Below are 144179 nucleotides of genomic sequence, written 5' to 3'. Positions count from 1 at the left end.
CCTTTGATTCCGACATGGAGAATAACAATATGTTTGGACATTTAGCTACCTCATTGACGACTATGATCAGTAATGAAGCAAAACGCTTCAAAGCTGAACCTACGGATATTGAAACAACACCAAAGAAGAAACGCTACACAAAATCTCGTGTCAGAAATCGAAGTCCATCATTGGTACAGAAGTTAAAGAAAACCCGCAGAAGTAAAGCTAATGACAGGGAACGCGCTAGAATGCACAACCTCAATGACGCTCTGGAAAGTCTGCGAAAAATTCTGCCAAACAGCGGTGATGAAAACAAACTTACTAAAATTGAGACACTAAGATTTGCCTACAACTACATCTTTGCGTTAAGGGAGACATTAAATGTGTTAGATCGCGGAGAAACAATTGACGAAACTCTGTTTTCTTCTCAGATGTCGGCTGCACTAAAGATGCCATCTGCTTGCCAAACTTTGTCTAATCTTCATCAGCAGCAGCAACAACTTCAGAAACAACAACATATACATCATCATCAACAACCGGCTCAACTTTCTCCAGTAGGTCAACAACAACAACAGTTATCACCAGTTAACATGCAGCACCATCAACAGCTATCACCAGTGAGTAGTCATCAACAATTATCACCAGTTATGCATCATTCTCAACAGTATTCTAACGGAATAGTTTTACCTCAGTCTCAAAACAACGCTACCGTCGTGAAAATGGAACCTGTGACATCACAACAGTGTCGTAATATGTCGTCTGCAAATGAAAACATTTACCAGAATCCGTGTTTTACTACAGGAACAACTACAATGAATCAGGTACAAGACTTTCATGTAACTGTTGCTCAATCACAGAACTATTTATTATCATCATCATCAGTGCCGTGCTATTCCCAGTTCTCGAGCCCAGTACCATGGGTCGGTGCTCCTCGTGCTACGAACGTTTTCACATTCGATCATCCTCATTCACCGGCAGGATTTTCAGATACATCTGAAGGATATACATTTGAACTTGTTTGAGCGGTTTAAAACAACTTTAAAGACGATCTCAAAGGAACATTCCGTAATATATGTGGGTATGAAAAAATATATTTTTTGTGATATATTTGTTGTATATTATGATTACTAACACTCGACAGTTAATGTGCTTTCAAATCCAAGGACTTGTGTCATCATTATTCGACAGGACAATTAATGTATTTTATCAGAAATAACATCTTCTCATTTTTTTAATCAAACCTAGTTTATTTTTATTATTATTTTTTCATCAATTTTATTATGATGATTTATTCGTTGTTTCGTGTTTTAATCTCATTAAGCTTTATTTTTGTTTTAGATAATCGATTGACTTTAGAGATTACTCTTACAGCCTTATAAAGAATTCATCTTTTTCTGGCAATGTTTACTACAAACATTGCAAATAATCGATTTTTTGCATCTTATAACTTATTTACCATTGTTTTATCGATAAACATAACTTTTAATAGATTTCCAGTAATCAGATTATTTAATAGGAAAAAAACCGACACAAATAGAACTTGCAAACATTTTTGTATTTTTACTTAAGCTAAAATTGACTTTTATCCTGATCCTTAATATTTTCGTTTCGTATTAAGGGTCGGTTTCATAAAATGTCAAAGAGTTAAGTATTTCTCTTTTTGAATATAACTCTTAAAATTGTGAAGAGGTTTAAACCGCTTTCGATAAAAAATGCATTTTTTTAATCTTAGCTACTTGAAATTTTTAATGTATTTGCTCTGATTTTTAACTTGATGTTCTTGACATTTTCATATTCTCACTTTGCATAAGTTAAATCTGTGAAAATTTCGACATTATCTTACATTTTTGATATTTTCTAGTGAAATTTTTAATCTTGTTCAAGTATATCTGTCCCTTTTTTGTTTTCGTTTCGGGAAAAAGGGTCAGTTATTCACTTTTCGTTTAATTATTGCTTACTAAGTAACCGTTATCAATATTTATTTTTTCATTTATTTGAGAAAAATGTCACACTTACTCTTCTTTATTTTTCATTTTCGAAAGAAGGGTAAAAATATATAAAAGTGATCTCGTTTATGACTTCAAGGAAAGCAAGTGTGTGTTTAACATTGCCATCTTTAAATCAGCTACCGTGATTCTAATTTTTAATCAATTTCAAAACATTATTTGTCAATTTTAAAAGGGGTGTGTTTTATCTAACATATCAGTTTGTTCCTAACGGAATACCACTTTCATCACGTTTCAAATTTTATTTCATTCAACTTTAGATAGTGTCTGTTTATCGGGATGTACATCAGTTGTCAAAGTTAGAAATAGCTGACCCGTGTAAATTTCACTACTAGATAGAGCTAGATGATTATCATTTAAATTTCAATTAGACTCAGAGGTTTGACAGATTATGCGGAAAATTGGCAATAATGAATTGTAGCCACTTTGTTCTTTTTTATGAAAAAGCTTTAATCTTATTTTTTATACCTTTTAGTCTATTGTCCCTATATAACGATATTATCTTGGTCTTAAAACCTTTTAAAAATATATATATTATGTTTATATTTATAAAAAAGTGTTCAAAATGTATTGATAAGTTTTTACTATCGTAATTGCTCAGAATATTGGTGCCTTTTCCACGGATTTTTGTATATTTTGTAAAATTTTGTATATTTTGTAAAAAAATGTACATTTTTGTATATTATGTAACTATGCAGAGAAATTAAGTTTATAAATGAAATAAATTGCAAAAACCCTTACATTGTGTTGTTTGTATTTTAACAAAAACTTTTTATTTTAAGTAAAAAAAGAGCGGATGAAACGACAACACCCTGCACCCTGAACTATATAAAATTCCTCCCAAAAATTCATCGTCCAAGAGACTTTAATCTTTATTACTACAATTCTATATTGGCTACAATTAACATTGTATATGCGGAAAATGGTACAGAAAATCTCGTCAAAGTTTTCATTTGTATTTTTCTGTAGCCAAATGAATACCCCAACCCCTTCGACAAACTTAAAAGGAAATATATCTGCAATGAAGCAATATGGAAATCAACAAATTTTTATTACCGAAACGCTTTCTTAACATTTGCAGAATTTTTACAAATCTTTTAAAGAAAAAAAAATCGAGATTTTACTTAAGCCTCGACACTTGAACAGAAGACTGACATTTTCGTGTAAAATGCACGGAGAAACAAAGCAAATTGAAGACATAGAAAAAAATCTATATTGTTAAAACAATATGGAAATGTCCTGATTTTATGCAATGAAAGTAAAATACCATAAATATAGAGGAGGAGAGTGAACTTAATATAATCCATGTTATAAAAAAGCATGATAGTCCCATTGACAAAGTTCTGACTCATCGGTAATGTTGAGGACATAAAGATACTTGCCCCGTGTTAATTTATAGAGTATAACCTAACATTTACATCACATAAATATATTTTACATTGTTAATTAGGACAGATATTCAACATAAATTTAAAACGCTGCGTTAAAATTTAAAGATTTATGGCGAAAAACACAATTACCTGTAAAGAGACGCTGTGACGCGCCACTTTACATCTTTATTAAGGATTAAATGGGGACGAATTGCGGCATTTCAGTTATAATTTATGTATAAACCACACCTGACTTGCGAACCAAATAAATTTCTCTAGATAATTCCTAATTTCATAACAATTTACTTTATATATATAGCTAAAAGGTATACATATAAATTTACGTTACCGTACCTTATACGACACTTTCAGAAGAATAACAATTGCCATTCAAACCTGTTTCGCATTTTTTTTCATATTTAGTATATAAAGAACATTAGCATGGTAAATTTATAAAACGAAAGAAATCAATCGAGTCAAGGTGACCCGTGCCCGACAATGACACACTCTTGTGAATAAAATTCCAAATACATTCTTCATTCAACATATCTTTGGCATAACCTCTTGATATAGACATTATAAATAATTTATGTTTCAGGACACAATATTCTTGGACTTGTTATCATGTTTAATGATTGGAATGATAATTCATTTCTTACCACTGTTACCCCCTGAGACCTGGCTTGGTCGGTCGCTGTTCCAAGACCATAGATTATTATTAAATTATTACTAAGAACTGGAATGAAATGATACAACAATAAATATAAATAAAAAAACATCAAAAATTTTATATTTTATTACCTCCATTATAATCGGGTGTAGGACATAAAGCAATTTACTATGTATATTGGTGTATGTATTATTTGATGGCGAGGATAAGATAACATATATATCTCATCTTATCATGATGAAATATCAAAATCTGTCAATATAACTTATAATGACAAATTGATACCAGCGTAAAACGACACGGTGAAAGTATTCGAAATTTGCCTTTTTTGTCAATATTAGTTTTTATTAATACTCACGTTATGTTTGTAACATCAATGAGGTATTGAAGTTTACATAAATAACATAAAAATACCAATTTCTGTGTCAATATTTGCAAGTTTCAAATTGTTTTTATAAATTATCAACCCTGATCATTGACTTCCTTATCTAGGTGTTCAATATTATTTTTATTCTGGCATCTTTGGGCAAAACATTACCGAATAGTAGACCTTACACTGTTATATCAATATTGACAAATTTTAAATTGTTTCTTGAATAATTGAGTAATTGCGGCATGTTCCATTTGGTATTTGGACATGACATGGGTATGTCAATGTATGTAATATTAAAATCAAAGCAAAAAAATCATAAAAAGCCACCACTACACTCGTTTATGTTGAAAATTAACTTTCATTATAAATGCAAAATTTATAGTCGGTGTTTCGTAATATTGTTTCTTGTGTATGTTCTTTAATATTGTCATTAAATTATAACGATATGGGAGCCGTACAAAATCCTTCTGTTGCAGAATCATAAAGCAAATTCTCTATTCATGAACGCTACAAATACAAATTTATAGTAAAAATAAATAATTATAAACAGTAAATTGTCTTTGTATACTCGTGAAATCTTTACGTGTTGAATACGTTAGAAATCAGTTTATACATATATCAATGTTTCTGAAATAGATAAAAACATGTCAATGCAGGTATCTCCTTCAATAACAACCTTTTTTCTAGGTTTTAAATCAATAATTTTTAATATTTTTGCTGGAACAAAATTAGTGGTATACTCGCACTGGTCCTCATAAAATGCATGTTTTAAAATCATTGAAGTGGCCGCTCATCAATTAAGCGATACTGATCTATGTAAGGAAGTGTGATGGCTACAAACAGAACATGTTCCTCCGGAGCGTGGCAGTGAAATGACCGCTGCACGTGATCACCGAGCCGTGTGCAAAAAGGTTATTTATTATCTAAAATTATCTAAAATATCGGCAGCTAAGTGAGAAAAAACGATGCGTTTTTCAATTATCTGTTATCTAGAAGAATAAAATCAGTGAAAAAAATATTACTGGTTGTAACTGGAAACTTTCTAAAAGGAAGCAAATGTGTATTGGCGTGTGCAGCGCAACAATGAATTCCAAATTAAAGCCCCATTATTTAGATTTTCAGTGATTGTGATCTCCATGACAGATTGTTGTCTTTGGGCAACTTTTCATTCTAACACTGGACCTACGACGGCCAAATCCTAGATATTGTAAATGATTTTAACTACCTTGGTACTGTTTTTAACTATACTGGTAATTTCACACTTAATCAGGAACATTTAATAGGGAAAGCATTAAAGGCTCTAAATGTTTTATTTTATAACTGTAAGAAATTTGATTTTAAACCAAAAACATTATGCCAGTTATTTGATGCATTTGTAGGCTCAATCTTAGGATATGGATCTGAAATATGGGGGTACACAAAATCTAAAGAAATAGAAAGAATTCATTTAAAATTTTGCAAACGATTATTAAATGTAAGACCTAATACTTGTTCTGCTGCTGTTTATGGTGAATTAGGAAGATATCCATTATATGTGTCCCGTTATGTTAGAATAATTAAATTTTGGTGCAAGTTGAAAAACTCGGATAATATCATTTTAAATACAATGTATAGAGAAGGTGTAATTGATTGTAAAAGAGGGTGTAAAAATTGGGTCTCAAATGTGAAGAAGTTGTTATGTGATTATGGTTTTGCTGATATTTTTGATTGTGATAATTATATAGATCCTAAATTGTTTCTTCAAAAATTTAAAAGTAGAGTTATTGATACGTATAAACAAGAATGGGCCAGTATCCTAGATCGAAGTTCTGTTTTATGTAATTACAAACATTTTAAATCGTGTCTTAGTTACGAAAATTATCTTGACATTTTACCACGTAAATTTAGAATGTATTTTTGTCGATTAAGACTATCTGTTCATCCTCTCAAAATACAAACAGGAAGGTATGCCACTAATAACATTCCTCGTGAACAAAGATACTGTCAGTGCTGTAATGTTTTGGATATAGAGGATGAGTATCATTTCATATGTGTGTGTTCAAGTTTTGTAGATTTACGTAAAAAATATATAAAAAGTTACTATTATAACAGACCATCTATGTTTAAATTTACTGAATTATTGTGTATCAAAAATAAAAAAATATTGATAAATGTTTGCAAATATATCAAAGAAGCTTTAAAGCTAAGAAATACAATTTTGAACTCTCAATTGTAGTTTATCCTCTCATAAATTTGGTGCTTGTAATTGTTTATTTATATTTACTATAATGACTCGCCATACATATATTCATGTGATTATGTTGTATATATTATTCAATTCATGTTAACAAGACGATGTACTTTGTATAAGTCTAGAAAAAAAAAAAAAAAAAAAAAATAAAATTTCTGTTCTGTTCTGTTCTGTTCTAACAGGAAGATTTTTATCAGTGCCTTACTCTAATCGGAAAAATAAATAGGGCGTTTGTTTTACGCAAGTTGGCGTAATGCGGTGAAATGCGAACTAATGTTGCACTTAACTGTGCATTTCCGTAATAGGTTCATACTCACGTTTCTTTCTCTTCAACTAAGAATAAATTATAAATTCATGAACTTTTTTAACGTCAGAACGTGTGTAAAATGATTTTTTCCCCTTTTAAAACCTATGAAAAGCAAAGAAATGAGCTCATTAAAATCTTGAACGTCTTACACGCGATAGATATCATCTAAAATTTCCGTCAATTTTAGAAATAAGACACTCTTTATGTTCTTTGGGTCAGTTAAACATAGATAATTTACTTTGACAGTCATGTCATGTAAGAAGCTGACTAAAGCGTTTATATTGAGGCCATGTTGACATAAACTGGTCAGTGGAAGATCTATAAATGCTTTGATGTCCCCATAAGGTCATTGCTATGCTGACTTCCGGATATACTTGTTCACTTATCTGTGATCTTAATAAAGTCATAGATGAGGTTTCATATATACCACAAGTTAATGAAAAAATCCATATCGAGAAGCAATCCATTTGGATTCAGCAAACTAAATAACTTAGAAAACAAGGTTCTAAGATGCCAAAACCATCGTCAAAATGGTCATGTGTGCACATTATGACAACCTCTCTAGTTTAACTTCGTCCCCAACTAGCAAAGAAACAGTTGTGATATTTCCTTGATCTTTGATATCTGTACTTAGCTTAACTGTTTTTTCTTTCTTTCAAATACCAAACCGTTACTTTCTTCTTTACGTTTAACTATAATAACGATTTGAATCAATATTACGATATTGAAATAGGTTATAGAAGAATGTATTTTTTTACATAAATAGGCCATTAAAGACATCATTGTAGTTTTTCAGTAAATCATTATAGTATCTAACACCTTATGTGTTGTCTCCAACTGTCTGGACTTGTAGATATATGCTAAATAAATGCTACTAGTCGCGTTTGACTTTTGCTTCCTTGCTCTCTTGTACGTTATTACTCACAGGGTCATTTGATTGTATAATTGGCCAAGGTCCCGCTGCATGCAATACATTTAAGATTGGCAAATATAGAATTTCCCACACTTTGTTTCATGATTTAGAATTTTTAACTGCAACCTTATAAGAAGCCGTAGAATCTTGCAGTCTCTTGTGTCAGAGTTATTTGTCACTAGAGGTGAGAGGCCATCGCGTAAAATGGGGATAATCCGCGGGTATCCCTATCATGCGCGTTGCTATGTCAACAAAAATGACCCCGCTCGCGGTGTAAAATAAACACTTCAAAATTAGAAGCCGTCCTCTTCCATCAAGAATGCTCATTGCCTTTGAAATATTAAAACCATTTGTACAGAAGAGCTATTAAAAGTGAACAATTTATTCCTTTGTGATAGTAAGTGATTTTTTTCGCCAAAATTGGTCAACAATTTCAATTAGCGTGAAAACGATCAGCTATAAACTTTAATGCTACTAACATGTCTGATAACTCTTATTAAAGCTTTTATTTGATTTTGATAAAATAAATATGGTATTTAATTGAATCGTCAACTTTAGAGGAAAATGTTAGATATAACAAAGATAAACCGATGCATATTGCCGTTCGGAGTGCAAAAAATACGTTTATATTTAATGCATATCGTCAAATTTATTGCCGTTTTTGTACCAGTTAACTGAAGTTTTGGTGATATTAGCGCCTATGACATACATCAACTAAAATAAATTACCCAGTGATATTAAATATGATATCAATTAAAGGTTATAGGGAAAAGATAACACCGCGAAAAAAAATGATCATATCTTCGTAATTTATTGAATTTAATTCAATTAAGATTTGAAAGTATCCCAGAACGGACTACGTTCTAAAATATTTTCAATTAAACCTGGAGCATATTGAGACAAACTGTAAACTTTCCCTGTGATTATATGCAAGGGAGGTCGACAACTATATGTCATTTCTTTCAAGAAAAAAGAAAAGGCAAAGGTTTTATTACATATTATTGAACTATAGCATTTTATCTGTTCGTGATTTCAATCTAAGCATATAATCAAATGATTGGAGGCTGGTAGAGATAAAAAAAATATTACACATGCTAAATCTGTTCCTACAGGGGAGGGGATGGGTCGACCTGGAACTGATAGCAAGTTTTTTGTTTAAAATCAAGCACGTGTTATCATTATCTTTATTACAACCTTTCATATTAACATCTTTTTTTATTATTTTTATTACGGATTTTAACTTAACAAATGTTTAATTCTGAAATTTCTTTTTAAGTTAATTCTGAAATTTTATCAACCTCATTTCATATAAAAATATCAGAGGAAGGTTTGCTTTATTGTCTTTCAGTGGCAATAAAAATCTATCTCATCTTCAATTTTGTTTTTTAAGTTTGGTTAAGATAGACAGAAATAGAAAATGATTAGATTGGACAGACCGCTGTATGTACGTGTAAAAAGGTAATGGCGGCTATGTCAAGTATTATTACAGACATGCAACTTTTGCTCAGTAATACTCAATTCTTTGTATGGTATCCCAAGAACTAATTGTGTTGTAATGAAATGTGTACTTTAAACTCATCATTTCGGTTACTAAGATATTAAGAACTGAGAAAAGGAAGCTCTTAAATTCAGGACCAGATAGATGACCTTTCTAGCAGTATTAACTATTCAAGATCATTGAACTGACAATATCATGTGTCTCGTATACCTTGTGCCCGTTTTTTTTTCTCTCACAGATTAGAGAAGCGTCTTTAGTTTGTATGCATTGTCACGCGAGTATGTTTGCAGATAATCAGATTCGCGTGCAGAGAATTATCAAAATCCAGTCGTCTGCCCGGCCGCAGCAAACGTCTTCTGAAGCAGACGACCAGTCGAAAAACTTCAAAGAAAAACATCCCAGATTTTAATCGCAAATCTTCTAAGAGAGTTACTGTGTAAATACAACAACAATTTAATTTGTTCAAGAATAAAATAAACCTCCGTCATTTTTTTCTATAGATAATTTTCACCCTGTTTCGAACGCACGGCACTTTATGTCTCGGTCGGGAATAATTAGCCATTGGTCGAAAGTGTAAGATTTATGTTGAAACGAAAGTGACAGTTTCTTTGTCGGGACAGAAGTCAACTATAAGGTGTTAATCAAATTGGAATTAAACATCTTAGCGGTCTATTAAAAGTTGAAGGTATCAACTTACACCTTGTTCGTCGTGAATGACCTCAAGTGTGCCATATACCCTGTAATCAGTCCTAAACTGTCTAGAAAATGAAAACGAAATGTGTCCATAACGTATACAGTTAGCTTTTGTAAAATGGCAATATTATAAGTTACATATTTAACACATTTCATAACATGGAACATGACGAAGTTCGCTTGGTTATGGCTGAAATAAAATAGAAGCAATTGCCATTTTTTTATCAATTGAAGCGATTTGGACAAGGAATTTAGGATAGCCTGCTGGGCTTTGCCAACAGTGTAGAACCTCATCTTGCACGACCATGTTAACTGAGTAACTTAAATTTTCATATTGATATCCCTTTCTATGTCCTTTTAAGAAATACATCTGTTAATGGTTAAAAGTATTACGATAAAGAGATGCAAACTGTATAAGAAAATCAGTATATAAACTAAGATGATGGAGCATCATGTATTTACAATCAGGTCTATATTTTATGCCAATTTAAAATTAAGCGCTGCTTTTGTAGCAACTACGTTTGATGTATTTGTATTATATCATAAAATAAAGAAGGATATGTTGTCTTTTGTAGTATTTAAGAATTTACAGTAATAGAATGGAAACGTTGTATTTGAATCGTGTGTATTAATAGTTCATTAAGGTGATGAGACGGCCGCGGGAGTATTCATTCTAACTTTGATCCTTGTTGGATTTTAAAGGCTTAAATGATGCATCAATTCAACAAAATATCCTATTTATATGCATTATATTGTAATATATTCAATTATGAGTGGCCCTTAAGGGTTAAACACCATTTGAAGATTCTTTGAAAATTATGTTTAAGCCCGTTTAGGTGATATTGGGAAACGAGTCCCCTACCGATAGAGGGCGCTGGTATCCCGGAGTGCTGATCAGAGGCCGGGTTGTTGATTTTCAAAATTGTCTTTGATCAATGATCAAAACAGCGACAGTTTTAACACGGTTGTGAAAGTAATCCGTCAAAATGTCATGATTCTAGTAGAGAATGTGATTAAAATGAAAGAAAACCGCTAAACGCACTGTGCGATAGCTTATCCCAGAAGATGTTCTATTAACCATTGTAGAGAGACAAAAATCTAATATTGCGTATCATTTCTACATTTTACTTCAAACAAAACATTCGCAACACGGTGTTAAATACATGATTGGTTTCCTTTTTTTCTGTTTTTATCTGGTGTAAATTCTTTATTTTTTCTTTGATTCAATAACAAGCCTTCAAAAATTGCTGGTTTCACATGTGACGGAACAACATAAAGGGTTAATTAAGGTGACTTGGATGATAATGATTGTTTAAAAAAAGTTATATTTGATGAAAAAAGAAAAACCGCAATTTTGATCAATAAAATACAAAAAATAGCAAAATGAAATAATAAGATGAGGAATCTTTAGGTTTAATGTAAAAGAGGAAATCTCGGCTTCAAAATTCAGATCCCTTGCTAAGTTAAGCCATGTCATACATCTGTTTCAAGGGTGAAACAAGAGCCAAGAATAGCGTGTGTATTTGTGAACGATTTGTGTCTTTATTACTATAGTGACCCTTCTTCTACATTTTTTTATATAAAATATTATACACACAAAAAGTCATATTTTGATTACTCTTTAAACCAGTAATGGGTTATGGGATTGAAATAGGGTTACTATTTACTACGTGCGTGGTGGATGCGTTACGCCGTCGTGAAAAGAATACGTTAATACCTGTAGCTTGCCGTATGCATGTTACCAGGATTTCAAAACTGTATTGACAATAAACAATTAACTGGGAATAAAATAAGGCAATTCTGCAATAATTAGACGTTCATTGTAAAATAATAACTAAATTATAGGAAGACATGACACTCATTGGTCAGGCGACTATGAACCGGAATTTTACGATGAAAGCAAAGGTGATCGAATTCGGTTAAATGAGCCGTATTTAAGTATTTGCTCCCTCTTGCAATTGATGTTAAAGTAGTTATTTAAGTGGTATAAAACTACATGATGCATACTAGTGTTGCAACAACAGTTGCTACTAGATGCCATTCGTTTCCATTTTGGCGAAAACTGATCTATGACGTGACACGTGACCGAACGTACGCAACGGACGCCATTAAACACGTGACTAGCGTAAAGCCTCGTTTCAGAGTGATTGGAGCAGAAAATGAAAAGCGGAATATTGTATCGTTGTTCTAGACCTGTGCACGCGTTTTGTTAATCTTGATCTTTTGAAAGTCATCTCAAAGGCATTTGAGTGAAAGTAATTTCGGGAAATGTAGGAAAGTTTAAGAACAGCAAACGTTTCCGAGACAACGCAAGTCATATTTAAGAGACGACGTGCGTAAATCAACGCTAAACGGTCTTGCTAGTTTAAAGAAAACTGGCAAGTTCTTTCGGGTTATAAAAAGACAATATGACAGGCGGAAAATAGTCAGCGTGTTTTTGTTATCCCTATATGTTAACTATATGGTTAATATATCATACAGCTTACATCAGTGATACCATTTTATATTTTTTACATGTTAAATGATAAGTATCTTGTATGATTGATTTAGGTAATCTGTCTTTATACAACACATTCTACAGCTGATGATATCCGGTAAAAATAATTTACCTATTGTATGTTGAAAGACATTGGCCGGACATAAGAAATGTTTAATAAACTTAAAATAACAACAGATTGTTCGACTTTAAATAATAAGACATATTTATAGCTCATATATCATAAATACATACACAAGACAGAGCAGAAAGATTAGAATCATACACAAAACCCTAATGAGATACAGGAAAAAAACTAAAATATAGGATTATATTTCTAATTTATATATAATAAATTGTAATGTCTAATAAGATTCTAATAATAAAAATAATAGTTCTCTTTTCTGGAGTTAATTTTGCTGTTGTCTTTTTAAGATATATTTGTTGCATGTTTTGTTTGTTTGTTGTTTCTTTTTTTCATTTTCTTACTTTTTGTAAATTAATGCTCGAGAAAAAAATCCTGTCTTACAATTCAATACACGGACAATGGTGAATTTAACGTTCTGCTAAAATCCACGCATTCTAGCGAACCAATCAGCGTTGGACATTGAAAGAGTCACCAACTGTTCAATGATTTGGTAGATCGATAAACCTTTGTTGTAGCATCATCGTCCCATCAGATATCATCGATATTTACCGATTTCTGGGGCATTAGTTGAATACAATTATTACTTCATTAATAGAAAATGACAACTTTAAAGTTTAAAGTGGCGTGAATAGCGCAAACTTGATCAAATGTATTCAGATTCCTTGATTTGGGTTCTTCTGATTTTCTTTGATGGTACTTGTCGTTCCTTAGGGGTAGTTAGTTAAGCATGCAAAGAACACGGTATCTCAGAAGTTATTAATGATTTGGAAGATATAAAAAACGTTTTTTGCAGAAATGACTTGCCTATTCTAACAAGACGGTAATAAAAAGACATACGCAAGTGCAAAAATGAAATGATTATATTTAGACGTATCTTATAAATAATGTTTTCTTAGGAATTTTATACTGACAACGCGAATAAGATCAGATTCATGCAATTACTTATTGTTTGAAATAAAAACTTAAATGAGGGTGCGTTTAAATATGGTAAAGAGCTTTGTTTTTCAATCCAAGAGCCAATTCCTTGAGCCCTAGTTTTGTTATAAGACCACTATTAGTGGTTAGTTAAAGACCATATCTGTAGAAGATCGATTCTAAGATGTTAATTAGTAATCCAGTCAAAGTAAATAAACTCAAGTAAAGAGAAATCAACGAATTACACACATGAACCGGAGGTGGAACTACAAGCAACCTATCATCTATTCTATGTAAAAATGGCCAACTTTAAAGACATATATATACATGTATTTTGAATTTGATTTACTTGTTTATTGTTATATAATTAGCCACTAACAATAAAACTATAACAAGATAAAGGAAGGTCTTGTAATATCTAATAAAGATTTTTTTGTCATGATCCTACTACTAGTATGATGAATTATGTTCCAAACTATTATGTAAAAAGTTATCAATATTGCAAACAACTTTTCACATCTGTTTAATAATTGTGATATATCATGCAAAATAAATCTTTATAACTCTTTGCACATTTTGACAAGTATCAGCAAAACAAATGAAATTGGATATAGTAGTTGCAAGAGTCTCATGGTTGGGACCAGTAACTTGTACAATAACATTAGAGGTCAGTGAAATAATTCGGTAATTAACGCTGGTTGCTTGAGTGCAGTAATTTGCATCAACATCATAACTCATTAAATGGATATAAAATTCTGTTGTAACGTCTTACGATGTTTCATTACTCAATCTTGTAACCATTAAAGGTGATACATTGATTTAATGTTAGTAGGGGGAAAGAAGAGTCCCTATCTTTAATTGTCTTGCTTCTTAAATATTATATGAGCCCACCTGACTTCACAATGCTTTACCCCGGGGCTAACCTCTCACCAGCACGCGACGTCACGTGCATAAATCAATTAACGGTCTCCTTTCCTTTCAATATTCATGTGTATTCCAAATTATGAAAATTATGTTTCCAATGTTTTCTTTATGGTCTGTTCACAATTATTGAAATACCAACCTTTTCAGACAACCAGTAAATTATTTGTTGTTGATTCCCCGGTGACGTTAGCTTTAGAAGATTAAGCCCCGGGGTTCGATTTGCCAAACCCTTCATTCCTTTTTTATCTTTTCAGTAGCAAACGCCGAAAATCAACATTTATCTAACGGCGTGATAGCATAGGATATCAAATTTAAAGTTCGTGTTCGAAGATTACTATCAGATTATAGAATGAAAATATTTGTTTTCATTTCTCGTAATAAAGCACTGTTAAAAGTGGAAAGTACGGATGTTTTTGCACTAGAGAATAGCTAAATACATTTAGTTGTAGATCCCGGGCTAGATTTTCTTTCAAAACTTGAGTCATGTTTACAATGTATTTCTTACTCTCCAAATAAATGTTGAGGGTAATGCGTTCTTCTGCACGTGCAAAGAATCAAAACGATTTAAGCACGTGCGTGTACTTGGAAAAAAAATAGGTAAAAATGTATATTTAGTTAACGTAAGGAAAAATAACAAGTGCTGGTTCAATGTAAAATGGCGCAAAATGTATACATAATAAATTAGATATTTAAATATGTCAGTAAAAATAGACAGCGGAAGAAAGAACGCCTAAAGATTTTTACTCTCTTTTTTACCATCATCTTTGCTCATGATTATTTTTTACTTGTTAAACGTGCATATCCATCAAAATGCATGTCTTTAATTTAAAGTTCAGTGCAAATTAGAATGATTCGTGTCTTTGAAGTTGCAAAAATCGGAATGCATAAATGAGTAAAAAGACATATATTTCAATCTTAACACTGCTTTTGACTGATCAGCAGTACAAAAGGTTAAAATATAATTTGCAACTTCTCCGGTGCAGTGGAGTAGTTTTGAAAAATCTGGACTCGTTTTTTTATGTCATTTTTGTATTTTTTCACTAAAAATGATTTTAAAGGATGGAAATTAATTACATCACGTCATGCTATGAAATCGATTCAAACGAAGAGAGAAAAATATTATGTCACTATAATAAATGGATGTTGGTCGTAAAGCAGTCGTTTTAGTGAGGATATTGAACTGTTAACATTTATGTCTGCCCTTTAAAACTTCAGTTTGTTACGGTAGCTGCCAGCGATACAAATAAAACAATGATTGCACCACTCATTGCTGATGACACCCTTTTACGAAATTTGTAAAATAATCATTAATCACGTGTGATTGTTAGTACACTGCATTATTACAAAAAATAAACATATGTTTTAAGTGAAGGGCATGGCTAGACAATAGAACGGATACAAGTCCTATATTTTAGGTAGAAAAAAAGTATGATATAAAAAAACAGACGGGATCAAAATGAACTAAAAATAGAGATACCATCAGGTTTATGACGATGATTTGCCTTCTAATTGCCAAATGTCAGAGCAGCCTTTTGCAGTGCCTTTTTTTCTAATGGGCGTGGTTTTCAGTCTGACCATTATCAGACGTAACAACTCACGACGTAAATGAATTGGATGAAACTTTGTTCAACAATGTCCATAGTAGTGTATTGAAAAACGTACGAAAATTTTACGACATGGGGTATTTGCCTATTACATCTATTAGTCGAGTAATTGTCAAACTTACATTTTTTGTTCTACTTTGTTTGTTTTTTTTTAAATATTCATAAAATAGTGTAAACATATTTAAGTTTATCATTGCTATAAGTTTGTTTACATTCAGCGACTCTAGATGAATGCCTGGATTATTCAATTCAAGGAAAAACCTAGCAAGTGGAAAGCGCCTACACACGGGCAGACAACTCGGTTAAAAAGTGTTTTACTATTTATGGTTGTTTCAGGCGAAGTAGTCGATAATCGAACTTGTGATTAGCAAGAGTTTGCCGTTGAGATGCGCAAAAATGATATAACTTGACTTCGAGCCGGAAGTGACGTCGAGCAATTAATCAAAGTCAGTATACGGCACGTGCACATAAAAACGCTAAAATAGAACAAGATAATGTCCATTCATGAAGATATGAAGTCGTAAATATAGGTTAAAAGCCTTCTTTATCAATATTGAGAACGATATGACTGTTCATAGAAGGGTTCCATATGTTATATGGTGCCCTTCACATCTCTTTTACAGATTTCCAGAACCCTGTGTTAAAATCATCATACAAGATTTCAAAAACTTTGTGTGAAATTCCATGTTCAAATTTCATTGCACCCTCATGGGTTTTATGATTTCTACTTCATAATTGTACTTAGACCCTCATATTCTCGTTTAACTTTTGATTTGTAATTCTACAACGAAGTCTAAATTAAAGAGATAGCGGCCCGCATTTTATTAGATTGTCCGACAGTATAAAAGAGAGATGAGCCTCACTCTGGAAAAAACGTTTCCATAGTACCGCACGTGCATTTTACCAAAGAATCATTGAAATTAATATCAAAATAATTGATGGCTATCAGATAAATTAGAGGTACTGATTCCATAGAAAATCATAGTGGAACTCTACTTGATTTTCCAAATGAATAGCTTTTTACAGTAAACCATCAAGAACAATAATCAAAGCTATCAATAAATCTTGCAAAATGTTCGATTTGTTATTTCTTCCTTACAGCGCGTGCTGATGTATGCTTTTATAAAGAACATGTTCTTTTAAATAGATAAGAGTATGATACTTATCTTGTTTGTATTAAAGATTTAGTCCATTTGGACCGTTTTCATTTGATTTTCATTTTTTCCACAATTATCGGTTGAACTCCGCAACATAAAAATGTTTAAAAACGTTTTACATGTAGAATTTAATATTTTATAATTTGCGTCATTTCACATTTGTCAAAAGGTTTACTGTTGTTACGATATATAGCAATTACACGATAAGGTGGTGATAATTTCATGTTTTATTCTTTTAACACAGAAAAAAGGTCAGTCTGATATTTAATAATATAGGACTGGTTGCCCTAAAACATTGGGTACAGCGGATAATGAAGAAACATTTCATGTAATTACAGCTTTAAAAAGGAAAATCCGCAGTTTACTTTTACACATCTCCCTAGCAAGTTCTATATTTCATTACATAGATTTAAATAAAATACAAAAAGAACCCATGGCGCGTGCCTACCACACTTCTTACACCCCCATAAATATTTAATAACACCCACTTCACTAAACTTAGATAACTCGTCAAAAAACACACCTGCTGAAAGAGCAGACGAGATCTTCAAAGCTAATTTATAACCATAAATGTCCGTTATCCTCAATTTCTCTCTCACTTGTTTTTTGTTTTCAACATTAAAAAACGTTTCTACATTCAACTAAATTTTTAAGACGCCCTAAACCGTTTTGTAGAGGTTACATTAGCCCAGGATAACGATCATTCTAGCATTGTACATTTATAGTTTTAATGCCTAATTAGGTAATTGTAGTATTTTTACGTTGTAGATTTAAGTGAGATAATTTATGTGAAGATCACAGCTTCTGACGCTGAAAAATATCATAATGTTGCAATCTGTAAGATGAAAAGAAATAGTCCGACTAACTTATTTTTTTTTACTGTAAAGTACACTATAAAGTACATGTGTTCAAGATCCTGAGATTAAAATAATGTAATAAAACAAAGGATTTATATAAAGTTGTATTTAGAATCAGGGTGAAATAGACTTTGATATATAAGAGTTCCCTCAATTTATCCTCAAAATCAATTTACATTACATAAGTATATAAAGTGTTGTGTCAAACGGTAACCAAAATGAACGTTTTGTACATGTACAATAGAAGACTTCCTCTATTTATATATCCTCATGTTTAGAATATGTAACAATGTCATCTATAAGATATCAACTTCTGAATTCATAATGCATGTGAAGCCATATTAAAGTAAGCCTCATTATAGAATGAAACTTAATAATTTTAATGCCTTGTATTGCGAACATGTTGTCAACTTGTATAGTGGTGTTTTTGACAATAAATGCGCATAAAGAATACAAGCGAGCGTTAATTCAATCAGAGGTCCCGATCAAATTTACGTTTACCCATTTTTAGTTGTAAACCCACCCTGAATAAAGACGGTAATTGTTGTGGCAGACGACACAGTTAGATCACGTGATAGAAACGTAACACTTTGTCTCTCGGTGGTCTAAACGCTGTATCGGTGCAGTGTCAACTTGGCACTCGGATGTATGTCCTCCAGGCTTTAATTAAACATGGTTCACTAATTATGTTTACTACTTGATTACATTTTTTCCACACTTTAACGAATATGTCCCTATTTGCAATAAGATATTAATCAAATTATACCATTCATTTCGTTAAAGTTTTGGAGGGAAAATTACCTTTTATATTTTTGTATGTTGTTTAAAAAAAAAATTTGGTCTGCCTTTAGTAAGAAACATGTCAACAACTGCTTCAAGTACCGTTGTAGTTTTGTTCCTATTTAACAAAAATCTATCATAATCATGTTATTAAAAAAATATTAAAATATTCATACTTTAAAAGTACATGTATTATACATAATATGACACAGTTTACTGTTCGCCAAACTGCGCCGTTAATGTTTCCTTAATTGCACCATACTTTTTATCAAATTGATATGAATATTTTTTTTCGAAAAACTATGCTAGAATATAACAGCTAACAAATTCCTTTTTTAACCTCGAAGAATTGCATTTCTTTTCATAAATTATATAATATATTTATACTTTATTATTAATGATACAAGATCATCTTTTTACCAGCAAAGTGGAATATATAGAAGCATAATTAGAGGACTATTTTATTGGCGAAAATAAGTCTAACCATGATTGACAGAAGTGTACAGGTTGGATTTAGATTTAAGTAAATCTTTCTCCAGTTTAACATTTCTCTTAATGGCCTTTTATTTTCAAGCAATGCACCGGATGTTCATAAGATCTTGTCGGTCACTGATGACCGTTGTCATGTTAGTGCCAATAATAATCTTCTGCACGGACAATCGCTCTGAAAGAAAACTGTCGTCTGCGTTAAAAGCAGACGATAAAAGATGATAAAAGATGTTAAATCTGCGATAAAAATCAGAACAAATCAAACACGAAAGATGATCAGAATCAGTGAAATTACCCTTATACGTGAGACTTTGGCGTTAACTCTTTTATTATTGACAACCTAAACAGTAGCACGTGCCAACTGGTAAATCCTGCTTTCTTTTAATGATATTATTTTTGCATAAAATTCCTAGTGTCAACACATTTAATAAAAGTAATTATTCGGTTATTTATATTAATTCTCTTTTTTTTGTCGAATAAGTTTGAAAATAAGTTTGTAGCTTAAATCAATATGTGATTTGAATACTTTAAATAAAGCATTTAATGAAATTTAAAAAAAAAATATTTCTCACTGTTCACATTAGAAATACATTGACAAAATTGGAAAAACTATATTAAGATTAAAATATTTTGTTTTGTTTTTGTTTCGATATGCCTAGATAAAGTAAGCAGAAGTCAAAGGAGCTCAAAAAAATAATTCCAAAAATATCTAACTTCTGTCACTGATTTATATTAGTAATACAAATCCGTGCTTCTGCAAGAAGGCACTGTTGTATATGAGATATGTAAAATAATTTCTACAGAATATCACGTGCCGTAATAAATTAAGTTAAAAGAAGATGTTTTTCAACATTATTAGATCTAACCTGACAATTTATTAGTCAACATAATTTATTTATGGAACCGGCGTCATTATAATGCCCGTGAATCTTTCAAATTAAAGTCACAAACCGCTCATTTAAGTCCGATTATTTGAAGGAAATCGATTTTTATTTGATTAAAATTTGACGATTTATTAGAAAAAATAAATAATCGAAATACAATAATAATCGAACAAAGCAAAAAATGCAACGTTCAATCAGCATCCATTATCGTAAAAGAACGGAATTACATTACGCCAGAGGGCGCTACAATACTTTTATGGCTTGGCATAATAGATCGTCCATAGACGACAGGTGTATTTGTTGAAAAATGGCTCCAGATTCTTTTTTTATAAAAAAACAACACATTTTACCATTTACATGTATTATTTTATATTAACCCTAATAGAGGGTTCTGCTACTACAGGGAGCACAGCATGCACTCGCTTGCATAGGCTATTACTTAAGGGTCGTATATATATGAAAGAACAATGCTAGCAAATGTTAAGGGGTTATGAGACCCTAAAATTAAAAAATTAGTTTGCCTTTTTACCGATGCCGCTTCTTTATTTAAAAAAATGAGAGAAGCTAGAAAGAAAGAACGCGGGAAGGACTATCTGCAGGCTGCAGATAATTAGGTTTACTATGAGTAAGTTTCGAACACAGCTTGTCAGCAGCTGAGGGCATTATAACAATAACTTTGGTTGCTATGACATTTAAAACAACAAAAGCCAACAGATATCAGAAATATGTTCATAATTAACGATGTAATCATCGAAAGCAGCGAAATTTAAAATCAAGAATATTTAGTGAAAACATACTAAACAAATCAAAATAAATCTAAACATATAACGACGATGTACTTGCCAGTCAAAGTCAAAATATTGGATGAAGTGTTCTTGTAGCCTAGGTGATATAACACGTGACATTTTGTTACCTAGGTGACAGGTGTCAACAAGTGTAAACAGAAAAAGTGTTATGAAAACAGAATGATTTCGCGCAATGTGTTAATTTTGTTATCCCTTTTCGCGAAAGGAGTTATCTATGAATTCAAACATTTGACAAATCTGGTAGTCTGTCAAAATAGCAACTGGACGTTGACAAATCAGAAACACAAGACACGTGCTAATCTGTTAATTTGATAAATAGAAATTTAACAACAATTCCGTGATTAATAATGCAATTCGATCATTTCGTTTAATGGAATAATTGTTGGACATATTAGTATTAATTATTCTATGTTTTTTCTGTAATAGCACGATAAAGAAAATGCCGTGCACTCTTAACCCTTAACCCACCCAAAACTTTTACACTGTTGTATTTTTTAAGCAATAAATTAAAAGTGGGGTAGCTTAAATCAGTTTTTTCAAAGTATTTTGTGACGTTTTTTTTATCATAAATTGTCAGCAAAATATTCTATTAATAAAGTTGTAAAAAAGTAATTAAAAAAGTCACGGACTAACAATTACCAAACGAGTATTTGTCACATCAAAAAATATGTAAAGACAAAAAACAGCATGACCCAGCTGTTGAAAAATTTGTGTATGAATAGAATATTAATGACCTACATGTAATTGCTCGTGCAAAATTTTAAGGTCGCCGATAGATTTCATCGGCTATAAATTTTGATGCAAATCTTATATACGGGATTTATTTCCATAATTCTATTAAGCATTTTACCGCCCCGCATATCCCGTGATCCTTACCCACTCCTAAAGAGGCGTATCCACCTTAAATTAATCTGATTTTATTCTGCTGATCTGATCGTTTTGTTTTCCCGAGAACTTTAACACGAGATAATTACCAGCACGTGCGCTTGTCAAGTCGTTTATCTTTTTTTGTTTAAGACGCCCGTGTCTCTTGGATTAAAAGGGATGCTGCAAAAGAATTAAAGTAGAAAACAAGGAGATTGTTTCGTTTTTGTTTTGTTTGTTTTAGTAGTGAGCTCAGAGTTGTATATACATTATCAAGCCATCATTTCAGCAGTGGGCTGTTATTTTACAACAATTAATTCAGTACTTGGGCTAACAATCGTATTGACATTAACTAGTACGTACGTTTCTTTACGATCGCAGAGGAAAACATGAAAACATTTGATACCATATTTTTCCGACCGAAGGCCATCTAAAATCAGTTTGACTTCCTGTAAAATTTACAGAGAAGAACTGAATATAAGAAGAATTTACATTGGCAATTTTAAAATGAAATGTAAAAGATAGTCCTTGCTATTCTAAAATAAAATGTAAAGGATAGTTCTTGACATGATAAAATAAAATGTAAAGGATAGACCTAAAGTAAAATGTACAGGTTAGTTAGTTAAAATTTTAATAACTCGGATATTTAAGTTCTGTTTAACTATGCTTCCTCCATAAAAACATTTTACACTGTGTTTAGATCTGATTACATTATCTAGTGAGTTATAAATTTTGTTAAAAACATTGACAAAATAAGAGACCACCAATATCGTTCACGATCCTGTAAGTTTACTTTAAAGACATCAGTATGCATATAATTTAATTACAAAATATTGCTTTTTCTTAGCTACACGAAATCATTATGTCATTGTTATGCAAGTAGTGCTAACATCGCAAAACAAGAAATGACATATGCAAGTTTACCAGTTTTACTCCGGCCAAGTGTCCTTTTTAAAATTACTTTTTGTTTCTAAACCTTCAAGTTTATTGATTACAATGATACTAGTATTAAAATTGAACAGCGTTTAAGCCGGTGCTACAGGGCATACGCGATGTTGCACTTCTTATTATCTTTCATGAACAGACACAGTCAAACTGAGTCTGCAATTTTTATCTTAATGTTTTGTTTCGTTGTTCTCGAAGAATCTTCACCAATTTAGAATAACATATAAGATGGGTTATATATCACATTATAAATTAGTCTACAGTATTGTAATAAATTGAAGCAGAGATTTCTATGACATGAACACTTGAGACCAATAGTTACGTGTTTATAACTTATACATTTTAGAATACTTATCCTGCAATATTGATAAACTTTACAGAGTCATGATGATAAGAATAAGACAAATGTAACATCCGTGCGAGAAGAGTAGCCCACGCGAGAATATTGTGAAGTCAAAGCGTAAAACATTGCCTGACGTAACTTTGGGAACGAAACAATCTGAATCATAGTTCAATATCCAATAATATCAGGGCGTTTGTAACCAATCAAGGTATTCTTATATAAAAAAGGAAACAAAAAAGGAGACTCGGGTTTATTGTCCGTTAGCCGGGATAAAAAAACCGTGACAGAAACCCAAGATCGCATGGCCCCCGGGAAAAATTACGTTAAATTTTTGCCCCCAGTAATTAAAGGCCTGGAACCCAACTTTGACAACGCCCTCTTCACGGGGTTCCGCTTTCCACCCAAATTTAAACTGAATTTAAAATCCGGGAAAGTCAGTAAATCTCGCTTTTTAGACATCGGATTTTGCAATAGGGGAAATACCCGTTTCCGTTTTTCCACTGCAGGTGTAGTCTGTGAAATATTTAAGAGAAAGAAACAAAAGACGAGTATTTCTGTTTCAATGAGTTCTTTCATGGTTTTTAAAATGTCCAAGAATTTTGACAGTTGGTATTGTACTAGAGTTTTACTGGAGGCAACTTTCTAAACTGAGGGGGTCATGCCTCGTTTTCGGCTAATTGCGGGCACTGAACGAGGAAGAAAAAAGTTTAAAGGTTACTTTAATGTGCTACAAGAAACAGAATAGTTACGTCAAAATGGAAGAAAGAAATTAATTACTGAGCTTTAATATTAATTAAAGTCAAAATATGCGGGAATTATCCGCTGATCAAATTAAATTAATTGTAGGAAAATGTACAATCTGGAACGAATGTGTAATTATTACTCGTAATTCGCGGAAATTACGACGTTTTATACTTGTTACAACTACAATTCATATACGGCTAATCGGGTAATAGAAACGAACTAATGCTTTCCGTATTCATCGATAACTTTCGATTTCTGCTAGAGTTTACATTAAAAGACAGGTGTGAAAAAACAACTTTGACTGCAAAAAATAAAACCCGACATGTATTTGTGAAAAGAGAAAGGGCGTTCTGAAAATGAAGATAAATCACTCAGTTGATAACGAAAATATTGCTGAATTTTCCTTTAGAAAGGTCTTAATTTCAAAAATAAAAAAAAATAAATAAAAAAGGAAAAGAAAAGGAAGGGAAAAAAAAAAAATAAAAAAAAAAAAAAAAAAAAAAAAAAAAAAGGGGGGAAATGGGGAAAAAAAAAAAAAAAAAAAAAATGGGAAAAGGGGGGGGGAAAAAAAAGGGGGGAAAAAAAGGGGGGTTTAAAAAAATTTTAAAAATTAAAAAAAATAAAAAAACAAAAAAAACGCTTTTTTTCTTTTTAATTAAAAAAATCCATTTTTTTAAAACCAAATTGTAAAAACCAAATTTTTTGAAAAATATAAAAAATTCAAAACATCTTACACTGGTACTGGTTATTTCAGAAGAGGCCCCTAAATTGATTTTTTCGTTTTAAAATTTTTAATTTCACAAATAAACTTAAAATGAACGGTTTAATTTTTTTAAATATAGCTTTAACCATTGATATCAAATAGAAATTTGGGTTCTTAATTGACCACTTTATTGCGACCATTAAAAACAAAATTAGATGACAGGATTATTTACAAATGACCAGCCGTATTGGTATCAGTTACGAACTTGGGCATGAATGTCCGACCTTACGTCGTTCAAACTGGACATTTCTAAATTGAGACGATCGTTTACCGTTGGCCACACACGTGCACGACATGTCCGTAAAAAAACTCTTCAATCCTTGTAAAAATTTAAATATTTCACAAATTACAAAGATTTTATGATATTAAAACCATTATTCTTGATAAAGAAAATTGAACTATCCAAAGAACACTTAGATACTTGTAAAATTTCAACATTTTTATATCCAAGCTGTATATTCTTGATTTTGTGCTCCCACTTTTGTGTTAGATAATTATGTTATATTCACCCTATTGTGTCAGATATGTTATATTATTCATATTGTGTTAGAAATGTTACATTTCACTCTTTTGTGATACATTCGTTATAGTCATCCTATTGTGTTAGATATTTTATGTTCATTCCATTCTGTTATACATGTTATATTTTACATATGTTACAAATGCCATATTCATCATATTGTATCCGAAATGTTATGTTATATTCGTCCTATTGTGTTACATATGTTATATTCATCCTATTGTGTTACATATGTTATATTCATCCTATTGTGTTACAGTGTTACATATTTTATATTCATCCTAGTGTGTTACATATGTTATGTTTATCCTATTGTGTTACATATTTTATATCCAGTCGTTTGTGTTACATATGATATATATATATCCTATTGTGGTAGATATTTTATAGACAACTTATGTGTTAAATATGTTATATTCATCCTATTTTGTTATATCATGTTTTTATATTCATCCTATTGTTTTATACATGTTATAAATTCAGGAATTATTTCCTATTGTTAAAAACTTTTTAAAATAGATGAGATATGATGATAAAACTATTTTAGAAGATAACGTCTAGGGTTACAAAATAAAGAACATGATTTAAAAAAATTTTATGTGTTTTGAGAGAAATTTAAATCGTCTTTAATATGTTTTTTTACGGTTGTAATAAGAAAAATTTATTTTTTACGGTGTTTTGGTAGATAATGTTTTTTCATGTTGTTTTTGGTAGAATATGAAATTTTTTATCAATGTTGGTTTACATATGTTATTTTTAGGTATTTTTGATATGAATGTGAATTTTTTTGTTTTTTAGATATAGTATTCAGGGGTCGTGGGTGAGGTTTGGGGGTTCATGTTGTGCGATAGAGTTTTTAATTAAGATTGTCTGTTAATTGTTAATTCATGTTTTTGTTAAGTATAATATTCATGGTGCGTGTAGCGGTGTTAGATTTATGTTGCTGTGTTAGACATGTTATATCCATGCTGTGATAAGTTTTATATTATTTAAATATTCATTGTAGACGATTTTGAAATTAGAACCTTTTTCTGCTATTTCCAAGTATTGTATTAAAAATTCCAATCGACAAACTTTGCTTCACTCATGCTGGACATCAGGATTAATCCTTAGCCATTAAATGTATTTTCCTGTAATAGATTATTATTCAGAGGGCATATAATCTTTTTTCGCACTACCATCTTGTACAAGTATCTATAAAACATGTAATTATTTCCCGCTAGATGGCGCTAATTCTGGAACATCTGATTTTTGCAGTCCGCATCTAAAGCTTTCATCATTCAGGTTATTATTATACTTCTTTATATAGTCTCACTCTTGTACTTCACGCTAAACTGCGGTTGACCACTTTTTAGCACGAATTGCACGGTGGCCCTCGGTTCCATGAGAAACACGTGCTGGTCATAAAATTAGGTAGTTATTACCGCCTTAAGATACGGCATCGATTAGTTTACAGCTTCTGTGATTTAATAAAAGAAGTTTTATTGTAACTACTGCAGACTTAGTGTTTTGCTATCAATATTGCTGGTGGAATATTGTCATCAAGAAAAAATATTATTATTCTTTGTCTTAAATAACAGTTAATTTTTAGAGACGTGTAAAAATAGAGAAAAGCAAGCTGATACATTTCGATTTTGCAATACCGTTCCTGGATGTTTTGTCCCGCCCTGTCAGTGTCATTTGTATCACCATCAGTTGAAAAATTAGCGTGGACAATATTTGAACAGTCCTTACAGCTTTCAGTGGTTCGAGATTCCTGACAACATAACTATTCAGCTTCCGTCAAATTCTGATAGTGACCACTTGTCTCAAATCCTTAATGATGTCACAATGTGTATTGCAGACGACAGTCGTTCGGAGCTTTGACACGTGGCAGTGACGTATAAACAACGGTGAAAGGTCGTTAACTCAAACAATGCTTGTGCCACCATCAGGTTACCATAGGTACTGAGAAACATTACCATTTTGACAAATAACGATCATTATGGAGTAATTTGTGACATATTTATAAAAAGGTTCATTGAAATACCATCTCTTACACTGTGACGGATATTAATTGTTCTTGTTTGCCCTATTTGTCGGCCATAATAGATCAGCTGGACGCCCCCTAGGATTACATTTCAGACATGTTCCCATAATGCACCACACCAACAATGGCGCAATTTCTCCCATAGAGCACACTCAGTGTTGCACGCCTGTCATAGACTGCACTCAATAAAGAGAAAATTAGAAACCTTACTGTGATAAATGGACTGTATAGAAGAACTGGACACAGGTGAAGACGATTATACAATGGTCAGTATTGTTTTTCGGACAGTTACATGGCCATCCCGATATGGCACCACCCTGAAAAATGGTGACATGATAATTGGTGGACGAAATTAAAATAACATTTGTATCATTGACAACTTTACAAAACAATAGAGCACAGAGAATTCTTTAACGTGCCAGAATATGGCAAGATGGATGAGGAAGCCTATGTAAATTTGAAAACATAATATTATTATTCAGCCACATTAATGGATGACACGTGCAAATGGTCATTAAAGTGAGACTTAAATACATGCGGGTGGTGTATTCAAAGTTTATGAGTAAGTTAAGACTTAGAGCATTCCAATGCATTTAAAATTAAAGCTTTTGGTCATCGGGTAGTATACTTTATTTAAATATATTGCCAAAATGATTACGCACTTTATTAATTGAAACTATGCGGATTCATTTGATAGACCAGTCGAACACCATATACTGATTTAAACTATACTGTACTAGTGTGATTCTGATAGGTTTTATGTTTGAAATTCGGTCATTTGTTAACTAAAACAAAGATTTTATGTACACATCCATCATATCATAGTTAGTAAAAATATATGTAATACAGCACTCAGCAACTAACAAATAAATAAGAAGAAAACAAGTAATAAAGATGGAATACAAAAATTTGATCAAACAAACCATATTGAAACAGAATACGTATAAGGCGCAATGGTCCAGATCATAATTATTTCATACATCTAGCTTTAAACATGCATTAACACAAATATACCAAGAATTGTTCTTAGTAACACATGCAGTATCAGAAACATGCTTAGAACGCTCCGTGTAAAACATGAATAAATAGAGGATATTTGTTTGTTTGTGTGTAAGATGAAATTTTATTTCATCGAGTGGGCTTTAAAAACAGTATTCTCACGAGTGGCGTAGCCACGAGTGAGAATACTGTTTTTAAAGTTCACGAGATGAAATAAAATTACATCTTACACAACAAACAGACAAATTTTCTTTTTATTTTATGCTTAAAAACAAGTTAGAGCGAAATTTCCATAATTTTAACGTTAATATTAAAATCTGTTTCCCCCATTGAGAGCCCCATTTAGACGGAATTTCTCATTAAAAACAAGAAGTCTTGAGCTGAAAAATAAGTCCGTCAATTAACGTTAAATGACGGTGATATTTATTCATTTTATTAAAAAAATATGAATGATCGCTTGTTTTAATAATAAAAACAAACAATTCTTGTAGGAGAAAAAGTCCAACCATTCATCCATACTTCTGTTACTTACTGCGAATTTGTATTAGACCTGGCTTTGTAAAATGTAAGCGGCAGCCATTTTTTAAAGTTGTGTATTTCATGGGAGGAAAATAATTGTGTAAGATTCAGAGGGATATAATTTGGATTTGTTAGTCATACACCTTTTTAAAAGAAAGAAAACTTATTTGAGGGTTGTAACAGATAAAAAATAAGTGTTGACAGATGTGAAAACATTCAGAAAAGGAGCTAGGAAAATGGAAAACTTGGAAGCTTGCTCAGAACGCTGGGTTGTTTTACTTATTCTTCGAGTGATGGCTGTCAATGCTTTTCAATTTTTCATAAAGCATACGGCAGTTATTGCTCGTAGGATACTTTAATATGCCCAAATGTCATCAAGAGCAGTTTTGCATGGCGAAGGAATGTGTTTTTCAGACTGTAAAAACGAAACAAAAAAATTTAGAGACGAAATTTGGTGATTGGAATTTGAATGAATAGAAGTAAGTTTTCTTCTTTTTATTACTTTTGACATTTAAGTTATTTATTTATTTCAGCTTTGCTTTTTCTTTTTTTGTCAGAATTGTCAGAAAAAATAAAATTGAGGTACCACATGGGGAAAATCTTAAAAAAGTAGTTTCGTCATTGAAAAGAGTGAAATTATATTTTGATAATTTTCACGGATAAATCAGTAATCCACTGAAAAGCATAAAATAAACACGAATATACGGGTATTTAGAACTTTTCGTGTATAACATGCAGCGACACAAATATATTTAGAACCATACAAATTTACGTGTAAACATGCAGCAACAAAAATATACGTAAATCAAACGGGGAAATACACTAATTTGAATAGTAGCAATTAAGAACAAAGCTAGTACAAAAAAGTCGTTAACAAAGTTATAGATCTCTATAATGGTTGAATAACTGGAGATTCGGTTAAGACATTTAGAACATCATTTGATAAATTTTAACTCTTAATAGTTAAAACGTGCGCTCATGATGAAAAAAATCAATTAATTCAACATTGAGTTTGCCGTTCACAATCGTTTATTTATAGAAAGTGCATGAGAATGCACAGGGCACGTGGTCAGTGACAGATGTTTGACAGCGTCCCAGTGTCCGGGCGGGACTACAATCTGCAGGTGCACATTGCACAATGATTAAAGGCATTAAATGCAATCATGTTCCGGGGAATTGAGCGCATATTAATGTTTTGACTTCTTCAAATAGTTGAATATAAGAACGGTTCAAATTAGTTAATGCATACTCAGTTGCAAAAGAAAGATTGCACTTGGTATAGGGAAAATTTGTATGGTTATTTAATCAAGCTATTGGCTTAATTTTTTTGGTATCAAAATTTGCAGAAATGCATTGACCACACGATGGTTTACATTCAATAGAGATTTGATTTTATTATTTTCGTAACTTTGATTACGTGTAAACAGTTGAGGGGTGAAAAATAAAAGTTGCATAATTGTGCTTTTGTAAATGCGTTGTTGCCATTAGATACATGAATTTTGAAAGGAACATCATTCAAACCCAATTCGATATATAACGTTACGCCCGTCCAATGCAGACTCGAACACTTTCGTTGATCCATTGACAAGATAGTGATTTACTGCCACACAACTAGACAAATAAAGCATTAAAAATCACATAACTTTTACTGTTCGCCCTTCCGCTTTTTACACAAAACGAGAATTCTGACAATCATCAAATTTCAACACAAAGTAAACCATTTTGTTGTCAATACATTTCTGCAAATTTTGATACCAAATTTGCTAATATTTTGCACAAGTAAGTATACAGAATTTCCGAGTAACAAGTGCACATTTTTTTGAAACTGAGTATACATATACATGTATATGTGCACGAACGAACATAGCAATGCTTTTATTTATACTTGAATTTATTAAATAAATTAATTATCTAATTTAAATATATATTTACGACTACAAACAAATATGTCCATTGTACAGATATCTATATCGTTTTTATACATTATCTTGCGTATTAGTTTATTTTGTAGGTAAACGGTTATTCTAAAACAGTTAAAAGTGGAAGAAGATCAAAACGGACAAGCACTTGACATACATTAACTTATTAATCAACAAATTCTCAAAAGTACTTGACCTGTGGAGATTTGTTTGTTTTATTTCTAGACACCAAACACCCTGCTACATGTCGTAATCTTAAGACACGCGCCAATATCACGGACTGTAGGACAATTTCAGGACAAGGGATCAAAGGTCAGCGTGAGAAATCTTTCCCATCATGCATCTGCTGAGGCTTAAATGCAGCCTAAGGTGAATTAATTCTTGATTGCGATGCACATTGTCACAGAGACAAGTACCCCGTGCTTAAATAGAAATAAATTTGATACCCGGGCATTTTGATGCGCATTATGAGTTGATTTCTTTTAATATGGGTCAGTTTCATTTGCTTAGTACTTGTAATTCTATACAAAACACCGGACGCCCTTGGCCTCGTGCACCTTTGTATGTACAAAACCTGCACATTTACATAAATTTTCTATTCTCTCTATTATTTCCCCCGCTGAATCCTAACTTCTATATCCTATTATTTTGATTCTTGTTTTGTTTCCCGCAGCGAGAGAATGGTAGCATTAAGCAAATGATAAAAATCCAAAAGGCGAAACAAATGCACTGACAGTCAACTCAAATCAGATCGCCCACACTGCGTACATGCATAATTATCATATACAATGCTTAAATCTTTAAATGACTTTGAACATTTTGACACAAATCTGCAATTACTTTAAATTTATTTTCATCAAGATTCTGATATGCATTTTTATCAGCCCTATATATCTTGTCAAATTTTAAGAGGAGAGGATTAAACGACATTTTCAAAGCGTACTATACTCACTAAATACAATTTATCAATGCTGGATGGTGTATATTATTCAAAAAGAAAAAAGGCAATGATTTATTTCCTAGAATTTAAACACGCGCTGCTATCTAATGAGCATGCCAAAATAACTAAAGGCACACTTTAATTTTCTGAAGTACGTTTTATGCATGACCACTGCACCAAGCGGTGTTCAGTACGCATGGCTAGACGACATTATACGAGCTATATGCCGCAAAGTTGCATCTTTAGATCAAGAGGTCAGCTTTGTTGTTAAATGTCATAGATGGTTAAAGATGTTTAGAGATTTTGCGCATTTCTTTAGAAGTTGCTCTAAAAATTGCATCCCTCGCAGCGGGGACGGGCCCAAAATCACCTTAGATAAGGGCAACCAGTCAAAAATTATAGTGAACCCCAGTGTGAATTGAAAGGGCGAAGAACAATCAGAAAACACTGAACAAAAACTGCAAAAGGCGACTTTAAAGATATGGAAAGCACTTCATCTGATTTACTGATTAATAATTGTAAAGAACAAAAAAGATTTAAGTGCGTTGCACGGTGAGTTAAATGACCACGGAGCAATCTGGATCTTTGTTGGTTATGGACAATGTGTCTGCACTAGGGCTCGTAGATCTCAGTGCTCTGGTGACGCTTATAAAGACAACGACAAACAAGTGATCAAAGACATTGATAATATGCGCCTTAAGTTAGGCTTAGAAAATGGCGGGCAATGTTTTCGAAAAATACACATTCTTTTGAATAATTAATCCATTAAATCTTACAACAAGCCAAATTCTACTGTAATAAACAGGCATTTTCCATTTTGTTTGTTCTAAAGCTTGTATTTGTTTAAAAATGTGCATTTTATACAGAAATATGCCCCCGCGACGCGTATTGAAAAACAAATCAATTCGTTTCTTAATACTTTTTTTCCCATCCTTATTATTTTGTTTTGAAGTTTCCACCAAACACATTTTTGATGATCAAACTGAAAAATAAGTATTACAACTCAATTGGCTGCAGTTATGTTCATATTCTTTTTTACCGAGCCCAGTTTCGTTCAAAATCACGCAATGTTCGATCTTTTACAGCAACTAGTTACTTGTTTAATTTATTTTCACATATTGTGATATCAATGCAATCATTATCTAAAGAGTTTGTTTTTTTAAATCTTTTTACAGTTCTCTTAAATGAACTATTAATCCTTAAATCCTCTTGACGAAACCTTGTTCCGTTTGATATTTTCTTAACAAAATCTCCTTTTAGGACTTTTTATCCTTAATTTAATTCTTTTCAACTTTAAATTGATTTTCTTAGTATTGAAAAGAAAATTTCTACGCTGAAATATAATTAGCCATAGATTACCAGTTTCGATTTTTCTATTAAAGCTTTCCAAGGTGACGGGAATGTTCCCCGTTTATTATCCGGGCGCTAATTAAACCCCGAAGTGTTTGTCGAACCTAAAACTTACTTCTAAAGGCGGTCAGAATCTTTTTCACTTTTAATTTCTAATTTTTGCCCGACAGTTAAATGCTATTTAAAACCAGTAATGTTAGGGAAGCTGGTAAATTGATTAGGAAGGACTACCATTAACAACAATTAACTTGGAAAATTATTTTGAGGACGTGTCACCGTTAAAGGCATAAATCGTTCTCTAAGAAAACAAAAGTGTTTCCTCCATGTAAAATTTAACCGAAGACGTTTTGAAGATATCTCGAACATTTAAATTTTATTTTCTTTCATGTCGTTTTATTCGCTTGTATTAAGTAATACCAAGGAATTTTTTTCTGTTCAATTTCAAAATATTATTAAATTGCTAAACGCTTATATGTAATAACAAGGTAAATTAATAAAATACTAGTAAATTAACATTTGTTCAAAGGCTTGAGGCTTCATGTAGGACTTATGAACTATCTTAGTACGTTGTATTTTGTATTTGAGCTATTGTTTTTGTATAGAAATTGTTGAATGAAATGACATCGATAGACATTTAAATGATGGTGCTACCATTCTTTATATCATATAAATTTATCATGATGTTCTGCTAAAGTATAAGGCCGATAAATGATGAAATTGTTCAGTCAAATTTATTGGAAATAAAGTGAGAAGATTTAATCTCTCAAACAGATGACATCAATTGTAATAAATAGTTAAATTAAGATTGATAGAAACTGTTGCAAGACTAAGATAGAAAAAAAAACTCGTCAATGTACTAAACTGCCGTACTGACCCGAGAATAAGGTAAATAATTTACCTCAACTGAACTATTTTGTTATTTGATGTACTTTTCTGTTAATCTTGCACTGAAAACGGAGGGCCATCTGTTATTTTGGCTTCTGTGAGGATTACGGTCTCTTTCCATGACGCAGATTTACACCGGTGTGGACTTACAAAATAAACAGTTTATATCCTTCTTTTGTCAATATCTCCCCTTTTATGCGCATTATATCGGTCATAAATTTGAAGAGTCACCTAAAAGGTGAAATTCATCATCGCTTTTGGTATTAAAGTGATCGGAATGCTTCGGTGTTTTTTCAAATAACATTGGCTGCAATAAAGTCGCGTTCTACCCATTCCCGGCACGAGTCCGGGTATTGTTACGGTTGTAAATTATGACAATTTCAAAACAGGAGATTGTTTTCCTTACTTCTTTATGCATTTAATTTATTTCCCCCCAGTTTTATTAAACTTGTCACGGTCGGTTACGACGGATATATATCATTAAGCGGGTATCTGAGGTGACCAAAAATTGTGTGCGCTCAACATGCAGTTGAAGGACAATAGAAAATGACCAATGGTCAGCGCAGTTTTCATCAAACGTTAAAACCAATTCTCTTTGGACAATACGTGTGTCATTTCGGACCGGTCAATCGTCGGACACAGGGTCACAGTGCTCAGGAAATAGCCTATGCGGTCAGCGGTCACTCATTTGGTCCAAATTGTCCGGAGTAGTCACCTGTCTTTTCGAGAGATCTTAATAGTTAAAACTACTTGCAAATTTTATTTTGATATGAAATAGCTAGTTACGCTAATGGACCTTGAAGGAAATCAATAAAAATATAGTTAACTCAGAATCTGTAAAATTAATATGACATTTTTCCTTAACGACAAACAAATTAATTGTCTTAGAAAAAAAATTTAAGAATACTACTTGTACATTGTTGTGAATTGCTTCTAAAACTAAGAAAATAAATCGATAATGTTGCGCTATTTATGTATCCAAGTTTCCTCTCAGAAACATTTTGCTGATTTGTATACAAGTACTTTTAAAAAAAATTAATACATGTATATAGAGCAAGTAAGTTAGTCAGAACATCAAAACTATCTTGAATTGCGGTTCGCGGAGCATGGCGTGCGCCAAGCACACGAGTGTAAAACGATTGAAATGTCATACTTTCCATTAAAATGTTTTAAAGTATTAAAATGTTTTTTATTTCTAATTTTGCAATTTTAAACCGTTGAAATCATTATATTGAGAATTGTTTATGGTAATTCGTGGTAGCATGGGCAATTTAATGCGACACGAGCCATATGCACGAGACATTCAAAATGTCTGCAAGATCGCCTTCTCATTTCAAAAATTGAGAAACTGTCCCTTTCATTGCCGTTTAAAATGATTTACATGCATTTTCATCGATGTCAAAAATGATAAAGAATACTTTTTTTTATATAATTTTGGTTTGACATAAGTGATTCGGTGTTATGTGATGCAAATTGCGTATAACTCTTTGACGTACCATCAGTCATTTGGCAGAGTTTAAAACAATAACAGTAAAGCACAAAAAAAGATTATTATAAAGGTGTGTATTCATTAATACTCGGAGTTATGGTGACTGCCATAACTTGCTGGTGTCATCGGTATAGAGTTAAGAAAAGTCGGTGCATCGGTGTAAAGAGCGACCACAATGGTCTAGTGGAAACACTCTTTGGGACTGGAGTAATTTGGATATCCGTTCGCCAAAAATAATTATAGAAATAAGTGATTACTGAAATGCATTTCAGGTGTATATGACACACATCGGTGCAATCAGGTCTGACTTTGATTTATATCTATTTATTTCACAAAGTTTATCAACCTAAACTTTGTGAAACAAATAGTTATTTATTATTTGTTTCCAGAGTGTCTTCACACTGATTAAATTTTAGTATTTTATACAAACATTCTAGTTTTAAACCGACCTGGACAACAGTTACTTATACGAAGTTTTAATGTTAATTACGATGAATAGCGTGTATGGTAACGTCATATTTAAATTATGCGAACAGAGTTGAGTTTCATCAAAGTACTTTAAAACATTCATCATGGACAGAAAAATGGTGGAATTTGTAAATAAAGAAAACAATTTTGTGTTGTGAAATACATCATATTTTATTTAAATGGCATTTAAACGACGTTTACTAAATCATTTAGGCCAACAGTTCATTCTCCCTAATTGTTCACCGAAAATTAGAAATAATTTTCCCTTTGTTTCGACACTTGATTCATTTTTTTTCATAGAACTTTGTTGTGGTTCCATGTTCCCTGAAACAGAATAATAAAATCATTTCGATTCGTATACTTCATTTATCAATGCACTAATGAAAAATTAGTGAATATTTAAAATAGATGAAATACAAACGCGGTTTTCAGTTTTATTTGTATTTCTTATTTAGACACGTGCTAATTGAAAGACACGGACCTCAAGTCTTAAGGGACAGTAACACTAGCTTTATACAGAACTTAAGTGTCTAGAAAAGAAATCGGAAGAAAATGCAAACATATGAAGTGCCTTATTATTAGAATGGATGTGTTTTAGTGTAACGATGTCGCTACGCCAGATTTCGTACTCCAAAGAGATTGATTTTCGAATTTTATCTCAATTATCTTACAGTTTGTGCCACCAGCTAGCACCCTACCCGGGTGTCTGATCTTTTGTGGGGTTCTGCATATTATAATAACCTTAAGGGCTTATTAAAACACTACACGTGCTTGAAAAATCAGCCCATCTCTTAAAACCATAGAAAATCGCTGAGTTTTTGGAATAATGCTAGAATTTGTATGCATAATTAGTCAAAACCCGTCAATCGGTATCAATACGGCTAGAAGGGGTTTTTGAATAGGTCATGCTGAAGTTGAATAAGAGGCGACCCGGGAATTAATCTTATTCAATCAGATTGGATAGGATTCAGTTTATGCTATTGTTTTCCTCTTTACAAGTTTCTAAGTTTTTGTTACGTACGGGCACACCCTTTTATTAGGTCCCGACCTTAATGTCAGTTTTTATTTAATTTCCATATTTTCTAACTGGAGTTTGTATCCATTCACTCAGTTTAAATTAATCAACACAGCAAGATGAAAGTAGTTCCAATAAAAGGTTTCATTTAGATACCCCGAGAGGTTAGAAAATATCATCCCTCAGGATAAACAGTCAACTTTCCACTTTTTGAAAAAATTAAATTCATTCTAAATAAAAAGAGATAATAAAGAAATCAACAGAATCACGTGTCGTAATATAAAAGGAATAACAACAAAAAGAACCGATGTAAAATCTAAGTGGAGAAATATTTAATTCTAAAAGCGTTAGAATTCTAGTCGCGTACATAAAGATACCATTCTAATCGCCTGCATTTGTAGTATGCAATAATTATGTTTCTGCTAATGATACGTTTAAACTTTCAATCACTTCTATCTTTTTTATTTATATGTATATTAAGTTGAAAATTAACAGTGTTTAATTTAAAGATAGCTTTAGCGAACAGGTTTATAGTTTTACTGTTGCACAACGTCAAAATAAAAGCGACATTTAAAGAAATGGAAGCCAAAACTAATTTAAAGTATGGCCAAAACTTACTAAGCACAATTTATACACACAGTGTTTCTAAACCTTAAAAAAAGCATAGTTCTGTCGAGATGACGTTTTCTTGTAATATTTCTTGTTATAATTATTTGATAATATTTGTTAGAAAGAAGTTATAACGAAGAAGCGTAAAAATCCTCGCTGAAGCATACATGTAATTAATTGTAGTTTGTTAACTGTTGGAAGTTTCAAAGAGGACACAAAAGGACGGTGAAGCAAAAGAACGAACAGTTGCTATCGTCCTATTAGTATTTACATTTTAAGGCTTCGAAACTAAAATTAACAGCATGTTAATTACCCCTGATAACTTTAAAGTCTATCATTTGATTAATGACAATCTTATTTGAATATCAAATGGTAGTTTGGATTGAATTCTGGGTAACGGTGTGCTCGTAAATTTCCACTTGGCGTGATAAAAATCTCAAACAGCCAAAGTAGCCTGAATGTTACCAGCAGGGTTTGAACGTTTTTCGTGTAGCTATTCTTTTCGTTTCTTTTTGTTTTCTTGTTGGTCTTTTGTTTCTTGTCATTATTAAATCAAGGAGTCAATCTGATGGTTGGGAAAACTTTATACAATCACTCCCAGACGTTCGTTTTTGAATCTTAACCATGGACTGCTCATTAACTCAAGGTGGGGAGTCATTTATCCGGGCGATTAAAATCCGAAATTAGGGGTCAGCGGCCTTATTACTGAAGGCGACTGACAGGTTATTTCAGAACAAGTGTTATTTTTGTAAGATATATGTTTTAAAAGTAACCTTGTAAAATTTGATACTTGGATTTGATACTATATTCTTTTCAGCATGTCCAATTCTTTTATACTTTATGTAAACGAAAGGTCTTTTCAAGGCCGGAAATTGGATCGATGAAAGTTGGGTGTTGTTGCTAAAACCTTCTGATAGCGATTACATCTGGAATTAATATGTTATTTTATGTTGTTAAATTGAGATTAAGTCACAATCAAACTACTTGAGAAAGTTATAAATACATTGCATACACATCTCATATATCAGTTAGCGAAAATTATGTGTAATGAAGAATTGAACAAATACCATGGATTAAAACTGGTGTATTTTATTTTATTTCTTTTAACATTTTCCATGAGCTAATACAATTTGCAAATTCATCCTAAAATACTTAAAATTAGATAAAGTAACATAATATTAGCAAACATGTTATGTTTTTATCTGGGTCTATATTCCCATAAGATTCTTATAAACATATTTTCCCATGAGTCATTGCACCTCCAAACGAAAACTGATTGACCATAATATCATAATCTAATATAAAACATAACATAACAGAACAGAACAGGAATTCTTTTTTAGACTTGTACAAAGTGCATCATTAAACAAAATATAATCATTCAAATATTGTGAATATATGTGACAGACCATATATAGAAAATCAAATGTTAGCAAAGTAAAAGGTGCTATAATATACAAACTCAAATTAAATCACCAATAATGTATATACTTAAGTTCATTAACATTGCAAAGTATGCAATCATGAAATTTGACATATGTAATATTACACCGGAGATGAAGATAATATGATATAATATACTAGTATTATAATATTCACTGCTAATCAAATGTGTGAATATTAACGTCATGTTATGATATTTAAAAATGCAGAGTGCTTCATGAATGAATCAACGACAATGTAGAGTGGATGCACATACAACATACATGTATTAAAAAATGACTTCACCAACCGTTTATACTGTTTTTCTTAAATGTATAATGAGGTACATATTGCCAATGATTTTTCAAATTTAATCACATGAAGTGTAACTTTATGGAAGTAATTGATACAAATTTAAAAAGTAAACTAAAATAACAGATGCGCATTAAAATTAATTGCCAATAAATCTAAGAACAATGGCACCGTTCAATTTTATTTTCTGTATAATAACATAAAGTTATTAGAAATATATGCACATTAAACTAATATCCCCAATTCTAACATCTAAGTTAATATAACAACGGAACTTAATTTTCCAGCTATGAAATATTGCAGAAATACCATTATAGCGGCTACATCAAAGGATTTGTGCATTTACGAAAATGGCCCAGTTGATCGTAAAGACCTCCCCTACAGCAACGATCGTTTTTCCGTTTGCTTTATAGTAGCTATTAGAATGGATGTGATAAATTTGGATAATTATCTTAATATAACATCTTCATTTACAGATAATGTTCAGTAAAAATCCAAACAAGGTTCAACTAATTTACTATTCCGTTATATATTGGCCGCGGTTTATGGCACGCGAATTCACGGACGCGCGCGTGTCTTTTGGTTTACCGAGTTAAATGATATATCAGACGATGTTAAGATATTTCAGAAACTGTTCATAAAAGAAAAATGACTTTTTCTCATGACTTTCACTAATTCAATCGTCTTTTAATCGGTATAAAAAATCTTTCTGAAGTATTCATGAACAAGCTTTTATAAAGGCTCAGATCACGTGCAAAAATAACGGCAATAGCAAATAAATAATGAGTTTCAATAAAGTGTTAACTATTTCACTGATGTCTTTTAGGAAAATCTAAAGAAATGTTAATTTCAACACGAAACAGGCGGTTGTAGGAATTCTTACTTTTAATGTTTTTTTTTTCTTTTTTTTCTTTTCTTTTTTTAGTGATTGATAAAAAAGCCGATCTCCTAATTAGTACATAACGCCTGGAAGTCTGATAGTCAAATCAACTTTCCTGTTATAGTGATAACCACTTATTATTATTTCTTAAATTCTCTTTAACATATCATTTTGAGAAACAACTACAATTAAAAGGCAAGATCAAATTAAAGATCAAACGCAAAAAATGTTCGATTTTCGCCAGGTCCAAAATCCGATATGAAATGTAACCCATTAAAAATAACACGTGTCCATCAAAGTCACGAGCGCATCTGTTAAAATAATGAATTTAATAAAAACTTCACAAATAAAATCAATATTAAAAAGAGTAAAGACATTCGAGCCTCATGTGACATTTACATCCACTAAAGTGTTTAGGATTCATCATCATCATCATCATCATCATCATCATCATCATCATCATCATCATCATCATCATCATCATCATCACGTAATGTGCTAGGTATTTTCTATTTAATTCGTTGAAGAAAAAATAACAATAATTTTGTTGTGGTACAAAAGGTGTTTTAATAGTTCTATTTTTTGTTTTATGTGTCCTATCCGCTGGCAAGATAATTTATGAATACAGAAAACAGTAGCATATTTTCAGATGAATTCGCTGACGCCTTATATTATACTGATATTTCCACGTGCGAATTTCACACCAATTAGCCCCATCTTTGGAGAAATTTGGGGTCACACGCGTTCATTGCATTAAAATATTATCTCTAACAATTCCATAATCATCTGGAATGATTAACAATTTTCATTTGAATATCTCAGTATAAAAACGACGCGAATACATTACATCATTTTGTTTTAGAATCAGAAATTTAAGATACCGCTTCAAATGTTATACTGAATTAGCATATCGAAATTAAAAAGTCATAAAAATAATTATCTTTAATACGGAACATCGTAAAAACATAAAACACGGCTAATATTACTTTTACCATCAGTTGGGAGTAATTCAAAGGAAAGTGATAATTACACAATTATTCCAGAGAAAATATAAAATTACACAAAAACCGAACAATGTTGGTAATGTCACGAAGCGTGTAAGTTCATTTGAATATCGCTTAATAACCCTCAAGATTTTACAATTATTAATATAATAGTATGATCAACTGTCAATAAAGTTATTCTTTATAATAATGATTTTGTCTTTATGTCATTTACTTTACGAATATTTTCTTCACAAGTTTTGACCGTCTTTTCCCACGTCTGTCACCAATGCACGTGCCCCTAATTTTCCCTATTTCTACGCCGGATGTTCGTAGAGTTGTCACTAGTGCACCAATATACTGTATAGCCAGGCGTAATGTGGCAATTTTTGACAGCTTTTGGTGTTCTCCAAGACTATTTTTTGGAACTACTTTTCTAAGTTCATCAAATGCATCATTTAACATGTGCATACGCGTACGTTCTCTCACCGTTGCTCCTATTCTCACTAACTCAGGAACTCGCCGTACCGGTTTACATTTGTTTTTGTTAGGTTCAGTTTCTGACTCACTACTCATTGCCGACGTGTCGGATGATGTCGGCTCATTTTCCCAGCTATTTAAAAACCGACCTGCATGTTCTATAGTGGCATCCGTAATTTGGGACCAACTGCGACTATAACCTGCCGTGTCCTCTCTATATTGTCCACAACACTGACACATACATGTACTTTCTTGAGATTCGTCACAGTTTGACCATTGTAAACTATTCTTATGATATTCATAGCTTTCCATATATGACTGACAGTTACTTTCCTCTTGAAAACACATTTCTGTCAAGTAATTTGCCTCATTTTTGTATATAACAACTGAATTCCCACGGTTGTATAAATCCATTTCGCATGTTGTCATATCTTCAAAACCAGCATCCGACGATGTTCCACAAAGTCCAATATTAACATTATTGTTTGAATTCAGAGACATTTTTCGTTATTTGCCAGGTAACATTTGTTAGATAATACTTTCTGAGCAAGTGTATTTTTAAAGAAAGAGAAAGAGAAAACTTTCCCCTTTTCACAACCATATGTAAAAATGTTAGCTTCTGTGAAAAAATAAATATATATAAATGTTTTCGTCATTTGCATATTCCTTGAATGTGAATGAATGTAAATTTGCCTAGCAAATCAAAAGAAATGTAAACCAAAAATATCCCCACCCCCATGGTTCTGAATTATCCAAGATTTTCTTTAGTTTACATAATAAAGGCTGATTTTGAGATTGTGTTTCAATTCGGGATTAGCTAAAGTCCTGAGAAAATATACAATATAACAATTTGCACTTAAATTACTGTTAGATCATCAAAAAGATATAAGAAATGCTAAAATGTAAGAAATGTCAGTAAGAACATCTTAATTATCTGATTGAAGAAAGGAATAATAATATTGTGTAAACGCTTGAAATTATCAAATGTCGATATAACAACGTAAACATAGACATCTCGTGATTTCTCTGAAAGCAGCAAACTTTAGATATTATCTCTTACAGATGAACAAAGTGATTGGTGATTAAGCACCCTTCTTTTATTTCCAATGACACGTTTTTTATTCAACTCCTATAAAACGATATACTGCTTGTTTTTAGAAACATGGTATATTTAATGTCACTTCTCCAGTAGATTTTTTTCTTAATATTCATGTTTGTGGTAAGTATATTAAAAGGCAAAATTTAGAAGAAATTATGTTTGAGAAATATTGAGGATGATAATGTAAATCACTCTTCAATTATAAGTTTACGAACTTTGAGTCAGCTTTATGAAGTATATATAAGTCAAGGTATTAAGTATGGCACCTGTATTTCTAGAGTCAACTCCCGTTAAAATTAAAATTAGAATTTCAAATAAATATTCGTAAAAACAATAAACATCTTCATTACTTTAACAAATGGATCTACTTCATGTTTAACAGTTGTCCCATTTCATTACCCACATAGCATACCTCAGGCACCTATATTTCCAAAATCGTCCCCTTTAAACTACAAAAAAAATGTTGGATTCTTTTTACTAAATTTCATATACATGTACATTTTTATGAAAATATGATTATTTCTATCTTTATATTTCTTTAAACTTAAAATTAATTGTTTCTTGTCATCACCTACATTTCATAATACAATATTCATAAAACTTATTACACATTTCTATTTAATTGAACAATCATTTAATATATTATTATATCATTTTCAATGCAATCATTATTTTGCTTCACCTCTATCTCATGTTATATGATGTACAATACATGTACATTTATACATTCCTGTTATTGATACAAAAATTCAGTCTTTTCTTGGTCATGCATTTTCTTAAAATCATTCGGTAACGCTGTCTGCTTATGACATCAAATATTTACTACATTTATCTGAGGTTACATCAAATTATTGATGCGTTTATCTGAGGCTATATCAAATGTTTGGTACGTTTATCTTAGGTTGTATGAAGTTTTTGATACGTTTATCTGAGGTTATATCAAATGCTTGATACGTAAAGCTGAGGTTGTATTATATGTTAAATAAGTTTATCTGAGGTTATATTAGATCATTATAACGTTTACCTGAGGTTATATTGAATGTTTGATACGTTAATAAATCATTGATATGTTAATCTGATATCATATCTAAGCCGTGATACGTTTATCTGAGGTAATTTATAATTTTACCTTTACTTTACCTGAGACTATCAAGTCTTTGATACGTTTTTAGATGTTTTAATAAATATATAATAAGATTGTCTCGGTTTGTATCAATATTTAAATACATTTATCTGAGGTTGCATCAATTTTTTGATACGATTTTTGAAGTAATATTAAAACCTAAATACGTTTAGTTTATCATAGGTTTTATCAAGAGCGAACTTATGTATCAAATCTTAATTACATTTATCTGTTTTTGTATCAAACAAGTGATACGTTAAATTACATTTATATGTTTTCTGTAGTTTAATCAAATCATCGATACGTTTATCTTAGATTATATCAAATCCTTGTAACGTTTATTTGAAGTTACACCAAATCCTTGAAACATTTATTTGAGGTTATATCAAATCCTTGTAACGTTTATCTGAGGTAACATCAAATCCTTGAAACATTTCTTTGAGGTTATATCAAATCCTTGTAACGTTTATCTGAGGTAACATTAAACCTTGAAACATTTATTTGAAGTTATAACAAATCCTTATATGGTTTATCTGAGGTTACATTAAATCCTTTAAACATTTTTTGAGGTTATATCAAATCCTTATAATGTTTATCTGAGGTTACATCAAACCTTGAAACATTTATTTGAGATTATATCAAATCCTTATAACGTTTATCTGAGGTTACATCAAGCCTTGAAACATTTATTTGAGGTTATATCAAATCCTTATAACGTTTATCTGAGGTTACATCAAATCCTTGAAACATTGTTTTGATGTTATATCAAATCCTTGTAACGTTTATCTGAGGTTACATAAAACCTTGTTACATTTATCTGAGGTTTTATCAAATTTGAGGTTATATCAAATCCTTATAACGTTTATCTGGGGTTACATCAAATCCTTGAAACATTTATTTGAGGTTATATCAAATCCTTATTACGTTTATCTGAGGTTACATCAAATTCTTGAAACATTTATGTGAGGTTATATCAAATCCTTATTACGTTTATCTCAGGTAAAATCAAATGTTTCATACGTTTAACTGAGGTTGTATGTAGTTTTGATACGTTTATCTGAGGTTATGTCAAATCATTGATGCGTTTATCTGAGGATATGTTTGATACGTTAAGCTGTTGTATTAAATGTTAAATAAGTTTATCTGAAGTTATATTAAAGCCTTATAATACTTACCTGATGTTATATCGAATGTTTGATACGTTAATCTGAAGGTGAACCAAATCATTGATATGTTAAGCTGGTATCATATCAAAGCCGTGATACGTTTATCTAAGGTAATTTGAAATTTTTGATACGTTTACCTGAGGCTGTAACAAATCTTTGATACGTTTTCAGAGGTTTTAACAAATATTTTATACGATTGTCTCAAGTTTTCCTAGAATTTTGATACGTTTATCGAAGGTTGTAACAACTTTTTGATGAGTTTAACTGATCTTATATGAAATCCTTATAACGTTAATCTGAGGTTACATCAAATCCTTGAAACATTTATTTGAGGTTATATCAAATCCTTATTACGTTTATCTGAGGTTACATCAAATCCTTGAAACATTTATTTGAGGTTATATCAAATCCTTTTTACGTTTATCTGAGGTTACATTAAATCCTTTAAACATTTATTTGAGGTTATATCAAATCCTTTTTACGTTTATCTGAGGTTACATCAAATCCTTGAAACATTTATTTGAGGTTATATCAAATCCTTATAACGTTTATCTAAGGTTACATCAAATCTTTGAAACATTTCTTTGAGGTCATATCAAATCCTTATAACGTTTATTTGAGGTTACATCAAATCCTTGAAACATTTCTTTGAGGTTATATCAAATCCTTGTTACGTTTATCTGAGGTTACATCAAATCCATGAAACATTTATTTGAGGTTATATCAAATCCTTATAACGTTTATTTGAGGTTACATCAAATCCTTGAAACATTTCTTTGAGGTTATATCAAATCCTTGTTACGTTTATCTGAAGTTACATCAAATCCATGAAACATTTATTTGAGGTTATATCAAATCCTTATAACGTTTATTTGAGGTTACATCAAATCCTTGAAACATTTCTTTGAGGTTATATCAAATCCTTGTTACGTTTATCTGAGGTTACATCAAATCCATGAAACATTTATTTGAGGTTATATCAAATCCTTATAACGTTTATCTAAGGTTACATCAAATCCTTGAAACATTTATTTGAGGTTATATCAAATCCTTATATCGTTTATTTGAGGTTACATCAAATCCTTGAAACATTTCTTTGAGGTTATATCAAATCCTTATAATGTTTATTTGAGGTTACATCAAATCCTTGAAACATTTCTTTGAGGTTATATCAAATCATTGATGCGTTTATTTGAGATAACATCAAATCCTTGATACATTTATTTGATGTTATATCAAATCCTTATAACGTTTATCTAAGGTTACATAAAATCCATGAAACATTTATTTGAGGTTATATCAAATTCTTATAACGTTTATCTAAGGTTACATCAAATCTTTGAAACATTTATTTGAGTTATATCAAATCCTTATAACGTTTATTTGAGGGTACATCAAATCCTTGAAACATTTATTTGAGGTTATATCAAATCCTTATAACGTTTATCTAAGGTTACATAAAATCCATGAAACATTTATTTGAGGTTATATCAAATTCTTATAACGTTTATCTAAGGTTACATCAAATCTTTGAAACACTTATTTGAGTTATATCAAATCCTTATAACGTTTATTTGAGGGTACATCAAATCCATGAAATATTTCTTTGAGGTTTTATCAAATCCTTGTTACATTTATCTGAGGTTACATCAAATCCTTAATTGAAACATTTTTTGAGGTTATATCAAATCCTTAAAACGTTTATCTGAGGTTACATTAACAAAGTCGTCTACGTATAGAGTAAAAAAGTGCAGATTTTTCCAAATACTGTAGCTGTGGCAATTATTTAATGTCAAATTTTGATTATGTGAAAACTGTCAATTACGGTACAATATCATGATAATGTAAAATATTTTTAAAGGCAGACCATTTCTATGGGTACATAGTACATTGTATGTAGTATTATGACAATTCCTGGCAGATAAGTATAGGAATTCTCCCGGCTCGCCATCTCATATCTCGAATTACACATGATGAAATAATATGGTAGAAACCCGTTCTTTAGTATTCCCTGGCTAATGAAGTTTAGCATACAAGAAAACGACAAAGTGGTTATATATAGGTGTTTGTTTTCTTTGTTAAACCCTTTGAAATACAAGGCGATATTCTTTATATTTATTCCTCAAATCTGTATAATATTGTTGTTATTTTTTAATTCAGACGACTCAAGATATTTGTTTGATTGTAGAGTTATATTTTGGACTGCCTGCATATATTTTGGTTACATTTATATCTATTTCGCACTGGTGATATATACCGTTACTTTCCAAATGTTTTGATGATTTAATGTTCATTTAAAATTTTACATTTATAAGATCAAAAACGATCATCATCATGTACAGCTATAAAAAAATTGATATTCTTTTATACAACATATAGTCTCTTTTGAACTGTTGTGTACATTTCTATCTAGGTCTGTTCCGTTCTGGAAAACTTAAATTATTTAAATTATTACTGTAAGTCATTTTTTACGATTCCCTTAATTATCAAAACATTTAAAAAAGGCAATTTGAATGAGTTGGTAAAAAAGTACTTTGCATCCTCAAAGATTTCGATTGAATCCCGCTCTATATATTAGTATTAAAATGCAGCATTGGTTAGCAATTATAAAGAACATGTTAAGCAGTTTTATCTAGGAACATTTTAAACTGTAATAGATGTAGTAATGTCAAAACACTATTTGTAAATTAGAACATCTATAAACACAATAAACAAGCACAGCAGTTTGATAAACTGTTCCTTTCCCCCCAGTGTAGCTATAAATACTAGAAACTCTTATTTTGCCGCAATTTTCTGGAAATAAAGCGTATTGTCCTCCAATTGATGTATTTTAGCCGAAAAAGTTCTGTCAAACAAATTTGTTGTATTTGTACATGTATATAATGGTTTTACAATGTGATGATGAATAATCGCATATATCATTTAGTCAAAGGGAGACAACAGTACCGACACCGGTATGCAATAATGTAATTTGTAAACACATTCAAATAATATTCTACATCTTAACGTTATTATCTTATTAAAATTCTACCATAATTATATGTATTCAATTTCACATCAAATTATAGTTATGTTCATTATTTCATAGAGCTGATTATGCAAAAAACACCCTACAAAATTATATTTTGACTAATCTATCATATAATGTTCAAACAAAAGTATGCCTTTAAATGGTCATCGCACATTTAGCGGTTTATAACCTTACACTTTCGGAATTAGAACACTAAAATTGTCATGTTATTTCAAGCACTTGATAATACCAGAACGAGGCTTAATCTTGGCAACCAAATCCCCGGATGTTGCTTGAAAATGGAGGACAACCTTAGGTCGGATGTTTACAATTAGTTATGTGTCGATAATGGATATTTCGACCTAATATTCCACTTAGAGAATTAATTTAACCCTGTTTTAGAAAAAGTTTGCTCTAAGAAATTGTTCCGAGTATATATTGTCAACAGATTGTGTAGAAAGAGGATTTTCCCTTTAATCGTTACCACAACACTGGGAAAATGGCGCTCGAGAGGGCGAAGGTAAAGAATGTTTTACAACGGCATAATAAGGATCTTTTTCAGGTATTTCGGTGTATATATAGTTTGGATGTTGTACAAGTAAGTATTTTGTAAAGTGTGAATGCTGAGACGTGGAATGGCTCGATATTAGTAACTGTAAAACTATCCTGATGACGATGTAACTTTTGAGATGCATGTTGAGCACAATCAGTGACTATGCGATTGGTATTTTGGTGAATGATAAAAGTATCACATTAAATAACAACATTTTGAATTGTATTGCAGTTGTCTCAAATTTCAACATTATCTAAATTGCTTGTCAGATATCTCTAATCATTATGATCCAGAATATTCATAATGCTTTTGACTTGAAATAATATTTCTTTTTCACTTGGTAACTTTAGAACATGCAACAAATGACTTAATGCAAGCAAATATGTCTATATAGATAAATTGATAAATAACAGATTCATCTTTTAAATAAAGAATGCTGAAATGCAGACTGATTTGCTGGACTCAGTTTAGTGATGTAGTTTTCAGCGAATCCGGGTCAGCTCGGCCCTAAAACATACTCGGCCCCCGAGTCAGCTCGGCCCTATTCCAACTCGGCACGGGTCAACTGTCCCACTTTTAAAAATGGGTAAAGGACATCAAAGGACTCCTATTGTCATGTACTATTATTATCAATCAATGTGTATGTTAAAGATGCCGATTAATTAGGTGATAATTATGATTGACTCATTCATTCAAATTTGATTAGTGACCACCTGCAATTAATTAGAAGCTTATGCTATTAAGTAAACATGTTTTTGTTAATATTTTCTTGAAAATTACTTTACAAACAACAGGGTTCTCACTAGGACTTTAAAACATGGAGTCCATGGACTCCCAACCCTGAAAAAGTTGGAGTCCAAAAGGGCGTCGCAATTAATATGTTTACAGATTAGTCAGTCATTCAATGCTCACAATAGCATTGCTGATATTTTGAATCTTCAAGAGACTTGCAAAGTTTATAGTTATTCAAAAGAAACTCTGAACTACATAGTATAATTATTGTTTTGTTGTTGATATTTATTATGAAATTATTTCATTATAATGCATCAACACATGGAAATCGTTTGTTTGTTGTTGTTTTTTTCACTTTTATACCAAATCAAATTTTATTCTGGTTAAATAAGTCCACTCTAAAGACAAAAAGTTTATATTTGTAAAAAAAAACGTAAATGTATATAGGCAGCGTTTAGCCCAATGAATAGGAAAATCGTGTACAGCTTCAAACAGTGTGTAAGAGATTCATCCGATCGACAATTATTTTAGCAAATATCTTCAAAAGGGGGCAAATTGAAGATCGATATTTAAAGATTTAATGTTGATTAAATAATAAAGGAACAATTCATTCGCATGTTTGGCTTGGAAACCTAGAAATTTTTGCGAAATTTTAGGGTTTATGGCGATCGTGAAATCGCCGATGTTCGGGATCAATTTTTGGATAGAATCTAAATATCTGACACAGAAAAGCGTATGTGTATTTTGGTTTGTTGTCCTGGCATTTCGGCACAATATCTTAAATTCTTAATAGTCTTATCGAAAGTTTTTGCAAGAATGAAACTAAAGCAAAATTGTGCATAGAAAATGCCGAAAATATTCGACAATCATTCAAAATTACACTCATTTGTCATTTGAGAAACAGTTGCGGCGTAAATAGTCGATAATTTTATCCTTTTGTCGGTGAAATTTGCTAATTTCCAATCAACTGTTGATCAAAGATATAAAATTATTACCTCGTGTTATATCTGGTAATTACATGTACTGTACAGCGCGTCAGGGTTCTCACTAGGACTTTAAAACATGGAGTCCATGGACTCCCAACCCTGAAAAAGTTGGAGTCCAAAAGCGCGTCGCAATTAATGTTTACAGATTAGTCATTCAATGTTCACAATAGCATTGCTGATATTTTGAATCTTCATGGGACTCAAAAGTTTATAGTTATTCAAAAGAAACTCTGAAATACATAGTATAATTATTGTTTTGTTGTTAATATTGAATTAAAATATTGTTGAAATATTAATTATGAAATTATTTCATTAAATGCATCAACACAGGGAAATCGTTTTTTTTTTTCACTTTTATACAAAATCAAATTTTATTCTGGTTAAATAAGTCCACTCTAAAGACAAAAAGTTTATATTTGTGAAAAAAAAACGTAAATGTATATAGGCAGCGTTTAGCGGAATGAATAGGAAAATCGTGTACAGCTTCCCTCAGTGTGTAAGAGATTCATCCGATCGACAATTATTTTTAGCAAAATATCTTCAAAAGGGGGCAAATTGAGGATCGATATTTAAAGATTTAATGTTGATTAATAATAAAGGAACAATTCATTCGCATGTTTGGCTTGGAAACCGAGTATTTTTGCGAAATTTTAGGGTTTCTGGCGAACGTGAAATCGCCGATGTTCGGGATCAATTTTCGGATAGAATCTAAAATATCAAAGAAAAGCGTATGTGTACTTTGGTTTGTTGTCCTGGCATTTCGGCACAATATATTAAATTCTTAATACTCTTATATAAAGTTTTTGCAAGAATGAAACTAGAGCAAAATTGTGCAAATATTCGACAATCATTCAAAAATTACACTCATTTGTAATTTGAGAAAACAATCTTTACAGTAAACTTGCGGCGTAAATAGTCGATAATTTTATCCTTTTGTCGGTAAAATTTGCTGATTTCCAATCAACTGTTGATCAAAGATATAAAATTATCACGCGTGTTATATCTGGTAATTAGCGCGTGTATACATTGGTCTGATCACTATTGCGTGATAATGATCGGAAGCGTTATCGCTGATTGGCTAATCGCTTCACGGGTCGATGTGCATAGGACCGCCTACCTATAGACTGACACGCGCTGACGCATTTTGTGTATTTGCGGTTGTAAACAGTCGGTAATGTTTATGCGTCCCCAGGCAAAATTAAGCGTACGTGGAATCCTTGCTCTGAAATATTTGCGTCCATCTGTAATAAACATGCGTACCGGGACGCCGAAATAAGCGTCCCCGAGAACCCTGGCGCGTGTATACATTAATAGTGATCACTATTGCGTGATAATGATCTTAAGCGTTATCGCTGATTGGCTAATCGCTTCACGGGTCGATGTGCATAGGACCGCCTACCTATAGACTGACACGCGCTGACGCATTTGTGTATTTCTGGTTGTAAACAATCGGTAATGTTTATGCGTCCCCAGGCAAAATTAAGCGTACGTGGAATGCTTGCTCTGAAATATTTGCGTCCACCTGTAATAAACATGCGTACCGGGACGCCGAAATAAGCGTCCCCGAGAACCCTGAAACAAAATGCATCTAAGGAAACACATTTTTATTATATCTATATTCACAGGCACAAGTATCGGACCTGGGAAGAAAAAATATGAAGTTATTTTATCAATCTGTTCATATTTTTTCTTCCCAGGTTCGATAATCGTGCCTGTGTGTATATTAATTTTATCGAATCTGCAAGACAAATAAATAACTTTTTTTTCTAAATATACTTTATTTCAGCAGAGGTACAATGTATAATTATTTAATAATAATAAGATATTTCTTATTATTCATTTACCTTAACAACATGCAAAGCAAAGTAAATACGTTATAGGCCTATATATTTTTGTAAAGTGGGCCGAGTTGACCCGTGCCGAGTTGACCCGTGCCGAGTTGGTATAGGGCCGAGTTGACTCTTTTCCATTTTCAGCGATTGATCTTGCAAACAAGTGTTTAATATTGAAATCAAATGATTTTCTAAGCTTATAATTATTTTTAGATGCAAGTGATTTACATGGAAGTCCATTGCTTCATACAGGAAGCCAATGATTTGTATAGTTATCATATGATTATTGTAGTAAACAAGTGAAATATGATGGAACTAATTGTAAGTAAGGCTCCCACGTTTACAATTTTTTGTAAACGTTTACACGATTGTTAAGAACCGAAATGATACCGTTTAACATCAACATCTTCATCATACTGCTTTAGAATAGTTTAGGATTACTCTAAGCAGGTATACATTGTATACATTTAAGAGACAGCTATGAGATACAAGGGAATCCGGGAAACAGTTCCTAGCTCTTATTGAATAGATCCCTTGGTTCTTTTACATGCCCAGTGTATAGCACTGATACATGCGAGGATTACCAGTACACCTCTAGGTAGGTGGGAAACATTGAAAGTGTCTCTGGTGTAACCCAGCCTCCAACCCAGGACCTCAGGAGTGACAGTCAGTGGTCTAACCACTGCATTGTATCCCCATTTCGCTCTTTTGAAAGATCAAAGGAAAATCAACTTTACAAAAAATGTATCATGTTACAAGCGATTATTGCACGGTAATGCTGTGTGGAAGGTTGTTAACTCCCATTTTCTGTTGTTTTACTTTGGAATAAACCAGTTAGAATTGATAAAGTCCATGATTACAGACAATGATTAAGATATTTTGTAAGACAAAATGGTATTTTTGATTAAAGGGTAAAAAATATTGTAAACTTTTATGAATAAAAATCGAAACGAATCCGTTTAAACGTGTAACCGTGGGGGCCGTAATTGTAAGCAAATGATTAAGAAAGTGATTAAATAGTGTTGTGAACACCAGATGTGGTGTACCCTTATGTGAAAATATAAAAGCTGGTATTCATAAATGAAATATAATTTGATCTTACATACAAAACAATTTTTCTACATATTTCATGCTTTTCAGTGGTTTTTAGTAAATTTTACAACTTTTTGGCCTGTGTACCAACAAGCGCTCTCATTCAAAACATCATAAAATCATGACATCGCATAGTGTCTTTAAGCCTTAAATTAAGGGCAAAGTCTCTTACATCAAAATTGATGGTAAAATATGGGAATTAATATGAAAGTATTAAAGTTCTAATTCTATATTACAAGCAACATATTTTCTATTTTGTTTATATCATAACCTAGACATTTCTTTAAAGTATAGTCAACTATTTCATTGAAGCTATTAGATGAATGCTTTGCAGTATTTTATTTTTGAACTTATTTTTTTTTGATAAACAATTTCATACTTTTAGGACAATTTTACTATTCCACCACTTTCAACAAAGGTATGTTTTTTTGGTATATGATATTTTATTATTCTTATTACTCAATATACATTGCTTCAAAATATATACATTGCAAACATTACTTTATTCTTAGATTAGCTTTTTATATCCTACATTTTAAGCAGAAAATATATTTATTTAAATCTGACATTTTTTTTATTTGTTATTAACTGTATTTAATTTAATATGAAAAATCAGAATATAAATAGAGGATATTCAAGTTTTTTCTGTAAATACATGATTTATTTTCATCGAGTGGTATGAAAATAAATATTTCATGAGTGGCGGTAGCCACGAGTGAAATATGGTAATTTTCATGCCACAAGATGAAAATAAATCATGTATTTATTGAAAAAACTTGAATTTTCTGTTTATTATATACATTTTTCCCTTTCTGGACATTAAAATTTGCAAGACTTCCCTTAAATTTTGAGTACTGGCAGAATTTAAAAGAAAGTAGTCCGGCAAGACACCAGTGAAAATACGGAAAATATGTTTCACTGCAGTGAAAAATAAATTTTTACAGTGAAAATACGGAAAATGAAAATACGCATTTTATTTCATCAATATTTCTCAATATTTCATTTAAAAGTATATAATAAAAGTGTTAACATGTATTTGTTTAAATTTGATTTATTGTTATGGATAAAGATATATATGTATATATATTTATTATATACTTATAAATGAAATATTGAGAAATATTGTTGAAATAAAATGCGTATTTTTATTTTCCGTATTTTCACTGTAAAAATTTATTTTTCACTGCAGTGAAACATATTTTCTGTATTTTCACTGGTATCTTGCCGGACTACTTTCTCAATTTTAATGTCAAAAAATAGAAAAATGTATATAATATACAGAAAATTCAAGTTTTTTCTATAAATACATGATTTATTTTCATCTTGTGGCATGAAAATTACCATATTTCACTCTTGGCTACCGCCACTCATGAAATATTTATTTTCATACCACTCGATGAAAATAAATCATGTATTTATAGAAAAAGCTTGAATATCCTCTATATTTTTTTTTGTTTGTTTTTTTTTAAGTTTGATTATCTTTGAAATAACATTGACTGTTACCAAATCTGTTACAAGTAGCTTAATCTGAGGTGTTTAAATATTTTTTTGAATTTAAATGTCTAGATATAGTTTTTATTATATAAATCTTTAGCAATTTTAATCTTATTAGCTTTATGCATGAAATCCTACAAATATTTGACAGTTGCTTTTTATCTTTGATTACTACTAACACTTTACAATTAAAGTTGATTATCAAACCATCATATCATTTCAACAGGACATGTTTTTACAAGTCCAAATCACAAATTTAAATCTTGAAAAAAATGCAAAGTAGGAAATATTTTATGACTAAATATTTACCTACCAGTATTATAATAAGTCAAGACACAAGCACACACAATGTTTGATTTATCATAAATATTATAGTATAAAAACCAACGTCATGAAATAACTATTCTTGACATTTTATTGTTGTTTGAATTAAAAATGGACTTTAGGTAAGCTTGAATCTGGTTTTTGGTTCTGACATACCCAAATAAAGGAAAGTAGATTGACTTGAATGATACTTCATCCCTTTTGGTTTAGGGTTTAAAACTTGTCAGGGACTGGATGCATAATGTCCATTATTCTGCTATCACTTAGTCAGTAGTTACATTACTTACTCAGTTGATGTCTAGATTGCATAAACTGTAATCTTGAGTACATTAAAGTAAAAAAAATAATCCTATATTGATCAGATTTGGAACTGTTTGAGAAATGGTTAATTTAAGTAAAAAAAAAAGTAAAAAGCTTTTCCATAAATAATCAGAATGAACATTCATTGAAAGAAAAGTATGAATGGTGGCCCAAAATATGATGCAAAGTTATTGTTTAACATGCTTCATTTAATCCCAGCAGCACTGTTATTATTATGCTAAGCTCTGTATTATGTGGGTGTTTGTGGTGCCAAAATACCCACCTGGAATAATATAAAGAACTTGTAACTTGGTATGATGGGAGAAAATTTTGTTAATTTAACTTTTGTTTAGGGGGGCCTAGTATAGTGTCTGTACGTTGTTGACTGGTGAATTTTAAAATTTTGATAATTAACTCTATTAGCTGTCAAATAATTGTGTGATATATTTATTGCACAAAATAGCTAACTTACAGAATGTTGGTTGTTCTACTCAGGTGTCCATTTGTGCTTAGAGGTCTTCCTCCATCAGTAAAGCTGGAAAGTAGCCATATGACCTATCCTGTGCTGGTGCAATGTAAAAGTCAGTCGAAAAAATTTACAAAATAGCCCAGCTGTCACTATTAAATCATGTATCTGATTTTAGTGCTCTTATCAACCCTTATTCAGTGATCAAAGATTAAAAAGATCAGCAACAAAAAAAAAAAAAAATTCACACTGGGTTTATATTTGGTGTCACTGTAATTTCACCATTGTTCTGCAATGATTACTTTTAAATTTAATTTAATACATTTAGTAAATTTAATTTTAAGTGTCACATTGATTAATGAAGACAAATATTGGAAAATTTAACAGTAGAAAACCTTAGATTCTCTTTTATTATGAACAGGTTATTATTTATATTTTTTATTTTCAAATTGCGCATACAGACTGAAAACATACAAATGTATACAAGGCCATTCACCCTTTTAAATATCTGTATAAAAAGTTTTCTCTTGTAATAAAACTTAAAGAGATTGTTGAAAGAGATAAGCAGGAGATCTGTCATTAATAATTCATATGTTAAAGGTTCTATATCTTGTATACCTTAAATACCTGAACCAATATTCATTGTGAAGCATTTACTTATCTAGAATATAAAGTGAGTTGTGAACAGTACCTAATGTCAAAACAAGCAGTTACTGATTGATTATTCTGTTTGTACCTGATGTTAATCATTGATAAGACCATAGATTAAGTGCCATGATTACTCTTCTATTTTATGGCACTCTTTTCTAAACAAGAACTCCAAGATCAATAAGTGAAATTGTTGGGGAAATTTATATGATCAATGAAAAGGAATGGTTTTTAAGCTACAAGAAATGTAAACAAATACATGTCAAGTTTTCCTTACTTCACTGCTGCATGCATTTCTTTTTATTTGCACTGTGCTTATATATAAGCTTAAAGTATATAGAGAAAACAAATCATATCAGTAGTTGACTTATCACAGCTGTAAAAAGTGTGCACTCACTTTGTGTACTTTAAAAAAAGCTTATCAGATTATTTTGAGATTGAAATGTTGTGATAAAAAGTTCACTGAGTGTATCATATGATGGTGAACATTTACAACTTAGTTCTTATGTAAGACTGTTTCCAGGGTCTTTGTTTCTTTGCCTTATACAAAAATATAAATGACTGGTTCTTCAAGAATGTGAATATATAAAAATTAAGTTAAAAAAGATTAAAAGAAACACCATATAATTTCATAATATCTTAATGTTGTTTTTGTTGTTGTTGTCTTTCTTCAAAATATAATGGCATAAATTTTATGAATTTACCTCTGATTATTGTTCAATTTGATATCCCAAGTAGAAATTGTTCACATTTGAATCTTTAAATAATAATTACCAAAAGCTAAAAAATAGATATATTTGTTTTTTTTACTTTTATTGATTTATTCGTACCATTATCACATTGCTGTCATTCCCATTTTTAACATAAAATGAAATGTTACAGAACTATATATTTATGTTACAGAACTACATATTTGTAAATGTATTTATATCCTTTTGTAATTAATAATATAAAAAAATGTGTTTAAAATAGAACATATAAAGATATAATATTATTTCATTTTGTATGTACAGCAAGTATGATAGCTTAGGTTAGTTTGGAAACTGATTTTTCTTTTGTATTTACAATTGTATATTAATATTTTCAGTGTGTGCCAACCCCACTGCAAAGTTGCAGCAAGACACGGGGTTTGCCAGGTCTGCCGCCCCTCCCCCAGGCGGTCAAAGAACCTTCAGATCTATACAAGGTATGTACTTCAACTGAAATTGTTTTAAGCTCTGATTTATTTGAAAATGTCACTAGGCATGAGTTGTAAACTGTTGTTAAGAAACAATTACCTCATTTGGAATCAAAGGTCAAAGGTTAAGATCACAGTTGATATAAGATTTTAGAAATATAGGAGTAGAAATGAGTATTATAAGTCTGATAAAAGTGAAAATATTTTTTATGCATTAGTCAATTGTTGGCCTATATGTTTTTAATTTAATATTGGAATTTCACAATGCCTCTGCTGTTTTAAGGATGAGCCTTTATAGACAATTTAAAAATCCAGAAATTAAAGTTTCCACTATACATATTATAAGATTGGGGTACTAAATTTATATAATACTGTTGCTTTACAAAATTGTAGATAAAAAAATATAATTGCATCAATTTATTTTTAATGATTGTTTACAAATCATGAAATTAAGAAATGCTGTAAATGTTTCATTTATGTGAATTTTAGATTGTGCTACGCAACAGTGAGCACCCACCTATTATGAAAGGAACATCATGGACATTGGCAGCTCCATTCAAAGAACAAAAGTTTCACAGAACTCCTAGTGAATCTATAGCCAACAACTATACCCCCTCTGCTAGTGATCTCAAAATGAAAGATTTGCCAAAGTTACAGAGACAAAAAACTAGAGGTAATTGATGTACATTAAGTCTATTGGTACAGAGATTTAAGTGTATTTGAAAATAAGAAGAAAGTGGGCATACATGTTAACAAATATCAGTAACTTGTACATTTGAAATTTGGGAAACATAATATGTTGAAAATTTTTTTTGTATTAATAATGTAATTATGTATTAAACATATTTGGTTTGTTACTTATATCACAAATTCTTAAATAAGGTTAATAAATTCATAAAATTTAATTTGCCATATTTTCTTTTCTATGTAAAGCTTCAATAAATGGTCCTTTGATGCAAAGTCCAAGACGCCCCACGCGAGGCAAAACAATTCTAGAGAAACTACCAAATGGAAAAGCTACAAATGGCCATGCTTTTAATGGGTTCGTATTGTTTACTTTGTATTTTATTTTCGAAATCAATTATTCAGCATAAAACTGCAATATTAAAAGGATACACATTTTTTAAAAAGCTTACTATGATCCTATTCTGGTAAAATGGGATATTGATGGGTTCAGTTTGGAAATAAGATCATGCGCAACAAAGACTTGATATACAGTAAGTGCTCTTATATAAATAATCAAATACTGATTGCTAATGTGCAAACATATAAAATACCCTTGCTATTCAAATTTATGGTCTTTAATTTCCTATTTCAGTTATAGATTCAGGAACAAATATTTGTATTTCAAAGATTAATTGTGAAGCAAATGTATTATAGAAAATTAATTGTAAGGGTTTGAAATGCAATACTATGTCCATACAACTAGTTAATTTGTTATATATTATCTTTATAGACATGATACAAACATATCACCAGAGTTTGCTGAGGTTGAGGAGATGCCTCCTAGTCGACCTTTGACCCCTCATGAACAGATTGATATTATGATGGCAATAGAAAATGAGGATGATATACAGACAGGACTACCTTCTGATAGAGATTTAGAGGTATAGTCATCCCAATATATTGATTTACAAAAAGCAAACTTATAGACTTGGTTTTTTGGAGGGATGGGTGGGGGCGGATCTTCGGTAGCTTAGTTTTGGTGGCTGAGCCCCTCGCCATTGGTCAGATTCTAAAAGTTTGAATCTTGTCATTCAATCAAAGATTAGGTTATACCTATTAGAAGTATGTTTTGAAAGTGCTAGAATTCAAATATATTTTGCAGAAACAATAAAATAGATAAAGAACAGTCCGTGCTCAAACTGATAAAAATTATTAATTCTTGCAGGGTTACTTTCATAGTTTCGACACATTGTGTCTTTTCTACAACACTTCATTAAAACTTTAAAACATTTGTCTTCATGTTTTACACAGAGATACTACTACTATGTAGAGAGAGGTATTAGCAAATCAATGATCGCTGTGCCGGACCCCAGTATTATGAAGAATGTGTGTGGTATGGTTCCCAGCAGTTTGTTGACTAACCATGAACTAGACCCAATGATTCAGGATCTATCTGAGGAAATAAACCATGATTATGAATACAGTATCAGAAAATCTATAGGTAATATTTTACTTTCTGTTTTACTTTAATCTTGTTTGTGTAACTGTACGTTAAGGCAAGCCCTTAAACTGCTGAATTTCTGTAATAGATTTGCCCAACTTTGAATCTTGAACAGTTCATTCAAAGTTTAAGGTATTTCATTATCAAAGTACAAAAACTACCAACAGTATAAAGTCTGATCAAACTTGATGGATGTGTAGGCTGGCCTTGCTATATACTGGTTGAAAAAGCTAATCACATTTTGGTTCCAGCAGGGTAACAGCTAGTTTATACATGTAGTAAGTGAATATAATGCTGTATGATTATGTTCTTGTTGGCTGCTCTGTTTTAATTGTTATGTCTTAAATTAAAAAAAAAATACCAATAGCTTCGGATATTGGGATAATAGATTTCATTGTCTTGCTGGTAAAATGTGATTAAATGTAATCAATTTTATTCTATTTGATATGTTTGAGATGCTAACCTTGAAGGCATTATAATTCAGTATTCAGTCATGTCTTTCTATTTCCTTGTTTGAAACAAAAAGTCCTATTCTATTTGTTATTATAACCGTCAGAGGTACATTATATGTAACCATGTAATTTAGTAGATTCTGTTTGAGTAATTTAGTAGATTATATGTATCTCATTCTGTAATTCAGTAAATCATGCGTAACTGTAATTTAAAAGATGAAATGTATCAGTAATTAAGTATATGATTTGGAAAAGTAATTAGTATATTGTATATAATATGTAATTATAACATTTTTCATTATATGTAATTAGTACATTATATGTAACTAGTTTCAAGAGATTCTTTGTTTATATTAAAGTGGACTATATCCTGAAAGATAATGAAGAGAAGGCAAGATTACACATTGCAACTACACCAAAGTCATTCCCACAAAGGTAAGGAAAAACTTTTACAAATAAAAACATTTTAAAATTCTGTTGTATTTATGTATTTATTGATTGTGTGGATGTCTTCACATCTTTGACATATGCATTAAATCTAAAAACTAGACTATGTCTATAAAAGTTATAAAGAAAATCCTTTACATGCTTAAATGTGCATCATTAAAAGATTGGAAAAAATCATAAAAATCAATGTAGCAAGTACAAAAATTAAAATGATAAAACAGTTAGGTCAGATACTTAGTATAAACTCCATTTTTGACAAGTTTATCTATCTTATTGAAGAGATCCATTATGTTTTCATATCATTATAGAAAACAGATATCGGCATTAATATAGAAAAAGTTTTTCATGCAATTTTTAGTTAGCTTCAAACAAAGTGTAAACTTTTGTGTTTATAGTTTACACCAACCTCTGTTCTTCCTTCAACAAGTGAAATAAATATTTAAAGTATTTAAAGTCATATGCCTGTGCATTTCTAGAGATTATGAACTCAAACCATTGACTGATGTGTATGGTTAATCAATCAGCCAAACTCGTTTATATATATTAGATAAGTTACATAACAATGTGTTATCTTATTAGATATCACATATATTCAACAGAAGGGGAAAAACATCATCTTTTTTTTTAGTTAACTATTATACAATTACATAACAATGATGTTTTCATTAGGAACTTTTTACCCAGGTAAGATCTACATCAACAAGGTCTAAAATTGCTTTATCTATCTCAAAACGTAATATTTCATTAAAATGCCCCCCATCTAAAGTTAATCAAGATATTAACAAGTTAAAAAATATTTTGAAATGTTTATATTATGTCTGGAGGAGGGAAAAAAAAACTTTGGATTGTATCCAGTATTTACTTTGTCACTGGACGGAATCCAGGAGGTGGTTTCTGTGGTTTAATCTTAAATCTGATGATTTAATGAAAGAATTATGTATACCTTGAACAATTACTGATTTATGTTATTGATTTAATGCTAGGATAAAGGGGAATGTTTTTGCAATATTGTTGACCTTTTAATCTCTATTGATATATAATCATTACACTGTCTGAACGGTAACATGACATTGATTATCATGTAAATGTTCTACATTGATATCTAGGCCATTATTGATTTTTATCTATTCAGGTTGTGCCATTTTATAAGACTAGTGTTTATATTTTTTCTAAAGTTATGATTAAAATTACAATTTTTGTTCCTTTTTTAAACTCTGTTTATGATCATCCAAATTGTAGAAATGTACAGGGGGGAGTAAAAATGCCCATTTCCTTTCCATCAAAACATGCTTTCAAAAGTAAAAACTAATTGTAACTGGTACATAATTTACAATTTTAAAAGGCTGATTAAACAATGTACATGTTTTATGTTTTAAATACATAAAATTTTTAAATAGGTAACAAAAGCATTGAATGTTTAATCATAATTGTATAAGTTTAGAATGGTAAACTAAAAATTGATTTCTTCATTATTCAAAGTCATGAAACATTGAAATGAAAGATTTTAACTGACTAAATTTATTAAAACATATAAGTAATATGACAGTATATTGAATTACTTATAAAAATTTGAAAGAGAATATCTATCACACTGTAGTCTAGGTTTTGATTAGCATTTGCAGCATTAAATCATTGCCTTAGTGCAGTTATGGGTTAAGTCCTTCATAATTTAATAGGAGTTAACCAGTTATTGCACTAAGGTGACGAAATAAGTACATTTTTTATAAATAAGATTTATTTTATAAAATATTGGTAAAAACTTATGTTTATTGTCTGTTTCCATCTGTGTTGTTTGTAGAATTATCAGAGCTCCAGTACCCTGGCATGACACATTTCTTGCAATGAAAGAGTACAACAAAACCCACCTATTTATAACCAACCCAATTATGCAGAAAATACAAGACATATGGTTTGATGAGTAAGTACCCAAATTATTTACTTATGTAAAGATAATGTAATGATATGATAGTTTTACAGTGTTTATTATTAAAGAATATAATATCAGTAACATATAAAGCTACTCCCTGATACCTCAGTACTCTTAAAAACTTAACCAAATTATGAGTAAAAATAGAACAATCAACTTAAGTCTCAGTGACCTTGACCTCATTGACCTCAAAATTAAGGTGCTTTGAGATATGATGACAGAAGGGAAGAAAGAAAGAAAGAAAGACATACAGATGTTAGGAACATTAAATATATTTCTTAGCCATTTCATATTGTTACCTTGAATATATTAAAATGAAGGTATTTTAAATCATTTAAAGATTCAACAGCTTGAGATTTATCAACCTGAAGGAGCTAGAACGTGCTGATCTACCACTGTTGCCATCTGAGTTTGAATCTTTGATCAGGAAACAATGCTGGGAGGCCCATGAGGTCCTCAGAAAAAGGTATATTTCACAAAGCTTTGTTTGTACTGTAATGATTATAAGATTTCTGAAGATATAAAGTAAAATGATAATCAATTAACTTAATTTATTGATGTGTAAATTTGATGGAAAAATGTAATTTTCTATATATATTTGTATTCATTTTGTTGGATAAATTTGTGAGTTGTCTTTTGCAAATTGAGATTTATGAAAGGAACAGTATTTTTACAATTTATAGTGTACCAACAATTGCTATTGATGTAGAACACATAGATTAGTCGAAAATTTCATTTTAATTCTGGCATAATCTTTCAGCTGGATACCATGTTGTGCCAAGGTATTTGTAGATAATGCTGACCATTGGCAGTACTTGGTCGGACCCAATGACTCGGACAGCACAGAACTTGTACAGGAGTTCTTCTCTGCAGTAGCTGCAGTAATGTCTGGTCAACTGAGGGGCATGGTGATCAACTCACTACATGACTTTCTACACTTCTTCCAAACACACAAGGTAACATTATGTCATGTTTTATTATTTAAAACTGATAAATACATGTATATTAGTGAAAAAAAAATATGAAGATTGTTGAACATAACATGCCATGGTAAAGATATAAATTTTGAATATATGATTACCGTAGAATTTTTTTAATGTTATATAAGTATATGCAGTGATAATTTAAAGAGAAACATAAAGGAAGTGTTGATACTCTTTAAAGAGACTGTGAAAGACTAGAGCTACAATATGAGGACACTAAAAGAATTGATAATACATGTACAATATAAAGACACTAAAAGATTTCAGGATTATAAAATAGTTGATATGGAAGTCAAATGCAATACTTTTGTGCATTCGGTAGTGCTTTCAATGCTTGTTCACACATCAGCAGAAAACTATTTAATATATATACATGTGTATGATTGACAGGATGGTAATGACTATGGTGAAGATTTTGATGATCTGAGATATGTGATGGCACAGGTGATGATTATCAAGTTGAGGGTAGAGGAACCAAAGATAGTGTTTGATCCTCCATTCAGGGAGATCAGGGATATTATTCTTAGATGTTTCTCTGAAATCATTGCATCAGGAGAAGGTCTCATGAGGGTAAGATAAAAAGACATTTTTTCCTAGTCCTGAAATATTTCAGTTTCCAGCTTAAATGTATTATTGATATATTGATTCCTCATTTTCCTGTCTCTAGATTCCAAATTATTAGCTTCTTATTTTCCAAAGATGTCTATTTAAAAGTCAGACCTTTTATAGTTAAGTTTGAAGTGGCCAATCTGTTCAACATCCATGTCTGCTATTAAGTTCCAAGGTTTTAATGACAAAAATATAAACCTGATTAATAGAAAATTATAATATGGGCTGGCTTTACACTAGTAAAATTAAGCAAAACTGCTGAGTATTTGCATAAAAGGGCAAAATTAGGTAGAATGACACTAAAATGAAATTTTTAATACTTGAATGATTGTTATTGTAGGTTGAATGTCAACTATTCCCAGACATGAGAGGACAAAAACTGTTGTTGCGGTCTGTGAAAATAGATGAGTCACTGGTCACAGACTATGTCGACAAATCCATGGAAATATTCAAGCTGAACACTGTTGGTCCGCAAAAGTAAGTAGTATTTACATCAATTTATGCAATAAAAACAGGTTCGTCAAATCCAGGAAGTTAATTTATGCAATATTGTCTTAGAAAACCCAAGGACATCCAGGAAAGATTATTACACATAACAGACCATAAGTTACAGAGCAGACGACAAGATACTTTTAACCATATGAAAAACACACAAGTTTGATTAGAACAGAGTAAATAATGTTGAATTATTATCAATCATCGGCAATACTGATGTTTTGTTTATTGTCATTTCAGGTATTTGACAACATACAAGAAGTACCTGGAGTTATTAAACAACAAGGCTGAACAAGATGTAACAGCTTTCCTTAGAGAGTCACACTCTATTGCAGCCTTCAAATCAGTAAGTTTTCTAGCATGCCAGCAATTTTATATCATTTTGATAACCCATTAACCTACCAAACACTTAACAACCCTTCTTACTTTTCCCACTTTTCATAAATTTAACTTCCTTTTTAAGCATGCGTTTTCATGTGTTACATAGCACTTCTAATTGAAGAACTGTAACATATCAAGTAAATTTTTCATCACCATGTGATTTCACTATGAACTTACCTTCTTTACCTTATCTCTGACAAACCAACTGTTTTGCTATCTAAACCACTTTCTGAGACATAAGATTTGTCACTAATTTTCTCCTAACCTTTTTTATCATTTTTATTTAACCTTCATTTTGTAACCTATGTTTGATAATAAATAATGTGGTTTGTCACCTAGGACCATGATGAGATTTCATCTAGTGGATTTTTTGATGGAAGTAGTTTGAATACTAGTCAGGATGACACAGAAAAAATTAGTTCTCAGTTTCATTTAAAAATAGAAGGTATTGACTCAGACGATGAAGAAATAACATTCAATGTACCAAAGCATTTTAGTGTATCTGGAAATGTGTTAACTGGAGTTAAAGGTGAAAGTCATACAAATGAAATTAGATATTTTGGAAAAAAGAAAAGTGATAGTTTGGAAATAGAAACAGCTGAAGAAATTAAAGATGAAAGTTTGGAAATAGAAACAGCTGAAGAAATTAAAGATGAAAGTAATGAGAATACAGCAAGAAGAGCACCTTGTAAAAGAAGAACCAGAAGATCTCTTGCAAATGGAATGAGGATTGCATTGAGTACAAGGACAAATGAGATACTATGTAGATCAGCTGTTAAAACAAGAATGTCTAATGTCAGTAGAATGGAGGAGTTCAGAGATATGGAAAGTAGATCAGGATCTGGTTATAAAGTTGAAAGTTTCTCGATTTATAAGAAACTGGGACGAATTACTCCAAAGTCCAGATCAAGTGCAAAGACAGTTAGGGACAGTGGTAGCATGTTGAGAGATAATGTTGGTGATAGAATTGTTAATTCTGGTAAATTGAAAAATAAAAATAAAAAATCTTTCGAACATTCTGTTGATAATGACAGAACAATGGAAAAAAATATTGATAATTGTACAAATATGAAAAGCATTGAAATTGAGCCTTATTTTGCTAAAACTGAAAATAAAGAAAACAGCTTTCAATCACATAAAAAGCTTAATAAAGCCTTTGACTCAAATTATCAAAATACTCATACATTTAAAAATCATGTTGAAGATTTTGAATTTGACCACATTAGTAAAGAAAATATAGCAGAATTTCAAGCAGAACCTATACTAATAGAAGATTCTCAAGGTAAATTCTTTGAGATCGGTGGTGATGGTACTGCAGTTGGATTTGATCTTGTTGACAATGATGAAGATTTGGATGAAGTGGATCAGAACATAGAAGATCTGTCTGAAGATGACTCTGACAATGATGAAGATGATTATCTGTATTTCCTTCAATGCCAGGATGTAATTACCCTATATTGTGGAAACATGTTGTCAAACATCACCTGTTGTACACTGTCAAACTATTGTACCTTTTGAAAGAAACACCAAATTTTTTTTTTGTATTGTGTATGAACTTTTTTATGTCTGTTGATTTGTTTTAGCTAAGTTATACATGCACAGAGTTTGTTAAATATGCTAAAGTATGAACATTATTTTTGCAATTAATACATGTAACATTTGTTTAGTATGTACTAATGTTGTCATTTATATACTACACTTCATTTAAAACATTTCTTTGATTGCAATGAAATTTAAAGTTTCCATTCTTTTAGCTATGTGTATAATTACTTTTACAGGATTTACAATGAGAGTTTTTTCTTATGCCAAGCAACAAATGTTTGCAAATCTCTTTAAGCATGTGACAATTCCTTTTTAAAGAATATTTTTGTGTACAAATGACTCGCCTAATACTCAAGTTACACATTTTTTTTGTATTGTCTGTAATTATTTGTAACTTATTATGGACTTTTATTCAGAAATACTTCATATGGGTCAGTAAAATTATTTCAGCATTGGTTTATTGGTTTAAAGTGTTATATGATTTTATTCTTTCGGAAATAAGATACATTATCTTTTGTTGAATATACATAGTGTTTTCATTTGTTTCATACCAAATCTTGCATTACCTGTAAAAAAAATCTTTTGTGATGGAATTTCAAAACAGTAATCAGATATTTAAAGCATGTATTGCTGTGATTATACTTTTTTTAAAAATGGTAACTGCCTTTATAGATGAATATATCACATTATTTTGATGTTTATTCACAGAAAATCAACAGTTTCCAGGATTTGAAGAACGAGATATCACTATTACGTATTACTGTACCACTCAGTATGTTCTGTCTAGACTGTGTCGCTCTCAATCAGGACCTCGCAACACGTGCTGAAAAACTCAAACAAAGACTTATCATGTTTGAGATTGATGAAAATAGGGAACTCAACAAAAAGTGAGTTATTGTTCTTGCAATATATTAGTCTGCGTATAATAATACTTGCTGTAAAAAATTATGTTATCACTTTACACTATTTGTGTTCAAATTCTATGTTTTGTGTGTTCAAATTGTATGTATTCATGTTCCAACTATATGTATTCAAAGTAAGTTCAATAATTGAGAGATACCATATTCTTTTTTAGTTGCTGTCAATAAGTGCTAAAAAACTTGATTGTGAAAGGTATTAAAGCCCACAGTTTATACTTAAATAGAGATTATTACATAGATATTAATCTAGGTTAATTGGGGTACTAGTAAACTTTCTTTATTGCTGAAAAGTATATTTTATTATTTACCAGCATCTGTAAACGGTATGATGAGATGACAAATAGAGTAAGTGAAGTACCAGACAACACAATAAGCCTTGTAGAAACACAGGAGTATCTTAAACAGGTATGATCTTCCTCTTACATTATACATATACTACAACGACTTACCTATATTTGTTCATGCTTCTTAGGGGAAAAATGATATTTTATCCATGTTAGAATATGTGTGATATTGCTTCTATACAAATTGATTTTCTGTTACAGAAGACAAAGGATTTCTTACATCTAGAGAATGTTAAGCTATTGCCATAAAGTGTCTTCAATGAATTTCAGGATTTTGTTACCACAATAAAATATTGTTTTTGTGTTCTTATATCATTGCTTTCTCGAATAAAAGTAAATTCATGCCATAAATAATTATGAAGTAAAGAAATCAGCTATTACTTATCTGACCATGGCAGATGTACATTGTAGTGTTGGAAATATTGATAAGTAAGGTTGAAACCAGATTTACATGGTTGAATGAAGGCATTGGGACAAATAATGCACATCATTTTCATAGAGATATCTAATGTTGTTTCATGTATTACTGAAACACAATATTGTATTTACAAAGCTGATCATTTATATGGTAAACAATTGTGATGCATGGTTCCCATTTATATACATATATAATGTTCCAAAAAATCACATACTTTGGTCATGATCACAAGTTTTTCTCAGATTTTCATTTTGTTAAATATATGTCCTTACTTTTCTCGTGTCTCAATACTTATTTTACTTGTAGATGAATTTATATATGTCTGATTACTTTATTTAAAATTTTATTTTATTTAATTATGTTTTTATCATTTTGTTGTATGTCTTGTACATGTATGAATCACACGTGTATGTACCATATCAGATCTCACATTTGACATGATTTCATCACTCATTTTGTTATTTGTAATATTCATGTTTTTATTTGTGTGCAATTCAACAAAATGTAGTTTTGTATATTCCAGAACATAATTATACTCTATTTAAAACCATTCTTGTTTTTGATATACTTTTTTGTAAATATATTCTAGAGATGATTCATGATAACAATTTGCCATAATTTTTTTTAACTTAGCAGATTAAAATGAAAGTTGCATTAAAAACATGCTCTGTAAATGCTTTTTATACTGTTTCTGTTTTGGTTATAATTTTTTTTTTATGGATTTAGTCATTTACACAGCAGTTGTAAGTTTGTCATTAAACAACTATTTATAAAAAGTTCAAGTGTCTATAATGCTTTTATAAACAAAAAAATGTATGAGGTAGGACAGAAGATAAAATGATTTCAGGTACTTATGTTAAAGTTGGTATATCTATGTTTAATTGTTATGTAGTCGACAGATGTAACACAACTTAGTATGAAGGAGGATGTAGAAGACTGTGCTGTTAGATTAATGTTTCTCCTTGATTACGCTACATTCCCTAGTAAGTTCATACAGGTACCATGTGACACACTGTCCAAGAGGCTTTATCTAACAACGCTCCATTTTGGTGTGGACCATTGTCAACTAGATCTCATCATGTTTTGTGTGATATTTTGTTAAAAAAAACTTTTTACTTTTTGTATTGCTTTTTAACAATGTTGAATTTAGGTGAGAAATGGCAATCTATGCAAAACATTGTTTTGAAATAGAAATATGGTATTATTGTTGTAACTGTGTAAACCAAGGGTTAAGGTTTTTTGAGGGAATTCTGCCTTTATATACAAAAAAATTGTTTGAAAATGGCATACTCATTTTCGAATTTTTCTTATAATGTTAAGGACCTTTTAAACAAAGTTTTGCATAGAATTTTGTTTAATAAAAACTTAAGATATGGTAGACATGTTTATTTCAATTTAATATTTGACTGGTTTTTGTAATACTGATCATTAACATTTGTGTGTAGTCTCAAGATGTAACTGTCAATGAAATGAAAAATGACTTGGAGGATGCTGCCCAGAGAATACTCTTTATCTTAGATCAGGGTATTTTTCCATGTAAGTAAGGGATGTGTATTACCCCACCCACTTTTTATACCAGCAAGGAAAATAATGCTAACAGTTGGTTTGATAAATGTGCACCATTTTTTGCTATTGATAGAGTTCCCATCACTAAACTGGAAATTTGAATAGAAGAATGCCTTAAATGTGTGCATAAAATCATTGTTCTTCACAATTACTTCTATATACGTTTGTCTGTTCTTAGAAAAATGTGTTGTAAATTCATGTTTGAATAACAATTTTATTGAGGTAGATTAGTGGTTTTGAAATCACTGGTAAAAGTAAATTAAGATGGGGATAAGATTTTGATTTTAACCATTTATGTCAATGATATTATTACAAATCTATTTGGATGATTTCGAATGAAAATGTTTATACTTTGCTAAGAACAATGATTTTATGTACAAAAGTGTTACATTTTTAGCTCGACTTTTCTATGAAAAGGGGAGCTATCCTACTCGCCCCGGCGTCGGCGTCGGCGTCGGCGTCGGCGTCACACCTTGGTTAAGTTTTTCGTACCACCCCACTTTATTTCAGAAGTATTACAAGTATGGCTTTGAAACTTACCATACTTGTTCACCATCATAACCTCCATCTACAGACAAGAGTACATAACTCTGTCAAGGTTTTTGACAGAATTATGGCCCTTTTTTGACTTAGAAAGTGTATTGAGCTTGGTTAAGTTTTTTGTACCACCTCACTTTATTTCAAAACCATTGGAGGTATTGCTTTGAAACTGACCATACTTGTTTACCATCACGACCTTCATCAACAGACAAGAGGACATAACTCTGTCAAGGTTTTTGACAGAATTATGCCCCTTTTTGACTTAGAAAATACATTGAATATGGGTAAAATCCACTTATTGCCTTAACCCTTTGAGATATTGCTTTGAAACTTTTAATGCTATTTCACATCATTACCCCCATCTGTACGCAAGAGAAGGTAACTCTGTCAAGGATTTGTTTTAAAAATTAAGGCCTTTTATCGACTTAGAATCTTGGTTAAGTTTTTAGTACCAGTCCACTTTTTGACTGAACTGTTTGAGATATTAATTTGAAAGTTGGAATACTTGTTTACAATCATGATTCCCAAACATGTCCAGGAGAAGGTAATTCTGTCAAAGATTTTATTTGAATTATGGCCCTTAACTGTCAATGTTTTGTATTATAGGCAAGCACTAAAAAACTTAAAAAATCTAAAAAAATTCATTCCTATCCACTTGTTCACTTTACCATAAATTATGTCATAATAAAATAATTCTTCACTAAATATCTTAATGCTCATGGCCATTGTTCACTTTAAAAATACAGAGATTCTTGTATTGCCTTTTACTGCAAAAACTTTTTTTATTGGCAAGCAATAAAAAAGTCGAGCGCGCTGTCTTACGGACAGCTCTTGTTTAATAGTTTAGTTAACAAATTGTGTTGCAGTGTCTTCAAATTTTTTACAGGATTTGATATGAAAGTGCATTAACAAGACTATGATATATAACATGTTGACAGTTTATTGTGAAATCATCTCTGTTAGATCCCTCACTAAAATAGTTGGTGAACAGCCATGTATATCACCATATTTCATCACCTTAGAGCAGTAAAGGGTTAACTCCTATTGAATTTTAGAACAAAATAATCTGTTCCTGCTTTAAGGGGATGGGATATTGTGTTGACATTAAGAATTTGGTGTTAAAAGACATTTTTAGCTCGACTTTTCTATGAAAAGGGGAGCTATCCTACTCGCCCCGGCGTCGGCGTTGGCGTCACACCTTGGTTAAGTTTTTCGTACCACCCCACTTTATTTCAGAAGTATTACAAGTATGGCTTTGAAACTTACCATACTTGTTCACCATCATAACCTCCATCTACAGACAAGAGTACATAACTCTGTCAAGGTTTTTGACAGAATTATGGCCCTTTTTTGACTTAGAAAGTGTATTGAGCTTGGTTAAGTTTTTTGTACCACCTCACTTTATTTCAAAACCATTGGAGGTATTGCTTTGAAACTGACCATACTTGTTTACCATCACGACCTTCATCAACAGACAAGAGGACATAACTCTGTCAAGGTTTTTGACAGAATTATGCCCCTTTTTGACTTAGAAAATACATTGAATATGGGTAAAATCCACTTATTGCCTTAACCCTTTGAGATATTGCTTTGAAACTTTTAATGCTATTTCACATCATTACCCCCATCTGTACGCAAGAGAAGGTAACTCTGTCAAGGATTTGTTTTAAAAATTAAGGCCTTTTATCGACTTAGAATCTTGGTTAAGTTTTTAGTACCAGTCCACTTTTTGACTGAACTGTTTGAGATATTAATTTGAAAGTTGGAATACTTGTTTACAATCATGATTCCCAAACATGTCCAGGAGAAGGTAATTCTGTCAAAGATTTTATTTGAATTATGGCCCTTAACTGTCAATGTTTTGTATTATAGGCAAGCACTAAAAAACTTAAAAAATCTAAAAAAATTCATTCCTATCCACTTGTTCACTTTACCATAAATTATGTCATATAAACATTGCTGTAATATTCAAGGGTATCAAACAATTAGTTCACTTTAAAAATACAGAGATTCTTGTATTGCCTTTTTCTGCAAAAACTTTTTTTATTGGCAAGCAATAAAAAAGTCGAGCGCGCTGTCTTACGGACAGCTCTTGTTTAGTTATTTCACAATATCATATATTTGTGACAGAGATGGTTTTACTAAAATTATTTTTACCAATTTAACAGTGTTTTGCCCTAAGAGTTTCTAACATGTTGTTTGAAATAAAACCTGGTGTTATTGTTGTAGTCACAAGACGTAACAGTTTACAAACTAAAAGATGAGATAGAAGATGCGGCTAACAGGCTTATGTTTCTGTTAGATTATGCTGTTGTCCCTCGTAAGTACAGCCCCTGAAATTGTGCATGTAAACCCTGTCTACTTGATGACTTTCTCCTGTTCTGTTGGTGTAGCTAGTGTCTATTAATAATTTATGTCAGAAACTGAGAAATTTGAAATGGTTTACATTTTTGAACAAATAAGTCATATAAATAATCCAGTTAGCATTTTTAGAACAAATTTGTTTGAATTTTGTGACAAGAATTATGATAAAAATATGAGCTTTTCACTCTTTCACTTTCCTATAAAGTGTTTAGTCACCCATTTACTTAGCCTTCAAAATTATTGTTTCTATTCTTTCCTTTTGTTATGACAGCTTTCTGCAGTACACATTGTGAAATGATTTTATTTAAATCATGCAACACTCATAAAAAAAAAGATTCCAGTAAAATTCCAGACTATATTTTCACTTTACAAAATCATTTCACAATGTTATACATTGTATTTTTCAATTCTTTCATCATATCAGCCTTTTTCTTTATAGAAGAATCGCCAGCTAGATCATCATACATGCCGAAAATACCCAGTTCATCAGGTCTTCTCTCATACTCTTCCTGTTTATGAAATTCTCTGTAAAATTTTATTGTTCTCGTTATTTTCACAGTTTTGCAATGTTTTGTTTCTGTTGGTTGACATCTTGCTTCTTACTTCTTCTTGCAACTTAGAGAAGCAGTTCCCTTTTGAACTCTTTTGAATCAACCTTTCAGTAACCTATTTGGCACTTTTCATTTTTGATTCCTTCTTGTCTTGCTTTTCCCTAAACAATCTTTTCTTCATATGCCATTCATTGAAACTTTCATAGTCAAACATGTGTACTAATTGCAGTGTGTCAGATGTTCAACATTGTAAAGTTTACTAGGAGGGGCATCTGTGGCCAAGTGGTTAAGGCCGTTGACTTCAAACCAATGACAATGACAATGACAAAAGATTTATTTGATTTTGGCCTCCGGCCCATATCAACAAAACATATACATTACAAGCATGACATGATGTAGTGCCAGTGTACTATATAGATCAATTACAATTTATAACTACTAGTATAAATGTATATAAAGTGACAGAAATAACTTTTTTAACATATATGTATAGTATTTACCCACCAGAATGTGTAGATACATAAATAATTACATATTTAAACAATATCATTTAGCAACATTTTACGTTCTTGAAAAGCACAAACCACTTGCCCCTCACCACTGTGGGTTCGAATCCTGACAGGGACTTTGGATTCTTTCATGTGAGAAAGCTATCCAGCTAACTTACGGAATGTTGGTGGTTCTACACAGGTGTCTGTTTGTACCTGAAATAATGCAGTAAAGCTGGAACGTCACCATATGACCTATACTGTGTGGGTGTGACGTAAAACACAATCAAACAAACAAACAAGTTTACTAGGAGACACTATGTACATATATGCAGCACTCTGTGGCTCAGTGTGTACTACAACAAACATGTTCAGTATTGTATTGAGTATTATGTGTTGTGTGTTTACAGTCTATGTGTAGTGACGATTTAACAGAATGGGTGACCTCATCAGCTATACGTCTTATTTCTCTCATAGAATATCCTCACTTCCTTAGTAAGCTTTCTCTTTATTCTTCCTTCTTCCTATCATTCTTCTTTTTATCTCAATGTCTTTTCATGCTTCATCCCATACTCGGTATGTTCTTGCTTATTTTAAGCATTTGTATATTTCATAATTGTTTATTTATTTTACTAATTCGACATGTGACTATCTATGAACATTTATCTTTATTTTGTACATAGGTTCCAAGTTAATACTCAAATGCAATACTTTGTTTTAAATCTGATTATTTAAAACATTCTTACAAGCCTTTTTCAAGATATGAGAAATATATCATTTTGATTCATGTCTAAATTTTGTCAGTAAAAAAAGGTTTTTATACTATTTCCACTTTACAAGAAATTACCATATTCTGTGTAAGGAGTAATTATTTCAACTTGAGTCTTTTTCTGATTTTTTTTTATATTATTGTACAGTATTTTGTGTCTTTTCTGTTAATATTTGATGTATCACACTGTTTTACAAGATGTTATTTCTGTTTGCGTACAGATGAGGACATTAAGTTGAACAGTCAGGTGTTCCATTGGCCGGAACAGATCAAGGCAGTGTTTGAACTCAGTCAGAACAGGATTATGACTAAACGTGAACACATTGAGGAAGAGCTCCGCAGCAGGACTCGCGCTTACGAGGACAGACTTAATGATATGATGAAAGATGTTGAATCTTTCAAGAAGAAGGAGGTAAAATATTATTGTTTCAGATTGATTAAGCCACTCAAAGATAGTGTTTTCATTAAGTTTTAATGTATTTTTATTGCAAGAAGATACAGAATTTTAAGAAATTATGTTGGCAACCTATTTTTTCTCCAAGAGAAATTTTTGGTACAAATGTACCCTAAAATTCCTATTAAACGCCCCCGGGGGCGAAACATTTTCCAAAAGGGGGGCTTTTATTACAACACATTTTTTCCTAAATCCAAAAATCATTGTAAATACATTTAGTGTTAGCAAGTGTTGGTAATAACATTAAAGTGTTAAGGTTTTAAAGTTCACATGATACAATTTTGTGTTTACTATAAAATATAAAATAGATAATTTTGTGTTTACTATAAAATCTAAAATAGATTCTAAAGGATTTCAAAAAAATTATGGATTTACTCATGAGTTCAGCACTGATGAGTTGATTTTTTCCATATCAAAAAGCCTGGGGGCCTTTATTAGGGGAGGGGCATTTATTAGGAATTTTACGGTATATCAAAACCATTTGCTTTCCGGGTATCAGTTCATTTTTGTCCAGTTATTGTTATGCCCCCATTTCGAAGAAAAGGGGGTATATTGCTTTGCACTTGTCGGTCCGTCGGTCCGTCGGTCCGTAGACCAAATGGTTTCCGAGTGATAACTAAAGAACCCTTAGGCCTAGGAACTTCAAACTTGGTATGGTGATTGGTCATGACCAGTAGATGACCCCTATTGATTTTGGGGTCAAGGGGTCAAAGGTCAAGGTCACATTGACCTTGTAAGCAAAAACGGTTTCCGATCAATAACTAAAGAACCTTAAGGCCTAGGAACTTCAAACTTGATATGGTGATTGGTCATGATCAGTAGATGATCCCTATTGATTTTGGGGTCAAGCGGTCAAAGGTCAAGGTCACATTGACCTTGTAAGCAAAAACGGTTTCTGATCAATAACTAAAGAACCTTAAGGCCTAGGAACTTCAAACTTGATATGGTGATTGGTCATGATCAGTAGATGATCCCTATTGATTTTGGGGTCAAGGGGTCAAAGGTCAAGGTCACATTGACCTTGTAAGCAAAAACGGTTTCCAATCAATAACTAAAGAACTTTAAGGCCTAGGAACTTCAAACTTGGTATGGTGATTGGTCATGATCAGTAGAAGACCCCTATTGATTTTGGGGTCAAGGGGTCAAAGGTCAAGGTCACATTGACCTCTTGGGTAAAAACGGTTTCTGATCAATAACAAAAGAACCCTTAGGCCTAGGAACTTTAAACTTGGTATGGTGATTGGTCATGACCAGCAGATGACCCCTATTGATTTTGGGATTAAGGGGTCAAAGGTCAAGGTCACATTGACCTTGTAGGTAAAAACGATTTCCGATCAATAACGAAAGAACCCTTAGGCATAGGAACTTCAAACTTGGTATGGTGATTGGTCATGACCAGCAGATGACCCCTATTGATTTTGGGGTCAAGGGGTCAAAGGTCAAGGTCAAATTGACTTTGTAGGTAAAAACAGTTTCCGATCAATAACGAAAGAACCCTTAGGCCTAGGGACTTCAAACTTGATATGGTGATTGGTCATGATCAGTAGATGACCCCTATTGATTTTGGGGTCAAGGGGTCAAAGTGTCAAGGTCACATTGACCTCTTAGGTAAAAACGGTTTCCGATCAATAACTAAAGAACCCTTAGGCCTAGGAACTTCAAAACTTGGTATGATTATTGGTCATGACCAGTAGATGACCCCTATTGATATTGGGGTTAAGGGGTCAAAGGGCAAGGTCACTTTGACCTTGTAGGTAAAAATGCTTTCAAATCAATAACTTAAGAACCCTTTGGCCTAGGAACTTCAAACATGGTATGGTGATTGGTCATGACCAGCAGATGACCTATTGATTTTGGGGTCAAGGGGTCAAAGGTCTAGGTCACATTGACCTTGTATGTTAAAACGGTTTCCGATCAATTAACTAAAAACGCTTAGGCCTAGGAACTTCAAACTTTGTATGATGATTGGTCGTGACCAGCAGATGACCCCTATTGAGTTTTGGGTCAAGGGGTCAAAGGTTAAGGTCATGACCAGTAGATACTTGATAACCCTTATTAATTGTTTGATCACTGGGTCAGAAGTCATAATAACCTTATCACATGACTAATTGGCTGCTGATAGGGGGCATACATGTTTTACAAACATATCTTGTTCTTTTTACTACAGTATGATTATGAAATTGCTTTTGTTTCAACTTGAGAAACTTTGGTGTCACAATTTAAGTACTGTTGGTGTGTGCACTACTTACATCATAACTATTTTCTTATATGACAGCAGTATTTAAGTTAATACAATCTGACTCTAAAAGATTTGCTAAAAAAGTTGCATGACACAAACTGTTTTCTGAATTATTACAAAATAATGTGTTTATTTCATTAATTTTCCAGTTCATGGGTCAAGATGAGATGAAGTCTAATGTAGAACAGTTGGCCAGACTCCAGGCTGGTCTTGAACAAGCTCGTGATGACCTCGAGGGTATCAATGAGGAGGAACGCCTCCTTGAATGGGAACAGAGTTTCTTCCCACAACTCAACACAATGTTCACATTGAAAGAACCCTATGATAAACTATGGAACACCGCCTGGACCTTCCATCAGAAACATGAGAACTGGATGAATGGTAGACTGGCAAACAATTGTTATCTCACTTCATGTTTATTATGTTTTAATTGTTTAATTGATAAGATAACTTATAATTTTTATAATGATTCAACAATGGATATGTTTGGTATTATATTCATGCCAAAATCATACTATATTTTCAAGGCCATATAAATAAGAGTTCCCTCAAGTACAATGAAAACAAAAACAAGCAGTTGAAAATTTCAGATTTTTAAAAAGACATGTTAAAAGTGCAGCATCTCTCACCCCATTATCTCTGAAGTCATTGTATGAATAATGTTTCCGTGGAAGCATGATTTCTGTGTATATATCCAAAAGATTTGAAATATAAAACCAACATTTTAATAAAATAAATGATTCATTTAAGAGGAATTAATTCCTTTCATATTAAAGACTAATTTGTTGAAGAGATTTGAAACATTACTTAGATTTATATCTGAGTTTTTATTGTAAGGTTTTTATATTGTGACAGCCTAGATAACAAATATTTGAGCAAAAAAATTAAAAGCCAAACTTTATGGCAAACAATTGAAAATTTGCATGTATAAAGTATGTATAACAGAGAACTTACTGTATATAAATATAAGAATTGAAGTATTCAGTATTAACACCTAACTGTATTCTGTAATCAATACCAGACCTATTGATATCAGCTTTTACATAATTTCTTTTCTATAACTTGAATTATATTGAATTATATTCATGAAAATAAATATCTGCAAAATATTTGACTTAACCCCTATCGTTTGAATTCTCTTATATTAAAATGTATATCATACAAATTGTTTGCAATCATGTAGAGCTAGTTCTGCTTCATTTAATAAAACATATAGTTAACCAGAATTACATGTAGCTAATCAATAAGTGTGGCTTGCAATGTCATGTAAAGGGAGGTAATATAATGTGTGTATATACAGTTGCTTCCCATTCATTGATGATGTTATATACAAAACATGTTATGTATACCTACCTTGGTATCTTATAACGCTTCAGAAGCTGTGTGTGTTGCTATTTGAAATTTGCAAATGAAACTGAAATTCCTAAATATTTTGATCAATAGTTATCTTTAAAAAGAAAATTGAATGTGAACGGGCGGGACTATTCAATGCTGAAACTGCTTTTTTTTATCAACTTTATTAGCATGGCATTTTTCATTTAAAAAATTTTATTAAAAAAACATTTGAGAGTTTATAATTTTGTTAAAGCATGAATGAAATGATTTTTATGGAAGATTTCTCAATATTTTAAACAATGTATATTTACAAATAAATGGAATGAAATTTCAGTTTCATATGGCAAGTTTCTTTGATTAACAAAAACCTGTTTTTCTTTCTGTACCTCTTGTCATTGTTTCAGTTACATGTATTTAATGAGATTATTTTATATCAGGTCCGTTCACAAGTTTGAACGCGGAGGAGATAGAGAATGAGGTTGGTGACATGTGGAGAACAATGTACAAGTTGACGAAGACGTTCGGAGATCAACCAGGACCGCGTCGTATTGCAGATAGTGTGAAGGGTAAAATAGACAAGTTCAAGCAACACTTGCCTATACTTCACACCATTTGTAACCCCGGTATCAGAGATCGTCATTGGGATGCGGTAAGTTGTCCTCCTTTAGATTTGCTGTGGGTTTTTGTGTGTGTGGCTTGAAAAACTTGGTGACGGCTGTAATATTAACATAATAATGATAGCTGTGTAAAATACTTAATCTTGATCTGCAAAACTAACCAATGACTAGTTACCATGATTTTTATCACATTTGACAAAGATGTATAAACCGGTATTGTGTCAGTTTTTTTAGATATTTTCACGTTACAGTGTTTGAAGCTCAATAATTATCTAAATTAGACATTTTATTTCAGTATGGTGTAAGTATAGTCACATTATAGATTTTATTTGATCAAGTTTGTTGCTTATCCTAAATGAATTTATCTAAGAGCTGGCATTTCAAAAAGAATTGATTTTCAGATATTGATTTCTTTTTCATAATTTTTAAATATTAAAAAAAAATTCATAGTGCAAATTAGAAGTGTTTCTTCTGTCATCAAAAATCTGTATGTACATTTTGACAGCATTTAGAAACTTTGATAATAAAATGATGATGCTATGCTTGAAATAGTAAGAACTTTTTTGATAGAATTTTATATGAATTTCAGATGAGCAACATTGTAGGCTTTGACCTGAAACCCCAACCTGAGACGTCCCTGCATAACATGCTGGAATATGGTCTTAACAAACACCTTCAGAGGTATGGGGTTCATAGTTACCATAGTAACACACACAGTAGTTTTACTACCATGTATTCTTAGTATTTCTTACTGGACATGTATTCTTTGAGAATTATGCAATTCTACAAGTGTATTTTAGGTCTTAAAAGGACATGTGAAATGACATCTTTATTATACTCTTTCAATTTATTAGATAAAAAAAGATAGCATAGGGATGCAATATAGAAACTATGAAATTGTATGTTAATTAAACTCCTAAAGAAATAAACAAAAAAAAAGATAAATTCAAATTTGAGAATTTTATAGTTATAAGGTCAAAGAGAGATAATCAAAATACTTTTTTGACAAGCTTGCATATTATACTTGTAGACCATGATTATGTAAACAACTTTAAAGTAAGAACTCAACAGACTGTGTTTCAGTCCTACAAATGCTTTGTCTATGAAATCTGATCACACTTTACACTGTTAGCATAATATTAGCAATTTAACATTGAAACAGCTCAATTAACACTGAATAATTTTTATATAAGAAGATCATGTTTTAATGTTAGTAAAGTAAAGACATTCAAACTTTCACCTATTTTCCTATGAATAGTCTAACCCTTTATTACTGGGCTTCTAATATTTGTCTATTTATCTCTCTTGGCTGTCTTAACTCCATTTATGGCAATTCATCTGTAAATGGCTCCGTATATACTGCCATCTCTGGTACCAATTTACATCTGGGTGAAACAATGCAGCCTTGTTAACTGGCTGTGTCTTTGTCAGACTCAGACCATAGATCTTGGAACATGTCTGACTTAACAGGATCTCTTCTCTGACGAAAAATAAATTTATAAGAGTAATGTAATTGCATGCATTTTATGATTGTTATACAAATTATAAAGAATAATGATGCAGATTGTTGATATATAAACTGTATTTACAGTAAGCAAGCTATGGATATATTCATGAAGAGGTAGAGATAAAAACAATGTAGTCATTCACCCACAATGCTTTGCATCATATGTCATCATTGTCTTATATTTTTGATTTACTTCATATTCATGCCAGTTATTTGAAAAATGAAATATTTGTGATCCAGAAACACATTTGTGAACTTGTAATTTTAACATTTGTATTTTATTAATAGATTCAACAAATTTATCAAAAATATTTATGTTAAAAAAGATATCCCATGTTATTCAGTTATAGTTTTTCGTTTAAAACCCCTAGACTATATTATATGTTTAAATGTTTAATAACACATATTAAGAATGTTACATGACGGATTTGAGTTATGTTTATATGTTTCTGTATATATTATAAGAAGAGAATCAATTTAAAACTGTAAACACAAATATTTCCATTTTTCATAAAATTCAAGCTCATGGTTTTCCATATTTTGAAATGATTTTTATATCATTGTTTCACCAAATATACACATGCCTGTGTTTTACATTTTTATTTCACAAGCAATTACATAAGCCCAAACTTTTTTATTTGTTGCTTATTTTGTAGCATTAGATCATTTATACTTTATTTTCACATTTTGTTTCAGTCACAATTATATGAATGAGTGTCAAGGTTTGTGTTAGACAAAATGACAAAAAAAAGGAGAAAAATGCATGACCTATTGTTTCTTTCATCTAAGTTGTAAAAAGGGCATGCACCTCATTGAGATAGTTACAGACTGGCCGTGACTCCATGTTTTATTTAATGTCACAAATGTTTTCAGTGATAATAAAAAAATTGAAAAATTGTGATATTTTATTTTGGCCAACATATTGTTTGCATGTTCAGTATCAAGTTTGTGTCATCCTTTTAACCACTGCATGAAAGTTGTGATTTTATGTTGTAAATTGTAATTGAATGAAAACAGGTACTAAAATGGTATCTGCTGATCTATTGTGCAATAATCTGATCAGTGTCATTGGATGTTTGATATTTTTCTTGATTGAACCCCTTAGTGACATTGATTAAAAAAAGTTTCCTTTTTACATAAAAATTATGTCATGTGGAACCAGTCACAATAATGTAACACTAGAAAATACGTTTTTTTTGTTAGATTGTTTTTAAAATAAAGATCTTTATTGAAATTCACCAAAAGTATTTCCCTTTTAAAAATGAAAAAGTGATGTAATGATAAATGTTTAAACTACATGTATATTCAAATGTAAAAATTATTGTAATGAAATAGTGTAATCATATTTTTTTTCATTTCCGTAAGATTATGTCTGTGCCGGTATATTAATACCAACTGTATGCAGATAAGTGCTAAACTTGATATCTTGATATTAAAAAAAAACAAAAAACTATTACCCTTGTCTTGTGCTGAAATATTTATAGTAAATTCTCCCATTATTTCAATTTCTTAACCAGTTTATGTAAATAAATCAACAGTTATATACATACATGCTTATATTGTTGATACTGTTGTCTGTAGGCTTGAAGAGATTGGCGCTGCAGCAGCTAAGGAATACTCCCTGGAGAAGGCTCTAGAGAAGATGAAGATAGAATGGAAAGACATGTGTTTTGAGTTGATACCATATAGAGAAACTGTAAGTTATTACTTTGCTTGTCACTTTTATTTGTATATGTTATGATAATAATAATCAAACTTTAGAATAGCTTATTATAGTATATACCTACATGATGTATTAATCCCCGTCATTGCCTTGTTTTATCTTCAAATATCTTGCTAGGCAAATGGCATTATAAACATCCCTTATTTGCCATTTTCTTAATTACATTCTTCATTTGAACAATTTTAGACATAATAATATTGTCATTACTTTTTTTACCTTTAACTTATAAAGGTTTCATCACCAACATTGTTAATCATCATCACATCATCATCACCATCATCATCATAATTTTCATCAATATAAACATAAATCATTATCTTGATTTTTATTGTTTTATTACATCATTATCATTATCATCATTATCATCATCATCAATACATCACCATTATATAATTACTTACATTAATATTGCTATTGATGAAATATGGCTTGTATAATGTGTTTAACAAGTTCTGATTTTGTGGTTATTAATTAATAAAGATTGTAAATTACAGATTGATTATGATGAGTCAGGGAGAACTTCTGCTGCTAGTGATGTAAATACACTATGTACTCAATGTTGTGATTGTCAATTATGAACAATGTTCACCATCATCATTGTCTTATTTAGGTTTTATTGATAAATCTAATTTTAGTGGTATTGAATATTTGTTGAAGGAACCCTTTACTTTTTTGATAATTAGAAATTTTAAATATCATGGAATTTTCCTATAGAAGAAGAAAATATCTTAAATGTATTCTACTTCCATTGTGTTAATTGACCTATAGTTTAAAGACTTCAGTGGTCATATATTTTGTACAATAATTTGTAGATTGATTCTGGAGATGAGTCGGATAAGAATTTATTATCACCAAGATTTCCTCGTAGTCGATCCAACACATTGGTACTGTTCATGTTGTAAAATAAATTTTCTCATTTAAATGATGTGTGTAATTGTCATAACTTCACAATACTTTTATTAATTAATAACTTGTTTCTGATGTTTACAGATATTTTGCTAGATTCTAGATAAATTGTTGATAATTGGCTTGAAAAGATCTGTGGATGTTTCTAAATTCAAAATTTCACCATTTTTATGTTTAAATGTTGAGTCCTCTTTAAGCTGATGCTAGGGGACGGTAGTTTACACTTGAAAGTACCGTCCATGAACAGGCTCGATCAAACGGAGCCTGCAACATATTCAATTTTTTTTCCACTTTCTTTAAGGATTCTTATTTTCTCTTTTACGAAAACATTTCTAAACAAATCATAACTTTTTATTTTGTTCATATAACTTAACCATTAAAGGGAGACACAGGCAAAATTTTCATTTCTTAGTTTTAAATTCTTCATACATTATTCTGTAAATGCCCTCAAAATGAATATATTAGACGGTCAAAGGAACAAAACTTTTCTCCATATAAAGAATAAAATAGTGGTTTCCTAACTTGAACCGCGTGGGTCAGGTTAGAGCGTTAGGTTTTCACAATAGATGTCACAGTGAACTCTGTAAACGTTAAAGAACATCTCAAATGTATCACTTAGCTTTGTTTAAGTCACACAATATCCACAATATATGTTATTGTCATTTCAAGGGTTAGTTCAAGTCACCTGACTTGTTTTTAAAACTATTCGGTGATTCTATTGGCGTCTAGATTTTGTTCAACATATATAGATATATTTACGCTTAAAACCCAAAAATATATAGAATTTAAACAGAAATTCATGCTATGCCATTTTTAGAGTAATTTGAGTACATAAGATCATTTTAATATTTTTGTGCCCCCACGTTAGTGGCGGGCATTTAGATTTACCCTTGTCCGTCCGTCCATCCGTCCGTCCGTCCTTCCGTCCGTCCTTCCGTCCGTCCGTCCGTCCGTTCACTTTTGTGTCGCACGTAACTCAAAAAGTATTTGACCTAGAGTCATGAAACTTTACAGGAATGTTGATCAGCATGTGTAGTTGTGCACCTGGGTATTTTCGTCTGGATATTTTTAGTATTTTCAGAGTTATTGCCCTTGACTTAGTAAAATTTTGCAATTTTCAACTTGTGTCGCATGTAACTCAAAAAGTATTTGACCTAGAGTCATGAAACTTTACAGGAATGTTGATCAGCATGTGTTGTTGTGCACCTGGGTATTTTCGTCTGGATATTTTTAGTATTTTCAGAGTTATTGCCCTTGACTTAGTAAAATTTTGCAATTTTCAACTTGTGTCGCATGTAACTCAAAAAGTATTTGACCTGGAGTCATGAAACTTTACAGAAATGTTGATCAGCATGTGTAGTTGTGCACCTGGGTATTTTTGGCTGGATATTTTCAGTATTTGTAGAGTTATAGCCCTTGACTTAGTAAAATTTTGCAATTTTCAACTTGTGTCGCATGTAACTCAAAAAGTATTTGACCTAGAGTGATGAAACTTTACAGGAATGTTGATCAGCATGTGTTGTTGTGCACCTGGGTATTTTCGTCTGGATATTTTTAGTATTTTCAGAGTTATTGCCCTTGACTTAGTAAAATTTTGCAATTTTCAACTTGTGTCGCATGTAACTCAAAAAGTATTTGACCTAGAGTCATGAAACTTTACAGGAATGTTGATCAGCATGTGCAGTTGTGCATCAGATATTTTCGTCTGGATTTATTTAGTATTTTTAGAGTTATTGCCCTTCACTTAGAAAATTTTTGCAATTTTTAACTTGTGTCGCAAGTTACTCAAAAAGGATTTGACATAGTCATTAAACCTTATGGGCAGGTTGCTCAGCATATTTAGATTTGCACCTTGGGTTTCGCTTGTGGATTTATCCAGTATTTGTAGAGTTATTTCCCTTGACTTAGTAAAAAGATTGACAGAACAGTGGCGCGGTGGGGGCACCCGTGTCCTATGGACACATTTCTAGTTGTCATTATTTTGCCTGAATATCCCTTTAAAGAGACATTTTTCTATGTTTGGAAAGTAGTTGACATTTGCAGTCTATCATTTGTTTAAATTACATGTATTGGTATACAGGAAGTGGGAGGTGGTTCTAGAAGGAGGCGTGGCTCTGTAACTTTACAGTTGGTTGCTGATACTCTTAATACAGACCAACCAGCGAATGTAAATACATTTACTGTCGTGAAATGGTGCTTTTGGTACATTCTTGTCAGAAACACACACACATATGTTCAGAGTCTATGTAACATTAATATGTTTCTATAGAAACAGGTTGCTATAGTTGGTCACTGCAGTTTATTGTCGCACCAGTGATGTTGCTTCTGTGTGATGTCATAAAATTGATTTGATCATTTTCAGACAGATCTAGTTTATGTTTTTACTGTTATGTCCAAACATGAACCTAGAAAATTAGTTTATTTAATTATTTTTGTATATTTCAGTAAAGACTTTTTCCTTTCACTCTGTAGATTCTTTGTTCCTGAACGCAGATGCTTCCTTGTTATATTGCTGTCTTCTAATGATTTAGTTTGTTTTTCAGTGTATAGAATCTGATTGGGATTTTAGGATAACTGAGTTTGATGATAAACATGCATTGTTTATTTGTTTTATTTTTATATGACTAACATAACCCATGTTTCAGTACTACTTGAGGATCAGCTTCATGCCAAGACAGTTACTGTCATTGTTACGGAGTGGTGTAAATATAACAGAGGAATCCTCTAAATCTTCCGATCATTCCAGAGTAATGTTTTTTCTAAAGGAGTGATTGTACAGTATTCCACAGGGTGAATTTTACATTCTTATTTCACAGAATGTGCAAGGAATATTTTGCATGAATAAATTTTAGGTCACAGTTTATTTAGAGTATAAAATCCACAAATTTTATATTTCCAAATGCTGTAGATTTTATTTTGTTCTTAAAGATTTGATAAGAAGATTTCTACGATGTTCCGTTTTATTGTAATGCTAAAATTAGAAAACCTTTGTCATATTGCCAGGTCAACCTTTATATTTGTTCATTCAGGCCATGCTAAATACTGATAAATTTTCAAATTTTTGTTGTAATATCTTTAATATTGATAACAAACTGTTCCAAAATGGAAGTGTTTTAAGCTTATTCAGCAAAGTTGCTAGATGTTTAGTTAAGTATGCTGTTTTATTGAGGCATTGAATTAACTTCAAACTTTTTGTTAAAAATCTACAGCATTTGCTTTCATTTTCAGGATATCAGCATGACAGTGTAGATAAAAGAATTGTGTGCATGACAATTTAGAATGTTTTACTTGTTCATCACCGTTTTGTACATCACAAATTCAAATAGTTTTAGAAATTCATCCACAATTATGGATGACCCTTTGTTCAATACATGTGTAGAATGTACTGTGAACATAAATAAAGTTCTTTGCTCATTATAACCTGAAAAGTGTAAGTTTTGCTCTTAAAAATAATATAATCATTTTCAAAAGAAATAAATCATCCTTAGGTAATAATTCATTGCTATAACATTAATTTACTAAAAAGATTGTGCTAAATAGTATTCAGTGAAAACAATAAAATAAAACTGCTAAATAGTATTCAGTGCAAAAAAAAGTTAAAAACAGAAAAAAAAAAACAACACATACGATGTCATTCTTGGTAGTGTATTGGTTTTTGTAAACATTTGCCTTACATATTTTGCAATACTTAATATTTCAAATTGTTGTTGACAGATATATATCTAAAATTATCACCTTAATGATGAGCATATTGCTTTCAATTTATAATTTTTCCAAAATACATCACATTTGTTATATTGTTGTGATATATGTAATACACATAACTCATTTTCATGTCCTCATATTTTTCACATATCAACACTGTATATTACATTTTATTTAACACTGAATATACATTTTTAGTTTTGTATGGAAACAAGCATTTCAAATTGATTTTTCAATATCATTTGTATTATAATCATTTTTTTATACATAGTTTGATTGTCTTTTTTCTAATCTTGAAAATTTGTTTATAAAAGTATAATTACCCTATTATAGAATAAATATCTTTTATGCACTATTTAGTTTAGTGAAACTTCAACTTTGACTTGTACATTATAAGGATGATGTTATAATAATTATATGAAAAACTTATTGTTTTTTCTTACCAAGAAAACTATAAGTTTTATAGATATATAGAATACAATAATACAGTTATAAAATTGTCTTAAAGGCATGTCTTATAATAAAGTTATATTTACATGTTTCTCTGTGTCAGGATATCCAAAGTGTATTTAGCCATATAATTCCATATTCGAGCATTTGAATAACCTAACATAGTATTTATAACAACTACAAAGAAGTAGGAGAAAGCATTTTTTATTCTTTTTTTTAAAAATTCTTAAAAGCTTATAGAGGAAAAACAAAATGATAGGTGGAAGACTATTGAATAAGAATTGTTCAAGAATATCAAGTAACATATGTTTGACTGACTTTCAGGGTGTGAGTATTTTGTCTAGTGTTGATGAGATACAGATGTTATTAGATGATCACATTGTGAAAGCCCAGACTATGAGAGGATCTCCGTTCATCAAACCATTCGAACAGGAAATGAAGGAATGGGAGGAGAAACTCATCTCTATGCAAGACATCATGGACGAGTGGTTGAAGGTCAGTCTTGTCTTATTATATACATGTACTAGTTTCATGCACATAAAATTATGGTTGAAAATTGAATTTCTTTTATTTATTCACATTTGCTAAACTTTTTCTTGAAAAACAAAGTTTTTGCAATTTAGATAATACTTATATGGTAAGTGTTAAATTACCAATTTGTTTTCATGAAAATTTTATATGAAATTGATTTCATAAAAGTGTATTTATAATACACTTATAGAATTCTAGATGTTCAGTGTTATAGTAACCAGTGATATTTATTACAGTGCCAAGCCACATGGTTGTATTTGGAGCCAATCTTCAGTTCGGAGGATATCATGGCACAGATGCCTGAGGAAGGCCGCAAGTTTGGTATTGTAGACAGTATCTGGCGTGATCTTATGACAGAGGCCATCAAAGATAACCATTGTTTGGCTGCCACTGACCAGAATAACATGTTGGGAAGATTGAGGGAAGCTAATGTCTTGCTGGAAGAAATCCAGAAAGGTCTCAATGCATACCTGGAGAAGAAACGTCTATACTTTCCGAGGTAAAATTGTGAATGTTTAACAGAAATTTAATCTTAAAAACATAACTTATACTGCAATACAAGTATGAGAAAATTAATCTGTCCCAATGTTTAAGGTTTTTTTCTCTTTGCTTCAGGAGACTAATGGTACAGAAAAAAACTGCTTAATTTTTCAAAACTGGTACATGTACCATTCTTCTACAAATTGGGCATTATTTAGAGTAAAACACTTTCAAACTTATAAGAAACAACTAAAACTATTCAGATATTGCCTTTAGGTAAAGTATCTTCATATACTTGTCCAAGCATCACAAATTACAAGTAATGACTTATTTATTTCAGATTTTTCTTCTTGTCTAACGATGAGCTATTGGAGATATTGTCTGAGACCAAGGATCCACTACGTGTACAGCCTCACTTGAAGAAATGTTTTGAAGGTATAAGTCGCCTAGAATTCTCTGACCAGCAAGAAATCTTGGGAATGGTGTCAGCTGACAAGGAAACTGTACCGTTCAATACAAAAATCTTTCCTGCTAAAGCAAAGGTATGTTTTATTTAAGGCAATGCAAAATAAATTTGCATCTTTTGAATTGATAATACTAATTTTGATTAATTATAATTCTGACTTTATTTTTATCAAATTCAAATTAATACACACTTGTAGGTCTGCTACTGCTACAGGAAATTATGAGGTACATTTCTAGAGTATTAGAGTATTTTTCTTCAAGATACAATAAAATAAGAAGGAAAAATTCTTTAATAATTAAGAAAATTAGAGAGAAAAAAAATCTTTTTTTATCACTAAGTATACATTATATTGTGATATATAATTATTTAGGGTATGGTAGAGAAATGGTTGTTACAAGTAGAGGATGTAATGATCAGCAGTTTACGTAAAGTTGTCATTGACTCAAAGAATGTATATCCTACCACACCCCGTAACAACTGGGTGTTACAGTGGCCAGGACAAGTTGTGCTGTGCGTGAGCTCTATGTTTTGGACTACAGAAGTTGTAGAAGCCATGGAGAAGGAGGGAGGCAATGGTTTAGCTGTAAGTAATTGAATTGAACTTTCTTGAGGCAAATTTTTCATTTTTCTTTTTTTTTAGTTGAATAATTTAGTTGAATTGTGCAAATTCAAACACTGATGATTTTGGGTTTTTTATGTGTGCATGTGTGTGTTTTTCTAAGAATGTAAGTATAGTTTATTAAAAAGTCCTTTGTTAAGTAAATAGACGATGTTGAATGAATGTAAGTTCAATACTGCATTAATTGAACATTAAGTTGGATAAAAATTATATTATGGGAGCCGTGCAGTACCATTTTATGGAGTCGCAAAAGCAGCATGGGTATGTGATAAAGATGTATTTGTATCAATAGGCCAGTAAAGTGTACATATTTTTGTATATGATAACAGGACTACTTGTTGGTGTTGAACAAACAGATTGATCAGATAGTAGAACTTGTACGTGGCAAACTAGAGAGTGGTCACAGGACAACACTAGGTGCTCTCACTGTACTTGATGTACATGGTATGATTCCTTTATTACTTTCTAAACTTCATATTGTACTGTATTCATGTGTAGAACTTCAAAAATAGATGTCTTTGTCCAAATAGTAAAGATATCAGTCTTTTATCTCACATATGTGCCATAAATGAAAAAAAAAACCCAACAATTTTAATGTTTTCAGGATAAATTTAACATTATTTAATACAAAATATTTGTTTGCATTGAATCCAAACATAGAACTGAGCATATAAGGGCTGTAAGGAACTTGTGAAGATAAAAAAATAATGTATTCATGAGATTTTTCAAAAATCAACTTTTCATCACTTTAGTGTAATAACGGGTTAACTCCTAAGGAGTTAACCTGTTACTGCACTAAGATGACATTTGTTTGCTAGATGATATGGAAAATCAAAATATTTGTGTTTATTGTAGCTCGTGACACAGTTGCTGATCTTGTAAAGAAAAAGGTAAATAGCCCACTAGAGTTTGAGTGGCTGGCACAGTTACGATATTACTGGGAAGATGATGTTATTGTGCGTATGATCACCACTGATATTGGTTATGGGTACGAGTATCTGGGTAACACTCCCAGGCTGGTCATCACACCTCTAACTGACAGATGTTACAGGTAAGCTGTCAATGTTTGGCATATTTGTGTAATTGTTATCATTCTTTTGCATCAAAGCATTTAAAACTTTGGAAAACATTTGCATACCACAAGAAACACATTAACCACATACTAATTCATCATTGTTTAATGTTTGGTAGTATTATGTTTTAATTTAGTGCCAGTGACTTTCAGTTAATATATACTGTGCTGTCTTTGAAAAGTATTTGATATACATGTGATAAAGGTTTACATTGTTTCCTTTTTTTACTCTTTAGAACATTAATGGGCGCATTGAAGTTGAACCTGGGAGGTGCACCAGAAGGTCCAGCTGGTACTGGCAAGACGGAAACCTGCAAGGATCTTGCCAAGGCTGTCGCTAAACAATGTGTGGTCTTTAACTGCTCAGATGGTCTTGATTACAAAGCTATGGGGAAATTCTTCAAGGGTTTGGCACAGGCTGGTGCTTGGGCTTGCTTTGATGAGTTCAACAGGTAACTATGAATGATATGCAATTTTATGTAATGTCAATAGATGGTCAGTAAAACAATAGTGTAAGAATAATGTTATTCACCTTATTTAAATTTTTGAATCTTGTTGGTAGTAACTTCTAGATTACTGATGAAAATATTAATTTGTTTTTTTTTGGGAAATATTTAGGATTAATTATTTATTTTTCAGAATTGAGTTGGAAGTGTTGTCAGTGGTGGCCCAGCAGATTGCCAGTATCCAGCGAGCTGTTGCTGCTCACCTCAAGAGATTTGTATTTGAAGGAACCGAATTGGCTCTGAACCCTACATGTACAATGTTCATAACAATGAACCCAGGTTATGCTGGTAGACAGGAACTTCCCGACAATCTTAAGGTAATCTAGAAAAGATAAATAGTAAAAACTCTTATTTCTTGTATGATGTGATATGACTTATATTGATAACCTTATGTATAAACTATTAAGATAATACATTTATAAAGTAACCTGAGTAGAACAAGTGATAATTTACAGTATAAAAAAATCAGTAAAATACTTATAGTTGCCAATCCTTCATTAAACAATGATACAGTGGTGAATCCTTAAATAAACAATAGTTTTTCAGTTGCTTTTATATTTGAAATCCAGGCTTTTTTCAGATTTTCTGAATGCTATACATGTGTTATAACTACTTATAATTAGTTTGATAAATATCTTCCCAGCTTTGGAGGAGAAAATGTCTACCTACCATATGATATGAAAATTAAAATAAGGTAAATATTTTGTAGGTGTTATTTAGAACTGTAGCTATGATGGTGCCAGATTATGCTATGATTGGTGAAATCAGCTTGTATTCCATGGGATTTGTTGATGCCAGAAGGTATAATGATTGTTGAGATTCATAAAACATGATAATTTATAGACTCTGACAAGAGTTTTTTTCTCTTTTAGAAAAAATGAAAAACAACATAATTATTTTTTAAATACTTTCATAGGCATAAACACTCAAAATGTAGTCTAAACAATTGCATTATACTGTAAACAATTATATTATACTATAAAACCATTTTTTTTCTATTGAAACCTGGTTATCAACATGACTACAAGTTATTGGTTTATATTTGGGATGGTATAAGGAAATATCAGATTTTTATCATTAACTTCCATTATCTGGGGGAACACTGATCGTTTAACTTAAAGCTATTTCTGTTATATAGAGTATAAAATTACTGCAATTTTCAGTTTTAAAAGATTTGATATACACCTTTTTTTTGGTACAATTTTAAATGACTTTTTAAAGCTCATTTTATTGACTTAAATTTTAAATACTAGTATGATATCTCTTCAAGATATAAATATTTGTATATACATGTATAAAGTTGATTTCTCCTCACAAGTTCTGTATTTTACTATAAAGTTGCCTTATATGAAGATTTGGTTTCTAGTTATTACGCTAAACCTGAAGAAAGAGCTGAAATAGAAATGACGGGTTTTAATAACAAAACTTCTGATAGTGGTCAAAGGTAGAAGGGCACTTAAATATGAACAATTCATGTCCAACAAAATTGTGTCTTGTATTGTTGTAGAGATAGGATATGCAACTTTTTTCATTTTATATTTATTTTTGATTTTAAAAGAATTATGGCGTTTAAGAATTTGATGCTTCGGTTTTTAGCTCGACTTTTCTATGAAAAGGGGAGCTATCCTACTCGCCCCGGCGTCGGCGTTGACGTCACACCTTGGTTAAGTTTTTCGTACCACCCCACTTTATTTCAGAAGTATTACAAGTATGGCTTTGAAACTTACCATACTTGTTCACCATCATAACCTCCATCTACAGACAAGAGTACATAACTCTGTCAAGGTTTTTGACAGAATTATGGCCCTTTTTTGACTTAGAAAGTGTATTGAGCTTGGTTAAGTTTTTTGTACCACCTCACTTTATTTCAAAACCATTGGAGGTATTGCTTTGAAACTGACCATACTTGTTTACCATCACGACCTTCATCAACAGACAAGAGGACATAACTCTGTCAAGGTTTTTGACAGAATTATGCCCCTTTTTGACTTAGAAAATACATTGAATATGGGTAAAATCCACTTATTGCCTTAACCCTTTGAGATATTGCTTTGAAACTTTTAATGCTATTTCACATCATTACCCCATCTGTACGCAAGAGAAGGTAACTCTGTCAAGGATTTGTTTTAAAAATTAAGGCCTTTTATCGACTTAGAATCTTGGTTAAGTTTTTAGTACCAGTCCACTTTTTGACTGAACTGTTTGAGATATTAATTTGAAAGTTGGAATACTTGTTTACAATCATGATTCCCAAACATGTCCAGGAGAAGGTAATTCTGTCAAAGATTTTATTTGAATTATGGCCCTTAACTGTCAATGTTTTGTATTATAGGCAAGCACTAAAAAATCTAAAAAAATTCATTCCTATCCACTTGTTCACTTTACCATAAATTATGTCATATAAACATTGCTGTAATATTCAAGGGTATCAAACAACTAGTTCACTTTAAAAATACAGAGATTCTTGTATTGCCTTTTACTGCAAAAACTTTTTTTATTGGCAAGCAATAAAAAAGTCGAGCGCGCTGTCTTACGGACAGCTCTTGTTATGTTAGTATCAGGCTTTGTAAAATGCTTTTTTCTCCAACGAAATAAAGGAAAAAATTTTAAAATCATAGTTATAAGATTAATTTTACTATACACTGTATATAAACAGCACTTTGCCTTTTAAAACTTGACCTTTATAAATCTGCTGAATTTGTGTAATGAAGTTCGGATTTCGGATGAGTTCATATGACAATTATGAAATTTTGTTACCAAAGTATAAAAATTAAGTTACCAACAATAAAGAGCCTGGCAAGAGTGCTTGGATTTGCAGACTGGCCTGGCTCTATACTGGGTGCAAAAGCTAATTACTTTGGGTGAGTTAATATTGAAAGTATTCAACTATTGATACACCCTAGGTGAAGTTAAGATAGTCATATAATTAAATTTGGACATTGACTTTTTAGTTTTGTGTTTTAGTTATTACACTCTAAAAGAAGATGCTCCCAGTCTTGATGGCCATAGTATAAGTGGTCAAAGGTATCGGTGGTCATCGTTAAAAATACCTTTTTACCCCTTGACAAATGTACTTCAATCTTGCAAACCATGTCTTCCTTACATTACCTACTTTTTATTGTTCCCACATCATACTGTAAATTTAGAAAACTTAAAAAAAAATTCATTCTGATATTGACTGTTTTTCTCTAAGAAGTTAACTGTATAGATATATGCACTTTGTAAAATTTTTGTCTGTACCTGTAATGTTTACTGTTGTGAAAAAAGAAGATTAAAAGTTTTGTAAAGCAAAGTTATGAATCAATGCACGGATTGTTGTCGTCTGTGTCTAAATAATTCTCTTCAAAATGTATTCATTTTGAATGGTATTCTTTGAATTTGTATATGAAAAAAAGCAACATCTTAATTTAAACATATACAGTGAATTTTTCAGAGATTATTTTTGAATACTTACTTGAGTATGATTATTAAATTAAAGTTTAATGTTTCCCTTTTCAAGGGCAAACAGTTCACTATTTGCTTCCCTTTTATTTATAAATTGTATTTATAACATATATCTTATCTTTTTTTCAGACAGCTGTTTTTGATGTTGTATTTGAGTATATAGTTATTTCTTATTTTGATACATGTATGTGTTTATTATTTACAGTTTGGCTGGTAAAATTGTAGCGACATATCGTCTATGCTCAGAACAGTTGTCATCTCAGCACCATTATGATTACGGTATGAGGGCTGTAAAATCTGTGCTCACTGCTGCCGGAAATCTCAAACTAAAATACCAACAGGAAGACGAGGCAGTTCTACTGCTGAAAGCTATCATGGACGTCAATCTTCCCAAGTTTTTGGCTCAGGACGTGCCCTTGTTTGAGGGTATCATCTCAGATTTGTTCCCTGGAGTAGAAAGTCCGAAACCTGACTATGGAGTATTCCTGGAAGCTCTAAAAGACAACATTGCTAAGAGGGAACTACAACCAGTGCCATGGTTCATAGACAAAATCATTCAGGTGAGATTATTATTAAATTGATATGAAATCTGTAATCAAGATACAGTCTAAATAAAAATAAATGTCAAAAGAGACCTAACCGTAAAGTATTATGGTGACTGAATAACTAAATTCTTACAAGTTGTATCTTATTTATTTTGAGAATATTCATATTTAAAATGTTAAAGTTAATTCAATTGTTCTATTTTGGCCAAGTAACGAAATGTATCTACAGTATCCAGTTAATTCCATGATATGCTTGATACAAAGTTTTCTTTGGCCTTTTTGGGTTGATTTGTTGACAGTGAACACACTGTGATATATACTTCAGGTTTATGAGATGATCCTTGTACGTCACGGTCTTATGGTTGTTGGAGAACCTCTTGGTGGGAAGACACAGGCGTGGCAGGTCCTGGCTGATGGTTTATCAGACCTGTGTGTGTCTGGACTGTACCCAGAATTTAAAACCATATACAGAATTATCAACCCTAAATCTATCACAATGGGTCAGTTGTATGGTTGCTTTGACCCAGTCTCTCATGAATGGACTGATGGTGAGTACATTGTAAAATCAAAGCATTAATGATGAGTTCAGTCTTAGATTTGGAATTACCAGTTGTAATGATATATTAAATAAAGAGCTCCTCAAAAATATCTAATTATTTAAAAAAAGAAAAGAAAAAGAAATTGATAATGCATTATTACTCTTGAAACTATTAATTGATTAGGTTTAAGTTGTGTATCTAAACATGAAAGTTGCCACATGGTATTTACTGTGGCTGTTTCAAAACCCAATAAGAACACTAACAAAGAGAAAATGTATATATTTTTTAATGTTCTGTAAACAGGTGTGTTAGCAAACACTTTCCGAGAGTACGCTAGTAACCCAAATGAGGACAGGAAGTGGATTTTGTTTGATGGTCCAGTAGATGCTGTGTGGATTGAGAACATGAACACAGTACTAGATGACAACAAAAAGGTATGTTGTGTCATTTATCAACATTAATGCAAATAGGAATAAATGTAATTTTTCATTTTTCTGGTAAAATTTACTTTCTTTCAGTAGAATTGATATTAAATTCAACATTGAATAGCAAATTGATATATGGCAGAAAAGAAAGTTTAGATTAATTTACCATGATTTTTATTTACACAAACCAAAAGAAAAAAATATATTTAGTACCTCACCTGGTCAAGACTTCATTATGTAATAAACTTAATCCTTTGCTACCAGTAAGCATATTCTACCACTATTTATGAAGGCCAGCATGAAATAACATAAGTCTATCAAGATTCTTTACTGTTAGCCATTGAAGAAAACAATGCAGTGTACAAAATTCTTATTATTATATTACAAATGTTGAGAAGAGTAAAGATTATGTGAAATTATTTAAATTATTCAGCTGTGTTTGATGAGTGGTGAGATCATTCAGATGTCCAACCAGATGAATCTGATATTTGAGCCGGCAGATCTAGAGCAGGCTTCACCTGCCACAGTAAGCAGATGTGGTATGATCTACCTAGAACCTCACCAGATGGGCTGGAAACCCTCAAAGGAAACATTTATGCAACATAGATTACCCAAGGTTAGTAAAGAATAAAAATATTTTGTTTAACTTTCGGTTGCTTTGTAAATGTTTACACATACCAGACTATTAGTTATTCAAGTTATAGGTTTTGCTTTAATTGATTAAATTAATGAACTTTGAAAATATGTTTAGTTTAGAATTTACATGTAATTAATTGCAGTAATCTTACTCTATATGATGCTATATGAAAGGTACTATGATAACTGCTAATATATAAAATATGTTAGTTGTCTGTTTTCAGAGACGTCTTTGTATACTTAAAATTCTAATGTAATATGATGTTGTATATAAAATGGCATAAATTTCAAGGGAGGTAACATATACTTATCTGTAATCAAAAAATAATATGTATGTGTTAAAAATATTTTATTTTTTTGTTTGACAGGGTTTGTCAGAAGAACAACTAGGTCTAGTGAATGATTTGTTTGAGTGGCTGATAGATCCTTGTCTGTATTTTATACGTAAGAACTGTAAATCTTTCCTTGTAACATCAGAGATGCATCTTGTACAGTCTTTAATGAATCTGTACCTGTGTCAGATGGATGAAATCAGGGCTACTCTAGAGTTACAGGGCAAGGAGACTGATGATGGTGCACCTCAGGCTAATGTCCTCTCAGCTCAACAGGTATAGTCACCTCTCTGTTCTCATACAGTTCCATGTTTGATAACTTAATTAAACATATTTTAGTTTTATCAAGTAATCAAACTTTACTAAGCTTTAAATTTTAGTTGTCTAGTTTAAGTGTAAGGTAAGGGATTTTAATTCAAAATTTTAGAATGATGCAGCCATGAGTATATACTTGTGTCATACTTTATTGCTACTATGCTATGAATCATGAAGTTAATAATTACATATATTTTTATATCTTCACTTCAGGTAACACTACATCTGCAAGGAATGTTTTTATTCTCTCTAATCTGGTCCCTTGGTGCAGCTCTACAAGGAGATAGCAGGAAGAAGTTTGACGGTTTCTTCAGAAACATTATAAATGGCACAGATGCTGACTGTCCTAAACCAAAGAGTATCAAAATAACAAAGGTAGGAACATACTGCAAACATATATAGTCTGGTTTACATTATTTTACATTGGAATAACTAAGTATTTTAGATAGTACAACAAATTTAGTTTTAGGTATCTAGTCGCCTATGCACATGTAGTAATATAATGCAAATGTTTTATTTAAGTGTTGAAACTATGATATGATTTACCTTTCTACAGAGTAACACAATCCCAGAAAGGAACACAATTTATGACTTCTGTTTTGAAAAGAAGGGACCAGGTCAGTGGATTGACTGGATGGATACATTAGATAAAGGGCAATCTACAGTGGCTGCTGATGCTAAAGTAAGTCAACTCAATTCTTAACAAGGTTCTAGGGTTTTCTTATGTGGTATTTTCATTCACCTACTGATTGTTTACATACAAAGAGAGCATTTTTAGGCTTTACACACCAAAAATAAGTAATCTGCTTTTTGATAATGATATTCTTGTTTTATATACTAGTAAAAGTGATTGTTTTCTATTAGTTTTTCTTATAATACTCCATTCATTGCAATATAATACTTGATGTAAATACCATTATTATAAACAGGTGAGTGACCTGATTATTCAAACCAATGAGACAGCAAGACAGACATTCTTCCTCAATACATTTATATCACATGAGAGACCCCTCCTGTTTGTTGGTCCAACTGGTACCGGAAAATCTGCCATAACCAACAGTTATCTATTGTCATTGCCGAAAGATGCGTAAGTTTTCTGCTATTGTATGTTTAACATTTTAAAAGGCTACATCTTGTCTTTATATCTGGTCATGCATGAGTTCAGTTTTTCCTTGTCACAAACGTTATAGTTATTTCAAGAGCAGTTCTCGTACTGAAAGATTTACTGCTAGTTTTTTTTTTTTATATGTAAATTTTTGTCTTCGTCACAAGTACATGACAAATATTTAAAGAAAATCTCTTTGATTTTTTATTTTTGCTTGAAAACATTTTTGCTTTAGATTGCATACATGAATAATATTATGTTTACAGCTATGTACCAAACTTGTTGAACTTCTCTGCAAGAACATCCGCCAACCAGACACAGGATATTATCATGTCCAAATTGGATCGTAGACGTAAAGGTGTGTTTGGACCTCCGATGGGGAAGAAATCTGTCGTATTTGTTGATGATCTCAACATGCCACAGAAGGAGAAGTACGGAGCACAACCACCTATAGAGTTACTCCGACAGTGGCAGGATCACGGCCATTGGTACGATAGAAAGGACACATCTAAGCTGTTCCTTGTTGATGTGGTACGTCAACTTTTAAAAGTCAAATTCTTGCTTGTTAAATTCTAATTTTGAAGATTTCTTAAGAGCCAAAATGCTGTTATGCTTTGGACTTATTGTATGTTGTATGTATGTACACATTTCATTCAATAAATAGGTGATACAGCAGTAGTTTGTTTATTCATTTAATGGAAAGATATATGTATTTTGTTGCAAAGACTATTAGGAATAATCATCTAGCAATGTATATGAATAAAAATTGAACCTGCTTATATAACTATAGGTCTGATATGGACTAAATGTTACTTATGACAATGTATGTATGTTACTATATTTAAAACATGAATATTTCAGTTGTTGGTAGCTGCTATGGGTCCACCAGGTGGCGGCAGGAACGATATAACAGGACGTTTTTCACGTCACATGAATGTGATAGCTATAGATGAATTTGATGACACAACCATGACCAGGATCTTTACCTCCATCACAGACTGGCACTTTGGTAAAGGATTTGAGGGGGCATTTGTTCGTAATGGAAAGGTAACCTGGAATGTCAACTTTTGTTTTGATTTGAAAATTGTTTTGAGGAATTCCTTTATTTAAGAAAATACATACATAAATCTTCTGTTTGGAATTCATTCTGAACTTCAATTGAGGTTAAAAAATGTCCATTTTAAAATCATATGTATTGAAATGCGAAGTTTCATCAGCAATGTTCCAGTTTATGAGTTCTTTCAAAAAAGTTTGTTTATTTTAACTGTAGAGGTCGGTATGAAAAACATTTCTCGTTGTTACAGGGTCAAATGGTTTATATATATCTAAAATATTGTTTTTAGTTACTGGTGCAAGCCACTATGGGTGTGTACAAAGAAGCCATTGAAAATTTCCTACCAACACCAACAAAAAGTCATTATGTGTTTAACTTGCGTGACTTTGCTCGTGTAATTCGTGGTGTATTGCTAGTGCCAGCCACGTGTATGACAGAAACAGAAAAATTACATAGACTTTGGGTACATGAAGTATACAGAGTGTTCTATGACCGTCTTACTGATCATGAAGACAGGTTAATATTTTCCCAAATCTTTATTATAATCTTTCTCTTATTTCAGCAGACAGTTGTTGTTATGTCTTTAAATAGATTTCTCATGTTTTTTATCAAATTTCTTTCTAAAGGGCTGTTTTCCTGTCTTAATTATTTTAGAATGAATTGTATAAGTTTAGTGTTCTTATTGTATGCATTTGAAATTTAGAATGATTCAGACCTTTGTGTTTCGGGAACAAACACCTTAGATTGTTTTTATATATATACATGCGTTAAATTTATATAAAAGAAATGCTTTAAATATCTGAAATATAATATCAACAGATTTTGATTAACATTATGACAACTTTGTGTTTTCAGAGAAAAGTTTTTCTCCATAGTAAAGAATCAGTGCCAGGACCATTTTAAAGTTAATATAGATAAAGTACTGGGACATTTGTCTCGAAGTGGTACTGTAGTAGATGACAATGTACGTAGTTTGTTCTTTGGTGATTACATGGCCGGAGAAGTAAAGGCATATGATGAAGTTACAGATTTCAAGGTTCTCACTGAAACTATGGAAAAGTATGTTGTTTTTTGGTCTCTTTTCCTACATTTAGTGAATAAAATTGTTTATTTATTATTTTTTTATGCCACCGCAGCATCTGCGATGCGGTGGCATATAGCGATTCACCTGTGTGTGTGTTTGTTTGTGTGTGTGTGTGTGTGTGTGTGTGTGTGTTATATAGATTATATAGTGAACTTAAAAAATCTTCTTGTGAAAAACCAGTAGTCCAATTTCAACCAAACTTGGCAGGATTGATCCTTGGGTGAAGGGCTTCCAAAGTTGTTCAAAGAATTTCATTCCATGCAGAAATCTGGTTGCCATGGCAACCAAAAGGAATTATAAGAACAAATTTAAAAAATCTTCTTGTAAAGACCCAAAAGGCCTAGAGCTTAGATATTTTGCATAAGGCATTGTCTGGTAGACCTCTACCAAGATTGTTCAAATTATAGCCCTGGGGTCTAAATCGGCCCCGCCCCTGGGTCATTGATTTTCACTATATGTACATATAGTAAAAACTTAAAATGCCTTATTGTGAAGACCCAAATAGCCTAGAGCTTAGATATTTTGCATAAGGCATTGTCTGGTAGACCTCTACCAACATTGTTCAAATTATAGCCCTGGGGTCAAAATAGGCCCCGCCCCGGGTCATTGTTATAAAGATTATATAGTGAACGTAAAAAATCTTCCTGTGAAAAACCAATAGTCCAATTTTAACCAAATTTGGCAGGATTGATCCTTGGGTGAAGGGCTTCCAAAGTTGTTCAAAGAATTTCATTCCATGCAGAAATCTGGTTGCCATGGCAACCAAAAGGAATTATAAGAATAAATTTAAAAAATCTTCTTGTGAAGACCCAAAAGGCCTAGAGCTTAGATATTTGCATAAGGCATTGTCTGGTAGACCTCTACCAAGATTGTTCAAATTAATAGCCCTGGGTCAAAATCGGCCCTGCCCCGGGGTCATTGATTTTCACTATATGTACATATAGTAAAAACTTAAAATACCTTATTGTAAAGACCCAAATAGCCTAGAGCTTAGATATTTTGCATAAGGCATTGCCTGGTAGACCTCTACCAAGATTGTTCAAATTATAGCCCTAGGGTCACAATCGGCACCGCCCCGGGGGTCATTGATTTTCACTATATGTACATATAGTAAAAACTTTAAATACCTACTTGTAAAGACCCAAAAGGCCTAGAGCATAAGGCATTGTGTTGTAGACCTCTACCCAGATTGTTCAAATTATAGCCCTGGGGTCAAAATCGGCCCCGCCCCGGGGGTCATTGGTTTTCGTTATATGTATATAGTAAAAACTTTAAAAAAATTTCTTCTAGCAATTGACAAATGCTAGAGGTTAGATATTTTGCATGAAACATTGTGTAGTGAACCTCTAGCAAGATTGTTCAAATTATAGCCCTGGGGTCAAAATTGCCCCCGCCCCGGGGGTCATTGATTTTCAATATATACATATAGTCAAAAATAAAAAAATCTTATTGTCTGTAGGTACAAGGTACAAGGCTTCAAAAACTTAAAATACCTTCTTGTAAATGCCCAAAAGGCCTAGAGCTTAGGTATTAATGCGGTGGCATAGCATTTTTCTCAAATGCAATCTTGTTTTCATCTGAAAAAATGTTTTATACCAATAAAGTAAAGTATTTTACAGCTCAATAAAAAAGTGAAATCCATGAATGAAATATTATAACAAGACTATGGAATGGATTGTGATTGATATGATTTTGTAAGACTTTACGATGATAAATTATGAGGATTTCATTTTCTATTTCATTGATTTGTAAATGAATATGTATAAGAATATTGATGAATATTTCAGTTTCCTTGATGAGTATAATATGATCAGTAAAGCCCCAATGCATCTGGTTATGTTTAAGTTTGCTATTGAGCATATTTCCCGTGTATGTCGTGTATTACTACAAGACAATGGTCACGCACTTCTTGTTGGTAAGTACTGTTCTGATACAATTTATTGTATATTTGTACAAAGGTTATTTACTTTTCTTAAAATAGCAGTTCATTTTTCTTCAAGTTTGATTTTCTTAAAATAGTTTGGGTCATCCTGAACCATGCAGCTTTAATTCATTGTATCTAAAATTTATGGGTTTCTCTAAATACATGTTTATTTAACAAACATTTGACAGATAATGTCCTTTTCATTTCCTTTTCTTGCTTAAACGTTAATATGTATAAACTGCAGAAATGATTTTTGTCATTTTGGAGAATATTTTGACAAGACTAGTGTATATATTTGTAGGTATTGGTGGCAGTGGTCGACAGAGTGCAGCTAAACTTGCAGCTTTCATGGCTGATTTTGACTTATTTGTTATTGAGATTACAAGAAATTATACTGCAGCAGAATGGAGGGAAGATATTAAAAAGGTCAGTTAGTTATGACATGTATTAATTACTTAAATGCCGTTGGCACTAATTGTTTTCCTTTGTCACAAGTATGAAATCCGTGCAACTGATCAGAACTGTAATATTATTGTAATTTTTCTTTGCAGCTTTTCTTAAAGACAGGCAGTGAAGGTAAACCCACAGTTTTCCTGTTCACTGACACCCAGATTAAAGATGAGTCATTCATGGAGGACATTAGTATGATCTTAAATACTGGAGATGTACCTAACTTGTTTGCCCAGGATGAAAAAGCTGAACTTACTGAGAAAATGCAGGCTGTTGCTAGACAAGAGGTATGGAAGTGGTTTTGTTATTTTAGTTAAATTATTATAAGATTTAGATAAGATAAGATGGAAATTATAACTAGAAAATTGTATCTTGTTTATGAAGCAGTGTTTGCTGATTTCAAATATATTTGTGAAGTAGAAGAACAGTCTTTTCATGAATTCATATATTCTAATGTGGTTAAACATTTTTAAGTATACATGCATTTATCACTGTAAATTATATGATACATGTATTAGAAAGTTTGATATGATCTATGATAAGAACCTGATGGTCTAGAATTTTGCCTATGAACATAATTTATTAAATGCCATTGTTTTATCAGTGTATATAAGTGATTAGTTTTCAATAGATATATGTAAACTTTTTTCAGGCTTATATGGCCAAAGTGGTTGGTTTAATTATTGTTAACATCATCCTTTTCTCTCCTCACAGACCCCATATTTCATACCCATAATGGATATTCCAGTGAAACCATTTTGTGTCTTAAAAATACATATTTCTTTTTTAAACGAAATAATTTTGATGTTTCTGATATAAAAGTCTATAGTTTTTAAACATGTGAAGAAATAGTATATATAAGAAGTCAAAATTTCAAATAGTGAGAATAAGAAGTCAGTGTAACTTTATATAGAATTGTAACTGAATCTTGAATATCAGTGATATTTCATTTTTGTGTATATTTATCTAGCTTTTACTCATAATCTTTAGAAGAAATGTTTGAAGGGTTTTGTATTTTTTTCATATAATGTTTAATTTCTTAAAAAATTTGATTTCTTATTCTATAACATGATCAACATAGTCATTATATTTGTTATGTTAAAAAAGAATGAAAAGAAAGAGGGTGCTGAGAGTGGGAGATTATCGTCAGCTGATGGAGGGCAAAGAACACCCAGCCCTCAAGTTGCCAATGATGCAGCTAATATTTACTCCTATGAGAGTGAATTTTATGCTGGGGTGATTATTAAATGGAGAAATCAATATTGTCAATATATATATATACATGGATTTATATCACATCGTGTAATGTTTTGCATGATTGAACTTGTTATAAGCTGTTCTTTAAAGATTTGATACCTCCGTACAATCCTGCTGCTTTCTATTATTGTTATTTACTGTCAAACTCTGCCTACTTGATTAACTAAAAGATTTGATGATTAGTGCATTTTTTAAGGGTTGAAGTAGAGATCGAGTTGAAGGGCCATTAAAAAATATTGGAATTTCTACATTGTCTTCCAAAACTAAAATATCTAAAGCTTTTGAAATTTGTTTTTCATTACATTGAAAAATTAATTAATTAAGTTAATATACTAAGTAATTATGTAGAGTAAAGTAATTAAATTTTTTTATTATTTTATCAATGGATGATAGAAAGAAAACTTTAGGATAACCGATTTATAGTAATTCTTGACATAATGTAATGGCATCTTTTGAGAACAGCTTTTTTCACTATATAAAAGTGATATGCTTTTATAATGTACTTTGAATTTGTGAATATGTTTGTAAAGCTACAGTTATTATTTGGAAGTCATTGTTCAGCAGTGTTTTAATGAATATTATACATGTATGTTTGTGCTTTAAATGGATATATTATCTTTCATTTTTGAAAAAAATGTGAATATCAGTTACTGGTGTAATTCATAGTCACTTGATATTGAAATGAAGTCAAGTGTGTAATAACCTTATTGTACTGTTTCACATTGTGATTTAGTGGCCAATATTTTTATCACATGAATGATAAAACGATCATTTTATGTTGTTGTTGATTTTTTTTTTTGCATGATATATTAATGTTTCTCAGAATAAATTATATTTTTCAAATACAGAGACAGTTAATAGCTATACTTGGTATAATCCTTAGATATTTATTTTGCACTACTGTAGAATTTTTACCATTGCATTAGGCTAGAGCCTGTTTAAATCTTTCATTGATTTGTATTTAAATAACATTGTATTTCTTTTTCCAGTAGTATCATAGAGATGTGATTTCCACTTGCTACTTTGTTACTTTTCATAGATCTGAAATAGAGCTAGCTAGTTGCATGTGTTTACACAACACTATAGAACAGTCTATCCGGCAATATTGACAGTACTGGTGACAAATTTCTTATACATTTCTTTGTTGTATTTATTATAACAGGGTAAGAAGATGGAAGCTACCCCCCTGGCAATGTATAACTTCTTCATAGATCGTGTAAGACAGAACCTCCATGTTGTTTTAGCTATGAGCCCTATTGGAGATGCATTTAGAAACAGATTAAGAATGTTTCCTTCACTAATTAATTGCTGTACCATAGATTGGTTCCAGGTAATTATGTTTTTTTTATTTAATGAAGATTTTAATCTGTTGCCTAGTGGATAAGGTTGCTCACTAAAAACTGCAAAATCCACAAGACATAGGAAACAAAATCCATCAGAGACTTTGGGTTCTTTGATGTGAGGAAGCTATCCCGCTAGCTTACAGAAAATCAGTGGTTTAATTTTGATGCTGGTTTGTGCCTGCAGTAATGCACAAAAAGGCATCTGAAGTCTTCCTTTACCAGTAAAGCTGGAAAGACACCATATGACCTTTACAAAGTCAGAGTGACACTTTAAACACAACAAAACAAATATTAAATCATGCAAGAAAATTTGATGAACTATTTCAATTATTTATTGTATTTTTGTTTGACAAGATGAAAACATACAATTAATTTTACATTAAGAAAATGTGACAGTGGTAACATTGGTTAAGAAAGAGATGAGATGACATTTTTAAATGATATTTATTTTATGATATATTTTGTAGACATGGCCATCAGATGCTTTAGAAATGGTTGCCAACAAATTTCTTGAGGATGTTGAACTTGAAGATAATATAAGACTTGGAGTTGTCAGCATGTGTAAAGTTTTCCATGAGAGTGTCTTTTCGCTTTCTGAAAAGTAAGTCTACTTTATTATCTGTTATTGCAGTTTTCTTTAAGTTTATAATCTTGGCTGGAAATGATGATTTACTCATGCCTCAAGTATTCTGCCAGGTCGGCCTGCAGTTTTGTTTAACCTGACCAGACTCTTTAATTTTAGTATTCCTTGACTTTATGTGCAGTAGCAATTTAATGATATTTTCTAAGCAGTTCATTTTATGACTAATATAGCTTTGGTACAACTTTTTGTTAAGAAATGTGTATTTAACTTAATTTTAACTTTTATGACAGTATTTCACAAAGTAATAATAAAAAATTATTGATTTTCAGGTTCTTTGATTTACTCCGTCGTCACAACTATGTTACCCCAACATCTTATTTAGAATTGATTCTAACATTTAAAAAGCTGCTTGGTATAAAACGTGATGCAATTATGTTACTGAGGAACAGATATTTGACCGGTCTCGAGAAACTTGAGTTTGCAGCCTCGCAGGTATCTGTGATGCAGCAAGAGTTAAGGGACTTGCAGCCTGAATTGATTAAAACATCAGCAGAAACTGAGAAACTTATGATCAAGATAGAACAGGATACTGTAGAAGTGGAAGCTAAAAAAGAGGTACATCATCTTATTTATACTTTTGATTTTTTTTTTAATTTAAGATAATTCAGCTCTTCACAGTTGAAGATATTTGATAGACAATAAGAATTAGAGAAAGTTTAAAAAGATAATATTGAAATGTCAGAACCAGGAGCTGTAAATTTTAAATTGATAAAGGTAGCGCTGTGCTGAGATTAATCTAGATAATTTTGATTGTTGATTGGATTTTTTGTGCTACATGTCCATAATTCAAAGAAATCCAAAGCCTGATAATAATTATAAGGAAAAGCATCTTTTGTCTTCCTGCACAAAAAAAATCTCATTATATTTAAACACAAGAAAAAAGAATTGTTGCAGAAGTTGTGAATAAGGAATAACTTGTTGTTATATAGGTTGTAGCAGCAGATGAAGCTATAGCTAATGAGGCTGCAGCAGCTGCTCAGGCCATCAAAGACGAGTGTGAGAGTGACCTTGCCGAGGCCATCCCTGCCCTCGAGGCTGCCATTCAGGCTTTGAATACTCTCAAACCTGCTGATATCACTCTAGTCAAGTCCATGAAGGTAAAATTAGTTATTTTTATTGAATATAGAAATTAATTTTATCTCAGAAACTTTGTGTTTGTTTTAAGTTTTTGGGTTCAAGACAGAATTATTTGTTTTATCACAATCATTCTGTAAATGTAATGATTTTTGAACAAATCTATTTTAGAAAAATGTTTTAACTGCAATATTCTAATTTTTTCTTTAACTCCACAGAATCCTCCACCAGTGGTAAAACTTGTGATGGAGTCTATATGTGTAATGTTTGCATTTAAACCAGAGAGGAAACCTGACCCCTCTGGTTCTGGTAAAATGGTTGAAGACTATTGGGGGCCATCTCAAAAGTTCCTTGGAGACATGAAGTTCCTTGATAAATTGAAAGCCTATGATAAAGATAATATTGCACCAGCTGTAATTAAGAAAATCCGTGACAGGTAAGTTATATTGAGAAATGACTTTTTACATTGAAGTATATTTATTTACTATTGTACAGTTTAGTCTGAGTAATTAAGTTTCAAGGAAACCATCCAGTAAGCCTAAAATGGTCATTGATTCTAGCCAGGCATTATCCCTGCATGAAAGAGAAAATTGGACATCTTGGGCATCTTTGCATACAGAAATCTGGAAAACTTACCATTTGACATTATCAATGTACTTCCTACGAAGTTTTAAATCATAACTTCTTGTCGTATTTGATAAGCTTAAATTAAAGACCTTCAGAAATCTACTGAAGAATAAGAACCTGTTGTCACACATAGTATACCATAACAAGCTTTGATTATTATACAGATATATTCCAAACCCTGAGTTTGATCCAGTTGTTATCAAGAATGCCTCTACTGCCTGTGAGGGTCTGTGTAGATGGGTAAAAGCCATGGATATCTATGACAAGGTGGCTAAAGTTGTTGCACCAAAGAAGATCAAGTTGGCAGGTGCCGAGTCTGAGCTTGCAGTTCAGATGGACAAACTGAATGAGAAACGTGCACAGCTGAAGGAGGTATGTTAATTAGGAAGCACATATTTAATTGTTTATAAAAACAACAAATACATGTAATTGTCAATGGTAAAAACTTATGATTAGTACAAATTCTTTTAACTTATTCCATAGTATCGCAAAAGTAATTTAAGATTTTATTTTTGCTTTTAACTACATGTAGTCACAATCTGCTTTATATTGAAATATTCAGGTTGCAGACAAATTGCAAGCATTGAATGACGAGTTTGAAACAATGACAAAGAAGAAGAAAGAACTAGAGGACAACATTGATCTGTGCTCAAAGAAACTTGACAGAGCTGAAAAACTGATTGGTGGATTAGGTGGAGAGAAAGACAGATGGACAGAGGCAGCAAAGACCCTGGGAGAACAGTATACAAATATCACTGGTGATGTGTTACTCTCATCTGGTGTTGTAGCCTACCTTGGAGCATTTACTGTCGATTTCAGAAATGTAAGTTGATGTTCTTTTCTTTTACACAAAACTTCTGATATTGTTTGTTTCAGAGCTTATATTAATGTAGTAAAATCATAGGTGATTTTAAAAGTAAGAGGAAAATTTGCAAACTTGCTATCAGTATTTTAAAATTACCAAGAAGAGGAAGTTAATTACTTTAAAGTGTTTGTCTCCCTTTCTTATTTCAGGATGTTACTGCTGATTGGTTGGGAGAGTGTAAGAAGAAAGAAATTCCATGCTCTAAAGTATTCTCACTGAATCAAACTCTTGGTGACCCAGTCAAAATTCGTGCCTGGAACATAGCAGGTTTACCAGTAGATAATTTCAGTATAGACAATGGTATAGTTGTATACAACTCTCGTAGATGGCCACTTATGATAGATCCTCAAGGACAAGCCAATAAATGGGTCAAAAATCTGGAGCGTCAAAACAAACTTGGTGTATTGAAACTTTCTGATGCAAATTATCTAAGATCTTTAGAAAATGCTATCCAGTTTGGTTCCCCAGTTCTGATAGAAAATGTAGCAGAGGAGCTTGACCCAATCCTGGAACCAGTCTTGCAGAAATTAACATTCAGACAACAAGGTGTGGACTATATCAAACTTGGTGATAATGTTATTGAATACTCACCAGATTTCAGGCTATACATAACAACAAGATTGAGGAACCCTCATTATCTACCTGAAGTTGCTGTTAAGGTAAAACTTTAAAACAAAATTTGACTCTCATATATATTTAACATTTCAGGTGTAAATTTTTTTTTTGCACCAAATTTATTTTCTGCTGTAGCTACATTGTGTTTCATAGCATCTGATAACAGTATTGAATTTACAAAAAGGTTTTATGCTATATATATGAGGCTATAAATTTTAGAACAAAACTTTTGTCTGTAAGGCAATTAAAGCTTATTAGTTGTACAGTTATACTGTCAACTACAAAGTCATTATTAGATACAGAAAATAGAATGTTATGGTCTTTAGATAAAAACCTTTAACTATTTATACAGAATTTTAATCACCTAAATTTACTGTGTTCAGGTGTGTCTGGTAAACTTCATGATTACACCACAAGGTCTGGAGGATCAGTTGTTGGGTATTGTGGCTGCCAAGGAGAAGCCAGAGCTTGAAGAGAAGAAAAATGAGTTGATCCTCGAGAGTGCTGCTAACCAGAAACAACTGAAGGAAATTGAAGATAAAATTCTCGAAGTTTTGTCTTCATCACAGGTAGCTACATCAATATAATATAGTCTACTCATAGTACATTATACTTCTATAAAACCTATACCATTAAAGAAAGTGTTTAGCTTTTTGACAATACACACATGTATGACTAACTTAAAGAAAGAAACTTTGGTTAATCAGTTTGTAGGAATTTTTAGCTCAATGCATTAATTACCAACAGGCCTTATATGATACTGGAACAGATTTTTATGAAACTGCCTACATCATTTGACTTGTCGTTTCGAAATCAAAAACAAGGTTAACTCTATGTTACTGTTGTTATATGCATGTACTAGTAATTGCCTTTTGCAAGTTTTGAAAATGTTTTTTTGTACAATTTAATCATTTGTCCTATTTCATTTTTAGGGTAATATTCTAGAAGATGAGACGGCCATCAAGATTCTGTCATCTTCAAAGGTTCTGTCTCAGGAGATTGCAGCTAAACAGGAAATAGCGAGCAGACGGAGCAGATGATTGACGAGACAAGAAACGGTTACAAGCCCGTCGCTGTACACTCGTCCATTCTATTCTTCTGTATCTCAGATCTTGCTAACATTGAACCTATGTACCAGTACTCCCTTACCTGGTTTATAAACCTTTACCTGCAGGTATATCATGCTTAAATACATTTTTTTACTTCTCTATTCAAAGCATAGGGAGATATTTTTTACTCTTCACGGCTTTACCGTTGCACTTTGGTTAATTTTGCATGCAAGTTGGTATCTTCAAAACTAAAGATAGGAATGGGCTGAAACTTCACACACACATTTGAGAGCTATTATGAGGTCACTTTCTAAGGACTTTAACTCTAACATGGATTTTGACTGAAGTATGGCCCTTTTGATCTTAGAAAATTCTATCAAGCACTGAGAATAGTCAAGTATACTGTCATACGGACAGTCATGTTATATACTCAGATGTATACCTACTTTAACTTTATATATACTTCATTTTGTGTCCAGTTAATAATTCACAAAGAGGCCAGTATAGAATGTAGTGATCATTACTTTTATCATAGATCAGCAATATGCATGAAAATAAGTTTACCGTAAACAATAGATCTAGATTTAAGTTAACCTTCAAGTTTTGTTGAAACATAAATGCTTTTGTATAGCTTCTTTAGTTTTATGATGTATCCCTGCTCTAGCAAATCTAAAAGTAGAACACCAGACACCAGAATGCCAACCTGTAAACTGTTGTTGTTGTTTTCAGTCAATCATGAACAGCCAGCCTTCTGATGAATTAGAAGAGAGAATATTCAACTTGAATGATCATTTTACCAACAGTATATACAGGAATGTGTGCCGATCTTTGTTTGAGAAAGATAAACTTCTCTTCTCCTTCATTCTCTGTGTGAACATCTTGAAGGGACAGTAAGTCTACAGTTTCCTTATCTCTTAACAAATGACAACATCAATGTGAATCTATTGTAACTGAATATAGGTGAATAAAAAGTATACATGCAATATTTAAAGTGATGGCATGACTGAGTGGTCAACATATTTGATAAGCAATTTAAGGATTGCTTGCGATAAGGGCTAAAACCCTGTTTGGGACATGTGAACAAGAAATGTTACATGCATTTCTTTGTACTGGTTTTTCAGGAACATATCCGAGACTGTGTCTTTAAGCTTATAGCTAACTAAAATGAATTCTGTATAAACTAAATACAATAGCTTCACATACTGATGATGTCGTGGATGTGTTTAAAGTTAACAGTTTTAAAATTTTCACTTTAAAAATTACCTCACTATAAATAACTTATAACCACTAATTGCATGAATCTGACATAATTCTAGAGGTAGTGTATGAACTCTGCTGTTCTATATTCTAAAGTTGTTTGGATAACAAGTAAATTTATTTGTGCATTCTGTTTTAACATGCCATTTCGTTTGACCAAATGACAACTAATGTTAATTAAGTAACATTTTATGCTGTGTAATAACTTAACAAATTTCACAGGCTTTGTACAATTCTATAATTCTTAGCTTCACAGTGTTAGTATAGGACTTAAAACTTTAATCATGTTTGCCTAAAGGCATTAATGTTTGCTGTTGTTTTTGATAAAGTTCACAATATTAATGTAACAAAGCTCAATCAACCAAAGAATCAAAGCAATATTTACCCTCTGCTTAGTTGCAATAGGACAGCTACAATGTGGTTCTACTAGTATAGAGTCAGTCAACCAATCTCATCCATTCAGCATTTTGAAATTCCTTAAATTTATAACAGATTCCTTAAGTTTATAATTGGATTCCTTAGATATATAATGGAATCCTTAAATTTATAATGGATTCCTTAAATTTATAATGGGCATATCTAGCATGAAAGCAGAACATTTCATAGCATAAATTCAGAACGAATAACTGTTAAAAGTAATATATTATGAAATCTGTCATAAACCAACAGAGACAGAATTATGAAAGCCCTGGTTATGAAAGAGTGTCAATTTGCTTTGATTCTTTTGGTAGACATGATTTTTCACTTGCTAATATTAATAATTTCACATGTATAGAATTCATTACCAACATATTTTCTGACATAGAGCAATAAGCCGAGGGTGAGTACTCAGTCTACACCGTACTGCACCAGGGTACGCTCAATGGTCTCGTTTTAACCTTTGACCTTTTAATATTTTTTTATAGACTTAATTCAAAACGGTACGAGTATGGTGATTTTTTTTGTGATGTGCTCATGCACAGTTTTATTGCTATATATTTCTGTTTGGTTTTGGAAATGTCAGTTTTTGGACAAGAATTTCTCCTACTTTTCTTCTTTTTTTTCACATGCAAAAAGATTTTTTGTAAATTGTGAAGGTTTTGAGTGTTTTGTGTGTTGCTTTTTGGACAAACTAAAATAATGGTTTTATGTCTTTTACCATAACCTTTAGCTACAACTTTGATGTGAAGATATTGGCATTTTATTAAATAACCACCATTAAATTCGCTATGTTGAAATACAAAACTTAAGGATACAAAGAAATTTTTATGTTAAAAGACATAGACCAATTTTCATGACTATATCTTAACATTCACTGTTTTCAATTTCTAACATAGATTTAACCCTGCAGCGTAAGTTAACATACATAATGTAATAATTACTGTAATCTAGATGAATTTAGAAATATAACATTCTGTACTCTAGACTCCTAGATAATTACAGCCTAGCTTCCAACATGGTGCCAACACAACATATCCTATGATAATCTAGTTTTAAAGGTTTTTATTCAAGGTTACACAACTTGTCACCTCAGTGCAGTAACTGGAAAACTCCTATTAAATTATATAAGAAGATAACTGATTACTGCACTAAGGTGACAAAACTGTTGAACGAAGACCATTCTCAATCTTTAGCATCCGTGTAGTTTTTTTGTCAAATAGATTTGAAATTAAACAATGGTATCATATGGATACTGTTAGGAGAATGGTTTTCAATTTCAGGTTTATAACCTTGAATCATATGAGAGTGATATGCTAGTTTTCTTCTTACCATTTGCTATGCTATGCTTGAAAGAATTGATAGACCCTCTATAAACACATGTACCCCACTGCTGTTAAGCTCTAAACTCAAAGAATGCTCTCTATTGAAAGACAGTGCAAAAACAGTACATTTATACTGTAAAGTTTCCCTTTTTCCCCTGGCAATTTTACTCTTATATATTAGTTTTCTTAATAGTTATTCATAATTCTCTGAATTGACATAGATGTTTTATAGAACTCTTGATGATGTTTCATTTCAATCATTTGTTGTTCAATTAAGTATTAAAAAAATACAAAAAAATACATATTGATTTTTTTAGTAAGAATATTGTCTATTTTTCATTTCAACTTTTGTGAGGTTAACTATATATCAATATCTCAAGATCAAAAACTGAATATATGTAATTCTGTAATGTAGGATAAAATATAAATCAGATTCATCCTTGCTTTCCTGAAATATCATTTCATTCCTCATAAACTGCTTCCTGGTATACATGTTAACCTTACAATGCTGAAACTGAAGCTACAAGTAATTTGTTACCTTCATAGACCCTAATCTATCTAACTTGGCTAAGTTTTAAATTTTCCTTGTGTTATCTTTAAAATGGATGACTTTCTTAAAATGGAAGCTGAACTTGTCCAGTCAGGAAGTTCAGCAGGGTAATGGTTGAATACTTAATTATCTGAAATGTAGAAACTAGCTGACAGAAATAAACTTGTTTGAAGCACAATTAGAAACTTTAGTAGGAACATGAGTAGTTATTTGATTGGAGACATCTTTTTTATACAATGAAGATAATTAATTAGAAGTGTAATATTTTAATGATGGTATTATGTCCTACAAAATGACTGGTAAGTTTTTGTAGGACAGGAAAATGATTGTTTACTTTTTGATTTTAGAAGTGAGTACTGCTAGTTTTGTGTCTTTCATTTTGTAGAATGTTAATAGAATATTTTATTTTAAAGATTATTTTTAGCTTGTCTGTTTCAAAGAAAAAGTTGAGCTATTTATTATGATTGCTGCGGCGTCGTTGTTGCTGTCATCGCCATTGTGCATAAGGGGCATTATTCTGAAAGCAATATTTTTGGAGTTATGCCCCTTTTTAACTTGGAATTTTTAACAGATGAGCGTTAACACTGCATATGGTGCTCTTGTTTTATTTTATCATTTAGTAGACATGGTGAGGAGTTTGCTGAAGAAGTTAAAGCTTGTTTCTAGATTAAATTATTTTGAGATAGAAATAAGAAAAATCAGTCATAAATCATAAGTGATATCTTACTTTTTTACGTTTTACTTTCTTATTTTTTTTTCTTTAACTTGTTTTGCATGATACGAACATATCTTTTGAGCATTAAAGATAGTACATAAAAAAAATTAAAAAATGAATTCTGAAATAGCATTTTAATTTACACATATTTTGTTTTCTCATGTTTCTGTTTATTCAAAGAAAAGTGGAAGGAATAGCTAGTATTCCCCACCTTCATGTCTTTAAAGATTTCTTTTTTTTTCTCAAATGTTTTAATATTTGTTGTTTTTGTCACTTATAGAGGAAGAGTAGATGAAGATGTCTGGAGATTTTTACTGACAGGAGGCGTGGCTTTAGATAATCCCCACCCTAATCCTGCCCCTGAATGGTTCAGTGACAAGTCTTGGGGTGAAACTGTGAGAGCATCAAATTTACCAGCACTCAAAGGATTCTATAATCGTATGATACTTTTTTTTATCAGTACTTATTTTAATATTGTTTTTTATTTGACTTCCATTCTATAGTTATTTATAAATTATTTTATCCTGGAATCTTGTCCACCAATTTTATGTAGTACATATTTATCTTGTTCATATATATGGACACTTGCCCACCAATTTCATGTGGTACATTTCAATAATGATGGTTTGTTTATGTTCAGATATACCATTCTTATTGTCACTTTTATATTGCAGATGTCAGTGACAATATTAAAGAATGGAAGAAAATGTATGACTCCCCCACACCACATACAGAAAAATACCCTAGCCCATTTGATGTTCTACAAGGCATGGACAAGATGGTCATACTTCGTTGTTTCCGACCAGACAAGATGGTACCAGCTGTACAGGACTTTATCATCAACAATCTAGGTCAGACCTACATAGAACCACCAACATTTGATCTAGCTGGATCATTCGTAGACTCAAATTGCTGTGCTCCACTGATCTTTGTGCTCTCTCCAGGTGCAGATCCCATGGCTGCTCTGTTGAAGTTTGCTGAAGACAGGGGTTTCAGTCAAGCAAAGGGAGAAGTTCAGACAATTTCTCTTGGACAGGGACAGGTAAACTTTTCAGCATAGTATTAGTAAATAATTTATTATGTCCCTTTGCTATTAGATAATTCTTTGTTTTTTCCTAACAAATGACAAAATTTAATAAGTCAGCTATCCAATTACATGTGTAGTTCTATCTGAATCCCAAATTAATGATCAGGTTTGTAATTTTTTTATTACAAGGACTTCAGACTGGGAGACTTAAAATGTTTGTATGAAGATGGAACATGTCATAAATCAAATAATAACAAAAATAGTGTTGTTATAAAATTCTAACTTTCACTGTGATAAAGAATATTGATGAAATAAAAGAGTGAAGCTGAGGTCATGCATTTAATTGACATTATATAGCATTTTTGACGTTTTAAGTATATATGTGATATATTGTTAGCTTTCTTAATTGTTTACTTCATTAAACAAGAATAATGAATTGATATGATATATAACAGGGACCTATAGCAGCTAAGATGATAGAGAAGGCTATCAAGGATGGTACATGGGTTGTACTACAGAACTGTCACTTGGCAACCAGCTGGATGCCGAAACTTGAGAAAATCTGTGAGGAGGTTATACGGCCTGAAGAGACCAATGAGAAGTTCAGGCTCTGGCTTACCAGTTACCCGTCTGACCAGTTCCCGGTCTCTATCCTGCAGAACGGTAGGTTTAATCCCCATAAAACATGTGACACTTTACAAAAGATTCTAACTTTTCTAGTGGTGATGAACTGTATATAAATTCATATTTATCTAACAAAAAAATGAGCTTAGGTACTACATGACCATTTATATGATCAGATTGATAAATTTCTTATAATGTTTTGATATATTTTGAAAAATGGTTTAAGTTAGCTAAGTTGACAGTAATTTTATTTCAAAATGGTAAAGAAAGAACATTAAAGTGATTTGGATTGCTAATGGATATTTTAAATACATTCAGTTTTTGAAAAGGATATTACTTCCAGCAACTGTGATTAGTTCATCCAGTTAATTTAACTTTTAACCTGCAAGAACTGAAAGTTAGTGGTCTTTGCCACAAGTATAGAGCCAGGCCAGACTGCACATCCATGCAGTGTGACCAGGCTATATACTGTTGACTGACTAACTTTAAATTTTCATCTTATTACCAAAATTAATAATGGACTGTTCCAAAAATGGAAACTGGACAAGTCCATTCAATAAATTCAAGTTTAAGGGTTAAACAAATCCATCTTTTTATGGGTTTTCAATTATATCATATTAGTTTGATTTATTCATCTTGTTTTCTATCAAATCTTTTACTTGGAATGCTACAGAACTTAGTATGTTCTATCTGCACATTATTTGTTGTTGATTTAGAATATTTTGAGCTGTGTCAAGGAATAAGTTGCCATATGATATGAAAAAATTAATGTGTTTCTAGTTTTATAATATTGTATGAAACAAAAGGCATGGCATTTCTTTGAAACAGTTCAACTAGGCATTGTGCAATGTAATAATTTGGTCATTCTCTCAATGCAAGAGCAGCACTGCTTTTTGTAAAACATGTGCTTGTCATCAGGCGAATCTTGTCTTGCTATTAGGCTATTAGATATTTTAAAGTTGGAGGAAATAATATGCATTTTCAAGATTTCAAGTAGTTGTTAGCAACAATATAACCAAAAGTTGGTTTTATACAATATGCTTGTGTTTCTAGAAAATTAACTTTTATATTGTTCAACATTGTCATTAATTTATGTTGTATACACATAGAATAGAATTCTATTGTAAAATGACAGATAGATAAAGTCACAGGTAAACGTTGCGTGGCCATGACTTACACTATACCCCCGTTCCCCCTCTACAACCCAAAACCCTAAAAAAAAAAATTATGAAAAAAAAAAAAATTTTATGACTAAAATATTATAAATGTATTTTACTCTACTTTCATTTTGCATAGAAATATCACTAGCATCTCAATTATCAGCGCATATATTCATCAATTTTTCACCAATCTTAACAATCTTGGTCTCAAATCTTAGATAAATAAATACTCTTTAAGAAAACAACACTGGCACCTTCGCTGATTATACGTAGCAAGAAATATCCAAGCCAAACTGTCAACAAATGAAACTCGGAAGAGATCTGATTGCACCGTTTCGGTAAAACTCTCACGAGTAAAACACACTAAATTCACCGTGAAAGAATATTTCTTTGTATTGCGTATTTAAATATGATAAAATTAAGTTATTATTTGTAATAATTGTTCAATCAAAGCATCATATGAAACTATAACGCACCTTTTTTCCTACATGTCAAATTCTCAATCCAAAATGAAAGTAAATTGGCACAGCAGAGTTGTTACCCTTTAAGTATTTTCATTGGTCCGAGGTTTTCCTGTGACCAATGAAATACTCCATTTGAAAACAATCTGCAGGCCCATTTTACTTTCATTTGGAATGAGAATTTGACATATAGGAAAAAAGGTGCGTTATAGTTTCATAAGATGCTTTGATTGAACAATTATTATAAATAATAACTTAATTTTATCATATTTAAATACGCAATACAAAGAAATATTCTTTCACGGTGAATTTAGTGTGTTTTACTCGTGAGAGTTTTACCGAAACGGTGCAATCAGATCTCTTCCGAGTTTCATTTGTTGACAGTTTGGGCTTGGATATTTCTTGCTACGTATAATCAGCGAAGGTGCCAGTGTTGTTTTCTTAAAGAGTATTTATTTATCTAAGATTTGAGACCAAGATTGTTAAGATTGGTGAAAAATTGATGAATATATGCGCTGATAATTGAGATGCTAGTGATATTTCTATGCAAAATGAAAGTAGAGTAAAATACCTTTATAATATATTAGTCATAAATTTTTTTTTTTTTTTATAATTTTTTTTTTAGGGTTTTGGGTTGTAGAGGGGGAACGGGGGTATAGTGTAAGTCATGGCCACGCAACGTTTACCTGTGGATAAAGTAAGCAGCTAGAGTATTTATTATGACATTTGACCTTTGTGACTGTACTAATGACAGGATACCCATCAGCATCTGCTTTGTGTGGGGCAAGCTTGTACAAAACAATTTATTAAATCAAAAGTAAATGTTTTTTCCTGATCTTATATTTTGTAAGGGTTATAATGTTGATGGTATGTGAGAAATCATATAAGAAACAACAGTTGTATATTGTTGCAAAGAGTATATTGTGATAAGTAAGGCTATTAATGTAAGATATTTGTCTCAAAATGTGTTGTTTGTAAGTCTTAAGGCATGTCTTAATAATATTAGATAATTATATTTTAATCTAGACAAGATTGATGTTTGGTTAAAAAAATACTAGCAGACAATCAAGGGTTGTTTCCCCTTATATGGTATAAAAAATATACAAACTTCATTTTACATCAAGGTTGTTTCCCTTTATCTTGTTAGGAAAATATATAAAATACATGTAGCTTATTTGATTTTATGACATACCAGAAACCTTAAATACATAGTAATCTAACTTCTTGCATATATATATATATATAATATATATATATATATATAATATATATATATATATATATAAACTCCTGTGAGTTCATATTTTGAAGTTTAAGTGCACATGGCAAAAAAAATGCATGTACAATGTATAAATTAAACACCCGTCTACTTTAAGGTAATTAATTTTTAAAGGTTTAGGGTCTTTGCAAAGAGACTGTAATTATTAACTCATAAGTGTAATAAACTACAGTTGAACCTGTAAGGCCATGAACAATTTATAACAGCCCAGCATTAAGAAAAAAAAATCTAAAACATATTTATTTGCTATTTTTTAAGGTGTGAAAATGACCAATGAACCACCTAAGGGACTGAAATCCAACCTGCTGAGATCTTTCCTCAATGACCCCATCTCTGATCCTAACTTCTTTAATGGGTGTAACAAGGTAAGTGTTTCATCAATTAATTATCTGTGTATGTAAGTTTTTATAACCACACATCATAATTTGTTTTCTTTAATGAAGCTTTATCAGTGGTAAGCTATTTTCAATGGTATAAAATGCACTTTTTATGCTTTCCATTATGAGCCAGAAGACAACGTTAGTTGTATTATGGTGTGGTGCTTGTCCTTCCATCTTTGTGTCTGTCTATCTGTTAGCCACAACAGTGGCTTTTTAGTTGTGCTGTCTTCATACTAAGAAGAATGGTCATGGCCAGTCAATGAATCCTATTGATTTTGGTAACACTTAGTGGAAAATCCTTATCTGCTCAATAACAAGGTTTAAATTTGCAGACTGGCCTGGCTCTACACTTGTGGCACAGGAAAAAAACAACATTATTTTTGCTAATGTCTGGGGAGTTAATGTATTTCAGCAATGAAATAGTTTTATAGATATGGATACATATTAACTTTTTTTCTTTCATTTTTCAGCCTCATCGTTTCCACAAGATGTTGATGGGACTGTGTTTCTTCCATGGTATGGTGCAGGAAAGACGTAAATTTGGACCACTTGGATGGAATATCCCATATGAGTTTAATGAGTCAGATCTTAGAATCAGTCTCAGGCAGATGCTTGTAAGTCACAGGCTTGATAATAGACATTTGAACAATAAACTTAAGTTACTATAAAGATATAAAAACTATATCTATTTTATGTGTAAACAAAATGTTTTAATTATTTCTTTTACATTTTTTGGTAAAATATTATTGGCATGATCCATGCAATAGCTGAAATCTGTATTCATACTAAAGGTGGTCTTATTTTAATAAAAAATGAGAAACTAGTTTACAATGTTAAAAGGGAAACACATGATATAAAACATCATATGTATTAACCTTTTTGGTTGTAATTTGACAATGGTCTAAGGGGAGGTGAAATCGAAGGCTTTAGCAATCTTTATAACAGCATTAAATTTGACAGTTCTAAGGATGAAAAAGTATCGTTTAAACATGAAATGTGTGTTTATAGATGTTCCTGAATGATTATGAAGAGCTCCCGTTACCTGCGTTAGTGTATCTGACAGGAGAGTGTAATTATGGAGGTCGTGTAACAGACGACAAGGACAGACGTCTGCTTGTCTCATTACTGAGTATCTTCTTCCGTAGAGATATTGTTGATGATGATAACTACAGGTAATATACAAAGTATAACACCTAGATTCCTGTACTCATTGTCCTTATCATATCTTTCATTTAAAACTACAAGTCTGCTGAAATATTAAAATGAACTTGACAGTAAGAGTACTAAAATTCAGTAGTCAACTGGATATAACCTGTTCATACTGCACAGGTTTGTAGGCTGACCTAGGTCTACACGTGACAGGTGACATACACAAGTCATTATTGTAGCAAATACGTACATGTACATTGAATCAAAACAAATCTTTGGTTTAAAATTGAGATATATCTAATTGGCTTATTTTGTAGAAATTTAGTTCAGTTTACAGAATTCTCTTATCTTTGTGAGATGTAGCAAAGTTTGACATTACTAGCCTTTTTGATGTGTTTTTTAGTTGTTTGACCTTTGAATAAGCTGTCTATACAACAGTATAAACTGTCATCATTTTCACAGATATACATACACTCTATTAAACTCCATGTCATTTTCAATACATCATGAAAAGTTATTTTCAGAACTGAGTGTCTGTATGAACAAGACTCCATCATTGTAAATATAAATATTTGTCTGCATATAGTGTATGATTTATAGATAAATTTCCTTGGTATTTCAACAACTGTAAAATAAATATTATTTACTAATACCACTCTAGTAAATATGGTTGTAAAGTGGCCACAATGTTAACATAACATGCTATTTATATTATAGGTTCTCAGAGAGTGGACTATACTATGCACCACCAGAATCAGCATACCAGTCATATATAGATTATCTGAGATCTCTACCACTTAATCCAAGTCCAGAGGTGTTTGGTCTCCATGACAATGCTGATATTACCAAAGACAACCAAGAAACACACATTGTATGTTATATGTTTACTTCAGAATAGAACTTTTCATTATTATTTCTTGTCTTGCATGCATTACATGATCCTAGGCATCATATTTATTACATGTTTAAGCAGAGACATAGATAACCTCTACGGTGTACGGACATAATCCCCTTCGGACAAAATCCCCTTCATGTATTTTTGTATATCCGGACATAATCCCCTTCATGGGTGGACATAATCCCCTTCATGTGTGAAATTTTGAAGTGGACAAAATCCCCTTCATAAAATTGCTACCTAGGACAAAATCCCCCTCAGAGGAATTTTCGGTTTATAAAGTGGGTATGAGAGCAACATACTGCATTATGCTGTGTAGTAAATATCTTAATGTATAAATAAGTAGAAATTATTTCAGCAGAAAAGCACATTCAATTAGCAACATTTAAATCACATTAAAATTGCTGTGTTAAAGCATTCATAACAATCAATCAAGTAGTGCAGTGATCTTGGTTTGATTAAATTATCACTCTTTCATCAATAGAAATTGTAACAATGAATAGTATATATCATTTAGAATTATCAACTTATACAATCAATGAAACAATTATTGGCTAATAAAAATGTTTTTCATACTAATCAATTTAATACAATTAAAGAAATTGCCTAATCAAATATGTGTTAGCCAGTTGATAATTTACCATAATTTTAATGAAAACTTCTAAACTAAATAAAGGATAACTATTGATACATAATTATAAATAAAAAACAAAAGTTCATTATTCATAAATTTTTAGGAAGTATAATAATACATTATTCATCAATTTTTATGGAGCGTAATAATACATTTAAGAAACCTATGAAACAAGGGGATTTTGTCCGGGTAGTGAAGGGGATTTTGTCCAGCCTTGCAAAAAAATGAAGGGGATTATGTCCACCCATGAAGGGGATTTTGTCTGGGTAGGTGAAGGGGATTTTGTCCGAAGGGGATTATGTCTGACATTCTAACCTCTACATCTCTGGTTTAAGCCATGATTTACATCATAAAGGGCAGCCCACATGTTATAATTGCAGTCCATTAACAGGTTCAATTAAATCTAGACTTTAAACATATTCTGCTTTACTGTGTTTAACAACCTTTAGCATTTTACATTCACCATTTATTACTCTTTATCATTTTACTAGGAAAAAGTCATTGTTTAAACTTGGCATATATACAACTTACTATACAGTTTTCATTGTTATCAATGCAATTGTCATAACAGTATTTATGATATGCTCTGTAGTTTGCCTGTAGCCATGTAGATACAGACTATGTGAAAATAGATGTAATATTCACACAGAAATTGCTCTAGGCTATATCCGTTTGACAGTGTGCTATAAATAAAAAATAAACTTAATGTAAACTGTGAATGATATACTACTGTCAGGGGATATGTTATTTTGACACTTTTCTTTTATTTCAGCTGTTTGAAAGTATTCTTTTGACATTACCAAGACAGTCAGGCAAGGGAGGTAAATCTGCTGGAGATGTCATACAAGATTTATCTGCTGATATTCTTGGAAAGATGCCCCCAGACTATGATCTTGAAATGGTTAGTTTGTATAAAAAGACCTACAAAAGGTTTAGAATTGTATCAAAATTATGTGTAAAAAAGGCAATTCAACATTTACTGCATGACATAAACTCTTTGTCAATGATATTTTTTCTTATAAAAGAAAGTCAGTGAAATAAACATACCAGTATGAATTTTTTAATGTCACTACAAATGTCACAGTGGTTTAGCATCTATACAAAAATCATTTAGGAGGTTATGAACAATACTTTAATTATAATATAAGGCTTTAGCGGAAACAAATTCTTGTGTTGTCTTTATTGTTATAAAAATTCAGGTGAATGAAAATATTCTGTTATGTTTGCACAGGTTATCAAGAAGTACCCAGTTGTCTACGATGAGTCCATGAACACTGTACTTAGACAGGAGCTGATCCGATTTAACCGCCTCATATCGGTGGTGCGAGCTTCACTTGTGAACTTACAGAAGGCCATTAAAGGTCTGGTGGTGATGTCAGCTGAACTAGAGGAAGTGTTCACCAGCATGATGAACGGAAAAGTTCCTGCTGTATGGGCAGCCAAGTCTTACCCCTCCTTGAAACCACTTGGTAGTTATGTAACAGACTTGTTAGCTAGGTATAATATTTCTTCTTATTTTTCTTCTTATTTTCCTTCTATATAAAAACACTATATTGGTGAAAAAATATAAAAGATAAAATCAAGCTTTTTTACCAATAGAATCTTGTTAACAATGAAGTTTCTTCTTAATTTGGATTTGTTTGAATAACTGGTAGGGGATAAAAAACTTGAGTTTTTTGTATATGCCTTTTTTTGTCAGTGCCCATGCCTCCATTGTCATTGTTAAGTTTAAACACATTTCTGTTTGTTTTGTTGTAATTCATTCAGTAATACTAATGTGTTATTTCAGGTTGAAGTTTTTCAAAGATTGGATAGAGCATGGTGCTCCAGACACATTCTGGTTGTCAGGATTCTATTTCACACAGTCTTTCCTTACTGGTATGTTCTCTTTCACAGGGTTATATAAGTCATGAATCATTATCTGTATAGCCTTTCCACTAGTATTTAGCACAGCCTAACTATACATTTGTCTGGGTCTATACTGCTGGCTGGCCAGCTACTAATTATCATTGTAGTATTCTTAACATTAATAAGACAAGTAATCTGTTTCAAAATGTAACATGGACAAGTCCTTAAAGGAAATTCAGTCATAAAAGGATTTATTCCTTGGCTTGTTTTTCATAATAACAGTTTCTTTTATATCCAAACTCTTATTGAAAATGAATGCATTTCTTTTATTTTTAGCTAGATTTAATTGAAACTAAATATTGATAAAATTTACAGGTGTGGCTCAGAATTATGCCAGAAAATACACAATTCCCATAGACACAGTTGGCTTTGAGTTTGAGATGAAGGGAGACGACAGAGAAGGAATGACAAAACCAGAAGATGGTGCTCTCATTTATGTAAGCTTTCTTTTTTCAAGTTTTATAATTAATACTCATATTTTCTACTTTTATTACATTCTTTCTTATTTTCATTAGTCATGAAGTAAAGTTGTTTGCAAAGTTGTAAACCAATAGTTTTCTTTGAGATTACATTTGCTCAAGTTGTTTCAAAACATGATTTCATTTCAGAAAAGATACAAATGGTTAACAAAGTAATATAAGTATGCTATCATTGGATGACATGAACTGATCTTTTTGTGCAAATTTTTATTCTATTTATAAATAAAAAGAGGATATTGAATGAGTGTAAGTTCAATACTGAATTTATTGCACAAGTTGAATGAAATTATATTATGCGAGCCTTTGGCGAGCATAATATTATTTTATTCAACGAGTGCAATAAATTCAGTAATGAACTTACACAAACTTAATATTCTATTTATCACATACCCAAAATAAAGACCGTTTAAAGTGAAATAAGAGTTATTTTTCATTGACGCGCCACGCCTATAGTATAACGCTAACATTTAGCGCGTCTTTACACTATGTTTGTATAACACTAATGACGTCACGTCAAAATATATGCACAGCTGTGCAATACCATATTTACGGAGTCGCAAAATCGGCACGGGTGTGTGATAAAATAAATAACTTCATGAATTAAAAAAAATACACTATGATTACCAGAATTGATTTTTTTTATGGTCTTTTTAAAAAAATACAGACTGCTCATACAGTTTAAAAACCAAGATATAACCCATTTAAAATGTTGTTTCTTTTTCTTCAGGGTCTCTTTTTAGAAGGTACTCGTTGGGATAGAGAAAAACAATTTTTGGGTGAGTCACTCCCAAAGATTTTGTTTGATCCTATGCCACTTATGTTATTCAAGCCCAATGAGATGTCCAAATTTGCCCAGAAGCCAATTTACAAATGCCCAGTCTACAAGACGACAGCTCGACGAGGTGTACTGTCCACAACTGGTCATTCTACAAACTTTGTGCTGTATATTGAGATTCCGTCTGACAAGCCCCAATCTCATTGGATAAACAGAGGAGTAGCTGCTCTATGTCAGCTGGATGATTAAACTGACTTTAAAGCTTCTGGAAGATATTGAACACTTACTATCAACTTTCTGTTGAAAGAAATATTTATTAAAGACTTTTTAACTAATGTTTGAATGAAACTTGTATAATATATGCATTGCATTTTTTTCTCTAAAAGATTTTTGCGGAAAATTTCAGTACTGATTAACATTCCTGAATAAATTTCTGATATGACTTTGTAAATGCATTATATAATTTGTTATTTCTAAGCCGTCCATGTGATTTTTTAGCTGTTGATAAATCTCCGTCCTATAATTTATTATTTTAAATCTGAAATCATTTCCCCTTTTATGCCAAATCTCAAGTGTGAACATTACTGTGCTATTTTTTTTTTATTGTGTGTGCTGTACAGTAGAAGAGATCAGCCTCTGTTTTAAGATAAATTTCCCATTACCTCATATTCATACAAAGTATGTGTATTTGTTCATTTTTTTTAAATCAAGTTTATCAATAGAATGTTTTAGTTATAGAAGTGCCTTATTGTTTTAAGGAACAAAAAATGGATGTAGTGTTTTAAAAAAAGATTTGGCCAATATTGATTTTAGTCAAAAGCTTATAGCTTGTTTTCAGTAAATACGTATTTGTTTGCATTTGTGATAATGAAATTAAAAGAGGAAAATTATTTTCTATAATTGATGAATATTAGTGTCATATTTTCCCTGTCATGAATCTAAAAAAATTTTGGTTGGAAAATAGTGGGTAAATATGATTACAGATTTAGAAAGTTATTAATTTAGTATGAAGTATTGTTAGTGAAGGTGTTTATCAGTATATTGTCTGTAAAACAACAAGATCAAAGTATGTGCCCATATCTTATAAACTTTATGATGGTATTATTTGATAAAACAATAATTTATTTGTTGTATTTGACCATGCACTGAGTTATTTCCTGTAATATTGACGATTTTACACTGTATTGTTGATTTTGTGTTGAAAATAATTGTAATTTATACATGCAACGTTTTCTATTATTATATGCCAAAGTTTACTTTTTGAATTCTTTATTTGTTATATCATTGTCTGTGATAAATATTTTTATACAAGTATTGTGGTTTATTTTTGTTACTGTGTTGATGAGTCTAGAAAATTATGATGATTATAGATAGAGGTTTGTGGGCATGATGTATACACAATGTTATAGACATCATGAAGACAGGAATGGTTCAATATCAAGACAGGAATGGTTCCTGGCTTTTGAGTAACAGACAATATCAAGACAGGAATGGTTCCTGGCTTTTGAGTAACAGACATTATCAAGACATGAATGGCCCCTGATTAAAGGAATATGCTTATCATAATTTTCTAGCTTATAACAACAAGTATTTTATCTTGAATTCCAGTATTGCTGTAGATTTAGCTTTACATGTTACTTACATGTTGTATTACAAAATAACTTATCAGTTTAAACATGTTAACACATATTGTTTTCTAATAAAAAAAAACAAGTGACAAGAAATGCTTTAATTAGTCTAGTTATTACAGTTTAAAAAAATGGCATTTAGATTTAAAAAATCAAAGTGTGATTCTTATGATCTTTTTTTCAAATTATCAATTATAGAGAAAATTGGACCAGTAATTTCTTAATTGTTATTGAAAAGTTGTATACTTGTATCAGAAGTTAACATAGATTATAATAAAGACAATGTTTAGCTTGTAACTGTTAAATATTGTGTCAGGTATAGGCATTTGAAAATTGTACATAATCCTGTAATTGTTATCTTTCTGTGATAAAATAAAAGTATGTGTAAATCATAAAAAAAAACGTTGCTGTTTGTTTACTTTAAACCCTTTACTTTGTTGATTTATTCATGTTAAAACAGTGACTGATGGGTGGTGTCATCTTTTAATTTATGTACAGTATATAATATTGTCTACAAAAGTCATTTAAGCTGTTTAATAGTTTCCTGTAGAGACTTTTTATCGAGTTTGCTCGAAGTTTGTTGATAGCAATGAAGAACCTCTAGACGTTTGAAATGCCTTAAAATGCTTTTTCCATGACCTATTCATCATTGGTTTTCTATGACCTTGCCTTAACATTCAGATTGTGTCATATCCAAACATAGGTTTTCTTTCATGTTAGCTTAAATGAATGTGGCTAGCCTCTTTAAAAGTGTATAAAGCTATAAATATACAAAATAATTGTACAAAATACCAATTCGAAAGAAATACAAAATCTATGTTTATTTCTTTAAGAGGGAATGGTAAATGCAAGAAATCATTGCTGAACAGTTAAAACCCTTCTAAAATAGCAGCATACAGGTACATGTATTCTGTTCTGAAACATTTATTCTGTTTACATGTGATTATTGGTAAATGGAAGTTGTTATATTTTTTTGTTAAAAATCTTTGGAGAATCCATCATAAGATTATGGCAAAAAAATAACTTTACTAACTTTTAATTTTATTAAAATATTTCAGAAGAGACAGCTGTATACCCTCCAAGTCCTTGTGTTAAGTCTGTTAACAATATATACTTAAAGCTGCATGCCTCCAGATGAGACAAAATATTTCAAGAAAATCTAACTTGAGAAAAATGTATCGAGGTTTTATGAAAAGTAAAAAAACTGAAGATAAAATGATTTCAATGCTTCTTGCGATAAATGACCGAATTTTCAATAATTTTCTACATATTTCTACTGCGTTACTAACGCTGTAAGGGCTAATTTTGCATATTTTGACCACTTTGATAATTTACATGGGTTGTGTTGTTTGCAATGTGCATATTATTTTCTTTGTCAGCTTCACAATATTTACTTTTTAATACATTTTCAAAATTTTCATGAAAATTAGCTGGAATCTGGAGGCGTGCTGTTTTTATCTACAATTCTGCATGGATAAAAAGTACTGAACAATACTTAAAAGGGTAGAAAAACATTTTTCCAATGAGCACTATCTTTAGTCATTATTTAATCAGACAATCTAAATTACTGGTATTAGCATTTAGTTTAATAGCTTTAAGACCTGTTTTGGGCTGCCTGTAAGAATTTCATTATTCCAAAAATTAAGCCAGCAATCAGGTCTAGCAAGACTATTTGTATGCTCTTTATATTAAACCTTCAAACATACAAGTCTTTTTGGGTAGGTTTAAAGTCACATAAAGGTCACAAGACAACTTTCCTGCTTAAATGGTGGATGGTGGAAGAAAACAAGAAGTGTCCCCTATTCATTATTTCAGACACAAGCATTTAAACCACCAGTTTGCTAATCAGATAGCTTCAACATGATTGTAGGAATCCAAATATCTGATTCAAACCTATAACAATGACATTTAGCAAGAAGTCTCTCGACCTTGCCCACCACCTCGAAATAAAACAATACACATGTTTCTTTATACAGTTTATTGTTATGTATAAAAATGGCTATAATACAAGAATGAAATATAGACTAAGCATGGAATGTCTTTGCAGAATATAAGCAACTTGGATAGCATGAATTTACTAAAAATATATATTTCAGAACAAGTTTATTGAAAAGTTTTAATTAACATATAATTTATGGAATGAACAAGTTAGGCCTTAGCTCTCACAACCATAGAAGGCTACAAAACTGATAAGAAGTGATAATTCATCTTATTAACATTGATTTACTTAAAATTTCTGTTTAATTGTAGTCCTTATTTCCATACAACTTTATTATTTTTTTAGGAAAAATATAGGCTTTTCTCCATCGGAAATTGTAAAAAAAATGATATTTTTCTTTTTGAAACATTTAAATAATCTTTTTGTTTATCTGTATTTTCTTAATTATTGTCAAGTGATAGTTGAAAACATGTGATTATTTCTACTGGTTTGTCATGCCATCAAATTTAATTTTTACACAGGTCTGTCTTAAATGGAATTCATTGTAAATTAATCATTGATTCTTAATCTACATAAATTGTATAAATGATATGAAATATATATAAAGGTTACATAATTATCTGTATATTTACAATCATGTTCAACACATTCTGTGCACTATTATAAAAAAAATATATATATTTACATCATACAAAATATTTACATACTGTAACAGATATGTACAGATTTGATATGTAATTGATATATTGGTGGAACAACCAATTTGTTTATTAAAACATATTATAACATATATAACACATTTATGTCCATTTACTTCACTTGCAACTCTTTGCCCATACATTCATTACATACACTCGCCTCAGCATTTTCTCATCACATAATCGGAAAGTTTCTTGTTAACAAAATATCAAGATACTTAAGAAATAGATACCGTTTTTCTTTTCTTTCTTAAATTTTTAATACCGGGAAGTCAAAGTCATGGATTTTGACTTCCCCGGTTATAGAAAACAATTAAAAAATATATAAATTTCTATACCCATCAGTAGGTCATTTGCTTTGTTATTTATCATATCAACTGAAGAACTTAAAGCGAAACAATGTTTTGATAAACTGTGTTGGTTTGTGATCTTTTTATTCTTTACCTGTATATCAGTGAAATTTTCAGTGTCATTTCTAGTTGGACGCTGCTATTTTTAATGTAACTCAATGATAATAGGTAGGGTATTCCAATAACTTTTTGGCTCAAAAATAACTGTCTTGAAAACATAAGCTGTGCATGAAATACTGAATAACTTTAAAACGAAAAATGTAAAATTAAATGAATGATTTTTTTTTTATCTGACTTCCCTGTACATAGGCTTTGTCTACTTTTATATTAGGTTATATACCATATCATAATATCATGCTGATTCATAAAGGAATTTATCAACTTCCATGAAATAAAAAACTTATTGTAACCTATCAACAAAGTCTTCAGGAAGAAATTATTCCAGACATGTGGTCAACAATTATGCATTATCATTTGGTCAACAATTATGCATTATCATTCCCATTCATAACCAAACAATACATTTAACACTTGTTAAAACATTCATACAAAAACAAAACCTTGCATAGATCAATTCTAGATTAATTTTTAAAATCAAAAACATTAATTATCAAGCCACAATGTTTACACTCCCTGATTTATACTTGATTCTCCATATGAATGTATCATATGTATCAACAGGTATTTACATACAGAATATCATATAAATGCTTCTATCAAATTAGTGTACACTTATATATATATATTATATAACGGGGGAAATCAACTTAATTAAGTTGGCTGATAAACATAAAATTCAGTGTTTATTATTACAATCAATCTAAACAAATAACTATTAATATGGTGACCTTTGCAATAACTTTATTGTATTATAAGTAATTTAAATTCCCCTACATTTGCATCTTTTTTATTTACACTTTTTAACACTATATATTTAACTGAGTGCTACATTCTGAAAAAAAATTAAGTCATAAAGCTACATTGACATTTTACCTGGAATGTAAACATGGTAAAAACATGCTTGATAAAATACTTGACTTGCCAATAACCATGCAGAGAACTTAACATTGATTAAAAGGCTGATGAAACATCTTCGCTGCATGTTTTTGCATTTCGCTGCATGTTTTTGCATGGAATGTATTGATATTATATGAATTGTTCTAAATATAAAGGCAAGGAATATTCTTGTAGCATTCAAACAGTTTGACACAGAAATTAAGAAATCTATCACAAGAATTGCTTCAATAAAACACCAAAAGCAGCAAGAATAGATGCAAGAACAACATTGACTCTAATTCCAGATGATCCATTACAACCATCACTTTCACAGTAACAAGTGTTCTTAAACACCCCCACATTATCCCAGGACCATCTACACCCCCATGCCACACCCTGATCTGTTCTTGAGGCACATCTTCGTGTAACTTTGATCCAGGCACCGACTGTAACAGAACAAAAATGTTACTCAAAACTTTTTCAATAAATTAATAAATGTAAATAATATAAATGACACACAATAAGATAAATGACAGAATTAAGGCTTATAAATAAAATGCTCTTAGCCTTGTGATATATTTACACAAACTGGTAGCAACCTTTCACTTTATCTTTAATTGTTTAATTCTTTTAATTCAGTGGTTTAATACAAATATAAATTTCTTATAAAATTTACCTTTCTTTCAAATACTATTTGTCATATTAAGAAAATATACATTTTAAATCAATATTTTTGCACAAGTTTATAAATTATGATGCTAAATATGTTAAATAGACTTTCAATCTGGACAAAACCAATCATCAAATTTAGGCAAATTACCATAAAATTATGTACTTGATGAATAGTGAACAGTGCAAACCATTATCAGACTGCACAGAGGTGCCGTGCCGACTGATCCAGGTCTGCTCTGTTCCCTATTCAATCAGTATATACTTTGAAATTTCCCAATACATTATAAATGCTTTTTGTTCAGGTTATAATATGTCTGCAGTGTGGTTGCATGGGATACTAAGAATCTGTTGCTGTCAGCAGGCTAAAGGTTAGATTGACAATTTCATTATGATTAATCTCAATATCACTCACATCCTGGGCTTTCTTGATAAATCTTCACACAGAACTGTCCTGGTGTGTTAGCTTCAAAACTATTACAATCTACCATAGCATTGATAGACGTGTCAAATGGTGTTTCCTGGGGACAGAGGTCGGTGTTCTCATTACTGTCACACTGGTAGCACTGAATAGCATAGCCTGGAAAATAAATCAATGCAAAGAGTATTGTTTACACCTTAACAATTTATCAAACTGAAAAGCATAATAATTATATATAATTAACCTGCAAATAATTTCTGGACCTGGACTATTTAGGTCTGTTAACTGTTACATTTACTTGACTATCTTCTTAATTGTTAAACATACAATAAAATTTGTATTATAGATTTGCTTCATAATGTTTACATTTTCGTTTTCATAATACCTGTTGAACGGCCTTAATCAAATTGTCTCCCCTTCAATGTTTACCGACACAGGTATATAAATTTAAATTATTAATTTCATAGTTATACATGTAAAAGCGTAAATATATCTGTTATACGATTTAATAAAGGCACTTAGATCATAAATGAATAAGTTCAATTATCTTTAATTTTCAATCTTGAAAAGAGGAAATGAGTGACTCAGGATAAACGTCTCTCAGGTAAAAGTGTAACTAAGCGATAAGGCCGATAGTGGGAAATAATATTGAGTAAGGTTATAAACATATATATCCATATATGACTCAAATACCAACCTTTTCTTACTAATAGCAGAAAACTCAGCAAAACAGGTATGAATGTTGTTTTTAACTTCGCCATTTTGGCGGATGTCGTTTACCTTGGTGGCGCTGCACACCTGAGCTCATTTACATGTAAGATTAATTAACCTGGTCACGTGACCGGTGTGCAGGTAAAGATGTTTGATCCGGGTTGGTTTAAAGCGCCTGCGCAAATGTAGAGGTTCTTAAAGGTTACACATTATTTTTTAAAATAACAGGTAATAAACTGTCGGTTAAGCAGAGGATCAATCGAATTAAATTAAAGATAAAATAGATTTGGTTTTAATACACACGAGTTCACGCTTAGGTAAATAATAGAAACCTGAAGCATTGGAATTTAGTTTTTTAACTCTTACAAGTTATATAATACATTGTGAATTTTCCGTGCAAAATAAATTTTTTAATTAAAATAGTCATACTTATATACACATATAGGTCAAGTAATTAAGGCGCTGAGGCCATGCAATAGCCTAAAAAAACACATAAAATCTGAAAATCGATTATGGATAAACTGGAAAAATGAAAACGGGAAAAACGAAGAAGATAATAATGAAAATAAAATGAAAAACGATATTATATATATGCGAGTCATAGCCCGTTTAAGGTCTTATAAATTTGCACAATAAAAAGGATTATTCTTGGAAACTAGAGTGACCGAATAATCTATAAAAAAAATGCACATAAGCTTTTGGTTAGAACGATCCCAAATGGTATAGAAAAACTCGAAAATGTATTTTCTGTCCGATATAATGTCAAAAAGAAAACATACTTTAAATTAGATTACCGAAGTATGAATCTGGTTACATTATATAAGGACACTTTTTGTATGTATGGAATAAAGATCGACTCTTTTTAAAAAAATGTGAGCCTGCTGATTTAAATCTGGCATGCATTATTAAAAAAATTACATTTTGAATTAGTCTTTTAAACGAAAACAAACATTGTAATGCAATTGAAGGTCTTCTTCAAAACTTGGCATCTGCGAAAGCTGAAAAAAAAAACAACTAAAAGTAGCAAAAATTATCTATCGAGAACATTAGTTAGTCGTTAGAGTTTATAAAGTCGCACTCGCTCCTTTGTATACAGGAGAAAGATGAGAAAATGTTAATCATGTTTAAATTTTAAGGTTAATTTTGCAGAGTACAGTACTATATATATATATATAGTCTATAGTAGACCCAATACGTATTTGTAATTAAGGCTGCAGCCAAAATATTCTAAGAAAATTAAATTTGAAAAAAATGTACTGAGATTTAAAGAAATGTACACATGTTCAAATTAAAAGCATTTAAGTTCCATTTTATATGCGATTTTTGACCAAAATTGCAATAATATATTTTTTTTCACATTTCTACTGCGTTACTTACGCGGTAAGAGCGCCATTTTTGCATAGATGGGCTGTAAATGCCATTTGCAATGTGTAAATTATTTTCTTTGTCCACTTCACAATATTTTACTTTTCAATATTACATTTTCAAAATTTTCATAAAAATCAGCAATCGGAATCTGCATGGAGGCATGCTGCTTTAAGTTAATTTCACCTAAATATTACATTTGTACTAATTTTAATATCTAAATAGCTCAAGTATATGATCTTAAGCAGGTCATTTTATTTCACATGTTGAAATAATTTATAGACCCCTAGCTATATATTTCAAGAATGTGCTCAGTATATGCACTGCCATAGAGAATTTCGCAATATTACCGGCATTTCGAAATCATCCCTTAAGCGCCTCTTTGACGTCACGCTTGTCCAATTCGCCATTTTGCGCATGCGTGACGCTTACACTGTCCTCTACGATTGGTTTGTGACCTCCATCAGAAAGAGTTTTTACACACAGTGAAAATGAAGTGGCTTTTTGCATGTTTGATCGGAGCTGTTGCTCTTTTTATGGTGTTGGATCAAGGTAATAAAATGTTTTATTTTCATTTTCAACATTTTATTTCTAAATATATACGCTAATTAACCTTATCATGAAGTTTTTCAAGACTATTAGCAGCAGCCATGTAATCGTCGATGCGAACCGGCAGACTAAAAATGGTTTGACTGCAATTGTTTAAAGTTTTATATCGTAAACATGATAAATGTTTCATTTCATGTTCTATTCTGTGTTTGTGTATTTTTATGCCGAGATGGTTGTCTATTGATAAAAACGTTGTCCAATTCGGACACAACAAACATAACTGGACTATCCTGTTAGTTGTGCCTACGATGTTACATTCCTGTTCATCTAGTTTAGATCTAATTCATAATTATTAACTGTTTCATTTAAATTTTAAAATGATTTTGTGATTTAATGACCGACCGTTAAATATTATATGAATACAGTAATGGAATCGTCGTGTTCGTTTTACCTGAACAGGTTAGGATGTTATTGGCCTTGGGCCAAATAGATCCGAGGTCAAAATTTGACAAAGAGACTATCATCCAGTGTGCAATAGACCATTAAAGGCTTTAACAACTGTCAATATTATGTAATTATATCTATCATGTCCAAAGGGGTCCAGTAGTCTTGTGAATAACAATGGTCATCTACAAATAATTTCTAACCACCTTGGTTACCTACTGTAGCCAAGATTAAAATATTCATAGTTATATCTTTACGATTTTTCGAAGTAATAGAATCTATATACTGGTCGGAGAGATAACTCGGACGCATAGATAACCCTGACACTTGATAAACATAATTTTTATAACTTTGTTTTTCAATAAAAAAGCATATGATCACCTAGTAGTATAGGAGCAGGACAGAATGTAATGATTTTTTTGTAAGTTGGTAAACTTTTTAATATTTTTCAAATAGCCAAAACTTTTCGTTGTCAAAAACTGCTTCAAAACGTTCTTTTTACTAAATTACAATGAGGTGGATAGAAATGTATTGACCACAGGCCCCTGACTTAGGAAAGATTTTTAAAAATTGTTTTTACGTCAACAAAAAATACATAAAACATATAAGATGTAAATGCTGATTTTCCTGTCATTTTTTACTTAAAAATTTAAGTGTCTACTTTATCTACTGTTGAGGGGTAAAAATATCATGTTTTATCCAGTGTGCAATAGACCATAAAAGGCTTTAACAACTGTCAATATTATGTAATTATATCTATCATGTCCAAAGGGGTCCAGTAGTCTTGTGAATAACAATGGTCATCTACAAATAATTTCTAAACACCTTTGTTACCTACTGTAGCCAAGATTAAAATATTCAGTTATATCTTTACTATTTTTCGAAGTAATAGAATCTAAATTTCGAGCTTTATTTTATGGGGGGTTGCAAGAAAATGGAGGAGAGAGAGAATTGAATTGCTATAATATTTGTTAATTGTGTGTGTACTGAAATATTGAAATGTAATCTTAAAAGTTTACATTATAATTGAAAATACTGCAGTTAAATAAGGTCCTTAAAATTTGATATCTAGTATTTAAAGCTTGAATTACAATACAATGGAGAAAAGAAACATTAAGTATAAAAAGGCAAAAACCTGAACATTGTCCTTAATTTATTGACAAGTATTATTTATAGAGCAACAAAGCAACTGACAAAAATAAATGTTCATGAAAATGTCATGACATTGCCTTACTATGACAATATCTTCATTCACTGAAACAGTGATAGGACAGACATAGCCTGGGGGATTTTGTGGTCTACTGCACTAACATTTGTATTTCATAAAATGAAAGGAAACTGTCATATGAATTGTGAATTAATGAGTTTCTTTAGTATGCTTACATTGCTACATTTGTCTTATTAACATGACATAAGAGATAATATTTATTTAACAGGAAATTTAAACTGAAATTCTTACTTCCATATTTTAATTTTGATGATTTTCATAAAAAGTACTCTAGTATGTCACAGTCAGTGCACAATCTTGGAATGAATACTATTGCAATCATTTACATTATTCTTGTATTGTGTGTTGTTTATTTGTTGATAAACACTGTTATCAATGTTAATATTATATTTAACTGTTAGCCTGTTACAAACAAAAGTGATTTAACTTTGTCGCCAGTAAAGACCAGGTCAGTCTGTATCTCTGTGCAGTCTAACCAAGGTCCAGACTCCTTACTGTTGGTAGCTCTCAATTTTTGTACATACTTTGATATTGAAATCCCTTAAACATCAAATCATTGAATGGACTCACTGTTTCAATATCAGAGCAGGATAAAGCCAGCCAGCATATCAGAGCCATCTGATAATTGTCTGCACTGTTCGGTATTGAGTTGCTAATATTTTCAGATTTTACCTAAAATGATGTATGGTTTGTCTAGATAGTAGTGTGATGTACAACTCCATTTAATGTGTTAAAGGTGTGGTAAGGGTTAATTGATAAATTTGCCACAAAATAAGACAACAAAATACTAGTACTTGAATTGTTTTGTTTTTTGTGTGTATGATATGAAATATTTGTACATGATATTCATAATTCAATGTAACACATTTGATTATGCATATTGCTAAGTGGATATTTTAGAGGATTTATTATGTATAGAAAATTGTTTTGACATTTCTAATGTTGGTATGTAACAAACAGTCAAACAGTGGTTGAAATAAGCACTAGCCTGACAAGATTTTCAAGGCTAGACTAGTAGTGGAAAATTCCCATTTTACAACGAAATTGCATAGTTTATATTAGTTAATTCTTATTTCAAAAACTGAGAATAACATATGAATCAAGATAAAATTGATGAAACACTTGCAGACTATCATTTATGATTAAGTTGTTCTAATATGGTCAGTCTATAAATACACATGTTTGAACACAGTTCAGTGAAGTAAAGATTAAAGTTGCGACTATTTTCAAATTGAATGACCAAATTTGACATTTAAATTAAATGGGAATAATAGAATGATATTTTATCTTGTAATGCAGGTAGTTTTGATGTGGAAAAAAACCCACCTAAACTGGATGATATATCATATTGTTTTCTTTTATAAATTGGTGCATTTAGAACATGGTATTCATTTTAAACAAATACGTAACTCATCACTTACACATAATTTTTCTTGTTTTTCAGGTGTTGCCAGAAAATGCTACGTTTGTAATTCTTACTTCCAGAAGACATGTGGTGACTGGTTTGATAACCGAACATACAACCTTGAAGAATGTGGAGAAGGTGTAACTATGTGTAGAAAGATTGTACAAGAAGGTATTAATGTTACTGCTCTCAAAATCTACACCATCTTGCTATATAATGAAAATGTAGCGTTAGCTTTAATTAAAATTAAGCTTGCATATATTAGTGAGGTTTAATTATATGATGCATAAATTAGCAATGCAAATTATAATGGAGATTTCCTGATTACTGTATTCATTAATGATTTATGTTTTAGGTTTTATCAGGGCGTAATTTACTGAAAACTAGATGAACACTTTAGTTTTTGAAAAAATTATGCCTTGTATTGATCAAAGACCAAAAAAAGTTAGACTGTCCGTCTGTCAATCTTGACCAGAGAATAAGTTGATATAGTGTTCATTTAACGCTTCTGCTCCAACTGCCTTTATTTTTTGACTGGTGCGCTTTGAAATACATTGATGAATTTGCAGATTTGATAGAGTTCTAAATATTGAATGTTTGTGCAGATAAACTGCCAAAGTTATTGAAAGAGTTTGTTTTAAACATTTTTTTGTGTGTATTTTATAGTGTACTACAATGATGAGTGGAATGTACGGTACATTAGACAGTGTGCACCGTCTGGTGAGGTAGGAGAAGATGAAGGTCGCCAGTGCATGGAACGTACCGGAACATACCGAGTTAAGATGCGTTACTGCCACTGTGATAACCAGGACGGATGTAACGGAGCTGAATCAGTGAATATACCAATGTTAACCATGTTATTACCGGCACTTACAACTATTGGACTCCTCTATAGAAAATTGTAACATCGATTATGATTGTCACTTTTGTATGTTTCCATTATGATGATGATGTATGTTTTAAGATCTATGCAACAATGTAGTTTGGCATATTGGAATTGATCTTCAGAAAAATTATTAATAATTTAGAACAAGGGAAAAAAATCAAATGAGTCTACTTGCATATAATTTATAGTGACATTGTAAGAAGTAAGATTTAACTTAAAGAAATAAAAGAAATAACTAAATGGATTTATATATAGAATATTGAACAAATGGTCATACACATGTATTTGTGATGCTTATGTTTTCAAAGCTCAAAGTTCTCATGCATGCATCTTGTGCGAATCACAAAAATACACTGATAAATGCAATAAGTTTTTTTTTCTTTTTCAAAAATGTATTCATCCCTCGTACATTCCTTTTTTATCATTGAGTCGATCAGGGTTTGATATATAACTGATTTCATCTTGAATGAGTGACCTTCTTTCAACCTAGTATACTATGATGATACTATCTATGAGGTGCCATTAGATTTTTATGTTGATTTCTTTTTCTTCTTTTTTGGATTGCACATTTTCAGAAATCTTATTTTTTTTTAAGATCTGTCATTATTTGCTTTATAATAATTTTATTGTGTTCATGAGTGTAATCATTTTATGTTGCCAGCACAGTTGATGTTACATTTGCTTATCATAGGTATGACTGACTGGTTGAAATACTCAAAAAACATTTCTTTATCTGAATTTGTTGTGCAACAATGATAGATTTATATGTAGTTTGCTGTATTACAAGGATTTTTATGTCATAACTCTAATCTTAACACTTGTGTAAACATCTTAAACTATAATGCTATGTTTCTAAATTTGGTTGTGTCAATTTAACATGTTACCTCTTAGGTTTTTGTTGAAATAAGGACACCATAAGTCATCCAGAAACTAGGTCAATTGGTTTTGGATTGTAAATCAAGATATTGATAACCATAAAAGTTGTTTATAGTTAGTCGTTTTTACATTTTACAGTATGAATGACTTGTATCAGGGAAAAGAATTGTTTGTATTTGTTCATGTATACAGAATATTGAAAGTATCACTTTAAGTGGTTTGAACAGAAATATAGTTTCCCAGTGCTTGAAGTATATTTTGATTTAAGAGAGTATGCTATATTTAGGTATGGATCTACTTTTAGATTAAGATAATAAGTTAAGTGACTGCTAGGCCATTAAATAATTGTCCCACTTGTTGAAGGGATCAATAGGATGTATGTGAAACATTTTTATTGTATTTGTTCAGAGTTGATATCTTCATTATTCTGTGTATATTGGCTTTACTTAGGGAGTGAATGTGCAATACATGTGTGTAATGTGTGACTGATGTGTGTGTCCTGTATGGTCCCTGTCTAGCTGTGCAGACATAAACCATGAAAAATGGGTGTGGTTTGTGTGTAGCTTTAGTTTGTAAGTCAAGAATTTTAAATGTGAATATGTAATCTATATGGTTTTATACACAGAAATTACGTCCATGGTATTTTGTAACTTTTAGGGAGGTAAAGAATAATCAACAAGTATTGCAAAATATAGAATATAAGAGTTTTAACAGTAATTGCTTGTGATGAAATATAAATCGAAATTGAATAAAAATACAATATAGGCATTGGTATATTTGAGAAAGTACTAGTAAAGAGTTAAAATGTTTGGATCATTGTAGTGCAAGGCAGGCACACTTTAATAGTAATTCAAGCCAGTAACCAATCTGATGAATCCTGTGTGTAAAAACTTTTACTGTTCTATTTTTGAAATAATAAAACAAACACTTTTCTTATTTATTTTTAAAAATTGCTTGAATAACAAACAATGCTTAATATACCAGTAGTCAGACAATATTTTAAAGATATAAACACATATAACATTTTGTGTATTACACAATTATTGTTTTTATCACCAAAGTAATTTTGGTATATAATTGTTTTATACTGTTTAACATTTATATAAATACACTATTCCTAAGTTTTTTAAATAAAGAAAAATAAGTTAAATGAATAATTTTAAAAGATACTATTACCTGATATTAATAGACACAAAACAGAATCTCTTTTAAACATCATGAAATTTATAAACTGTTGGAATGGAAATTAATAACAATATCAAAAAAAAAAATAAAAACTTTAGTATCTTTTATTATATTCAAATGTTTTTTTTACTAAATGTCCTATTATTCCATGGGTGTAAATCCCCCACTCCCCCACAACCACCCACTGGCATTAAATAGTCAGGGTGGGAAATTAATGAACTTTTTACTCACCATTCCTAACCTTCCCCTTCGAGGAAAAAAAAATAAAAAAAAAAATCGAGGGGTTAGAGTCGATGAAATTCTAAATCCAAGTTACCTCTCTGGGCGTGGGTTCGAAAACCACCCGGGAGGGGGGGGATGTTTGGTAGTTTTAGATGGGGGGGGAGGGGGGAAAAAGGAAAGGGTTTCTAGTACTGGTGAATGGAAGATGGGCCTATATGAACTGAAAATACCTGTTTGGGGGGGGGGGGGAGGCTTAAATGAAACAAACTTACAAAAATTAAAAAAAAAAAGCAAAAAAATTTTATTTTTTAAACTCGAGACCCTGCTTAAATTTCATGAAAAAAAATTTTGAAAACGGATTTAAAGGTAAAATATTGTGATCAAAGAATTGCCAATGGTGCTAACGATCCACATAAATTACAAAAAGAGGTAAAAAAGTGCAAAAATAGACCTTAAACGAAAGCAAAATAGTTGCAAATAACCTGTAAGTTATTAGTGTACTTTAATCCCTTTACCTTTTTAGCTCGACTATTCGATAAGAATAAGTAGAGCTATTGCAGTCACCCGAGCGTCGGCGTAACCACTTATGTTTAAAAGTTTTTGTAATAGTTCAAATATTTTTTCAAAGTCCATTGACATATGGCTTTGAAACTTTGCAACACTTGTTCACATCATGACCCCAACCTGTAGACAGGAAGGAGGTAACTGTATCAAGCATTTTTGACAGAATTATGCCCCCTTTTTCGACTTAGAATTTACGTTAAAGTTTTTGTAATAGTTCAAATATTTTTCAAAAGTCCATTGACATATGGCTTTGAAAACTTTGCACACTTGTTCACCATCATGACCCCAACCTGTAGACAGGAGGAGGTAACTGTATCAAATGCATTTTGGACAGAATTATGCCCCTTTTTCGACTTAGAATTTACGTTAAAGTTTTGTAATAGCTCAAATATTTAAAAAGTCCATTGACATATGGCTTTGAAACTTTGCTCACTTGTTCACCATCATGACCCCAACCTGTAGACAGGAGGAGGTAACTGTATCAAGCATTTTGACAGAATTATGCCCCTTTTGCGACTTAGAAGTTACGTTTAAGTTTTTGTAATAGTTCAAATATTTTCAAAGTCCATTGACATATGGCTTTGAAACTTTGCACACTTGTTCACCATCATGACCCCAACCTGTAAACAGGAGGAGGTAACCCTATCAAGCATTTTGACAGAATTATGCCCCTTTTTCGACTTAGAATTTACGTTAAAGTTTTTGTAATAGTTCAAATATTTTCAAAGTCCATTGACATATGGCTTTGAAACTTTGCACACTTGTTCACCATCATGACCCCAACCTGTAGACAGGAGGAGGTAACTGTATCAAGCATTTTGACAGAATTATGCCCCTTTTTCGACTTAGAATTTACGTTTAAGTTTTTGTAATAGTTCAAATATTTTCAAAGTCCATTGACATATGGCTTTGAAACTTTGCACACTTGTTCACCATCATGACCCTAACCTGTAGACAGGAGGAGGTAACTGTATCAAGCATTTTGACAGGATAATGCCCCTTTTTCGACTTAGAATTTACGTTAAAGTTTTTGTAATAGTTCAAATATTTTCAAAGTCCATTGACATATGGCTTTGAAACTTTGCACACTTGTTCAACATCATGACCCCAACCTGTAGACAGGAGGAGGTAACTGTATCAAGCATTTTGACAGAATTAAGCCCCTTTTTCGACTTAGAATTTACGTTAAAGTTTTTGTAATAGTTCAAATATTTTCAAAGTCCATTGACATATGGCTTTGAAACTTTGCACACTTGTTCAACATCATGACCCCAACCTGTAGACAGGAGGAGGTAACTCTATCAAGCATTTTGACAGAATTAAGCCCCTTTTTCGACTTAGAATTTACGTTAAAGTTTTTGTAATAGTTCAAATATTTTCAAAGTCCATTGACATATGGCTTTGAAACTTTGCACACTTGTTCACCATCATGACCCCAACCTGTAAACAGGAGGAGGTAACTGTATCAAGCATTTTTTTTACTATCAAGCACTAAGAATAGTCGAGCGTTGCTGTCCTACTGACAGCTCTTGTTTAAAATATTGTAGAATTTTTTCTTGAAATATTTTGGCTTATCTGGAAGTATGCATCTTTAAGGACATGTAATAAGTATCCTCGATGTCCATGTTTTATAGCTGACCAGATAAATGTATTAGTTAGTATCCTCGATGTCCATGTTTTATAACTGACCAGATAAATGTATTAGTTATAGTACAGAAAATGGGAAGGAACCTGATGGCAATGCATATCATCATGAAAATGAGGACTTGGTGATTAAATGTGTTGACTGTGATGTGTGATGTATTTGATAACAAATGACAACTTATTTAAAGGTTCACCAGAAGCTGACGCTCATGGTCCAACACAAGATGAATACTAAAAATACAGATATTATTCATTTAGAATTGGCTGTACAGCAGCTATGTGTGGTGATAAAGTCCGCTGCTTTTAAAACTGACCACTTTATAGGCTAAAAGAGCTAAAATAAAGGTGGAAGTGTAACTGAACATTATTATCGTCACTAAACTGGTTTTAAGTCAGGTTTGCCCCATTCTCGAGATAACTAGATGTAAGTATAGATTAACATTCTAACATCTCTATAATGGATGTATGGGCACTGTGTTTATTATGTTGGATAGACCCGTTAAGACTGCTTAAAAAATTGTGGGTTCTAATATCTAAACTCTTGCAATAATCGGCGGCATTCCTCCCGTTGACAGGGGAATAGGTTCATCTACGGGTGTTAAATGTTGAATTCTGCTTAAGCCGGTGCTAGGGGGCATGGACGGAAGCTTGCAGTTACCACTAGGTACCATCATTGAACACGCTCAATCAAATCTAGTTTGCAACATTTTCAATTCTGCCTTTTACAACTAATTAAACATTGTTTATATTGTCAGTCTTGATTGCTCGGGATTATTGTGAAGATGTATAAAAATGAATGTCATCTGTCCCAAAATGAATTTCTAGTTACCTCCCCTGGCCCAGATGAGATAATCAAATGTAACCGGTAAATAATAATAATTTGAATTAATTTACAACATACAT

The 144179-nt window shown here is 31.3% G+C and overlaps 5 protein-coding genes across 5 annotated transcripts in view; 3 read left to right on the top strand and 2 right to left on the bottom strand.

Moving 5' to 3' along the window:
- Positions 1 to 2712, top strand: part of LOC132727874 (uncharacterized) — a 2935-nt gene extending 223 nt beyond the window's left edge. The window contains exon 1 of the mRNA XM_060713463.1: positions 1 to 2712. This exon is cut by the window's left edge and continues 223 nt beyond it. Within this exon, the coding sequence (XP_060569446.1) occupies positions 1 to 1004 (1004 nt within the window). The 3' untranslated portion in view covers positions 1005 to 2712.
- A 35856-nt stretch (positions 2713 to 38568) lies between these two features.
- Positions 38569 to 42234, bottom strand: LOC132727878 (neurogenic differentiation factor 1-like). Its single transcript, XM_060713467.1, has one exon. It carries the CDS (start codon positions 42059 to 42061, stop codon positions 41312 to 41314), a length of 750 nt encoding a protein of 249 aa, XP_060569450.1. The 5' UTR covers positions 42062 to 42234; the 3' UTR covers positions 38569 to 41311.
- Positions 42235 to 48219: 5985 nt separating this feature from the next.
- Positions 48220 to 125951, top strand: LOC132727879 (dynein axonemal heavy chain 3-like). The gene is given in 73 exon segments (XM_060713468.1): positions 48220 to 48478; positions 53539 to 53571; positions 57473 to 57571; positions 58052 to 58235; positions 58496 to 58604; positions 59019 to 59169; positions 59540 to 59729; positions 60541 to 60616; positions 62427 to 62546; positions 62896 to 63021; positions 63316 to 63511; positions 63929 to 64108; positions 64488 to 64624; positions 64883 to 64988; positions 67274 to 67452; positions 67797 to 67890; positions 72583 to 72673; positions 73157 to 73207; positions 74747 to 74937; positions 77368 to 77599; positions 78991 to 79202; positions 79760 to 79851; positions 80762 to 80791; positions 82259 to 82373; positions 87786 to 87956; positions 88229 to 88491; positions 88813 to 89014; positions 89309 to 89521; positions 89887 to 90001; positions 90413 to 90608; positions 90866 to 91081; positions 91269 to 91452; positions 91845 to 91936; positions 94785 to 95139; positions 95450 to 95672; positions 95967 to 96097; positions 96522 to 96704; positions 97093 to 97332; positions 97585 to 97746; positions 97928 to 98053; positions 98301 to 98458; positions 98743 to 99007; positions 99338 to 99523; positions 99820 to 100046; positions 100386 to 100589; positions 102402 to 102529; positions 102840 to 102964; positions 103090 to 103275; positions 105408 to 105575; positions 106056 to 106189; positions 106501 to 106786; positions 107161 to 107328; positions 107524 to 107741; positions 108097 to 108304; positions 108495 to 108755; positions 108947 to 109456; positions 109796 to 109981; positions 110345 to 110429; positions 110432 to 110586; positions 111191 to 111351; positions 113035 to 113049; positions 115006 to 115163; positions 115400 to 115767; positions 116208 to 116415; positions 119535 to 119641; positions 120127 to 120270; positions 120665 to 120828; positions 121523 to 121676; positions 123107 to 123235; positions 123566 to 123831; positions 124124 to 124212; positions 124558 to 124679; positions 125449 to 125951. Coding segments are annotated over 73 exon segments (12327 nt in total). The 5' UTR covers positions 48220 to 48457; the 3' UTR covers positions 125746 to 125951.
- A 3136-nt stretch (positions 125952 to 129087) lies between these two features.
- LOC132727859 (uncharacterized) lies at positions 129088 to 133054 on the bottom strand. Its single transcript, XM_060713447.1, has 3 exons — positions 132895 to 133054; positions 132192 to 132356; positions 129088 to 131553 (listed from the first exon to the last, which is right to left on the bottom strand). Exons 1-3 carry the CDS (start codon positions 132956 to 132958, stop codon positions 131339 to 131341), a joined length of 444 nt encoding a protein of 147 aa, XP_060569430.1. The 5' UTR covers positions 132959 to 133054; the 3' UTR covers positions 129088 to 131338.
- Positions 133055 to 134667: 1613 nt separating this feature from the next.
- On the top strand, positions 134668 to 140400 carry LOC132727873 (uncharacterized). Its single transcript, XM_060713462.1, has 3 exons — positions 134668 to 134825; positions 137939 to 138070; positions 138566 to 140400. The coding sequence occupies exons 1-3, from the start codon at positions 134765 to 134767 to the stop codon at positions 138802 to 138804; spliced, it is 432 nt and encodes a 143-aa protein (XP_060569445.1). The 5' UTR covers positions 134668 to 134764; the 3' UTR covers positions 138805 to 140400.
- The last annotated feature ends 3779 nt before the right edge of the window (positions 140401 to 144179 follow it).

This window comes from Ruditapes philippinarum, unplaced genomic scaffold (genome assembly GCF_026571515.1).
Source record: "Ruditapes philippinarum isolate M1 unplaced genomic scaffold, ASM2657151v2 ctg84_1_1_1_1, whole genome shotgun sequence".
Classification (NCBI taxonomy): Eukaryota; Metazoa; Mollusca; class Bivalvia; order Venerida; family Veneridae; genus Ruditapes; species Ruditapes philippinarum.
This window is presented reverse-complemented; position numbering and strand designations above follow the sequence as displayed.

What these genes read in the sequence shown, in the direction of transcription:
- LOC132727878 (XM_060713467.1), bottom strand. Translation starts at nt 42,061, where the DNA reads ATGTCTCTGAATTCAAACAATAATGTTAATATTGGACTTTGTGGAACA.
- LOC132727859 (XM_060713447.1), bottom strand. Translation starts at nt 132,958, where the DNA reads ATGGCGAAGTTAAAAACAACATTCATACCTGTTTTGCTGAGTTTTCTG. An exon ending in TCTGCTATTAGTAAGAAAAG is followed by an intron (nt 132,357 to 132,894) that starts GTTGGTATTTGA and finishes TTTATTTTCCAG; the next exon opens with GCTATGCTATTCAGTGCTAC. An exon ending in TTATCAAGAAAGCCCAGGAT is followed by an intron (nt 131,554 to 132,191) that starts GTGAGTGATATT and finishes GTTCTGTTACAG; the next exon opens with TCGGTGCCTGGATCAAAGTT.
- LOC132727873 (XM_060713462.1), top strand. Translation starts at nt 134,765, where the DNA reads ATGAAGTGGCTTTTTGCATGTTTGATCGGAGCTGTTGCTCTTTTTATG. An exon ending in TTTTATGGTGTTGGATCAAG is followed by an intron (nt 134,826 to 137,938) that starts GTAATAAAATGT and finishes CTTGTTTTTCAG; the next exon opens with GTGTTGCCAGAAAATGCTAC. An exon ending in TAGAAAGATTGTACAAGAAG is followed by an intron (nt 138,071 to 138,565) that starts GTATTAATGTTA and finishes TGTATTTTATAG; the next exon opens with TGTACTACAATGATGAGTGG.